The sequence below is a fragment of the Hirsutella rhossiliensis genome (assembly GCF_020360975.1).
Source record: "Hirsutella rhossiliensis strain HR02 chromosome Unknown scaffold00007, whole genome shotgun sequence".
Lineage (NCBI taxonomy): Eukaryota > Fungi > Ascomycota > Sordariomycetes > Hypocreales > Ophiocordycipitaceae > Hirsutella > Hirsutella rhossiliensis.
Window position 1 is genome coordinate 1,152,238 of NW_025408673.1, and position 142,622 is coordinate 1,294,859.

The window sequence follows — 142,622 nt, forward strand, 5'->3', positions numbered from 1 at the left end:
AAAAGCTAGCTGTTTTTTTATAGTAAATTAGGCTAGAAAACGTTCGAGAGAAGCTATCCTTAGAAGCCCGCCTTAAGAGTCTATAAGAAGAGCTAATAGCACGTAAAAGGAAGGAGATATCTATAGCTAAAGAAAGGAATTAGGACTTATCTTAAAGGAGAGCCCCTAGCTTAATTAGGACTTATTTTTCTTAAAAGGCCCTTTTTTAAGGACTTATCCTTAGAGAAGCCCCCCTTTCTTATAGGACTTAATTTCCTCCTTAGGCCCCTTTTTCCTAAAAGTAGGTCTAAAAGAGCTTAGGGCTAAAACCCGGATTTCTTAAGTAAGGGATAAGTATAAACTAAGACCTCCTTTATACGCTTACCGGCCTAGGTATTTAGCTTTACCCTTTCTATAAAGGCAAGCTATAGCTAAGGGGGTATATTATAAAGTATAGCTTAATTTTATAGTTCTTAGAGATATGCCTTAGTATAAGGGACCTAGGAAGCTAAAAAACAGGTTTTAAAGAAAGAGCTAAAAGGAGGTATAGAGAAGAGGGTAGGGGTAAGAGGGGAAGTAAAAGTAGCGATAGCTTCTTATAAAGGTAGCGAGAGATAAGATAGATATACTAGTAACGGCTAGAAAGGAGGGGAAAAACTAGTAAAAAGCTTAGTAGTTAAAAGGATATTAATAGCTTCTTTAAGTAGGATCTTCTTTATTAATTAAGATACTAGATAGGTATAAAAAGGGGTATAAGATAAAGGAAAGAAGGATAATTAAGGTAATATAATAATTACTCCTTTACCTTAATTACTACCTTTATAAGAATTAAATATTTCTACCTTACCTATCTAACCCCTTACTTTTACTTTTACCTTTATATATTTTATATATACTTTTTATATTTCTTTTTATAAGAACTTTACTAACTAAGAGTATTAGCTTAACTATTTACTATTTCTTTTTTATAGATTATTTTATAGTTAAACCTTAATAGATATTTAGCTTATTAAATCTATTATCTATTTAACTATTATATTATTATAAAATATAAGATATTCTTATAATCTATATAGACCTTAACTTTATATTTACTTTTAAGAAGGTAGTATTAAAATTCCTTATAAGCTTAAAAAATTATAAGAAATTCTTTATTATAAATAAAGTAATTAAGTTCTATATTATATAGCTTTTTTAAGTAAAATATAATTAGTTATAGTCTCCCTTTATTATCTTTCTATTTAATATATACTCTTAAAGTAAAGTCTAATATATTAGTTTTAAGTTTAATTTATTATTTTAGATTAAAAGTAGTTAAAACTAGTTTTTATATATTTAAAAGCTTTATTAGCTTTATCGTCCTATATAAATTCTTCTTTCTTTTTTATTAAGTTATATAATAGTATTATAATCTTTTTAAAATCTTTAATAAATTATTAATAGTAATTTATAAATCTAAGGAAACTTTATATATCCTTAATATTTCTTAGTATTAGCTATTCTTTAACTAAGTTAATCTTATCTTATTATATTTATATTTCTCTTAATAAGATTATATATTTAAGGAAGTTTACTTTTTATATATAAAACTTACTTTTCTTTAGTTTAACTAATAACTTTATATTTTTAAGTATATAAAGTACCTTATAAACGTATTCCTTATATTCTTTTAAAGTATCTAAGAAGATTAAGATATTATTTAAGTATACTATTATAAAGATATCTAAGTATTTATATAGGATATTATTAATTATCTATTAAAAGGTAGCTAGTATATTTATAAGTTTAAATAGTATTACTAAATATTTAAATAGTTTAAATTTTATTTTAAAGGTTATTATCTATTATTATTATTAAGATTTTACTAAGGACTTAGCTAAAGGTATTTAAAACTTTAATATTAAATAGGAAGGAAAAACTAAAGTACTTAAGGGAAAACCCTTACCTCTTTTAATATAGGTCTACCTTAAACGAGGTTATAGTAGTAGTATATAAGAAATTTATACTAGCTACTATAGGCTTCTCTTATATATTTATATTTTAGCGTATACTTTCTTAGGCTATAGCCGCTATTATCCTAAGCGGCTAAGGCTTAGGCTCGCTAGCCTAAGCCTAGGGTTATAGGTAGTAGTCTCTCTTTAATAGCCTAACTTATAAGCGTATTTATTTTCTATAGCTCCTACGTTACTACTATATAGCCGCGGCCGCGTCGGCCTATTAGTTTATTAGTTAGTATAGTAGTTTATATCCGGTTACTAGGCCGGGCACTAGTATAGGTCGCTCCTAGGTAAGGCTAGCTAATTAAAATTTAGTTAGCCGGCTCCGCTAATCGAAAATCGGTTCCTATCTAGCTACGCGACTTCCTAATTAAGGGCGTAGCGGCTTATATTTACCGTCTATTACGTAGTTACTAATTATACGCGCCTAGCTTATATATATATATATACTTACCCTCCCTCTTTAGTTTTATTCCTACCTCCTCTTACCTCTCTATTTACTATCTTATTTATAGGTCTTAATTCCTTACCTATATTATTTCTATATCCCTAGGTCTCTCTAGTACTATATTTAGTTCGTTTATTATTATATTATAATATTTAACTAAGAAGCTAACTTAGGTAGTAGCGGCTCGCTTCTTTTAAAACCCCCTCCTTATAAGAAAGTTATTACTATAGTAAGATTAAAGCGCTCTCTCCTATATTTTATATATATTAAGCGCCTTATTAATAAGCTTACTTATAAGGCCTTTACTAGCTATTAAAACTAGTCTTATAAGTATTAGTCCTAGTCCTATCTTAGGTCGGTCTTACCTTTAATACTTTTTTACTAACTTTACTAGCTATAAAAGCTAAAGTATATATTACTTACGCTAACTTTAACTAGTCTTATTACTAAGTAAGTAACCTTATCTTACTATAGTATAGTTTAAGTTTAGTATTAATCTATATTTTAAATTACCTTTAAGGGTAAGGAGGCTGCTTATACTTTCTACTAAGCTTAGTCTAAGGTTAATAGCCCCTCCCTTATTAAGGGCTTAGTATAAAAGCACTTTTACCGCGCTACTTTAGAAACTTATATTCGCGCTAGTTAAAAGGCCCTTACCGTTAAAAGTAAGAGCGCGTTAAGTAAGTTTACCCTTAGTTTAGCTATAGTCGCTAAGAATATTAAAACGCTTACCTTAGCTTTTACTTATTTTATAGATAATACCTACTATATATATAAGTCCTTAGAAAAGTACCTTAGTAAGTTTAGTAATACTATTAAGACCTTAGCTTAAGCTAAGCTTAAGTTACTCTTAGTTACTTAAAAGACTCTTATAATAGTTAATAATCTTACTAACTATTTCTATTTTATTATAAGCAATAACTATAATAATAAGGATAATAGTCTTAATCTTACTAGGTTTAGTCTAGCCCTAGCCCTTTTTAATAAAGGGAAGGGTAAGGATAAAGGTAAGGGTAAGGCGGCTATTACGTTTAAGGCTTTATTTAAAGCTAAGGCTAAGGAGTCCGCCGTTATCTTTATACCTATGGTTGCCTTAAAGCTAGTATAAGATCCTACCTTATCGCCCTTTATTAGCTCTAACGCCGAGCTATAGCTTAGTAGTTCTCTTATCGCTAAGCCCGCCTTAAAGCGTCCCTATCTTATATCGCTTAGCGACTTTACTAACGCTCTTAACTTCGTTTAATAGTATCTTTATAGCTATCGCGGTTCGGTTTTAGCTAAGATTATTATTAGTCTTAACCTTAATTAGATCTATAGTTATAGTATAAGCTATAGCGAACGCCTTCGCGCCGCTACTAGTATAGGTTTAGCCTTAGTATAGACCTTAGTCGTTACTTTATCTTATAAGCTAGCTATCTAAGCTAGCTTTAGTTTAAGTTTAAGGTTAGGCCTAGCTAGCTATTATTAGTCTTCTTATAATAGTAGTAGTCCTTATATTCCTTATAAGTCTTAGGTTACTCCCTCTTATACTATATATACTACCTTAAGAGGGTCTTATTATTCTTACTATAATAGTAAAGTAAACGTTACTATTAATAAGTTAAGCTAAGGTTATAGTTTAAGGGCTAGTTATTAGCTTTATTTTAGTTTAATTTTAAGTTAAGTTTTATTTAGTTATAGTTTTTTAATAATAAGTCTTATTCTATAGCTATTAAGGCTAGCTTAGTTAGGTCTTATTAGTTTTATTTAGTCTATAGTTTAAGTAGCGAGGTTTACGCTTAGTTTAGGTTTAGTTTAATCGATACTATAGTCTTATTATTATAAGTCCTCTCCCTTTCTTAGGTCGCTTTAATAAGGGAAGTAGTTAGCTAAGGTAGTCTTAGTTAAGGCCGCTTTATCTTTAGTATAACCTTAGTCTTATTATCTAGTATATTTATATATAGCCTTTAAGCTAGGTTAAACTAATAAAGCTTACTTAAGTAAATAAACTATTATACTAGTAGCGCCGCTATCTTTTTCTTTTAAAGGCCTGCTCTTATATTACTTATATCTTAGGCCTATATTAAGAAGGACTCTTTTACTTTTATTATTAATAGATAGTCGATTACTATATAATAGATAGTATCTTATTTTTATCTATAGGTATATATTAGCGAGACTATACTAAGGACCTATTAATAAAATAAGAAGTCGTTAAGCTTAATCTTTCTTATATATATCTAAGTAATTACTATATTAATATACTTAAGGAGGCCGTTATAATAGTCTAGTATTTTTACTTTATTAAACTATAATAAGAAGTTAGTAGGGTAGAGGGTAGTTTAGTATTATTAGATTATATCTTCCTTAATATTTTATTAAGCGTCCTATTCCTTATTTAGCCTTTTAAGTAACTTAGCTTTATTTAAGAGGTCGTCCGATCCTATCTAGCTCTAGACCCCCCTTATCTCCTCCGCGAGAGGGGGCCTACTAGGTAGTAGCGCTATTAAGGACCTACTCTCTCTTTAGCGTTACCTCCTTTTAAGTATATCTATAACTATATTAAACGCGCGTTAAATTTAGCCTAAGAGCCTTAAGTCCTTTAACCTTTAAAAAGTATTTATTATTCTTTAGTTTAAGTAAAGGTTAATTAAAAGCACCTATACCTTTACTTTTACTTAATAGACTAAGGTTACGTAGTAAGCGCTTATTACTACTTAAAGGTAAGCTAACTAGTCTTATACTAGGTCCTACGCGATCCTATATAGTTTCCCCTTTATAGGCGTTATCTTATAAAATATAACTATAGTATAAGAGATTAAGGACTAGATTACCTTATTATAAACTTCCTTAGCGTATAGTAAGGTATAGCCTTATATAAACGCTATAAGCTTAGTTAGGGCTATAGTTTAGCGCTTTATCTTTACTTAGAGCTATTTTAAGTATACCTTTTAATATAATTTCTAGTATACCTAAACCCTTAGTAGGCGGGCCTCTTAGACCGGTATTACTATATTAGCCTTAAAGCGAACTAGCGTTATTATCGCTTATCTCCTTTATATAAAGTATATTAACTTACTCTTTAATAATTTAAAAGTAACCGCTAACTTAGTCGCTTACTCTATATATACCTTCTAGGCCTCCTTTAAGTATACTACTATAGTAGCCCTATTAAGTCTAATACTAACTATATTTATATTATTAGTAAAGCTAATAGTATAAATACTATATATTATACTAAGCCTTTTATATAAAGGGGTTATATAGTATAAAAATAAGATTAAGGATAAGAGGGAGCTTTAAAGGACTCTTATTAGTACTTAAGTTAAGTTTAAAGTCCTTTTATTAAAGTAAAGGGTTAATCTTTTATTACTTATAAAGGTTTATATTAAGCTTATAAGCTATCTAAGGTATCCCTTAAGCCTTAGGTCCCTTATAAGCTTATTATAGTTAACTATACTAAATACGCCTTTAATATCTAGCTATAAGAATAATATAATACCTTTATAGGCCTAGGTCGCGTATACTAGTTTTATTACTAGTAAGATCGCCGCTTTTATAAAGCATTCCTTCTTATTCCTTATTTATCCGTTTAATAGGATACCGTTTACCTTTACTACTCCCGCGATCCTCTAAGCTAGTATCTACTTAAGTACTTTCCCTACTATAAGTAAGAGGGAAATTAGTCTCTATCCCCTTATTATATAGTAAGCTTCCGGCCTCTTACCTAGCTTTTAGATTACTATTATATTTACGCTATAAAACCGACCTAGGAAATATAAGAGTTAGGTATTATAAAAGTCTTTAACTATTATAGGTTATAAGCTTAGGCTATAGCCTAAGCTATATAGTTACGTATAAAAGGCCGGATCCTATATATATATATATAGGCTAGCCGCGTATAAGAGAGCTCTATATAGCTTATTAATATTATCTTATAGACGGCACCTACGCCTACGCCTCTACTTACTCTATAATAGTATAAGCTATTAACTAATAGATCTAATAGATATCTCTTTAAAGAGGGCGCCTCCCCCTCGAGGAAAGCTAACGGCCGCTGCCTACGTTATAGAGCATCTACGCACTTTATATTAAAATGCCCCTTCCTTTTAGCTAAGTAGCCTATAGCGGTTTAAGTAGCGAAGATAAAACCGCTCCTTGCCTTAAATAATAAGGAGGACTCTACCCCCCTAGGCTTAGAGGAAAAAGAGTAGCTTTAGAGTAAAGATAGGCTCCGGAGCCCTAATTACTAGTACTAGTAAGGGAGAAGGAGGAATTATCCGCCTATATAGAAAAGGAGCTTACTTTAATATAGGTTATAATTAATAACTCCTTACCCGTTACTGCCCTTATAGACGAGGGCTGCTAGTGCTACGCCGTAGTTAACGAGGCGCTTACGTAAGAGATATAAGTACTAGTAAAAAAGATCGCCCTAAGGCGAGTAAAGGGCGCCTTAGGCGTAATAGAGGGTATAGTAATTAAGGGTATTACGTAGCTAGCTATAGAGGTCGATAGTTACTATAAGCTTATTATAGCTTATATAATCCCTTAACTAGAATTTCCCTTAATCCTTAGGAAACCCTAGTTATTATATATAGAGTTATACTTAGTTCCGTACTAAAAGAAGCTATAGTTTAGGCCTATATAACGGTAGGTCCGCTATAACGATAGTTCTATAAGCATAGGACTAGGTATATAAGCTTTATACTTAGTATAAGAAGTCCTTACCTCTATCTTTATAGGAACTATACGATAGGTAGAGCGGGGGTAAGGCTAGGCAGCGGCTAACGTAGCGGTCTACGTAGTTAGCTTAGTAGATATCGATAAGGCCCTCTAGATAAAGAAGCTAAAGTCGCCCTCTAAGCTATAGTAATAGATACTAGAGCGCTTTTATAACCTCCTACCGCTATTTAAGTCCTAGGAAGTAGATAAGCTTAACCTATATAAGCTAGGGGTAGACTATAAGATCGTACTCTATACTAATAAGAAGGGGTAGGAACTACCTATACTATTTAGACCGCTATATAGTATATTATACGCGGAGCTACTAGTGCTAAAGAAGACGCTAAGGGACCTCTTAGATAAGGGTTTTATTTAAGTAAGTAGCTTTAAAGTAAGAGCGCTAGTCTTATTTATACGTAAACTAAGGGGTAGGATATAGTTTTATTACGACTATAGGGCTCTAAACGTAATTATAAGGCCGGACCGCTACCCCTTACCCTTAATCTTAGATACGCTCTATAACCTTTTAAAGGCAAAGTAGTTTATAAAGCTAGATATAAAATAGGCGTTCTATAAAGTATAGATCTTAGAGGGTAACGAGTAGAAGATAGCGTTTTATATACGCTATAGCTTATTTAAGTAGCTTATAACGCCCTTTAGCCTCTTAGGAGCGCCCGCTACCTTTTAGCGTTATATTAATAACGTACTTTTGGACTTCCTCGACGAGTTCGCCTTTATATATATAGATAATATCCTTATTTATATAAGCGGCTCCTATAAGGACTATATATCGAAAGTATAGAGGGTCCTAAAGCGCCTCTAACTTTATAGGCTCTACCTCGACCTAAATAAGTACGAATTTAGAGTTAAGAGGGTTAAGTACCTAAGCTTTATTATCTATATAGGCGTAGGTATATAGGCAGATCCCGTAAAGATCTAAGCGATCTAAGACTAAGCGGCCCTAACTATATAGATAGGTATATAGAGCTTCCTTAGGTTCGCGAACTATTATAGGATATTTATTAAAGGCTTCTCTTATATTATAAGTCCCTTAAACGAGATTACTAGAAAATAGACCGCTTTTTATTAAGGGCCTATATAGGAAGGAGCATTCTATACGCTTAAGGACCTATTCTCGTAGGCCCTAGTACTACTCTAATAGGACTTTAACTAGTCTACGTTAGTTAAAGCGGGCTATAGCGGCTAGGCACTTAAAGGAACGCTCTCTTAGGAGGTAAACGGGTAAAAGTAACTAATAGCGTTCTACTCTTATAAGCTAACCCTAGTAGAGCGGAATTATACTATTTACGATAAAGAGATACTAGCGATTATTAGCTACCTTAAGTAATAGTAAGCGGAGCTCTAGAGCTATAAGAGCTTTAAGGTTCTTATAGACTATAGGAATCTTAAGTACTTTATAACCCGCTAGTACCTCTTAGAACGGTAAGCCCGCTAAGTAAAGTATCTCTTATACTTTAACTTCTTAATTAAGTACTAGCTAGGGTAAGACTCTATAGTCCTAGATATACTTTCTTAGAGGGATTAAGACTAGCTAACGGGAGTAGATATCGAGGCCTAGGATCTATAGCTTATCCCGTAAGAAGTACTATAGATTTATATAAGAGCTTCCTTAGTAAAGGAAAGCGCGGCGCTAATAGATAAGCCTTCCCTTATACCTTCGCCTTAGCCCGGCGGAGAGGGATAGACCGGCCTAAGGGCGCGTACGGCGCGGGTATTTTAAGATAAGGTCCTCTAGCGCTTATAGGATAGGATATCGTCTCTAGACCGTACCTATAAGAGCGTGCGCCGCGCCGTTAAGTCTAGCGCTCGATGCCTCGATCTAAAGCTAAAGCTAAAGGTATAAGTAGCCGACTATTATATCGACCTATAAGGGCATCTACGTTAGCGGGGGAGACTATAGGTACTAGGCGCGCTATATACTATAGAAGCTAGGGAGAAGGATAGACCGCTAGAGCTAAATAAATAAAATAAGCTCCGAAGGAAGCTAGTCTAGCTTATCTATAACTCTAGTATCGTAGGCTACCTAGGTAGGCAGGGTATAGTAGTAGGCCTCGCGAGGGATTTCTACTAGCCCCTCCTATAGTACTATGTTCGCCGCTTCCTCTATAACTACGATATCTATAGCTATACTAAGATTTAAAGGGCGTAGCTTAAGGGGCTACTTAAGTAGCTTCTAATACTTAACCGGTTCTATACGTATATATAGATAGACTTTATAATAAACCTCTTACTTATAAAGGGCGGCAACCGCTATATATAAGTAATTAAGGACCGACTTAGTAAGTCTATTATATTAAAGCCGATACTATCTATAAATATAGAGTCCTATATAAAGCGCTTCCTATAGTACTAGGCCCGCTTATATAGCTAGCTAGCCTTTATTATAAGCGATAAGGGATCGAATTAAACTAGCCGCTTTTAGTAGTACTTATACTAGCTACTTTAGATTATATAGCTACTTAGTATAGTATATTACTTATAGACCGATAGAGGGCCTAAGAGGGTTAACTAGGAGGCGTAGGCTTACCTATAGGCTATTATAGCCTATAACTAAGTAGACTAAGACCGTTAGCTCCCCGCGGCCTAACTTATATTAAATAATAGACTATATACCTCTATTAAGATAGCCCCTTTCTTTATAACGTATAGCTTCGAACTACCCTTACTAGTTCCCTTTACTATAGATATAGTAGCGGAGTAGTATAGTAATTCGTTACTAAAGGGCCGCGCCTCTATATTTATACGAAAGCTATAAGAGACTATAGATTATTACTAATCTATAATAGCCGCCGCGGCGTAAGATTAAGAGCGGCACGCTAATAAGACTAAGGCCCTAGTAGATAGGTTTATAGTAAGAGATAAGGTATAGCTAGACCTCTATAACTATAGGTTAGCATAGCTAAAGAAAAAGCTTAACTAACTATATACGAAGTTTATAGTATAAAGGGTTATTAGCTTATAAGTTATAGAGCTTAATAGTCTCTTAATAAGGGTTTATAATAAGATTAATATAGACCTCCTTTATAAAGCCTCCTTTAACCCGCTACCTAGATAAGAAGTAGCGGATACTTAACTGCCTATAATTAAAGTAAAGGGAGAGGACGAGTTTAAAGTTAAAGAAATATAGGCCGCGCGCTAAAAAAAGGTTAGTAAAGGGAAACGCTAGGAGGTCCTCGTTAAATAGCATAGGTATCTCGACCCTATATAGGAACCTATATATAAGTTTATAGGAATTATAGCCCTTAAAAAGTTTAAAGCCTTATTTAGAATAGTAAACGAGAATAATAGACTAGCGGACTACTAATAATAGCCTAGGCTAAGACTATAAAGTAAGTAAAGCGGAGTAAGTAGTTATAATAATATAAGTATAATAATATAAGCGGAGATAAAAATAGCGTTTATTTTAGGGCGAAGCCCTTAGACTACCTAGACCTACTCCTTATCCTTATTATTATCCTTATCCTTATCCTTATTATCCTCCTCTACCTTATTAGCGGCGGCGGCGCTCTCTAGGGCGCTTAGGCGGCCTTCTAGGCCTATAAGCTAGTCGGCGGTAGTAGCGGCTCCGGGGGCTCTAGGAGTAAGGGGGACCCGGCTAGTAGTAGCGGCGGGGGGGCACGGCTAAGGGGACCGCCGATAGGGCGACGGAGGCAGTATTCCTAGTACTAAGAGAGTTAGTAGTAAAAGAAAAAGAGCTAGAGGAGAGGAACTTACTTAGGGACGAGGCCCTAGCGCTCGAGGGCGCGGAGATTATAGTAGGCGGCTACGGCGGCGGTAAGGCGCTTCTTAGTAGCCCCCTATACTTACCTATACGCGCTAGCTTTCTAAGCTAACGCCGTAGCGAGTAGGACGGGAGGCGCCGCTTTATAGGCGCGGCCGGCACGCGCGTACTAGTAATAACTACCGCTATAGCGGCGCTTAACTTAGTCGGCGTAAAGGAGCTCCTATAATACGTACTATATAGGGGGCGCGTGGCGCTCCTATATTAGCGTTTATACTTTAAGAAGTTAGCGGAAAATAGCTACTACGCTTACTAGGTAGCGGACTTATAGGGGTAGTAGAGGCAGAGGTAGGGGTAGAGGGGCCGGGCGTTATAGCCGGCGGCGGGGATAGCGTCGTTATATAGAAGGGCGACGAAAGGGCGGCTAGCGTAGTAAAGGTAAAGGCGGCGGCGGTAAGCGCGGTCGCGGGGGCGCGGGTAGGAGCAGCGGTAGCGGCGGAACTATCGTTAGCCGTACTTAGTATAGCGTCGATAAATATCTCTATACGCTTCGAGGAGGAGAAAGTAAGGGAGGGAGAGGTAGATATATCTATCGCGGAAGTTAGTATTATAGATTACGGCCTCCCGCTCTATAAGGTAAAGAACTTACTAGTTAAAGTTATTATTTTTAGGGCTATTATTACTACTATAGCTACTACTATAAGTATATATTAATAAAGCGGCCTATATAGCTAAGAACGAACTAATGCCTTAGGTAGAGCGGAACTTACTTATTACTACTACTACTATAGTTAAAGAAGGAGGAGAAGGAAAAGAAGGAGGAAGGGGGGGATGCTACCTTATATACCCCTAGGTAAAGGAGGCTGCCTAAGGCCGAGGGGACGGGCAACCTAAGGCTTACGTAGGTCTAGGCTAGCCGCCGGCTACCTAGGGGCGTATATAATAGGTCGCGCCCTTATTTAAACGGCTAGCTAGCTAATAAGTATAGAGCTTAGTTCTAGCTGCCTAGGCTAACGGGCGCGGGGATAATAGGGCTAGTAGGGCTAGCACGATTAATAGGAAAGGGTAAGGTAGAGCTAGCGGTATAGGCTTAATAGTATAGAAGCTATTAATTAAGTAACGCCGCGCCGCGCTTAAGGGAGGGCATTATATAAGAGTCTTTAACTATTATAGGTTATAAGCTTAGGCTATAGCCTAAGCTATATAGTTACGTATAAAGGGCCGGATCCTATATATATATATATAGGCTAGCCGCGTATAAGAGAGCTCTATATAGCTTATTAATATTATCCTATAAATAGCACCTATGCCTATACCTCTGCCTACTCTATAATAAGTATAAGCGTTAAAGATTATAGCTAGTTACTAAACTAAGGCTAGTTTATACTTTTTAATAAATATTAAAAGGACGCCGTTTAAACTTATTACTTTCTAGCTTACTATCTTACTTAGCGCCGCTACGATATTAGCTAGCTAGATTTATTAGTTAACTATAAAGGTCGCTTTAGCTATAGGCTAAGGTAGCTCTTATATTATACTAGCCTTTAGTAAGAAGAACTTAATAGCTAATATTTAGGCTTTCCCTTTAAAGGTTTCTATTAGTTAGTCCTTGCCTTCCTTAACTAGCGGCGGGATATAGGTTAGCTTTAATAGTAGCTTACTATAAAGTCTAGCTTACTTCTTTACGTTTTAAAGCTTAGTATTATTAGCGCTAAATTCTTTTAGGAACTTACGCTAGTAAGCCCTCCTTACCTTATAAATAGTCCGCTTTTAAGCTATAGACGCTTTATATAAGTCTTCTTAGTTCGCCTTACTTCTTTCCTACCTATACTTCCTCCTTACCCTCTTAGCCTCCCTTATTACCTTTTATAAGGAACAGTGTTCCTACTATAAATAAAGCAGCTATAATATACTCTCCCGATTATATAAGCTAATAAGTAGTATATTAATTATAGACAAAATCTCATCCTATAGAGTAAGAATCGCTCGTTATTTTGCATGTTTTTATGCATTAAACGGGTTGCCGGTTATCGTATAATCGGGAATCGAAGGAATAGAGCTAGCTTAGAATACTAGCTAAGACCTCTTAAGAACACCGGCACGACTAACCTCCTTTAAGCACGAATATTAGTAGAACCAAGACACTTCTAGACTTACTCGAGGTATCACGGAATTCCCTAGTCTTAGGGCTATACGGCAGCCTAAATCTAGTCCCGAAAGGTTCTTCCGTTCAGCTACAATTGTCTATATAAGACAGCATGTCCGCTAGTAGATAGATTAAGAATTATTAACTTTAACACCTCTTCTATATACTAATACACTACTAATAAATTCCATTAAAAATCCTACCTTATACTCCTTCTTCCCCTCTATTACGTAGTCTTATATAATTCCTTAATTTCCTAAAATTTCGCTTTTGCTTATATACCTTAAGACCTTTCTTACCTTTAAAGTAAACTATATATTACCCTTAGGTAATACTCGCCCTTAGCGCGGAACAATAGCTATCGCGATCTATACTAAAGTAATAAAGATATAGTCTAGGTCCTAGTTAATATCCTTAGGTATCTAAAGTATTAGCTAGTATAGTCCTAGCTAGGATATAATCCTAGCTTTAACTAGCTTTACTTTTACTTCTTTTTACTTTAAGGCTAGTTTAAGCGCCTAAGCTTAAGTATTAACCTATAGTATAATAGTTTAAGGGATATAGTTTAACTTAGTTAGGTCTAGGTTAGGTCTAATATACTATATCTTAGTCTTTAAGGTTACTTAAGCTAGGTTAATAGTACTATCTATTTAGCTATAGAAAAATCTTATATATTTCCCTCTTAAAGTAGTAAGTTTAAGTTATAGTCTTATTACTTTTTATATAAGTTATATTATATTATCTAAGGTTTTATTATTACTATTTTAAAGTAGGTAATAGATATTAAAGTCCCTTATTATTACTATAAGGTACTTTAGTTTAATTACGCTTAGGTCTTATAATACTCTAGCCCTTACGGTCCTTAGTAATAAGTAAACTATTTATAGTTTAATACTATCCCTAAAAACTACCTCGCTTTAGTTTAGTCTAAACTAAGGCGACTAAGTCCCTAGCCTAAGCTTTTTATATATATATAGCGTATACCTCCCCTCTTTATAAACTAAGATATAGGGCGCTGCTTTAAGGAGTAGGGACCCGCCTCTTAGTATAGCTTTTACTTTCTATAATACTATTAAGTTAAAGCTAGCTTAGTAGTAAAGCGCTAACTAAGCTAGCTTATATCTCTTTTATATATTCTAAAATAGTGCTTTTAGTTATATATAAGTAAGGTTAAGGTAAAAGGAGTCGTTAATATAAGGAGGGAGGCGCTTTATCTCTTAGCGCTTCTTTATTTACTATACTTATAAATATTATTTATACTTAGTTTAGCCTCCCTAGCTTTACTAGCTAGCGGGTGTTTTAAGCTCGACCTCTTATCTTAGCGCGGTCTACTTAGTCCTTACTTATAAACCGCGGTCGATTTAAGAACGCCCTAGGTTTTAATAGTAGGTAATACCTATTACTTAGTATAAGTCTAAGTATTTATAAACCGTTAAGGTTATTATAAGTAGTTTTCCCTTACTTTTTCCTAGGCTTTATTTACTATAAGGTAAGTTTAGGTCTATAATAAGTAGTCTCCTTAATATAAAATATAGTTATAAGGGATTTCGCCCTTCTTAGCCCTATATTTATCCTTACCTTTATTATATACTATACTTTTATATTAGCTTTAAAGTTATATTAATATATACCGCTTAGTAATATAGCTATACTTATAGTAGTTATAGTACCTTTATAATTAGACCGACTTATTATAAGGTTTATATTAAAAGATTTATACTTTAAGGACTAGGCCTAGGTTATAAAGCTTATTAGCTTTTTTTAAGCTACCGACCTTAATAAGTATAGTTATTACTATTAATATCTTAAATTAAGGGTATAGTACCTAGGCTTAGAAGACCTCGACTTTATTTACCTTTATAATCTTATAAAGTAATTACTTCCTATTTACTATCGCTACCTTTAAAGTATAAAAATATACCTTTATATTCCTATTTTACTATTATAAAGAAATAATAAGTATAGGGAGGCTCTATAAAATAAGCTAGTAAAAAGAGGCTTTATAATATAGTCTAAGGGAATAACCCTTAAAGATAAAAGACTTCTACTAGATATCTATACCTTCCTTTAGGAAAGGCAGGTTAAGATAAGCCTATCCTAATAAAATAAAATATATATAAAATATATAAGTTAATTACGAGTAGAATAAATACCCTATTACCTATTTTTGCTTAGCGGTTTTAAAGATATCCGCGATACGAGAATAGGTAAAGCATAGAACATTCTAGTTAAATCTACTACTTATACTAGAACCTATTATCTTACGTTAACTATTACGTTATAATTAGACTACTAACTAAGTTAGGAAGATATACTATAGATAGAGCTTTTTAAGTACTATAGAATATACTAGAAAGCTAACTAATTAGTCTACTAGTAAGCGAGTAATAGTCTATAAAAGACAAAGGATTTCCCTAGGAGTAGTAGATAAAATAAGTAAGTTAATAAGTATCTTTTATAACGCTATTCTTTTAATATATTATTTAGCCCCTTATATACTCGTTATAAATTCCGGACGAAATCCTACCCTATACTCCTTCGACCGATCTTTTCGCTTATATTATCGGTTACTTAATCCTATACTTATTACTTATACCTTTTTTTATAAAGGTATATTCTTAGTAACTACTATATATATATAGTAGGTAATCGTAGCCTTTAGTCTAAATATAGCCTTAACCTAGCCTTAGTCCTTTTAGTAGGCTCTCGCCGATATATTAAATATAACCGCGATATCTTTACTTTAAAAGCGCCTCGCTACTATAGCGCTCGTAGCTTTTAAGGCTATATTTACCGCCTTTACTATATTCTTTAGTTTACGGCTTAGGATTCTAGGTAGTGCCTTAGTAAGGACTATAATAATCTCGCGTTTATAGTATAGTAGGGGTTATTATCTATTTATATCCCTTTTTTATATATATTAAGTTATAAGCGCTTTTATAATTAAGGGCTATAAACTATTTTTTACTATATAATCGATCTTATAGTTTTAATATAAGTAGTAATAGTATTTAGTTTTTTATTATAATATCGTTTAAGCGTTTATAGTTAATAATTAGTTATAGCTTACTATTTTCTTTAAAATAAATATAACTAAGTAGCTTACTTTAAATATTAATATTTATATATATCCCTTTTATAGATTCTTATTAAAGTAGTTATATAGCGTTTATAGTTTACTTTTTATTTAAGTTATAAATCTTATAAAACGTTAGCGTTATTTTATCCTTAAGATAAATTTTATAGTCTTATTAGTAATATTTAAGTAACCTTATCTTAAGTTCTTCCTTAAAGAGTTTATTATATTTTTAGTATTCCTAAGGGATATTCTTTATTTTATTTTATAGGCTTTATTTTTTCTCTAAAGAGCTAGTTTCTATTAACTTAAGCTCTTTATTAATTTATTTAAGGTCTTTCCTTAATATAGTAATAACGTTTTAGATCTTTATATTATATCCTTTATTTTATTTATATTAAATACTAAGTTATATAGCTATATTAATTAATATATAAGTCTTATTAGTCGATTTTATTATATTTACTAGTTCGGTTATTATTTTCGCTTATATTACTAAAGCTTATAATATTTTACTTAAATAGATATCCTTTTTATCTTATTTAATAGCTAAATTATTATAAAAGGTTTAATATAAGGTTATATTCTTTAATATTTATAATATTAAAGTTAACTTATTTATTATAGCCCTAGATATTAATATTAAGGTAATTAATCTCTATATTAATAATTCTATTATTATAGTTAAAGGCCTTTACCTTAATATTTATAAGTTTATATAGATCTTTCTTATATCTCTATATATTTAATAACGATTAATAACTTTAAGTAAAATATAATTACTTATTATACTATAGTCTAAAAGTATATATATATAATATCCCGCGATTTAAATATCTAGTACTATTTAGTTACTATAGCTTACTATTACTATATATAAGGTCCTTATATCTTATTATATTATACTAGTCTATAGCCCTTTTATAGATAGTATACCTTATTTTTTACTTAGTCCTTATTTATTTTATTTAGGTATTTTTCTTTAACTTATTATTAATATTATTTCTTTATATTTTTATTATAAATTATTATATTAAGGCTTAGGAGACTAATTTCTTATAGCTAATTAAAGATTTCTTATTTCTTAACGCTATATTGTTTATATTATACTACTTTATAGTTAATTATATATTATACTTTATAATTATATTTATTTTTATACTAAAGGTTAAGGTTCTATTTAGTATCTTTTTATTTTTTATATAGTATTTCTATATTAATTTCTCCTTAGTTAAATATAGCTTATAGCCTTTATATATATTACTAATAATATTTTAGTATACTATTATACTATTTATACTATACTTATACTTTCTTATATTTATAAACTCTATAGTTTAAGTATATATATTTATTATAATCTTCTTTATTATATTTAATTTATTATATAAGTCTTTAAAAGATTAATAGTTTAAATACTTTAAAGTAAGTAGCGCTATACTATTCCTTTATTTTAGCGTATTTATAGATTTTATATATCTTTAAAAGATATCTTATTAATAAACTATAATTATTATAGTATTTAATTAATATACTATAACTAGGTTCTAATAATATAACTTAGTTATTTAAGTAGTATTAATCGATTTTCTAGTAGTTTAGTTTTATACTTAGGTAGGGTTTTAAAAGTACTTATCCTTTAAACTTAATTAATAAAGTATTATATTATACCTTTATCTAAAAGTATATAATATAATCTAGGTAGATATATAATATCTATAAAATATACTTATAGTACTTATAAGTAAGTAGTATTTATAAATTATCTTTAAATTCTCCTTATAGTTACTATTTTTATTATAGACCTATAAAAGTATTAACTATAGTAATAGCTATAGTATAGTTTCCTTTATATAGTACCGGTTAATATTAAATTTATATAGCTTATTAGTTTTCTATAAGAACTTAAGGTATTTATTAGGTTTTAGTTCTAAGTATTTCTTTTAATTCTTTAAAGTATAAAGTTTATTCTTTAATTATAGTATTTTCCTATAATAGTAAGGGTAGTAGTATAAGTTCGTTCTTATTTTTTATTTCTCCAAGTATTTCTTATTTTTTAAAGCTTATATTATTAATACTTTATTATTCCTCTTTAAGTTATTATTTAAGTTTTATAAGTATAAGGGCTATATCTATATCTTCTTTATTATAATATTTAAAGACTACTTATTATTATTATCGAATTTTACTTTATATATCTTCTTAAAATTATTTACTATTCTTTTTAATTTAATCTTAAGAGACTTCTTTAAAATAAAGGTATTTTAGTTTTATAAATTTAACTTATTTTTAGATCTTAAGATCCCTTTATTATATTATTATAAGGGTTTTCCTTAATAGCTTTAAGAACTATTTAGTATTATTCTTATTACTTATATATACTATATATTTATTATTATAATATATAGTTTAATTAAGGAACTTATACTTTAGTTCTTATTTATTAATAGCGTTTAAGTATTTCTTACTTTTTAAGGCTAGGGCCTAATAGGTTTTCTTTTCCTTATAAGGTTATTTATATTCCTTAAAGTAGTATTTAAGTTTCTTATAGTTAAAATACTTTCCTTTACTTTTCTATATTATATCTAGGTTTATCTTACTTAAGTTAGTTATATAAGTATAAGTAATAAGAGTTTTATATCTTTTCTTATAGTTAGCGCGTTAGTTAAAGTTATTCTTATAAGAAGGGTTTTAGTTTCCTCTTTCTTATTTCTTTTCTTAGTATTATATATACTATCTATTATCGATTTATACTACTATAGTAATATAGTTTAAGAGGTTATTAAGTCGATTTTCCTTATAAAGCTTATTCTTAACTTCTTTTCTAAGCTTATTATAAAATTATAATATAAAGGGTTTATTATCCTAATTAAGCTTTAAGGTAACTTAATAGAACTTTATAGTATAATCTAATACTAAGATCCTTTATTAAAGTTCTTAAAGTTTTTATTTAGCTTTTTATTCCTTATTAGTTATTCTAAATACCTTTATAATAGCTTCTTTAAATCTATAAAAACTAGTAAAGACTTTATCTATCTTATTATCTTATTACGCTAGTTAGTTATTAAGAAAGTCCCTTATAATAAGTCTAAACTAAGCGAGTACTATTTTAAATAAATAATTTCTTATATAAAGTACCTTTTCGACTAGGTCTAAGAGTTTAGTAGGGTAAAACTAGTAGTAAGCCTTAAGTTAAGTAAGAAAGCCTTAAAGCGTACTATAAGTACCGCTAAATAGTCCTAGCTATTTTAGTTTAACTACTTCTCTAAGGTCCTTAACTTATCTATTACCTCCTTTATTTTTAAGTAACTATACTTTATATTAAAGGGTAATAATCTTATATATTCTATCCTAAGGTACTATAATAGCTATAAAGTTAGTTAATCTAGCTTATTATATAGGTATATTAATAGTTACGATATTACTTAAAGTAATATAGTATTATACTAAATAAGAGCTTTTAATGTATAACGACTAGTATTATTTTTAAGGGATAAACCTATTAAGGGGTTTATATTAATATATATAATAGGGCGTAGTCTAAGTAATAATAAGTATATTATATTAGTAATAAGTTAAAGGTTATAGACTATAGACTATAACTAAGTAATTAAGTAATTAAAATTAAAGATAAAATCGGAATAAAGATTATAATAATTATATTAAAAGCTAGAGAGCTATTTATCTAAAGTAGTAAAAGTAGGTAGCTATATATACCTATAGTTTTCTTTCTATAATAATATTACTTATTATATTTTACCTATTTAGTCCGCTTAGTATTAATCTAGCTAATCTAACTAATTAAACTAATTAATACTTAGTTTACTTAGTATTAATCGTTTAATCTAACTAATCCTATTAATCCGTTAAGTTAGTATACCTAGCTTTTAGTACCCCCTACTTTCGGCACCCTTTATAGTACTAAGGTAAGTATATTCTAAATATAATTAAAGCCGTATTTTAATATTACGATAATTAAATTTAGTGTTTCTAGCTACTCTAGCTACTAGCTATTATAAAGAGCTTTAAATCCTACGTTCTAATTAGCTATAGTAGCGGCAGCCGGCTTAGGCGTGCGCTCGGGCTATTTCTTTATCTTTATAACTTATTTAATCTATATAAACCGCTTATTAAGGTCCTAAGGGACCTTTTTCTATTTTTAAGGCTATAGACGATATAATTAATACTCTAGCTACTATATTTAAAGCTAGGAGGCTATAAGCTGCTAATTTTACTTATTAAGGCTATAGCTAACCTTACTAAAAAGTAGTCGGATCGTACGGTTAACTTAACCGCGGTTTTCTAGCCCTATAATAAGGCGACGGACTTCTTATAATCGTTTAGGCGTTTTAAGGGCATTGTAAATAGCTAGGGTACTAGAATTCTTTCTTTTTAACGGCGTTAATAGCGTTAACGGCTACGGTAAGATAAACCGGCTTAGTAAGGGCTTTGCTATATTAACTAGCTATAGTCCTAACCTATGCTACCCGCCCTTAATATTCTTTTCGGTTAGACCGGCTTACCGGGCCTAATAATATACTTAGAGGAAGGTAGCCTTACTAATTAGTATTATATTATCGAAAGATACGAATTTTTCGAGTTAACGTAGGTAGGCAGCCTTAATCGGCGAGAAAACCGAGATATTAAGAGGTTAGAGGACGTAGGAGGAGTATACTAATAGAAAAAGAAGATAAATACGATTCTTAAAGTATTTATATATAAAATCGTCGGTCTAATAGCTCCCGTAGCTATTAACGATAAGGAGAACGTTCCCTTATAAGTAGCGCCTTATTTAAGGGATAAATATATACTTAAGCTATTAAATAGTAATAGAATTATATATCTAGCCCTTTAAGGAAGTAACGAAGTCCTAATCCTTTAGAAAATCGAGTTCGTTAAGGAACTATTACTATTAAAGGTCCTAGCCCTTAAAGATTATAAGGGGGGTTAAGGCCTAGCCTATTATAAAGACGTATTCGACGATTATAGTCTAATAACGCAATCTAAGCCGCTTCTTAATAGCCTCCTTCTTCTCTAAGCTCCCTAGTACTAGCCTATTATAGCTAAGGCCCTCGAGGATGCCTATTTTATCTATATTAAAGCGTGATTCCGGTAGGATTGCCTATATAGCTAGTAGCTTAAGTAATTAGAACTATTCCTTAATCCCGCTAATAGAGGCGCCGTTAATATAGGCAGAATTAAGAGATTTACCTTTAATCGTGCTAATCTCTAGGTTTTAGGCTAAAAAGCTCGAAACCTAGTGTTTTCTAAGCGGGCGGGGGTCTTTACTAGCTACGATAATATAGCTAGCAATTTCCCTAAGTTATTAATGCGTTAGAGGCAGCCTAAGGGCCGCTTAGGTAAGAACCTATTTATAAAGGTGTTTTTCCTACTCTCGACTAAGCCTTTAAGATGCCTCTTTTACCTCCTTTATAGGTAGGGCTCCTTTAATATATGTCTAAAGGGTTATTCTTAGAATACCCTACTTACGACTAGCTTAGAGCTAAGGTATACTATTATTAATAGCTTCGAGCGCTTCTTAGAGCTAGTTTCCGGTATATTTAGAAAGACGAGGTATCGCTAATTCGAATAATATTTATTTTATAATTATTAAATAAGAGATATATAAGAAAACGCGGTCACGATATAGTAGGTAGTTAACGCGATAGTAATATAAGGAGGTGCTAGAAGTAAGGGGTGCCGGAAGCTAGGTATACTAACTTATATAACCTTTATATTAATAGTTCTTTTATAGTATATAGCGCCTAGTATCCTATACTTTAGGTATACGGCCTATATTTTAACTATCTTCCCTTTATAGTTAGCTAGTTTATAATATATAGCCCCCTTAGCTTAAGGCCTTACCTTTACTACTTAGCGCTCTTAGAACCTCTTAAGCCTTATTAAATAAGCGTCCTAAGTACTATCCTATGCTTTTTATAGTTTTAAATAAGTATAGCTCTATATTAACTATATACCTTAATAAAGTATATATTAAATAAAGATGTCTTTAATCTTTATTTAGTATATATCCTTACTACTTTTATATATAGATACTTTATATTAGCTATATATTACCCTTATACTATAGTACTTAGTAATATATTTTAATTTATAGTACTTAAAGTATTAGTAAGGCTATATTATATCTTTATATAGTTTTATATTAAAGATCTTTAATTAAATTACTATACCTTTATTATAGAATTAACTTACCTTTTTTATACCTTCTAAAGTTAAGATAAGGGCTGTCTTAGGTATATATTTAATATAGGGTTTCTTTATATATAGCTAGATAATAAAGATACTATTAGCTCTTATAATATCTTTCTTTAATACCTTTCCCCCCCCCTTTTTAGCGCTTTTACTAAGACCCCTTTAATAATAACTATAAGGCTCTTATTAATAAGGGTAGCTTTTACTTTAAACGCCGATTAAAGCTAAGCTTAGTTACCTTCTTAAAGCATAGCGTTTTCTTAAAAGATAATAGTTATATCCTTACTTAAGAGTCTTTACGCCGCTAGTACTCTTCTTTTACTTTAAAGGTATTAGTTAACTACTTATATTATTTCCTTTAGTCTATACTACTTAAGGAGGGCGTTAATTAAGTCTTACTAGACTATAAGCTAATACTTATATTAGTTTAAAACCTACTTTTTTATAACTATATACCCCTTAGCTAAGGTTACTACTATAGCGGCTTAGGTTTAAGGCTAAGGTATTAGTTAATAAGGAAGGCCTTACTTAAGGGCCTTTAAAACTATATCTATAACTATAGACTTAATACTACTTAAGGTTAAGCTTAGTAGTACTACTACTCTTACCTTAGTAGCTAAGAGCCTTTATATAATCTTTTAAGTAGAGTTATAAGCGACTCCTTATATATATTTAGTTATAATAATAGCTACCTAGCTTATAATATACCCCTCTTTTAGTACCTTTTCTTACTAAAATATAAGCTTTAAAATACTAAATAGTAAATATAAATAAATTAGTTATACTTAGTAGCTCTTAAAATACTATTATTATAATTTTACTATATTAAGTGCCGCTTACTAATCCCCTTAAATTGCCCTCTATTCTTAGTATAGAAAGTAAAGGTATATTTAATTAACTAAGCTTTATTATTCCTCGAAAGCTATTAATTACTCGATAGCCTTTAACGCTTATACTACTATAATTAGTATAAGCTTAGGTCGGTCGTTATTATCGCTATAATCCTTATTAAGAGAGATACTAAGCTCTATAAAGGTTTTCGCGATAAATTTAAGAAGCTTATCTTTTATTTCCTTAAGGCATTTAAATTCTAAGTTTATAAAATCATTAAATTTAGCTAAATTAATACTAATAAGATTATCGATGCCTATTACTTATTATATACGCACGCGCTATATAGCTTCGAGGAGAGCTTAATAGGACTTATCTTAATCCTTTAAGCGCTAGTATAGCTTAAACTATATACTAAAAAGCTATAATATTATCTAGTAGTTAGCGATAGTATTATTTTTTATTAAGGCCTATACCTTAATAGCCTATAAGACTGCCCTAAATAGCGTTATATTTTATAGTAGATCGCGTTACTAAATTATAAGATAACTAAAGAACTTAAGCTATAGCTTTTTATAGTAGACTTTAAGGTTATTAATAATCCCTTAATCTATTAGCTAAAATAGCGCGGTCGAATTTAGTAGTACGAAGTATATTTATATATATTTTAAGGTCGGATTTAGTATTATAAGCGGTATACTTATAAATACTAAAGTTATTAAGTAATAATAATATCTTATAACTAGCTATTTAAGTATTAAGCTACTTTAGCTACTTAAAGATAGTTAGGGTTACTTAGGTAGTCTTATTAGAGCAATAATAAAGTAGTATTACTACGATCTTATAGTTAAGGCGGCTAAAGGTATAAGGGTTAGCTACTATACTAATAACCTAAAGTTATAGACGATATATACTTATAGCGTTAGAGTAAGGGGGAAGCGTAATACGGTCTTTCTTAATCTTTATACCTTTCTACGCACGTAAGGCTATCGTATAGGTAGGCGTTACCTTTTAAATAAGCCTAGTCTTATCGGCGTTATAGATATCGTTTAAGTTATACGTAGTAAAGAGCTTTTAGGTCTCGGTAAGAGCATTATTAAGGTTATATTACTCTATAGTCTTTGCCTTACCGTGCTATTAGTAGCGCTTAAGATTATGCCTTTTCTTAAAGCTATTTAGCTAGCCCTTTAAGAAGCTTAGAGTAGGCTATTTACGGAAGTCAGGCATTATATTCTATAGCTTCTAGGCTAGCGAGACGATAACGTTATTATTAATAGGGTACCTAGCGTTATTAAATTGCTAGAGGAGCTAGTAAAGGGAGGCTTTAAGTAGTAGCTAGTTTATAGCCTATCTTTTAAGTATATAGGGTATATTTAAGTCGTTAACGTAGGTAAATTTAGCGCTAAGGGTCCTAGAGATCGTAGATTAATTAATTTTCGTCCTTATTATTAGTTTACTTACGTAATAATATCTAAGTACCTCTATATCGCGTTTTCTTATATCTTTTAATAAATTCCTTTTCTTTAAGCTTAGAAAATACCTTATTAATATATAAATATTACCCTTCTTATTTTTCTAATATATATAATATATATAGAATTAATTATAAAATAAAATATTAAGGTACCGAATTTCGATTAGCCGGCCCCACCTAGGAGCGACCTACACCAGCGCCCGGCCCGGCAACAGGACATTACCTGCCCTACTAACCAACGGACCGACAAGCCGACGCAACCGCGGCCACGCGGCTGCGACGCGGGAGCCAGGGTGAATAGAGGCGCCCGCGAGTCGGGCCCCCGGAGAGAGACTACTGCCCACAACCCTAGGCCCGGGCTAGCGAGCCCGGGCCGCGGCCGCTCGGGATAGTAGCGGCCACGGCCCGAGAGGGCCCGCGCCGAGACGCGATTTCGCGGGAGGAGCCCGCGGCAGCCGGCGCAAATTTCCTACGTACTGCTACCACGACCTCGTTCGAGGCGGACCCGCACTAAAAGAGGGGAGGGTTTTCCCCTAGGCACTCTGGTTTTTCCCTCCTATTTAACATTGAAGTTCTAGATACCTCTAGCTAGGTCCCTAGCGTAATCTTAATAATAATAATAAAATATTAAGGTAAGGATTTAGAAATTATTATTATAAGGTACCTAGCTAGAATATAGTAGGTATATACCTATAATAATACCTATATAAGATAAATAGATTTATTAGTAAATATAGGGCGATATCGCTAGTATCGGGAGATAAGGAATTTATAGCTAATTATTACTCGTATATATATATCTTATCGCTAAAGCCAGACTATCGCTACTACACGTGATCGTTGTAGCCCAGGTTAACTGTAATACTTCCTAAACTTTTATGTATGGCAAAGTCACTGTTAGCCATTTTTATGGCTAGGCTAGCCAATTTGCTAATCTAGGCCTTATTATCCGTAGTCTTCATTGTGCCTTTTAGGGTGGCTCGCCCCAGGTACAAGGCTCCCTCGGCACGGACCATCTGGCCGGAGCAAAGCGCTGAGTCAGGAGAGACCCGCTTGAGCCCTCGTCAAATAAGGATCCCGTGTTTGGAAAAAAAAAACTTTCATTATCGTCAACATTTTCCGGACCTCGTTTCCTTTCCTCTACTCCTCCTCCCTCCTCTCCAACGCCGACTTTGGACATTTTTCTGCGACACGTCAAGCATGGCCCGCCGTGCCTGCTTTGCTTCCTCGTGAGGCCAACAAAGCCAAGAGGTAAGCAAAGAGAGCTCAAGTCCCCGTTCCGAATGAAGAAATACGTTGTCGCCCCAGGCTGAGGAGGTTCGACAAGCCTCCCGTGTTGACAGACACAGTCTCAAGCCAAATAGACACATCTGACCCTTCCCTCATTGTCCTCTCTATGCGCCGCATGCTTAAAAGGCCCGCAAGCTGACAAGACCAGGTTTTCTCCAGCACATCCGTTTTGACTGTAAGCACCGACCCGCCGCCCGCGTCGCCCAAGCCCAGTCGTCCTGCCGTGATGTCTTTTGCTATCCGGTACTATCAAATACCGATCCTTGATGACGGAAAAACATGATAGCCTGAGCACAGACTCTGTGCCACTGCGAGCGGAACTCGGCGGCAGGACCTTGGACTAATGGCCTCAAGGAGAAAAGGCACCATGATGTTTGACCCACGCCGAGCTCACGGCCTACTAGTCTGTGATGCTCAAAGGCGGCATGGTAAGGCTGACATATTTTTCTTTAAAAACTGCCTGGCTTGCGTGATGATAAAACTTATTCCATGCTAATACTGAATCCCGCATGTGGAGGAAACTAAGAGCTTTTCATCTTTCGACTGATTTTGCAACCTCTTGTCTATTTCCAAACTGTTGATGCTTGTTCCATTGGCTGGACCTGTGCTAACTTGAACTCGAGTCGCAGGAACATTACTCTTGGTACGCGGCCAGCTCCGGCGAGTTCCAGCTGTGCGTTGGTCAGCGGCCCATCCCACATCGTGTGACATGGTGATACGTACTTGAGGAAATTGCCACTCAAGTCTTTACGTGGCCGAGCCACAAACTTGGCAACGACATGGCCTGGCTGCTCAGGCTTCAGCAGCTTGCCCTGCTGGTAAGCATCGACAAAATTGTCGTACTGCGCCTTGTCCATAACTTCCTTGCCGGCGGCCCGTATGACGGACTGCATGTCTGTGTCGACGCGGCCCGGGGCAATGGCGACGCTGGTGATGTCGGGCTCCTCGACGGCAAGATGGGTCGATATGGAGTTGACGGCCGCCTTGGAGGAGCCGTAGGCGGCCCATGCCGTGTACGGCTTGGTGGCCGCACCTGATGACACCCATACGATGCAGCCCCTGGACTTGCGCAGCTCCGCAATGCCGGCCTTGGCCTGTACCGCCCGTCAATGTTTGCGGCTGGGACAAGAGGGAGGCGTTGCAGTGACCGTACCATGGCCAGGCAGCTAAAGACATTGACGTCGTAGAGGTGCTTCCACCCGTCGAGCATAGAGGAGTCGATTTTGTGCGGATCCAGTAGGCCGTGGTTGAGGACGATGCCGTCGAGTTTGCCAAAAGACTTGAGGGCGAGACTGGTCAAGGCACCGGGCATCTGAGCGGTAGATGCAAGCACTGGGCATTAGCTGAATGAATTGAGAGTAATGGCATGACTGAAACTGCGTCGTCGGGAATGAACACTGCATACGTGAGAGCTCCTCATGTCACCGGCGACATATTCGACCTGCCCGGGATGCGACTGTTTGATGGCCTCGAGGGGCTCTTGGGACCGGGCGGCTAGTACGACCTTGTGGGATTGCTGCAGCAGATGGCGGGTGACGGCGACGCCAATTCCCTTGCTTGCGCCGGTGACGATGAAGACTTTGGCCATGGTTGTGGTTGTGCTGCGGGGGGAAGTTGAAAGGATGGAGTCGCTTTGCGCTGATGTCGTCGGTGGCAAGTTTTCTCTTTTTTTTTATGTCCAAGGGGCATAGGCCAGCCAGCAGCAAAGAAATAGCGCCCTGGCTATAGGTGGGGATTATTAAGACGGGGCAGCTCAAAGCTGCTAGGAAGCCGCGGCCATCGTCAACTTCTTGACTGTGCATACGCCAAAGCATCTACGTTATCCAACATAGCCAGCGGGAAAACAAAATTATGGCCACGACCGTCATCCTGGGCAGCGGCGTCATTGGCCTCTCGACAGCCTACTACCTGGCTCGGCAGCAGCCGGGCTCGTCGATTCACCTGGTTGATTCCTCGCCCGAGCTCTTCGCCTCGGCCTCGGGCTACGCCGGCGGCTTCCTCGCCCGCGATTGGTTCCACGGCTCCGTCTCGGAGCTCGGCGCCCTGAGCTTCGACGCCCACCGCGCGCTGGCCGACGCCGAGGGCGGCCGCGACAGATGGGGCTACAGCCGGAGCGTCACCCTCAGCTACGAGCCCAGCGGCCGCCGCGACGACGCCAGGCGTGGCGAGGATTGGCTGCTCGAGGGGACCAGCAGGGTCGGCGTCGTCGGGGACAGGGCGGAGAGGAGGGAGGGCGAGGCGCCGGCGTGGCTGAGGAGGGCTGATGGGGATGTCGTGAACGTCGTCGATGACGGCGAGGGGACGGCCATTGTGTGAGAACCCGCCGCTGCACGTGTTGGACAATGCGCATACTGAGGCCGAGAGACTGCCAGCGACCCGCTCAAGTTCTGCCACTTCTTGCTGGGCGAGTGCAAGGCCGCCGGAGTCCACGTCCACCACCCAGCCACGGCCCTCTCCGTCCAGACAGACGTCAGAGGCGAGCTGGCCTGCGTCTGCATCGGCTACACAGACTCGTCCACCGAGACCGAGATCCCCGCCACCCGCCTCCTGCTATGTGCCGGCGCCTGGACACCCCAGGTCCTGACATCGCTCTTCTCCAGCGCGGCCGCCAGCGACATCCCCGTCGCCAGCCTCGGCGGACACTCGCTCGTCGTCAAGACACCCGGCGGCAGCCGTGCGGGCGACGTGTGCCACTCAGTCTACTGCAGCCTCGACTCGCTGTCCCCCGAGATGTACTCGAGGGCAGAGGGCGTCATTTACCTCGCCGGCGTCAACTCGGCCGCCATTCCCCTGCCTCCGCTAGCCACCGGCGCGGCGCCCGTCCACGAGTCTGTCGAGGAGCTCAAGAGCATTGCCCGCCGGCTCATCAAGTTGGATGGCGAGCTCGAGGTCGTCCGCACGGGGCTGTGCTTCCGGCCCATCACCGACAGGGGCACGCCGTTCCTCACGAGGCTGACGGACGAGCAGCTCGGAGGGGGAACGCGGACTAGGCCTGGCGCGGACGGCGGCGTCTTTGTGGCGGCGGGACATGGGCCGTGGGGCATTGCGCTGAGCTTGGGGACGGGCATGGTTATGGCGGAGCTGATGGGCGGCAAGAAGACGAGCGCAGACATCAGCGGGCTCGGGCTGTGATGGGGAGTACAAGTGTATGCACGAAAGAGGGGCATGGCTGGCATCGATGATGACCTGACGAGTTACGACATGACTGAGCCAAATGTCAGCCAGTATGAACACAATCTGGCTTGGACAGAATTGACACTGCGGGCGGATGCTGGCGAGCCCCTTAGACTTTTCCTCGTTGCACTAACAAGCCACGAAGACGCGCAATATCGTCGCAGGTGGCCATGCAGCAGCCCCCTACCACAATCTGCCGCCACCGGCCCCTTGCCTCGGCGCCCTCGACGACGTCGGCCAGTTGCTGCTCCCAGGGGATCCGCTCCGCGCCCCCCCCGCCGTCTGGCGACCCGCCGCCCTCCTCCCACGTCTGCGTGGCCGTGTTGTAGACCTGGCCGTTGGTGCCGTCCGGGTAGAGCACCAGGGCGGGCCACTCACGAACGAGACTCTGCCGCTGCAAGACGGCCACGGCGGCTTCGTAGCGGCGCACGACCGCGTCGAGCTTGTCGACCTTTGTGCAGTTGATGCCGATGCCCCACGGCACGGCGCTCGGGGCGACGGCCGGGTCGAGCATGGCGCGGACGGCGTCCTCGGGCGTGGTGCCGTCAGGTAGCGTTTCGCCCGAAGGGTACAAACACGAGATCCAGAAGGGCAAGACGGCGGCAAAGGCAGGCGAGGAGGAGGGGGCGGTGGCAATGGCCTGGCGCGCGGCCTCGATCTCGTCGACGCGCGGTAGCGTCTCGAGGGCGACATAGGCGACGCGCTGCGCCAGGTGCTCGACGGGGGCAAAGAGGCGCAGGCGGTCGAGATGCCAGGCGCGCAGGGCGGCGCGCGAGCCGTGGGCGGCGTCGTAGCGGCCACTGTACTCTTGGCTGGGCACCATGCAGGCGCCGTAGGGACCAAGGCTCAAGGCGAGGACAGGGGCCGAGGATCGGGCATCGTCGGCGGTCGCGGCGACGGCGCGCTCGGCGGTGCGCACGGCGGCCTCGAGGTGGTGCGGGATGCGGGCCGGGTCGACGACGCCGGAGCGGGCGAAGCCGTCGGCCGAGACTTGGTACGTGGCGGTGAGCAGGACGTCGACGGGGACACGGGCGAAGTCTGCGTGGCAGCGGAGGAGCAGCGACTGGTCGTCGTGGGCGAGGAGCAGATGCGACGACCACAGCGGAGTGGCGTCGTGCGAGAAGCAGACGCTGTATTTTTGCTCGAGCGACGTGCCGAGCCCGCCGTCGAGGATGAGGATGCGGCGCGCCATCATGGTTTGTGGTGGCGACGACGTGTGTGCGACGAGGTTTTGTCTCGTCTGTTGGGGAAGGGTGGTTTGTACTTTGTGGTCGCTTCGGAGGCCGGAGGTGCCGATCCCGGAAGGCCGAGGCCGGGGCCGGCCGGCTCCGGCGTTTCGTGCTCACAGCATAACTTGCATGCTACACGTACTAAGCGGAGATGGATGGCCAGCAATTACCGAGTTTGACTTGCGCTCGCCTTGCTTGTGTCAAGGTCGAGCAAACAAACCATAGACTAGTTTCGGTGAGACCATCTGTCGTGTCATTGACTCGGGTGTCGACGAGAGGCCCATTGGCCTTCGGAAGCAGAGCGATATTCGACGCGCGGCCGCACTATGCAACGGTGGCACAGCAAACAGCCTGGACGTGATTTTCGTGACATGGCACAAAGACCAGCGCGTGGCATACACACTGCGATGAATACGTGAAAATCATTGGGCCATGAAGCGTCGTCCATGTGAGCTGCCGAGGGTGGCGTTCCAAGGCAAACTCGGTGCCGCCTTGCCTCTGCGTAACCCGCAGCATGCCAAGTGACACTGACACTGGCACTGACACCGTACCATGTCCGTCCTCCCGCACGCGAAACCATGGGGGTCTTGTGCTTCAGACGGGGCCGCGTATGGCCTTACTCTGTACAACGTCTCGAAGCAAGCTTGCACTCACGTTAGGCGAGAGAGCCCAAGTAAACTCGCAACCAACAGCCACGCCTCATGCAGCACAGACCACGTCATATGATGGCACTAACGCACCAGACAAGCTGTCAGATAGTCGGACTGTCTCATGGCAGCCGAAGAATGAGGTCACTTGGGCGGCGTCCGTAGAACGCGAGCGGGCAGCATACGTGTTCGTACGGGGCGTGGGAGCAATCAGGTCCAAAGCGCAAGTCCAGAGCACGAGAGCACGGACGAGAGCAAGCAAGACATCCGTCCAAGGGCCGAGTTGGCAAACTGACCAGGATCCTTTGGTATGCCGGCACCTCTGGGCAGGAAATACCGTGGCTGAAAAACTATATAAGGTCCTCGCTCCCCTCCTCTCTCCCCTCTACCTCGTCAGCCACGACACTGGCAGCAATACCTGTTACATTATATATTACAGACCACCGAGCCCGGCACCTGAAACCCCTGGGATTTGGTGCCTCTACTTCCCTGCAATGCAAAACCGCACGCGCCGGAACCAGATGCAGCGCGTCGAGCGGATACCGGCTGTGAGCACACATACCCTCGGACCCTACCCAGGCCACGGCATATGAAGTCTCCAGCAGGCCCTCCGCCTCAAATGCCCCCCTGCCCGACTATTCAGGCTGCCAAGGTGACCAACACAATTGGTCCGGGGCGCGGCTTCGACATGGGATCGGATCGGAAGCGTTCCCCTTCTGCTACACCGGGAGGGAAGATGGCCGCCTGCATCTAACGACTTTCAAAGGAGAGGGATGGGCGATCGAGGTCTCGCGATACTGCAGGTGCCGCCACTCGCACTCTGAAGGGTCGGCGATCCATACTGCTGCTGGCTCCCAGATAGGGGTCAGCCTCGATCGCCGCCCCCTGAGCCTCGCGCTTCGCAGACAGTGCGCGCGAGACTCGGAAAGTATTGTCCTGGGCCAGCTTCGAGACACACCGGGGCCCAAGGCTACAACGGGCAACCCAGCTCCTCTACGGGCTCCCGTCCCGCGAGGAACAAGGCACTGCGAAGCTCACAAGGGTGCTCTGGACCCGTAGCGGGATCCAAGATCCGCCCGCGTGAAGCTCGCGCTGCCACGGCTGGCCGACGGCGCTCTCCGACCCCTCGAGGTGCGGCGGAGCTCGAGCTTAACAAGACTCCTCGATCTCATCTACCGAGCGGCAGAGCTCGAGTTCAAGACTCCTCGATCTCATCTATCGAGCGTGTCAACAACTCCGCTTCCTCCGTCGAGCGCGTCAACAAAAGGTGTCGCCGACCATTGTCGCCTCCGACTCCCAAAGTGCCCGCTCGTCCCTTCGGGTTGGAGGCAAGGGAGTATTTGACTTCCAAGAAACCCGGAACAGCGATGGCAGGCGTCGGCTTCAAGGCGGCTGCGTGGCGCGATCATGCTCACATCCTTGAGCGATGGGTGCGCCTGAGCTCGGGAGGTTGCGTGTCACAACGACGTAACACTGGCGACACATGGTCTTGGGCGTCTGAGGAATACAAAAGCCGCTCTCAAACCGAAGTGCGGGTTCGGTTCCCAACAGCGGCGGCAACGCTTCCCACAAACCTGCCGATGCGGTCCAGAAAGCCCTCCCTCCGACCTTCGTCAGAGCTCGGACGATATAGACCGAGAGCGAACAATGTTTTGTCTTGTGGAGCTGCTCGAGGGCAACTGAACGAGTACATGTACCGTTGGAAACGTGCAACGGCACTGCAGAAAGGCCATTGAACACGGCCCTCTCAACGAGAAGATGAGGCGGATAACGAAGGCGGCAACGTGGTCCCAGTACATATGGCCAACCCAACCGCCTGCCTCTTAAAAACGTGCTGCCCCGGCGGGTGCAACGATGAGCACATGCAGGGCGAAGCAGGACGAGGAGATGAACATGTAGGGTTGGGGCTCTGGACCGGAATTAAAATGGTCCATGACTTTCGGGGACAAGAGGAGAACGAAGCGCGACGAGGAAAGACCCAACTTGTTGCGCTTTCTAATCGCCTGTCCGCACGACACCTGGCCTGAGGTGGGAGGGTGTCCTTTACATTGATGAGGGGCAGAGCCGGATGAGAATATGTAGCGCTGGGATCTCAACGAGATTCGACAGTTCCGTATGTTTGACTGGAGAGGATATGGAGACGTTGATGGAAACGAAGACTACGTTTTAAGCAGTTGCAAACAAGTAGCCTCCAAATCTGGCTGTTGTTGCGTTCCACATAACCATCACTGAGGGGAGGATGCGGACGGCGGTTGGTGAGATCAAGCAAGCATCGTGACGCCTGATATCTGAAGCTCGGGATTATCATGTGTATATCACGCCGTGTTCGACTCGCTATGAGGCATAGTTTCACGCTCTCAAATCTTGCCCATGCAATCAATTGTTGCGTTTCTAAGCCCTTCTATTCTATCTTTCAGCCATCTCAAGGCTACAGAGCCATGGCGCCGCCCACGATCGCGGCGACACCTGCCAGGACCGCCTTCTGCGTCGCCGCCGGAGCCCTAGCAGCGCTGTCGGTCCTGCTGGAGGAGGCCGAGGAGGAAGCAGAAGCGCTGGACTGCCCGGACCTTCCGCTGGCAGAGGCAGAAATGGTCGAGCTCGGGCCGCTCGCGGCACTGGCAGGTGTGGCGGCGGACGCAGACGAGAACTTTTCAAGGCCGGCGGTCAGGGTCACGGGGAACATGACTTGCTGGTAGTTGGAGAGGACCGTTTGGGCTTTTGAGTGGGCGTGATGGCCATCCTTGTCCTCGGCCGACAAGGTCACGGTGCAGCTGGCGAGGTTGACCTTGGGATCAAGTGCACAGTCCAATCCCCCGGTGCTATATTTTGAAAGACCAATGTTAGTTATTTCGAGACCAGAGGGGTTCAACGTTTGCACACTCGTGTCATGCAGCAGCCCGGGGGAAACGCATGTGGGCTGAGCATGTTGGGAGGAACGCACGCTGTGCCGACTTTGGTGGCGCCCCCGGCAATGGAGAAGGTCGAAGGGCCCTGCTTGACGGTTTTGCCCTCCCATATGTCATCGCAAGCCTCGTCGGTACCGCAGCCGGCCTTGAAAGTGACGGCCGTCGAGTCGGCCCCGAGAACGGAGCCATACACGGGCCCGTTCTCTCCGACGAGCATGACGCTCATCGTGCTGCTCGAGTCAGCGGCCACGGCGGCGCCGGCGAGGACGGCGAGGAGGGCAATCGATCGGGCCATTATGGGGGTTGGAAAGATGGATTACAAGGTATTATTACTGAGGGCGTTGGTGATGCGGGAGGTTTTTAAAGCGAGCGTGCGGTAGGGCTGAGTAAACGGAAGAAAAGAATTAAAAGGGTGAAATGAAGCATTAAGGAGACGACGCAGGAGAGCGCTATGATATAACGAACCAAGGCATGTTTAAACGAGCCATTACCTCGACGGTGGAGCAAGATACATGGCTCATGAACTGCGCATACGAGAATACAGTATAGGCTGAATCCCTGGCGCTCGCTTGTGGCACTGGAGCTTTGTTGGTGTTAAGTTAAGGCCGGGTCTAAAGACCCCAGAGCCAGCTCAACAGGGGCCGAGAGAATAGTATAATCACCCTCTGGTGTGCTAGCACAACGGGTCAAAGGCCGAAGTCGAGTGGATTTACAGGTGTTGAGTTAGAGAGTGAGCCGAAGACGGTGTGAAGGGAGCGAATCCATCGTAGTCTATCAGCATGCATCGGGCGTGTGTGGGTGGGTCTGAAGCTTGTTTTGACGGCGTGAGGCTCCGCGTGGAAGCCATCATGGCCCTCGGAGATATGCCGGGCTTGACCGGAAACGCGACAAACATGGCTTGGAGTCGCCGCTGAGAGAGTATGTGGGACCAGCCGACCTTCCACCCCCCATGTAAGCCGACAACAATGTGGGAACTGTGTCGACCAATGCTTTGGTCGGCGCGACATTCTTGTAGCTTTTTGTATCGGAAGCTGCGTACACTAAATAACGTTAAACTCAATAAATTGGCAGGTTAAGTATAGGGCTGATCATTGCAGTCCCCGCCGCCCCAGACCGCCAAGACCTGGGCCGATTTGTTGAGCTTGTCCGGTGTCAAGCCGACCAAAAAAAAGACATCATTAACTCTTAAAAGCTCGGCTTAGGGTTGGCTGGTTTGTATACGTGTAGGTTGAGATAAAGGCTAGTTTAGTGCTCAGAGTTAGCTACTATGATATTTTATTGGAATAATACGAGAGCAACATGATCAACGGTCAGGTTAACTTTTCAGCATGATTGGCTTAAATATAGAATCACAAGCAAGCGCCAAGGCGGCTGAGCTACTGCACGTCCCACTTCAGGGTCGGCTGACAGGGGAGGGGGATTGTCGGCCGAACTATATGCTCCCGGTGAGAATCCGGCCTGAGTCGGGAAGCACGATTTCCGCCGTAGTTGAAAGAGATGGCGTGACGACACGTTGGCTCGGCCCCATGACTCTCGACGAGTGCCATCAAAACGCTTCTAGGTAGATTGCTGACAGCTGCTGCGGAAGTGACACGAGCTCAACCACTCACAGGCTCCCCGAGAGCAGTATATTGATCAAGTAAGAAAGAAAGCTGGGTTATTCCCTTCTAGATAACTTCGCAACGATGGAAAAGCACAAAAGAGGGGCCCAGACAGGGCGTGTCATGACTCGAGTTAAAGGGACTAGAGGAAATTAAAGGCTTGGCAGGGAGGGACCATCGTCGATGAGGCATAACCTAAACAAGAAACGAAAGCCGCCAGTTATTTATAAGATAGGGGCGGGGAGTCGAATAGCATCGGCTGCCTCAGCAGGGGGAAGATGGAATTGATGAAGGTTGACGGAAAATATTAGAACTCGCTTTGACGGTCACTTGGAGAGTTATCGAGCCAGCTTTCAAAATTATCATAGACGTAAAGGTGATCCCGGGGCTACTTGCAGAGTCTTATTACTGGGCATTATCAATGCTTGAAAAATTCCTTCAAGATCTAATACCTCGAGCCCGGATCCTCGCATTGCAGCATGCGCTGCCGGCGTGCTCTCGTTCCCGTATTAGACGTTGCTTGTTCCGGTTAAAGAAAACCGATACCCGATCAAGAACACTTTTTAGTTCAACCACAAGGATCGACACTCCCTTCTTCAACTTAAGAGCGACCCGCTCGCTTCTTTTAGATAATAAATCCATCGTCAGTCGTCTAACTACCACCGTAGTGGGTCTACTCGCGCTAACCCTCCTGACTCCCATAAGTCCAAATCCTCTGCACGTCATAAGAGAATAATTAAAGCGTAAGGCCCTAAATGCATACCAAGACTATATGAACTTATTAATTTAACCGGCAGCATGAGCTTTGGAGGCTATGTAACTTGATCCTCTTCTTTAGCCTTTCGCTGAAAGACGCAGAATCGCCACATCATGTTTGGCCGACTACGTTTAAGCATTGACAATATACTCAAGCGTATTAGAAGTTGCTATATTTCCAGCTCGCTCGAGACCGAGCAGCGCCTCTCTACTGAGGCTCTTTAGACAGCTCTTAAAGACACAACTATGGCGCTTGTGTGGGGATGGACTGTATTGCTCCGCGTAGCCAAACCTGTCTTTACAGCTGAGCATGCGTGTGAATTCATATTACTTCATGACGTGTATATAACGCTGTAGACCGAAGGAACATAGGTCTAGCAGTCATTGGGACTCCTCATTTTCAAATCCGCCCCCTTTTACTCTAGATAATGGCACGCAATCGAACTAGTTCCTTCCATATTTCCTTTATATATTTAGGTGCTTATGATTAAAGCCATTATTTAGTACTATCGCTCGGTATTAAGAGAAACCCCTTTTCTTAATAGATATCGCTCTGTTGCCAATATGATGCAGAAATAATATCTTTCCTCATGTGAAGCAGAATCATATCAGTCAAGCTCTAGTATTTCCTCTTTTCCTAGGATGGGAATACCGGTCTGTAGTTTATTATAGACACATCTCCCTTCGGCTGTCTCGTGCTTGTCACTCAAGGTAACTATAAGCTCAGCCGTCCTAGTACGCAACCAAGAGAAGTTGTCGAAGCTTAGATCGTCCGCTTGTTGGCAGAGTATTTCCGTGGCCGAGTCCGTTACATTCACAATAGATTTCCGGAGACACAGGCTGTGACACGCTCCAGTCTACGTGTCAAGATTCGAACAGTCACTCAGGCTTGCATACTGCCATGTGCCAGGTGAAGGCATACTCATCTATCTCTGAGGCAAGGTGACAGAAAACGAGGGAAGTTATTATGTCGAAAAATGCATTTGCCTGATTTTATGTTGCCGGCTTGTCTAAACCTCCTGGCCTTCCTCCCGATGTCACCTTGTTGGAAAGAGCAAACAATATCCGCCTGATTTGCCAATGATGGTTTTCAAATGCGTCGCCTGCGCTTGTTGTGCGTTGCACCAGTACAGGCGTGATAGTCGGTATAGGTGGGACATATTGACGAATCGAAGAAACCCGGATGCGAGCACATTCTCTTTTCAAGCGACCTGCTATTCGGTTGAGGTGTCCTCTCCCCCAATACTTCCTCGTCGTCGCTCAATGGTGGAAGGGGTTCGAAATTTTGAGCCACCTCACGAGTCATATTGTCATCCGTGGCCAGCTTGATGTCGCCGCCAATCTCAATGACGAAGCCACCGTATTTAGCGAGGACCATCTCGCCGGAGAACTTGGCTGCCTCGACGTGGAACTCGTCCCAGATGGAAACAATTATGGCCGTTTCTGAGATTTCAATCACGTAGTTTGACGTGACCATTGTAACGGCGACGAGCTGGAACAGAGAAGTCTAGCCTAGCCTTTGTATGACCAAAATATCATCAATTTAGTGAGAGCACAAATAGAGACACGTGCTGAAGTTTTGTGAACCTACCTTTTATCTTTGAGCAAGGACTGTGAGTGTCCCGTTATCTTATGAAGCCTAGCGTCTCAGAGATATATTGACAAAGTTCAAGCTCAAGAACAAAATAGGTTGAAAAACATGAGTGACTGACGTAGTGAAGTGCTCAAAAAAAAAAAACCGTCGTATTTATATACGTCGACACATACACTGGGCTGACAATCACCAAGATCCGTGAAAGAGGTGGCGGCTAATCTGTGACGTGCATCACACAGGCTGTGGCTGGGCTGTGTCTTCGACAACTCTCAAAGCAATTGGACATGATGACTCTGGCGGTGGCTGTGAGAGTTGTCAGGGATCGAACAGCGATTACCAACGGCACGGCCTACCATTCGCAAGCTGATGGGGCGATAGAAATGGCGCCCCAGGCGTAGCGGCCACCTCGAGAAATGTGGTGTGAAGCGAGAGTCAAGAGCCCGTCAGTCCAGCCTCGCTCGATGGGCCTGTCTGGACCATCCACGACCTGCAGCATTCACCGCGACGACACAGCCTACGAAGAAGTGGCCTGATCAAGAAGGTGTATGTGCAGAGGACAGGACGTGTTGCATATGTCGCGTAATTCACCAGGCGTTGCTGATGGATTGACTGACGAGGACCCTTTGCAGCATTTGTTGGTTCTGGGATTGTGCGTGTAGGCTCATTAAATATCGACGGCCAAACCAACGGAATAGTTACAAATCATTTCTGGTTGATTCTCTGACCAATGTGAAGCCAATTGTCTCGCAGTCGACTTTGCATGGTCAGCCTTGATGGGCGTTTCTCTTCTGTCGAAGCACCGTGGACAGAAGAAACGAAGAAATATTTAAGCTTATTTCTGAGAGCCGTATGATCAATTTCCCTCATGATAATGACACTATCAATAGAGGGAGGGCAGACCGAAAGGTTTCTCCACTCTCCCCTCCGAACCTGCCACGCCGTCTGGCACCTCGAGCACTTATTTGAGATAGCCGTTCCGCACGTCTATAAATAGGCAAGCCGACTGATAATAGCATAAAGGCGTAAGTCTATAACCCTTTTATATTTATGTTACAAACTACATGATAAATGCAGACGACTCGGTGTGGAAAGCATGTGGCCGCTGCGGCCGAACTCCTAACCGCCTTGATGGATAGCAGCGCGGCTAAGGGTTGGCGGGAAGACAGTGGAGACAATACTATCCATGACGCCGTTAAGGGGAAGAAGGCGCAACAGTTCTTCCAAACGTATGCTTATAGAGGTCATCACTTATGTTCTAGAATACTCGGCTAAGCTCACATATATTAGTATCGAAGCATACCTTAACATATCTCCGTTTTACTGGTATGCCTTTCGACAACGGCGGTTTTCCGACAAGTAAGTAGCGCAGCAGCTATAGATAGTGCCCTGGATGAGTTGGTCGCTGTCGAAGAAGTAGGCCTAGGAATCTCTCACGTCGAGGATACCAGCCCCGAGGAGAGCTCTGTGAGGGCCATTCTTATATGACTATATGTCGCTCGTTAACTGAAACGCATAATTTAACAATGAGAGCTGTGCGGCTTGGGTGGTGCGTTTCGAGGATGGATGGGTGCCAGGAAGACGCTGGGTTCAGGTGTTCCGAACGGGAAGAGCATTGGAAACCTTTCATGAAGAAGTAGTTTCAAAACATCCATAGACACGTTGCGCTAAGCCTTCTTCGGGATCAACTGCATCGGTTGTTGCGGAGGTCGATAGATATAGATACAGTTCTTCCACAACCTAGAGCTCAACCTTCTGCTAGTTAAGATCGATCATGTAACCCCTCTAACGACCCCTAGTTTGCGTTTCGCTGAAGCTTGTGGCCGGCTGTAGGTGTGTTCTTAGGGCTTGTCTTGGTGGTCGCGGTCGGCTAGGAGGTCTCCGACGGCTTAGGCTCGTGGGCGGCGAAGCATGCTTTGGCGTTCTTGTAACCGCGGGGTTTATATTTCGCAAGGTCGAAAGCATCGCAATAAGCCTGAGTGCCACACAAGCCATCGTTGTACATGCCCTGCAGGCCGCATTCAAATGGACACTCTTCGCTGTAGACACCCTTCTCGCACCATTTGGGTCGGACTTGGGTAGGAGCTGCAATCCAAGGAAGCGTTGGCGCTGCCTCATGAGCGTTAAAGCATTCCTGTGCGTTCTTGAACTCTGTCGGCTTGTTGAATGTGGCAGAGTCGAAAGCATCACAATAAATCTGAGTGCCACACATTTCGTCACTGTAACCCCAAAAGCCACACTCGTGAGCCATCTCGCGGTGGGCATCATCGATCCAAGGAAGCTTCTGGCTGGCAGTAGGCACAGCACGGGCCAGAGCTGCGGCGCCGAGGATTGCGATGACGTACTTCATGATGGTGTTAGGGTTGAAGAGATGGTTCTGTGGAACGATAATCTTGTAGTGGGAGCTGGTAGAGAAGGCGCTTGAGAAAGTGATTGGAAAGGCTGAAAGAACGGAGTTGAAGCCTGAGTGATATAGGGATACAGCATTGATAGCTTCAAAGATACGACAGCTTGCGGAGGCTTCGGTGTTGTATTTTATTCATCATTACATCATGATGCAGGAAAGTAATAGACAATATATTGCCAATATGGATGGTCTTATGTCTGCATAATCTCGCGGCCTGCATGCTATACGGGTATAGAATCATTACTTATGTATTATATATTACGTATTGCAGTAATTAGCCACTTCGATTCATCATCGTAACATGAAAGTCAGGGAACCTAGGTGTGTTATAGTAGGAGTCGCGGTTAAAGATGACGTATTTTGTCTGTCGTCGCTGGGTCCTTCGGGGCAAGTTGACTAAAATAAAGATGTGTCTCCATTGATCGGCACTGTGCTTATTTGCGATGACATCTAGCTTTATAGAGGCTCTTAATAGCAAGCGATAAAAGGTCAAACAGAAGTGCATCTGCTACATACCGCAAAGCGGGATCCCCGGTAAAGGAGGAATCACCAGGACCCAACAGGTTTCCACTTCTTACGAGAAAAATAGAGTGTCCGAACTATATTGGCGATAAAGCTATATGTCTCGATGAAAAGACTTTTGCTCGTTGCCGCCCGATCATAATATGATTACTTTAGTCGCGAGCATTGGATATAATAGAAGGGACAAAGCAAGATGGCTTTTTCATCTGCAATCACCTAAAATGCAAGGAGGTAGATCTAGATATAAAAAGCCTGGATTATTTTTGGCATTATGTTACGCGGGTTTATAGCGTCACACTTAGGCATGGCGACGCCAGGCAGCAGTTTTGGGGGTAATCTAGGGCTTAGCTATCGATCGGATTTATGACACTACTGCTACTCTTTATTCTATTGATTTAGAATACTTGAGGTGGCAATGGCGAAAGCACATGCAACGACACCCGTTGGCCATGCTTGCTTGCCCTATCGAAGCCGCTGGAGTATCTGGGCTTCCATGAACACACCACCGTCCCCGTCCTAAGCCAACACCCTCGGGCCCGTTCCATTTTTCCTCTTTCTCTCGCGCTCCATAATCAAGGCGTGCGGACTGTCCACCTGTGAATCGAAGCTGTCGAGGCGATCTCGTCATGTTTGAGCGCGACGATGATCTGCGTACCTCCCCCACCGAACAGCTGTTTTAATAGAGATGAGTTAAGCTGATCGGAAGAGGAAATTGAGGTTTTCAATGCTTCAGTAATTACGTCAGCCGCAAAAAGAGAAAGATGCTCATCCGATCTGATCTTGGACCTCGCTACATCCTCTTTTCGGGTGGTAACAGCAAGGTCGTGATTGGCATTGACACCACTCCGCTTAGAAGGGATCCGACAGTGTCGCTGTGACGCCCTAAATGTACTCAATCCAACGACGAAGAGATTGATTGCCTAGAGGCACAAGAGGAAATCTCACACTTGGTGCAATGACCCTTCCCTCCCCTTACAAGAGTAAAAGCCAACCTGCGGCAGCCATTTCGACGAGCCGACGGTCGTCTGCAGCCAGGATTGATGCCTAACACTCCAACTTGGCGATTTTTGCCTTCGATAAAATGGCCAAGAGTCATGAGACTATTTCATTATCCATTAAGCTCGACCGTTGCGTAGTTTCCTCACAGATGCCGAGAAGCTACAGCGAAAACGAGAGTCCGCAAACGGTGCGATATCGAGACGGCCATTGAAGAGGATACGGCTTCCATCCAGCCCTCCCAAAGAGCTTCAATCTGACACGTGCTCGACTTGAGGACATCATATGTTGGTGTCCATGGATTTGTGAAGCCACCCAAGATGCCCCCGGGAAATTCAGGGCGGCTGAGCAGCGGCCAGCAGGAGTGTGGCATTAGTGCTCGAATTTCTTTCCAGTATGATTGGATGCCTGGCTACTAGGAGCCGTTTAAATGAACCACGGGGAGGGGAACCCCTCTTCGTGAGTTCTTCCTCTACATCACACGGAACGTACCAGAAGAGGGGAATGGATGACAGGCTACAAGACGAACTACGGGACGAGTTGCTCGACTCGCTTCGAGGGTGAGTACATGTGGCTAAGCGAATCTCAGACCAACCAATACTCATGTCGTTTCGGCTCCAGACTTTATGCCACCAGCGAGTATTTAGATTGTACCATCACTTGTGGTGACTATGAGCTTCGTGTCCACAAAGCCGTCACCTCGCCCCGGTCATCATTCTTCAGGGCTGCTTTTGCGCACGATATGCAGGTTAGACTACCGTTCCGTATGTTGGCGTTGGTTCATTGACTAATCGCAGGAAAGGGCAACCGGGATTGTGAATCTGGAAGACGACGACCCCGAAGCTGTGAAATCAATGGTTTATTACCTCTACCACCTCGACTATCCCTCGGTGCCCACACTCGACCGTTCCGAGGAGAGCGACTCCTTAGACAGAACCGTTCAAGATAGTTCAAGCAGAGATACCGTGTTTCCTTCATGGGAAGACCCTGGGGCTGTAAGAAAACCGCAAAGCAGCTTGACTTAACGGGAAACTAACCGAGTCATTCCAGCGGCCGGCTGTTGGCCAGCCACGCCAAAAAAAAAACCGTAAGCACGGGAAAAAGCGAGGGTACGCATTTGGCTGTCAGTCCTCACGTGCAGAGGAACAGCCGAAACTATTCCATCACTGCCGGGTTTACGCTCTGGCCGAGAAATACGACATTCCGTCTCTCAAGAAATTAGCGTATCAGAAGTTCAAGACCGAGTCTGAGAAATGGTGGGACCACAGCGACTTTGTTAAGGCTGCACGCAAGGTGTACGCGACGACACTACCCCACGATCGAGGACTGAGAGATATTGTTGTGGCTACGATTCGGCATAATCCTCGATTGCTAGATCGAGAGGAAGTTCAGAGCGTATTAAAGGAGTCGGAACTCGCCTTTGACGTGGTTATGGATTCGCATAAGCGGAGTGTAGAGAATGATTACTGGGAACCACAAACCCTGGTTGAATAAGTTCTACTACACCAGCTGGATTCTATCCTCATATCAGTCTCATTCATATCATGCCCTTGTTTCTTATATAGCGATCTCTACACCATAGTTACTGCCGCAAAGCTTAATCATCAGTCAGTCGCAACGAATAGGTGCCAGTGCTTGGGCAACTTTTGGGAGACACGACGGTAAGCGAGACTACAGTTGCGGCTGCATTAGATGTAACAATGACGGCAGGCAATTTCCACGTGCGTCGTTAGCCCGGCTGCAGCACTATATGTACGTCAAGTAAGTAAGAAATTGCAAAGCAGTTGAACTTCCTTGGTGATGGTAATAGATACGATCCCAACACGAGATGGTAAATTGGCTGATTTGGGGGTCTCTGCATGCGCTCATTATCCTCGGGATCATCGAGCTTCATGACGACGGGCGGTGCAGGTCGGGGACCCTCAAAGCCGCATCGGAGCAAGTCGAGGTGCAGCTTTGTCCACAGCAGAGGCTCGGAGATGATTCGTGCTCGGGGGTACCGGCGGGCTCTCTGGTGGATGGAGAGGGCGCCGATGCCGTCGTTGAGGCGTGACAGCTTCGGCGGATCCGGCTGCTGAGACGGCGGTGTCTTCATGGCGAAAGGCAGCGGCTCTCGCGGCCGCTGAGGACGGTGGAAGGTTGACGAGAGAAAGGAAACAATGGCAGAGGGGAGAGGTTGCGCGATGCTTGGCTTCTCGCTCTCGAGCACTCCGCAGCATGTCAACGTCCGATGACACGGTACAGCGGCATCAGCGGGTGTAGCCCACCCAGCTTACAGCATACCCCCCTTCCAGCAGCCTTTCTCACCAAAACACTACAGCACTAAGTTAACATCCGACAAAACCCCCGGCCGCTAACAAGGGCGCCTAGTACCACGCTCAGCGCGAGCTGAGGGAGGCGATGGCACCCAACCCCGTGGACAAGGCGCGAATAGCGTCCTAGGAACAGGGGCCGATGACTCCTACGAACCCTCCTAAAGCCAGAGAAGCGCTCCTTCGGCAGGCCGCCCGCGACCGTCTTCCGCGCATTTTGCACCGCCTTCGATAGGAGGGCCGCCTAGTTTACCTCGGGCTACGCGCTTAACTTCGCCAAGGACTTCTCGCGTGGCTTCCTTAGCTACTAGGACGACGCGCTTAACAGCGCTCCTTTACGCGCCGGTAGGACCGCTGATAACCGCCACGGAAGAGACAGGACGGCTGCCGCACCGACCTATGCCGCTATGGCCTAGAAGGGGATAGGGCAGCTAGGGGGCGGTCCTGCGTAATCACGCCGAATGAGCAGGCGCCCGAGCGACCTAACTATCTCGGTTGTCGGACTGGGGATAAGTCGTTCGCTCCTAGTTGATAACTCGGCGCCTTGGTGTCCCATCTTCGGCTTTTTGTCCGGTCCAAGATGTTCAGGTCCTTTGGAGGCTAGAAACACGGGCCGTAGAATAATTGGGCTGGCCAAGCAATACTTATTCCTAGCCTCTCCCTAGAAAGCCTCGTCAAAATCTCGTTATTATAAGTAGCCCCCGTTATGTGCGTTTCTTAAATAAGGCAGCTAAATATATTGCCTCTTTCCCCTTGAGCGATATGTGGACTGGCTTCGCTGCGCCAAGAAGCATATTGACGCTCGTTGGCGTTGGCGTTTCGTCAATTGTCGCACCATCGCCTCTAGTCAAAAGGACAATGATGGCTATAAATGCATTACCTCGGCTTAGCCTAAGCGTAGTTTCGCAAGGGCCTACAATTCTCATGATACAGGCTACTCTCTCATGCAGCTATCGGTCTTGTCAGTCGGGGAACGCGGGGATAGGCAGGAGGCGTCCAAGTCTCCTCTACAGTGGCCATATCCTGTTGTATCATTCGGCGTGTCTGCACTGCTATTTGTGCCAGTTTTAGACATTGTCGTCGTCGGCATACACGGCCTAGTTATCGTCGCTCTTGACGCTAAGCACCCAGCTTGCAAACTCGAGGGCATCGGCCTCCCTACGTTCATCAATTACCACCTCTATCGTGTCCATGGACAAGGATGCCTAGCCCATCCTGTAGATGGCGAGGGTCTGGACGGTATCCTCAACTATACGGCGTCAGACGCAGCATATATGGCAAAGGTGCCTTGCGCGAGCAGGCAGTAACGAGCCCAAGTCCAGAAGGGTTTTTTTGGGATGTTCCAGAAGAGGTCAAGGGGGCTACGTCGATAGCCTCGAGTACGACAATAGAGCCAGGTCCAATGACGAAACATCCTCTAGGCGAAGAGATACTTCATCTCTCGGTCCAAGGGCTCCAGAACCTTGTCTTCGACGGCTTTTGAGAAATCAGGGTTGCCAAAGGTCGCGGATGGGTCGATGTAGCATTTGAGACAGTATGTAATGGCCTGGAGGAAGGCCGTGGACAGGCTCCCTTTATCGGCCTCACGTCTCAGCCATCGACCGGCCGTCGTGAGGTCCGTTGCTTCGTTCGCTTCGCCGTCAGGCCCCAAGTCCTCGGGCTGCTGCCGTCTCTCAATAGGAATGCCGAACCGGATCTCGAGCAGCAATATGGCAAGGCTAAGGAGGTTGCGGCGGCTGATTGGCTGGTTGTTGACGGCTCGAGCACCTGTAGCTGTGCTCTCGTAGCCTTGGGTCAGGTATGGGTGCTCGATGTCCGGAGAGTCGTGGCTGTCCTCCTTGATTCGGAGAAACAAGATATCGCGCTTGCTCCATGGATGCTCGAGCCAGGGTGTCTCGCTGAGCTGGAGGAGTGACGAGGCCAGGGTGATGGCCAGTGTGTAGCGGTCTCGGTCAGGGAAGTCGGCACGCTTCATGTCGGTTAGCAAGTCGGAAAGGGTTGTCGTATTGGAGATGAAGGTGCACGGAGTATCGATCAGATACGGTCCTCGCAGCACCTCTGTCGAGTCGAGCCGGAATCCCACTAGCGGATGTGTCGCCCACTCAACAGTGGAGCAGATGTCAGTTACCTCTTGTAGCTGAAGCTGGGGCGTCGCATCCTGAAAAGAGAAGGCAACTCTGTGCTTGCATCCTGAACTGCTTGCGCGTGTCGGTCAGTCCGAGTCTGCTGGGTCGAGCAGTGAGTGTTGTAACACACCTGGCCGAGTGCTCCAAGTTTTCATCGACACGGAATTCGGCATTCACCCAGACAGAGACGGGGATTCTCAGCAGAGATATGCCAAAACAGTCACCTTGGTCGGCTTCCTGTGACACGCCTCTTCGTTTTGTCTGCCGTCGCGGGACCAGCCGCTGTTCCAACAAAATCCCCGCGTAATGTACGGGGTGTGCGGCACACCAGCAGCGTAGCAGTGCCTTGTGAAGCCTCGAGGCGTTCCCCTGAATGCGCAAGAGGGGAGCCACGAACCGTATCTTGACGCGAGAGTCAAACACGTCATCGTGAATCCTGTCTGCCTTCTCCAGGAACTCATAGAGCCTTGTATTGCACCTTTTGAGCCTTTTCAGCAAGCCGGATATCGTTCGTCGGTCCATTACAAGGTTGATTCGCCTCCTAAAGTGGTACCTCTTTTTCAATACTGTTTCGGTCGGGTCAGGCGGGTTGGCAAAGACGATGGCTTGGAGGCCCAGGACGGTAACCTCGAGCCAAGCGTCAGCAAGTGTCTGCGTTCCACTGTTGCAAAGCAAGAGGTTTGACCGACCTTGTCTGCCCCCTCAATGTCCAAGCTTCCAGCTATGGCCATCAATATTTCGGCAATCTCCTGTATGGTGCTCATGCAAGGCTTGTAGGCAATGCCCAGCCGCTGCTCGAGGTCCTCGACCAGATTGGTGCGCCTCCACAGGTCACAACCCGGTTTGTCAATCATCTCGTTGAGTTCGGAGCTTTCCACGCTCTGCTTCAGCAACAGAGAGATGCTCTGCGCAAAGGACGTGTGGCCCATGTAAAGCTCGCGAACAAAAGTGCCCAGCTGCTGCCGCCATTTGAAGAAGACCTTCATTGGCTCGGCGACGTCTTGGTAGTGCTCCAAGGCCGATATCAGGAGCGGCAACACGCCCAGTACTAGGCCCGCTATCTCGGCCATTGGCAGCTTGAGTTACGCTCTAGTCGTGGGGCTTGAACGCTTAGAGGGACCGTGTTTGAGCTTTGATTGTGCCCGAGGAGAGGCAGATGGTCACCCCGCACGGCCCAGTCCGTCAGCATCACCAACTTGCTGCATCGATGGTATATCACGTGCCTTGTTGAGGTCTGAGGCTGACATTATGTTCCAAGAGCAGCGGACGCAGTCCCTCAATACGGAGCACGGCCGTTTTGTCCATCTGAAGGCCCTCTAGGGAAAACCTTGCAAGTTAGATGCCACCAGTGGACCACTACCGCTCTGCGCACGCAGCACCAATGTCACTGACTCGGAAGGGGGAGCTGAGTTGATGAGAATCGATGAGAATCGATGAACGATACACAAGTTTATTCACGATACAATCTATACACGATTACATACCGTGTAGGACAGAGGAGACCGACTATTCTTGTGGTTGTAGAAGCTTTATCACGGCCTCGTGCCCAAACTCAACGGCCCACGATAGCGGCGTCCGGCCGCCCGTATCGCTTATCTTAGGATCGGCGCCCTTGGCTAGCAACAGATGGACGATGGCATCTTGCCCGAGCCGAGCAGCCCACAACAGCGGCGTCCGGCCAGACGTATCTCTTGTCTCAATATTGGCGCCGCTGGCGATCAGCAGACTAACGACGGTCTCGTCCTCGGACTCAACGGCCCACGATAGCGGCGTCCGGCCACTCACATCGCATGTCTCAGTTTTGGTGCCGTTGGCTAGCAGTAGATGGACGACGGCCTTTTGCCCGATGTAAGCAGCCCATGACAGCGGCGTCCGGCCACCGGCATCGCCTGTGTCAATGCTGGCACCGCTGGCGAGAAGCATATCAACGACGGCCTCTTTCCCAGACTCGGCAGCCCATGACAGTGGCGTCCGGCCATTGCTGCCTTTGAAATTCGCATCGTTCTTAAACAGGGCTTCAAACAAGTCCCAAAGGTCAAAGTACGCCGTCAAGTGAAGCCCTCCCATTTGCTCCCTGTCTCTGGTAAAGTCTGATCGACAGAATCTCAAAAGTGCCTGGCTTGAAGCTTCCACTTTCGGCGTATCCTTCAGGAACTCCATGACGACAGGATGGAGCGTGAGCGTCGAAGTCCGGCCAACATGGTGTCCCCATTGGCACGAGGCGTATCCATAAAGCGGGTACAATTGCAGCCGCTCCTTTAGCTCGCTCTCGGTTTCACAGATGCCACTGTGAAAGACATCGAATGAGAGGTATGTAACACAGATCATCGCGATATCGACGTCCGCATCTGGAAACCATAGCTCTCGTGTCTGGTTGAAATACTCTTGCATTGAGGAGTGTCTGAGCCGGACGGTCCCGCGCTCCTTGTCATCTAGTACGAATTCAGTGCAAACAGAGACAATGTCTTCGATTTGTGGAAGGTTATCCTCGTCAAGACCGACATCGCCAGGTTTCACCGCAAGGGCATGTTGTAATTCTGCTGTCTTGAGGCGTCTCTTTGCGCAGGTGATCCATAAAAGCACCTTCATAGCAAGCTGTCTCTGGTCATAGGACTGTCTCGCGATTCGCCCCATTGCGTCCTCGTAAAAATGCCCAACCGTTGCGTAGCCCACCCGCAGAGTCGCCAGATCAGCTTGAAGAGTCTCAATTGTTGCATTTTTCATAAGGGTATCAACAAGAAGCTCTGCACGCAAAAATCTAGTGGAGTCAGCTGGTTTCTCATCAATAAGTAAAGAGGCCCACATACAAGCCGTCCGCAAATCCGACAATTGCGTTCTTGACCTGCTCCTGTAGATCTGGATCACGACGAACACACGGAGGTACGCGGCAATTGATATATGCCTGCAAGTCGTGGCTATCGGCTTTGATCTCTAAACGAATTGCGTTTCTGAATGTATCTGTGATATCCACGATGAAATTTGACGTTGCGAAAAGGTTTGCCCCGGTCTTGTCTTGAAGGTGAAAGATTGCCGAAAGAAGCGTCAAGCTGTCACCATTAAGATATGAGAATTGATCAAGGGCGTCTACCACGATGAAGACTCTCGAATACATGGCAGCCATTGTATGTAGTGATGCCGAGATTTCCCCAATTGTTGGTCGAGTCCTTGTATCTTGACAGTGGTCATACAGTGTTCTTACACTCTGAGACAAAGAAGCTTGACCCTGAATTAGTTGCTTCAGAAGACTTAAGAGTAGGCTGAGAGCACTCTGCTCGCTGATCCGGCAGAAGTTGCAATAAACGTAGGCGATCCCAACAGTGGCGTCTTTTCGCGCCATTGCTGCGAGGTGATCCACAACAATAGACGTCATTATTGTCTTGCCCGCCCCAGGATGGCCGGGACAAAACAGGGTACCTTTTGGTTGGTGAACCCAGGCCTGGAACTCTTTCGACTCGAGTAGCCACTGCCCCGTTCCTTCCTGTCGTCTGTGAATGAGATCCTTCTGTTCACCTGAATAGTCGATGGGTGTTAACCAGTTGGCCACGCGCATCAGCTCTTCTGGGCCTCGACGCGAGTGCTCTTCGGCGTTGTTCGTGGATCCAATTCCAGCAGATACGGGCCCTTTATATGTACCTGCAGAGAAGTCTAGACTGACAGACCCGAGGAAATCGACAGATCGAGCTCTCTGAACACTATTCGAATGGGTCCCTTGGCGCGACTCATCGGCGTTGGTTTCCGTACTCCTTGGTGCGGCGAAGCACGCGAGCTTCTCCATGTGATGGGCCATGTGGTTTGCGAGATCTTTCTGGAATGGTCCTTTGGATAGGCAAAAGGGGCATGTGGTCCTTTCATCCTTGACCGTCGCCTGACCAAGGTCCACGATGCCCTGGATCTGAGCTTTGCCAAGGGTTCGGTGCTCCATCTCGAGGTGGTGCTTTAATGCGCCTTTGGACTTGAAGGGGTAGATATGCTCAAAGCAGCGCCATACTTTGCGGTGCGCTTGTGCTTCGTGGTCCAGCCAAGTCTTGCGACTGGCATACATGGTAAGAGGCTCTTGACAATCGGCATATGTGCACAGGTATGGCTGGAGATCCTGAAGGATGTGCTCTCTGCAGTCAATGCTAGTTAACCAAGTTGCTTTCGATACAAGGCCATACATGTCTCACCTCCAACATTTGCCTTTTGCGTCCCGCACGGGGCACACGACCCAGCAGTACTGGCAAGTGAATTCCGATTGCTTGGGTTGCGTCGAGGGGGGCTGCGGTAGCTCCGCAACGGTGCCGTCGATGCCGTAAGCCGTAGTTGCGTACGATTTTGCAGACTGGTTGTCGAGATTGTCGTCTAGTTTTAGGTCATACGCTGTGCCCTCTGTTCCTGACAGGATTGTGAGACTTGACGCCGCTATTCGTTGACGAAGCAAGTTGCCTTTTTCTGTCTTCCCGAAGATGCTGGCATCCACTGGCAAGGTTTCGGTTTGCTTTGAGCGGGACTGTCCGTCGACCGTCTCTTGTCTGTCTTGCTGGGCCAATTTTCGTGCGTGTTTCCGCCAGTATGCAAAATACCGACGACGGTTGGTGATGGATTCGCTCCAACGTTGGAGGAGATGACAGCCAGGGGCCCCATGTTCTGCTTCAGCACCAGAATGGAGATGCACCGGGTCGACACTAATTAGGTTGGCTTGGTGGACAGCACCATCTTCCTTCGAGATAGAGCGCCGCCATTCTTGCAATGACTCTTGGACATGACAATGATCGAAACTGGAGTAAGAGTTCAGCAAATCAACGCTCGTCGCATCATCAATCTGGACCATCTCCTTGTGGAGCATGGCTTTGATAATTGATTGTGTGCTTGATCTGGCTGTGGGATTTCGGATGTTGAAAGACAGCCTGAACAGATCCGACAGAATTTGAGTCATCTCGGACATGTTCTGGCCCAGTTCTGTCTTTGTATTGAACTGGTCACTGTCGTCTGAGCTGCTGTTGTCGCTGGAGTCTTCCCAGGGGTCGGCGTCTTGGCTGAACGCTTCTTCCAGTGGCGGCCTCAAGCCCCGCGCAACTTCAATGCCTGGACTTATGTGTGAGCAAAGGTCTTGGACCGTCTGTGCCAGGACTTACTTTTGTTGGCTGTGTCCTTTAATTGTTCCAGAAGCTTTAGGACAGTCGTCTGCATGAGCGAAGACTCGCGTAGTCGAAAATCGAGAGATGCTCGACCTTGCTGGAGGGCACCAAGGTTCCCCGCCCAAATCTTGAACCGATCTCGTTGATTTTGGACTGCAATCGGAGGCATGAGTTTCCTGTACTCATCCACCGAAACGTCCAAGGCGGACACGAGGAGATTGAGTGCTGTCATGCAGGCTCTGCTCGCGGCTGCGAGTGGGAAATGCGTGCCATTCTCCATGCTGTCGAGCTGCAGTTGAGCAAAAGACAGTGGCGAGGTTGTATCTTGGGGAAGTGCTAACTGCCAAATAGTAGTACTCTGTACTCTGTATAGGCGTACGCAATCACGGCATGTTTCCTCAAGAGGGGTTGCGAGGGGGCGTTTTTGATTCCGCTGAGGCATTTTCTACCCCGCAGACATTAAAGGAGCAAGTCATTGGACTGCCATGTATTATGAGATGCTAGCCGCATCTTGTGTAACCGTTATCCTGACAGGACGTGACAAGTCCAGAGCCAGTTCGTCTGCCAGGCGTCAGACTGGCAAGGAGGTGGCGCGATGGCGCCGTGGTCCAGGATCGTTTCTTGGCTGGTTGCCATGGCTTGGCCCGCATGCCTGTCGAGATGCAACTGACAGAGACCCGTTAGGGCACTTGACGGGGCAGGAAGAAGTTTGGTGCAAGCGGGAGGCTGTCCTCAGCCGAAAGCATAATGCGCCCGCCGAGTTCGTCGCAAATGTGTGGTCGAAGCTGTTTGGGACGTGCGCCATAGTAGACGTCTGGGTTGCCCGGCGAGGGAACTTTTGGGCAAGGCACTAAGATTCCTCAAGGGTGTCTGACGTCTGTCTTGCCCTGCATTTGAGATGGTCTACTTTCCCTTCAATGATGGGAACTGTTCTTGCCATGACGTATGCTTCCTTTGCAGCGTGCGACTCTGCATCTAGGAACGACTCATACGCACTATCTGAAAGTGAGGGACTATACTGTCTAAGAACTCGCTTGATTTCGTCGAGGTTGCCGGGCGCGGCAGAGCCACGCCACTGGAGTATTGTAAGCTGCCACCAGCACCTCCATGGCATGTTGGGTCCACTGCCAGGTCATCCGCTGGAGTGTTACGTGTCACTTTTGCCTGCACAACCCAGTGGTTTCCTCACAGGTATGTATATCACCATATCTACAGCAGCCGTACAGGAAATCGCTGTCAGCCTTAGCCGCCCATGTTTTAATATAGCAATAGCATGGGGATGCTTGCTTTAGTATAGAAACCTGGTGCGTGTCAAGCCCATATATATCCCTATGCGGTACATTGTGAGATAGATTTCGTGATTGATCAAATGCTCTTCAAAATCACCGTCATACGGTCCCGTGCTCCTTGCTGTTGTCGTTGGTGTCGCCGGCGCCGTCGTCATCCATTTCCTTTCGGCAGGAGATTGGGAGGGAGCCTCGTTTCCGAAGGCCGGGACTAGATTGTCGCGAGCTTATCTGATGCTTTTCATACACGGCCGCCTCTGTCTTGGGCAGCGAGGAGTGCGACATGTGACTTTCGAGATGCAACACCATTGTTGCCCCGCCAACGACCGTCCCCACAGCTGTGGTCAATATTACCTAAGCCAGCTTAACAAGGCATCGACAACGCTTCAACGTTGGTCAAGGCCAACAACGTAACGACTTGCTCGCATTAACGCTTGTGCGGTCTCAGCATGCCATGACATGCGACGAATTTGCCTCTGTCGTGGCATGGCTCGACAAGCTGCCAACCTCATCCCGGGAGACGCCCACCCCTCAGCCCGTTGAGCCCGCCGCCGAGCTGCAGCCAGGCCGCCTCAAGCGACGGGCTGCGCGACTCCTCTCACCACCATTTGAGGCTGGACGCCATCCTCTCGCAGCCATCATTGATGAACCCTCCCGCCGAAGCGCCGTAGGTTGACAGAACATGTCGCCGACGATGAACGCCTCCAGCTACGCCCGCATGCCGCCGCCGTCGCCGCCGCCGCCGACGACGACGACGACGACGACAGCGGCGATGCCAACTCCCGTGATGGCCCGCATCCCGTCGATGACGTCACGCCCCGGCCTGTCCATCATGGCCGACGGCCCATGTCGTTCTCCTCATCCGCTTCTCCGACACGTCGCAACATGGAAGCTTCGAGGGGCACCGGCACCCAGTCCAGTGCATCCTCCCTGAACCGCGGCTCCAAGTCATCGTCGTCCCCAACCAGGAAGCTGGCCGAAATGTCCATCGAAGCTGACGGCTTCACCACCAGGCATCTCGCGCCAGGCGACCCACGCCATCCCCACGCCCTCACTCAGATGGTGGCCAATATCTATCGTTGGTTTAAACACAAGGGCGTCATTGACGCCTCGTTGTTAGGCGACTTCCCGCCAGACCTTCGCTCACGAGTGCTCCTCGACGACGACGCCTTCAGTCCACCGGTCGGCGACTCGGGGAACCTGGGGAGCACTTTGTAGCGCAGCCAAGCAGACGAGGTGCTTGAATACGCGACCGACTGTTTCAACCGCAGTCACAGCGAGATGGGCTGGAGCTTTGACGTCCACCATCGTCTCCTGCAGATGGTTTTCCGGCCCCAAGGCAGAAAACAACGCAGCCTTGTCGACTTTTCGCCCTGGTGCATTGCATGCCACTCTCATGAATCGGCTCGTCTCTAACATGCTCTTTACCAATACTAGTCAGTCAGCCCTTCTGATCAAGGAGTAAGTCAGCACCCCTAGCTTCCGGCACCCCCTACTTCCGGCACCTCCCCACATCACCATCGCGTTGACTACCCACTACATCGTGACCGCGTTTTCTCGTGCATCTCTTATTTAATAATTATAAAATAAATATTATTCGAATTAGCGATGCCTCGTCTTTCTAAATATACCGAAAACCAGCTCTAAGAAGCGCTCGAAGCTATAAATAATAGCATACCTCAGCTCTAAGCTAGTCGTAAGTGGGGTATTCTAAGAATAACCCTTTAGACGCGTCTTAAAGGAGCCCTACCTATAAGGGAGGCAAAAGAGGCATCTTAAAGGCTTAGTCGAGAGCAGGAAAAACACCTCTATAAATAGGTTCTTGCCTAAGCGGCCCTTAGGCTGCCTCTAACGCATTATTAACTTAGGGAATTCGCCGGCCGTATTATCGTGGCTAGTAGAGACCCCCGCCCGCTTAGAAAACACTAGGTTTCGAGCTTTTTAGCCCGAAACCTAGAGATTAGCACGATTAAAGGTAAATCTCTTAATTCTACCCGTATTAACGGCGCCTCTATTAGCGGGATCAAGGAATAGTTCTAATTACTTAAGCTGCCGGCTATATAGGCAATCCTACCGGAATCACGCTTTAATATAGACGAAATAGGCATCCTCGAGGGCCTTAGCTGCAACGGGCTAGTGCTAGGGAGCTTAGAGAAGAAGGAGGCTATTAAGAAGCGGCTTAGATCGCGTTATTAGACTATAATCGTCGAATGCGTCTCTATAACGGGCTAGGCCTTAACCCCCCTTATAATCTTTAAGGGCTAGGACCTCTAATAGTAATAGTTCCCTAACGAACTCGATTTTCTAAAGGATTAGGACTTCGTTACTTCCTTAAAGGGCTAGATAAGCGATTCTATCGCTATTTAATAGCTTAAGTAGGTGTTTATCCCCTAAATAAGGCGCTACCTATAGGGGAACGTTCTCCTTATCGTTAATAGCTACGGGAGCTATTAGACCGACGATTTTATATATAAATGCTTTAAGAATCGTATTTATCTTCTTTTTCTACTAGCATACTCCTCCTACGTCCTCTAACCTCTTAATATCTCGGTTTTCTCGCTAATTAAGGCTGCCTACTAACGTTAACTCGAAAAAATCGTATCTTTCGACGATATAGCGCTAATTAGCAAGGCTACCTTCCTCTAAGCATATTATTAGGCCCGGTAGGCCGGTCTAACCGAAAAGAATATTAAGGGCGGGTAGCGTAGGTTAGGACTATAGCTAGTTAATATAGTAAAGCCCTTACTAAGCCGGTTCGTCTTACTATAGCCGTTAACGCCGTTAACGCCGTTAAAAAGAAAGAATTCTAGTACCCTAGCTATTTACAATGCCCTTAAAACGCCTAAACGATTATAAGAAGTCTATCGCCTTATTATAGGGCTAGAAAACCGCGGTTAAGTTAACCGTACGATCCGACTACTCTTTAGCAAGGTTAGCCGCAGCCTTAATAAGCAAAATTGGCAGCTTATAGCCTCCTAACTTCGAATATAGCAGCTAGAGTATTAATTACATCGTCTACGGCCTTAAAAATAGAAAAAGGTCCCTTAGGACCCTAATAGGCGGTTCGTATAGATTGAATAAGTTATAAAGACGAAGAAATAGCTCGAGCGCACGCTTGAGCCGGCTGCCGCCGCTATAGCCAATCAGAACGCAGGATTTGAAGCTCTTTGCAATAGCTGGCAGCTAGAGTAGCTAGAAACACTAAATTTAATTATCGTGATATTAAAATGCGGCTTCAATTGCGTTTGGAATGTGCCTGCCTTGGTGCTGCGAAGGGTGCCGGAAGTGGGGGGTGCCGGAAGCTAGGGGTTATCTCCCTGCTACAGCCACCGGCCAACTCGTCGATTTCTGCGTCCATCTGAACCCCGAGGCCGAATCTGATGCCACCGAAGCCGACGACCACGTCGAAGCGATCCGACAGCTGCAGCTGAATCTCCCTATGCGGTCCGTTAACCACACGTCGTACCTCCCCGTCGCCAGCCGCCCCATCTCGCTGTCTATCGAGACCAAGCGTACCGGGAAGGACTCGGATGAGGCTACGCTGCAGATCGGGACCTGGCATCTTACTCAATGGCGCATGCTGAGAAGCTTGCTGACCAGGGCTGGCGGCGCAGACCACGCCCAGGCGGCGTTGGGTGAGCTCGGCGTGCTTCCGGCCATGATCGTGCAGGGGCACAAATGGAGCTTTGCAGCGACGACCCTAGAGGGCTCAAAGACGGTTTGTCTCCACAGCCATATTTCCGTTTAATTGCGTGCTGCGCCTGCATTCAGACCGCAGCTGACACTTGCATCGTTCGTCGACAGATTTTCTGGTCCATGATGTACGTTGGGCCTACAGACTCTCTCGCCGGCATCTATGCCATTGCCACGACGCTCGGGTACCTGAAGCGATGGTCTGCTGATACCTTCTGGACATGGTATTAAAGAAACGTTTTTTTAATTGTCTAAGCCCAAGGTGGTTAAAGCTGGTTATGGCCAACGGCACGGCGTATCTACAAGGAATGCAGCCAAACGGCCAGCAGTGGTGAATTGTCAGGAGTACGAGATGCTCCCATGTTTCCGGGCGGTATTGGTATTTGGAACAGTTAGCCCCCTTGTATAGTCTCTGTCTCCTCGCGTCTCTTGCTCCTTACATGTGGAGCGATTTCAAGAAGGCTTACTCCCATGCCCGCCGGCGCGCCTCAGGCTCTTTGTCAAGAGTTCTCATCTGTTACGGCGGAAAAGACTGCTATCGGTATCTTTGGGAGTCCAAGTCTCCTATAGGGTTTGGATACGACCGAGCAGAAACTCGAGTTGCCGATACGCCGCGGCCGGCACATATTGTGACATTGCTGATGAGCTGTTAGCCGTTATCGCAACACAGTCTGCGCAGAAAGGCAACGATACGACCCCCAGACTTACCGTGGCCACCGAAAGAGACTGATGTAAAGGTGAGTCCCCGTTCTGTGTGAGCGGTTCCTTGAAGGCCAGCCCCACTGCCGACGGCCGGCAGAGTCGGATCCTCTTGGTTTAACAACTCCGATAATCGATACTCGTCCGGGACAATAAACGGCTCAGTTGGTCGTCTCTGAAACCCCCGTGCTCCGTTCCACGTCATGTTCTGTATGGTAGTCAGAGTGCCGTTGACGAGCAGTAGATAGTCCAGCAAGCCGTGGGTTATCATGGTGTTGTTGGTCCTCTCGATAACGCTCCTAAGCGGACCCCACGAACTTGGCATGGGACCCAAAGCATCTTTGCCAGGATTGCCTTGCCAAGTGAAACCCCCGTGAGGTTTGTATTCCGTCGTTGGCACGTTGAGTATTTTCTGCACGTCGGGACGATTGAAGTAATTGTCCGAGCCGTCCTGCATGACATCCCAAAGCTTGGGGCAAGAATCCGTCAAGTGGTAGACGTTAAAGCAGGGATTGACCTGGAACGCGGCTGTCAATATATTGCTCCAGATGTTACAGCCCGGCCGCCCATGGTCTGGCACTGCCGGGAAGCTATCCTGCGGTGGATATGTCAGAGCCTCGAATAAAAACTTGCTGTAGCCGCATTCATCGGCTCTCGCATTGAAGCTGGAGACGAGTGTTTCGTCGAGTCCAAACACGCTGCGATAATGGTTCAAGGCGGCCACTGCTGGAGCTGTGAGACTACGTTAGCTTCGGGGCATCAGTCTGCAGGGAGGCGGCCCAGAGTACACCGGGCGACGGCTTACCCTGTTGCAACACATCGTACCCGTTGATGAGTGAGTTGATAATCTGAATCCCTTTGACTTGCAAGTAAGCGATGTCATTGCGGTCAAGCATTCGCGAGGCGATGTACGGAATCATATGACCGGCGTAGCTCTCGCCCGTGATGAACACTTTGCGTCTTAGATCAAATGTTTGCACAAAGTTCTCGAACCAGGTAACAAACTGCTCCGCGATATCATCAACGTCCTTGACGGCTCCCGGGCCCGGGGAGAAGCCGGTCCCCACGGGCTGATCCATATAGACAACGTTGGTCAAGTTGGTCCACGAATAGGGGTTTCGCACGGGCCTGCGAGTCCCTGGCTGCCAGAGAAAGGGCCCATTCCCTTGAAGCATGCCGAGCATGCCGCTGTCTCCTGGCCCTCCATTCAGCCAAATTGTAATCTATTGAGCCAGTTAGCGACCACGAGCCCAGCTCAGCGCGGGACGAGTATGTCTGCCAGAACGACATCGACGTCAGCATTGGGGTTGCTCATACCTCTTCCGAGGCCTCGGGGTTTTCGCTCGGGAAGAACCAAAAGAACAGACTGGAAGTGGTTGAGTTTGAGATTGGCAAAAGACCGGCGAAAGATTCGCCAATGTCGAAGTCGACTTCGGGAATAGCGCTACCGTTGACGAGAAACTCTGCATCGGAGACTATGTCAGTGCGCTCCCGGCAAGACATGTGGCTTGCACCTCTCTCACGCTGTGTCTTGGCGCTCAAATACCGACGGGCCACATTGGTGCGACCCGGCGACAATGGGCCTTCTGGAACATCCACGGAAACAGCCGCCCCGTAGCCAACAAGGACAACCAGTGTGAGGAACACGGTGCGTAACATTGTGTCGGCGCAAAAGGAAAGCCTGCAAAGAAATCGTTCGAATCGTCTTTAGTGCGACGTTCAACTTGAACAACAATACAGCGAGGTGCATCGTTTATGTATACTCTGGTGACCCAGTATAAGCGGTAGTTCCCAACGTGCGACCTATATTTGATGCGTTTTAACCTCAACAGATTGGAGAATACGAGTTTTTGTTATTATTTAATGCCAAGTATAAGCCCTGCAGCATGGAGTGTTCGGTAACAGCTATATCTCATTCACAATTACCCTATAGGCCAAATTAGTTCGCAATGCCTTTTTAGACACCACTTGTTACATAAGTAACGCACAGAGTGGCAGTGTCGAGAGCGAGGGCTACCGTAAGGGAATGCAAATATTTTGGCCGGAGAGATCACCCAGACCCAACACTAGAGCCTACAGATATGCCAGTCTAATGAGTAGGAATTCCTCGTGGGCTTAACACCGTAGGGTGCGCCTACTAGTGACGGGAGCAGACGAGTGCATTAGGCTCACCTGTGAGCCATCAATCTATTTGATGATCCACCCGTGTCAGGCTTACTTTGCTCACTGGCGCTCTAAGCTAGCCAATCCTGATTGCCCTCGTTTCGACCATTGTCCCGAGCCGCCCGCACCATGTGCAGGATGTCGCCAGCTCCCTGCGGCCCGTTGGCCATGGTCGTGATATTGAGAGGTAGCCTAGAGCCTGCCTCATGGTATGCTCTTCTCAAGGGTCCAGAGCCACTGTCAGGCCGCGAATTCAGCCCTCTTTATAGTCAGATGCGGGCCGTTACTAGTCCCCCCGTTGGTGGGTATAGCCTGCCGTACGCCGCCCAGGACTGTCTAGGGCTGATTGGATAATAGGCCCAGCTGAAGTCTTGCATACTGCCTGGCACCAACACGCATATGCATAGAACTTGGTGCTTCAGAGCACATCACATATGCCGGGTGGCGGACTGCCCGCGGTGAGGCTCCTGAAGATTTCTCGGCCGTTCTTGGGAGAACCTGGCTGGGCGTTGCCCCCCGGGACATGTCCGCACGCTTCGCAGCCGCGTCTGTCACCATCTTCTGGGACGTTGAATTCTCGTGTAACGCTCAGATCTAGTTCAACCGCACTCATTGGGCATGGCATCAGGATTTGTTCATTGCGAGGGGGGGGGGGGGGGAGGGTTAGGCTTCGACATGCGGATCGAGCCGTCCCGAATCGGGCCTCTTGGGCTCATATTTGTTCCCAACAGTCCTTATCAATACCATGAAGTAAAGCTGTAAGCTTTGCGCTACCCATGACTTGGTAAAGTGTGCAGTAAGCAGCTTCCTGCTTTGCTTCTTTGATGAGCTCCTTTAGCGCGTCTGGTAGTGTGTGATTGGCAAGACGGCCCGAGCTCGGAAGGCAATTGGCTGGGATTACCCCCAGCGCCCCGCTTGGACGATGAATGAAGCTATCGTGATGATGCTGTTCTTTTCGTAATGACTTTGTGCTGTGGTCCCGCAACAGACGATAAAAGAGATGTAACAAAAAAAAAGACATATAAGCCGCGGCAGCACACACATCGCGCACACAGTCAAGCGGCCGGCAGCCCGCACGTAAGGCAGCCCGCACCGCACGCAAGGCAGCCCGCAGTCGGCACGCAAGGCAGCCGGCACGCAAGGCAGCCGGCACGCAAGGCAGCCGGCACGCAAGGCAGCCCAGCATCGCATGAGGAGGCAAGAGGCACATAGCTAGGCGCCGAGGAGCAAGTGAGGTGTAGTCGGCATTAGCGTTTATCCGCTCCGTTGCATCGGCTACAGCAGCTTTGCTTACTCCCTTTGCCCACGAAACCAAGATGACTGTGAGGAAACCACTAGGCTGTGCAGGCAAAAGTGAAGTGACACTCCAACAGATGACCTGGTAGTGGACCCTATATGCCATGGAGGTGTTGGTGGCAGTTGACAATGACATTTACATGTTGTCCCCTCTGGATCTAATAGGCAGAGAACTCTTTCTCCCACGCCCCTCGGCCACGTCTTGGCATGTCCGGGATGGGTTGTTTTGAACCCCTTGCTGCATAGTGCATAGTAATTACGTATATTGCCTCTGCTCTGCATGCTCCGGATCGATCCAGTAATCCAGGGTTTGGTGCCACGCCTCATCCCAAGTCAGCAAACCTCCCCAAACACCCATTACACTTAGCTTACACTGTTACAGCACCCTCGACAGCACCGCCGCGGCAACTGACGCGTCATATTACATATGTGATTTCTCGCGTATTTCTCATCTATGAATTGTAAAGCGTGGGTTTACCCTCGCGAACGTCGTCTTTTCAACTAGAAGCACTCCCTACCTAGCTAGCGAACACTTTTGGTTGCGCCCGTTAGACAGCCGTGCGCTCGACAGTCGAGGGTTTCGATCCCACGTCCGCGCTAAAAGGGCCGTCTAAAACCACACAGCTCCCCTGACACTCTCGCAAACCCCAGACCGGCCATACTTTTCCCATGCTGCTTACGAGAGCCTGCATGTACTTGTAGGCGGTGGCACAGTAGGCGCAAACACATGCACCGCAGCAAGGAGACGCCACTTAGGCTATATCTGCTGGTATAGGGGTCATGAATAGTAATGCAGAATACCCCTATTTGAAAGAGCTGCAATCAAAAGCGCGCAGAGAGAGAGAGACGCCCAGAAAGTGTGGCTTCTGACTTGTACTGAAATAAACCGAAGAAGAGGCCACAGCATCAGCTAGGTCCATAATATCCAAAGGGGTATAAGGGTACATCCTTGGGCTCGTATTTCTTCTCCCCTCGACAGAGAACAAACGTCATCTTGGCCGAGGACAAGGTCACGTGGACATCGAAGTCGACCTTGTATCTGCGGATCCCGTCAACGTCTATGTCATTGTCAGGCATGCCGGCCAGCTCGTTTCTATCGAGCTTGATTTTAAGTGTTGCCAGAGGGATAATGTCTTAGGAACCGTTAGCATAAAATTTCTATTTTCCGGGCTTGTTAAAGGATGATGTACGTGGGTTGGGGTACCGGGGTGTGTGTGGATAAAACGGCGGAGGATCGCCATTAAAGCCGCAGACCTTGCACTGAATGACCGCCGACCGCCGAACCTTGGAATCGTCCGTCTCGAAGGTGAGTGCCAACTTCTCGGGCACTCCGTATTCTATAGGCTTGTTCTAGTAATGCGCATCAGCACGCTGTTCTGCGACTTGCCAGAGTACATGGCCCTGGGAGGAAGAACGAGGGGAGGCTCGAGTCACTTTGTCGATGACCCAATGCATAAGTTGGATTTTCTTTTCGTTATGCCCCAAGTATTCCCTGCCATAAGCTTGTGAATATACCCTATCGTGACGGGTGGGGTGGGAGTTGGGTGCCACGTACGCGCGGTGCTCTCCCTGTTTATGGACAGTGTTGCGAGGATCATAACTCTCGAAGGCAGGAACCCCAACGTGCATCGGGGGGCGTCTTGGAGAAGCCCGGACACTGATCCAGCCTTGGACTTGTTCCTCTTCGCTGTCTGACCCGGGATATTTGTCGTGTTTGCTGCCTTTTCGCGCTTGCCGCTCCACTTGGGGAAGCCCAGCTATGAGTGCGCCTCTCACGATGGCAGTTTGGCTAGATGGGTTTGTTGATGCTCAATGAGATGGACCACATACGTCTGCTGACGCCAAGGGGCATTACCTCTTTTCAATCTCGTAAACTTTGACCCTGTAGGAGAGAGCCAACTGTAGGCTTTTTTTCAGATATCGATTCTGCCCAAATCCGCCGGCCAGCAGCACCACCTTTACACCTCCGGTAACAGCGTCGAGGTAGTTGTGGACTAGGTATGTGACTTCCCGGATAACAGGGTCAAAGACATGCTCTCGGATAGCCGTGGCTGAGATCTCGAGGATATTGTCCTTGATGCCATGCTTGGAACTGTCACGGCGCTCGAATGCGTCCATCTGGTACACTTGGTCGTCGGGGCCCTCGCCTGTGAAGTCCTTCTTGATCCGGGTCTCAAATTGCTCCCGCATGGAGTTGAGCCATTTTTGATTCTTCTTGTCCTCCCAGTTGGGGACATAGCCGTCCAGCTCCTTTTGGATATAGTGGACGAAGGTCATGTCGAGAAAGACGCTCCCACAGAGCCCGCCCCACGGGTCCGAGGACTTGTCTAGCTGGATGTGTGGGCTCAGGGCCTTGATCGTGTAGGACGCCAGATCGACGGTACTGCACGAGGATCGAGAAGTTAGCCGCACACATGGTTTTTCTGACCAGATACGTTCTACCCAGTATACATCACTATCATCACTCACATTCCGCCCGCATCGCAGATGACGAAGGTGTCTCCTTCCTCGAGTCCGACCTGGGGCATGTTGGCCAAGGCGCATAAACCAGCCGCCTTGGAGTCCACAACGATCTGAATCTTGTTGGGGTCCGTCTGCAGAGCCTTTGCTGCGCAGTCACTGGTGGCCTGCCTGGCTCTCTCGCTCCACATGGCGGGCACAGTGACGATGTACTCGCGGGGGAGCCCGCAGATGTTGCTGTCGTACGTCTTTCCGAGATAATTTTCCGTCGCTCCGTGAAGATGTTTCAAGTACTCGGTGACCAGCTTTTTGCACTCTCTGCCCTTGACCGGATTCAAGGCGGCTGGGAGGACGTCTTGGTGCAGCGGGGGGCCTTTGACGGCCCGCTCCCCCTCGACCTCGGGGCAGAGGCCGAGCTTGAACCATTCGCAAATGGGCTCTCCTTGTCTCCCATTGTTGTGGGCTTGGAAGCCATAGTTGAAGGAATCACCGTAGCTGCGCTTGAGAACACTGCCTCGACAGTTAGCCAGCCCAGGAATGGACATGCGAGATGAAGCACCTTGGCACGTGTTCTTCGCTACGTCCGCTGCCCCAGTCGGTGACGATCTTGGGCCCAAGCAGCTTCCGACTGTCAATTCTGGCCCAATTATGCCGTCGCCGGACTCACCTCTACCACGTTTGCGTTTGCGAAGGCGAAGGCGACGGTGGAAAACGTCGCGCCTGCAACGCATGTCAGCAACAACATGAAGCCAGAGGTACAGCGCCTACACGCGGGCATGGGCATGGGCATACCGAAGTCCACCGCAACCAAGATCGTCATGGGAGACGAGCTGGAATCCAACCTCTCCTCCGCCCTGCTGCCATATCGACTCCGATGCATGTCCGACGACGTTGTGTATGCTGCTGCTGCGGGACTCTTTCAGAGGCTTCAATTATCCAAAGATGGCGCCCATCAGTGAGTGTCGGCTGGCCTGTTTAAGCTATATCTACTGTACTTGGTCTCATGCGGCTGAAGCATCTTACACGAGGCCATTCGCCAGATGCTGCCATGGCGCAAGTCAGTAATTGAGGCAGCAAGTTGCCACCTCAGCTGCGGTCGCCTTGCATATGCATGTTTCATGTGCCTAAGCGCGTGCCAGCCCAAGGTCTCGGCAGAAGGTTCTCGGGACTTCTCCGCCTAGGCTTCCATTTGCCTTTGCCTTGCATCGCACAGCCGCCATGCATTTGCCGCAAGGCGCAAGTTATAGCGCCTCACACACACGTCACTGCGGGCAGTTGCCAAGCAGAGGGGCAAGACCTTCATGGCCCTACCTAGCCAGCTAGCTTAGCATCTCCATCTTCAATCACAATCACAATGCCCCCATCTGGTGCCACAGCCTTGCGGCCTTGGCCGTCTCGTGCACGACACAGTTGGCCTCCAGAGGCGGTTCGGGAGTTCGAGGAGCTCGAACAGAAGTACTGCCAACTGTTGGTCAAAGTGAATACGCTACAGGGAGAGAAGGATCAGGTCACCGACGTGGACATCTCAGAGCGGCTCAGCAAGCTTCAGATTGCCATCCACACCTGGATCCAAACAACCCTGCCCCATCTCAGACAAGATGGATGCAGCGTCAGCGAGGCTTGTCAAAGGGCAGGCCGGGGGAGGAAGGCTCAGTCTCGAGTTGAGCATCTCTTGTTTCCCAAGAGTCAATCGAAACAGTCCGGGACGACTAGAGAAGTGGGCGGGTGGGCAAAATGGCTTAATAACCATGGAACCTGCGCCCACGTCATCCTGTCGCTTGCAATATGGAAGACTCTGGAAAGGGAAATCTTCGGCCTGTTCCCCCGCTCTATCGGGTCCCCTATTGAGTTGACCTCAGATGCCGAAGCCGCCGTCGACTTGCCCATACACGCCTCCAAAGTGGACGGCGACGACGGGTGTGCGTGAACCCCTTCCAAGCGTTTGACGACGCCAGACCGAGATAGGGGCGGTGTTGCTAACCACAAGAACAAAATAGCAGTTTCGGCCAACAAGCGGAGAGCCGAGAGGGGCGCCATCTCTTGGAGAGTGCCAGAGATTAAGCACCGTAAAGAAAAGGACCTAAGGACGATAATCAGCGACCTGACTAGCTCTCTGGAGAAGTGGTTTCACCTATGGCTGGGCTCCTCGGCGTCCTTCAGCCGGTCGGCGGATCATCTCGCGGGACTCGGCGGTCTGGTTCTCTTTGCGGCCGAGCTGCAGCAGGACATGGCCAGCTCCCGGTTCCGCTACGAGATAAACAGACCGAAATTCGATCCCGGCGACCTACCTAAAATTGCTGATAACTTGTTGCATTGGGACTTGATGGATGTCACACAATGGTGCCTTCTCAGCCCCCACGATGGCATCAAAGGCCTATTTCACTGCCTTTACCCCGGCTTCATCCGGTTCTCGGCCGAAAAAAAAAAGCCCGTGTCGGTGGTGAGGCCCGTGGTGCTCGTCTACGACGACTTAAATCCCCATAAGTCTCCCACAAGCCGTTCCCCGAGCCGTCGTTCAAGCTCCACGAGAGTCCAGAGAGTCGACAGCTCATCTCCTAAACGAGAGTGGAGCCACTGCGACAAATCTAGGCCATCACGGTCACACCGTAAACACGTGGACATTGAATCGACAGACAGCGGGAAAAGCAGCTCGTTCCATCACAGTTCTTCGAAGGTCTTGAAGTTTTTAACTGGACAGAAAGGAAACCGGAAGAGCATGCATCAAAGAGTCAGAAATCACGCTTGAGGCGCGGATCTAATATGACGTCCCCAAACATACCCGTTTGACAAGGCCTACGGCACAGGGGGACTTAGGGAGCCGGAAAGGCGTGGACGCCCGTTTGGTGGGCGTTTGCGGGTAAATGTGCTTTACAGCATTCTGAGTGTCGCAGCGTATTTTAAGACATGCAAATGTAGATCTATGTGACCTCTATAGTTCAGGCTATTACCTGCAATGCCTCAGGGAGCGAAGTAACAAAATGTCCTATTATTCTGCAAGGGACGGACCAAAACCGCCAGCATGCAAAATCCTGCCCTCTAATTGGCCATCTTAAAGACCTCTCATCTTTAGCGCCTGTCACGTGTAAAACCAGTCAACTATAACAGTTACTTGCAGCACCATCTGCTGGAGGAGTGTGCATTCTGTAGAGCCCAGGGGGCATGACGAAAAGGCAGGTGGCGGGGGAATTGCATGTTGGAGTCTTGAATGGCCACTTGGGACTGACGAGTGAGTGTGTCAACCTTCGAGACGAGACAGCGTGCACCGTCAGACACTATGAAGGTGGTAGGTTCGCCAGGGAGGGCCTCTACTCCTAGAAGATACCCGCTTTCGGAAATGTGTATGATCTGTTGAACCAAAGTTCTGCGCGGTCGAAGGTCGAGCTCCCATATATCAAAGGTACCGTTTACTCCTACACGTACGCTGGTTTGGTTGCCTCTCACGAACACAAAGACGCCTGGTGCAGTCTCAACGATGCCAGTCACAAAGTTATGCTTTCAAACGTGTGCACGAGGGAGACGACAGGCGCATGCGTCGCCGACCATGAGACAGAGTAGATGGAGGCTTGCGGAACCACATACGTGAGAAGGATATCGCCATTAGATACCACGTAGAGATCGTGAATATATGTCGGTTTCTGGAATTGATGGATCTGTCGCCCGAGAAGCGGAAGAGACCGCTGGCTCGCCTGTGCTTGGTGAGAAGGACAGCCAAGCAGGGCAACCACGCTCAGAATGTCATTCAACTCGCCGAGTCTCATCATGGGGAGCAGCAAAGGCTCAAACGCTTGAGCAAATTTGGGCAATATACTTGTAGTGCTGAATGATGGGATGCTAGCAACGGGAAACCAATATGGCGTTTGAAAGCCAGAGCTCTGGAGCTCTGCATGGGCTTTTATCGGTGAGAGGAAGTGTCGCGGCGTCTATCTGATCCATACACTGCTGCCCTGGTTCCTCCAGCCCTTAGCTCTGATGGCCCCGGTTACGGAGTCGGAGTCGGCCTCTTTGGTAACCTGATTCCGAACAGTTAACGCCTACCATGCGACCGGCGAGCGTGATCAAGTCGACATCCATGGACTTCGAAAAATCCGTCACGCCATGCACATTGTTATGGAATAGGCAAGACTGAAATGAACTCGGCGTCTCCCACGTCTTACGGCAGTAGATGTATTAGTACTGCTAGGACGCGGCTCCGCTCTTCACGCGGCTCCGAACTGAGATCATCAGAAATAAGTACGGTGCCGCCGTCTGCAAAAACTCCAACTTTGTGTGATCTCCCCTCGCCAGACTTTGTTCATCTCCAAGCAATGCCGCGCCGCCTGCTCCGATGCCATGCCCATATGTGACTGGAAGGTCGTAAAGGCGTCTCCTACAAGCACGACGCGGCCGTCGTAAAAGCCGGCTTCGCCCACGCACTGTGCCTCGCGTACCTTTGTGACGACTGACGAACGGCTTGCGCGTCTTGGTTACAGCTTTGGCGAGAGGAGGAATCAGCTGCGAGACGTAACGGGCTATCTGACAATCCCACACATCTGGCCTGACTAGACCCTGTGAGACGTTGCATGGGTGAGTCTGGCCGTGTATGTAGGCGAAGGCGGCAGCCATTTCTGGCCAGCCCTCGGGTACAATGTAGTACCAAACCCAGTTGGTAAGACGTTGTCCTGGCTTGACGCGACCACTCTCGGTTGGGATAATTTTGCTGCTCATGGATGTTGACGCGAAACAAATATGAAGGGCCTCTTCTCACCTCATGCAATACAGCCCCTTCATAAGATTCAAGTTTAGTCGGTTGGAGAAGTACACAACCGTCTCTTTCGACAACAGACTCTCCGGCACAGTGACTCTCCAAGCAATGTAACAAGCATATTCGTTGCACGTAGGGGCCTGTAACAGCGTCCTCACGGTCGAGTCCACTCCGTCCGCCCCAATGACCATTTTTGGTGTTCAGGTATTCCTCTTTGCCGGTCGATACATCCATAGTCCGGATGTGTACCACGCCTTTGTCCTTTTCATAGCTCAATCCCGTCACGCGCTTTCCGGACCGATACTCAACCTTGCCGTCGCCTTCCCTGGGCGCAGCTAGTCTCGGCGCCACCTCTGTCTTCAAGCCGCCGAAGTTGGCGCGCAGGATGAGGTATAGACATCCCCAGTTGCTCATATGGCGCGGCAGGCCAGCGTTTAAGACGCGGAGCCCACTTACGCTATACAACGCTCATGAAGCGCGCCGGGATCCCGGCCGGTCCGTAGCGTCGTATTTATTGAGGAGGGCGATGACGCCGGAGCCGATCTGGATACCAGACTCGTGACTGTGTCGATCCTTTAGGGGTCCTGCTCTAGGATGATAACTTGGCTGCCCTTGCGCTTGAGCTGCAGCGACTGCAGCAAGCCTGCAATGGAGCCGCCAACCTAGCGAGGCTGTAAGTCGACCCGGTGGCCATAGGACGCGACACATTGGCAGGAGAAACCATAGAATGATAACAGACCGAGGAATAATGTCTCCGAAACTCGTTCCCGTGAGCAATTCTGTAACGTCATGCGCAGGGGAAAATGGGCCATTGCATATTTATGGACAGTGTCTCTAGGGGGGGGGGGGAGACAGTGCTTCGACACATATGCCCATCGGCTGGCCAGGTCGTCAACACTGAAATCGAGCGCCTTGTTCGTCGCTATCGGACATCCAAATCCCCGATATGTTGGCTTCCCCCCTCTAAGCTCTTTCTGTGCCGAGCATTCAAAGTGCTGACTGGATCCCCGAGCCGTCAGGCTGTGACTAGAAGGTGATTTTAGGAACATGGGGCAAATGTCGGCCAGCTGGAGTAAGACTTCCCGCTGTGAGTTGTATTCCGATGGGTATGCCGTAATGAAGCTCGTCAGATGAGCCACGCAAGAAAGCGTTGGCCGTTGACTACCCCAGGTGGTCTTGAGCGGTTAAGCCTCAATGGGTGGCGGAGAGCATGAAAGTTGGTATGCCTTCTCCCCAGTGTATGAATACTGTTTACTTGACGCCTCGAATATTCACCAGCTGAAGCCAAATCCGATCTACTAAAGACAGAACTTGGCCTAACTGACCGGCTGGACGCCAGTGGCATCTTTCTTGGAGGTAGAAGCACATCAAAACTTCTGTGGCCTGCACCAGTCGCAGGACGAACTTAATGGAGCCGGGTTGGCGTTGTTAATAGTGAGATTGGCTTGCAGTCAATTCAAAACTTTGCAGTGACAGAATCATGGCTCGGTTCTTGGTCACGTCGCACAACATCGATTTCCGAAATGTGCCGGGGTGGATCGCCCATGTCGATATATGTGAATGGCCTCGGTCGATGTGTGAGCGTGGAGATGCCTTTCTTTGCATGGCCCTTTGCAGGCATATTGGTCAGTTTCGAAGGGCAGGTAATTGAGTGTGCATGTGTCTTGGACATTGTTCGGCTGGAGGGAGACGCGGCGTCGGTGGATCCGAAGAGTGGACAGACGGGCGATTGAAGGCTCGAGGAAGCGGGAGGGCCTCGGGATGCGTGGAGCAGTTGGCGTTTAAGAGAGCAATCATAATGCCTTGAGTGTTGCCCGGGCGAATACGAGCTGTGAACAGCTCTAGGCCATTCGGAGATGTCTACTTCGTAGATGGGCGGGCCTGGCCTGGCAGAACGACGAATCGGTCGGGGGCGGGCGGAGGGGGGCGGGTCAACCGTAGTGGGGCCACGGAGCATCGGGGCATCGGACCCACGAGGGAGCAGAAGCGGGGGTGGAGAATTGTAATAGTGGGGCCGCGGAGGGTCGGAGGGTCGGAAAGGCTGCCGCTGGTCCCGGCACCGAATTGCAACGGCAGGCGCACCGGCGGTCCCCGGAGATTTGCCGGGCTCCTGCCCCACGTCACCACCACTGCAACAGCATCAAAGCTCACATGTACTGTATCCAGACGACTTCAACAATTGAGCCCTCACTCCTCAGCGTGGCTCACGCCTGGTCGTCGGCTAACGAGGCCAGCAGATCCCCCCTCACGACAACGTCTTTGACGGGCCCGCACGAGGCCGACGCTGCTTCGTCGCGGTCCAGACGCCGAGACAAGCCCCAGCTATCCTGCAATATGTGTCGCCGCCGCAAGTGAGCATCGACAGCTGCCCCGATTCCGCCAGTTCCGCTGACGAGCTCTGTCCAGACTTCGGTGCGATCGCCACCATCCATGCTCGACTTGCTCGTCCCGCGGTCTGACGTGCGCCTATGTGGAAACGCACCCGCCGTCGTCCTGGAGGCGGCCGACTGACGCGGCGCCCAGCGTGCATGATCGCCTGGTCCTGCTCGAGAGCCTCGTCGTCTCCCTCGTGGGCTCCGACAGCAAGCCCGGCGCCAGCCCCATCGGTGACTCGGCTGCCGCAGACCGGGGCAGTCTGGCGGGCGACCACGTACAGGTGCCCTCGGAATGCGGGAGCATTCGTGTCAGCGACTCGGAGCTTCGTTACGTCGGCGGCGAGCACTGGGCGGCCATTCTCGATAGCATCACCGATCTCAAGCATCACCTCGACCGGGAGGAGCAGCTCCAGCTCGCAGGCAACTGGGACCACGTTATGAGCGACAACGAAAGCGGCCTTGGCGGTGCCGACTGCCCATCGCCCCATGCGCTGCTTCTGTACGGATGTCGTCGCCGGGCTTCGCGCTACTTTAACAACCTGGAGATGGCCTCTCTAGGCACGCCACCTCCCTCCCGGCACGCAAGCCCAAAGCTGACCCCGGAGTCCACCAGGCATCGTCCACGGGCCTAGCTTTCTCAGGGAAGCAAGTGCTGTCGTCTGTCCACTAGTGGTCATAGTCTTGGCGCTGACGGATAACAGTACGAGACTTTGTTGGCCAACCCGTCCGGCGTCCCAATCGCGTGGATCGGCCTCCTTTTTAGCGTCATATGTCTTGCGGTAGTGACCTCCGGCACGAACGACCCTTCGCAGAGTTACGAACTGGAGCAGCAGTCGTTGCAAATCAACTTGTATCGTGAAAAGATTGTGCAGTGCCTCATCGCCAGCGTGTACACCAAGTCGGGGCCGCATGTTATGGAGACGATGCTTCACCATCTCCACATCGAATTCGTGATCCGCGCCGACGCCGACAAGGACACTTGGTTTCTGCTCGCCCTCGTCGTCAACCTGGCCATGCGCATGGGCTATCACCGTGATCCCAGCCTCTTCAAGTCGCCAGCAGCTAGCGTCACCGACTCTCCGCAAGTCATCATGGCCCGACTTTTCATCAGTCACTTGCTCTACAAGGGGCAAATCCTGCTCCACAGACGGTTTCTCTATATGAAGTCGCACTCCCCGAGCCAAGCTGATTTTGCATACTCACGTGTGGCCTGCTTCAATGCTTCACTCGACACGCTAATTACAGATCCAACAGGTCCTAGATTGGGAGACCTGCCCCGCGGGCCAACTGCATATGATACGCTGGCGCCTGAGCTCCATCATGAATCATCAGTTCCTTACCGCCACCATTTACTAAAGAAGGAAGTGGTTTCCTCCGAGTGGCTGCAAAGATCGTATCGAATGATACTTTACGAGTATTCCCCTTCTTTTGCCGATTCGATATGCTTCATAGAATCTGAGCATTGATCCTGGCTTCCCCTAGCTCTCCCTGTGCCATTGTTGCGTGTCCGAAGGAGAATTTCACTCCAACGCTGCCTTGAGAAGAGCTGCGAGAGAGCCGCGTACCATCGTCATTCGACGAATCTGCTCTTACAAACCAGTTTATCCGACGACCCTGCATTCACCGCAGCTCGTAAAGAACCATGGCAGAATCGATTGCGGTCATCGGCACAGAATGCCGTTTCCCCAGCGATGCCGACACGCCTTCTAAGCTCTGGTATCTGATCCATCACCCTCGAGACCTGAGTCACGAGCCGTCGGCCTCGCGCTTCAACGCCGATGTCTTCTATCACCCGGTCGGCACACATCATGGCACCACCAATGTCAACAGGTCGTACTGGCTGAGGACTCAGACACGACCAATGTGGCGCAGTTCGACACCGTGTTATTCAATGTCCAGGCCAGCGAGGCCGAGGCCATAGACCCGCAGCATCGGTTGCTGCTCGAGGTTGTCTACGACGGGCTTTCCGCCGCGGGCCAACCGATGGAGAAGCTACGCGGCTTCGAAACGGCCGTCTACGTGGGCGTCATGCGCGACGACTACAACACCATGGTGGAACGAGACTGGGAGACGATGCCGAGGTACACGGCGACGGACCTGGCCAGGTCTCTCGCGGCCAACCGCGTCTCGTACTTTTTCGATTAGCACGGCCTAAGCATGACGGTAACACGGCGTGCTCAAGCAGTCTGGTCGCGTTGGACCAGGCTGTGCGGGTGCTCCGAAGCGGATAGTCGACGATGGCCGTGGCGGCGGGCACCAATCTGATTCTAAGTCCCGGTGCGTGCCCTCGTCTCTTTATTGTGTTTCACAACATGGCAGATGAGAAAGCGCAGGCCGCCCTGGTCCGCGATTGCTACGCTCGTACCGGGCTAGATCCCATCAGCAACCTGTGCGACAGGCCGCAGTTCTTCTAAGCCCATGGCACGGGGACCCAGGCGGGCGATCCGCAAGAAGCCGAGGCAATTTCGACGGCCCTGTTCCCCGCGGGGTCTCGCGCAGCCTGCGAGGCGGACAAGCTGCTTGTGGGATTCATCAAGACGGTGATTGGGCATACCGAGGGCGCAGCCGGCGTGGCGAGCCTCATCGCCGTGTCGTTGGCGCCCAGGCATGGCGTCGTCCCGCCCAACCTGCATTTCCACAATCTGAACCCAAATGCCGCCCCCTTCTTCAAACATCTGAGCATAGCGGCTGCTCTGACGGCTTGGCTGGTCAAGGAGGGCCAAGTGAAAAGGGCGAGTGTGAATAGGTACGGATCAGCACTCTCTCCGTTTGGCCCAAGTAAAGGAGTGAAGGCATGCTAAACATCGCGAAATGGACTCGGTGACGGCGCAGTTTCGGCTTTGGCGGCACCAATGCGCACTGCATTGTGGAAGAATATATTCCGGCCATCAGCGAGCCACTGGAGTTGCCGCCACGGCCGCTCTTCACGTCCCTCTTGTTCTCGGCTACGTTTCCTACGGCACTCCGGACGATGTTGTCTCAGCATCTCGAATACCTCAAGTCCAGCTCTACCGATCATCTGTCAAACGTCGCGTACACGCTATAGCATAGGCGCTCCACGTTTGCCTTCCGAGCCGCCATTGCTGCGCCGACGGCCGAACACGCCGTACAGTCCCTCGAGGGCCTCGTCAACCCCTACCAGGCAGCCGCGACGTCAATGCTTTGGACACGCGCTTGGGCCAGCCGTCTCGGCCTGTAAAGATCCTCGGCGTCTTCACCGTGAAGGGGGCGCAGTGGCCGCGCATGGGCGCTCGGCTCATCGAGACCTCTCCATTCGCCGCATCCCGCATCGCCGAGCTCGACGCTGCTTTGCGCGGTCTCCCCGTGGCCTCGAGCCAACCGACATGGCGCCTCAAGGACCAGCTCCTGGCGGACAGCGAGATGTCGCGCTTCTCCGAGGCCGCGCTTTCTCAGCCCCTCTGCACAGCGGTGCAAATCGTCTTGGTCGATATCCTGCGCGCGGCCGGCATCAGCTTGACAGCCGTCGTGGGCCACTCGCCAGGTGGAATCCGGGCGGCCTACGCGGCTGGTCTCGTCTCGGCACGCGATGCCGTCAGGATTGCCTACTTGCGCGGTCTCCATGCTCGACTTGCATCCAGCCCCAGGCCGCACGCTCCTCGTGGCGCTATGCTGGCCGTCGGCGCCTCGGCAGATGCTGCACGAACCTTTTGTTGCGAGGACAGGTTTGCAGGCCGGCTCCAGGTCGCAGCCGTTAACTCCGGCTCAAGCATTACCCTGAGCGGCGACGAGGATGCCGTGTGTGAAGCCGAGGGGGTGTTCAAAAGCCGAGGCATGTTTGCCCGAAGGTAAAGGTCGACACGGCGATACCGAAAAAGAGGCCTTATAAGGGATCTAAGCCCTGGTAGACCGACGAGCTAACCTGCCTTCGGAAAGCCCTAAGCCTAGCCCAACGGGCTTATAGGCTAGCCTAGGACGAGGAGAGCTAAAAGAGCTTTATAGAAGCCCGAAATAGCTTTAAGTATGCTATTAGGGCTATAAAAATGTAAGGGAACACGTATCACGGTACGATCAGTCAGGTAGTAGAGATAGCTAGAGGTACTGCGCTATATATATTGTGTTCTCCTCGTCGCAAGACTAAAGCTTGCGAGAAGAGGGATTTTTCCTCTTCGGTCGGAGTAGCGAGTAGTCTATAATATGCGAGCGGGGTAGGCACGATTCCCTGCCGATACCCTACCGATATATTAGTACTACGTACCCGAGTACTTTATTAGCCCGTACCTCCTAGTAGCGCTCTTATAATTATCTCCCCTCCTATATAGACGTCTCGGCTATATCTTTAATATATATTACTTTCGCTACGCTGCGTATATTCGGTTAGGAAGAGAGGTAGTTTCGGTTATATATCGCGCGTATACGCCTATATATCGGCCGCGTAACTATAATATAAAGAGCGTGCGTATATATCTCCTACTTCTTCTATTTTCTTTTCTTCTTTAACTCTTCCGCTTACGATTACCGTAGAGTTTTACGCCTTTTTTTATTAATCCCTTATACCTTTTTATATTACTTTTTATCGACGATTTATTAACGATAATACCTTCTACGCTAAAGAAGACGAAGAACCGCAACGCCGATTTCCTACGCTATATACGGGAGTAGGTAGCGGCGGGTTCGCCCTTAAAGCGTAAGCGATCGGCCTAGAAGTCTCGTAGCGACGCTAGTTCCCCCTTAGCGAAGAGAGCTAAGAAAGGCATAGGGGAATCCTAGTCCTAGGAGACTTCTAGTCTAGGACCTAACGTTAGCGAGGGTCGTGCCCCCGTTACCCCGCTAAGTGCCCCGACTCTAACCACCGATAAGCCTGCCTCTACGGGCCCGGGAACTCGTAAGTCTATCACCCCCGTTAGCGATGCTAATGCTAGCGAGGAGATCGTGCCTAGGCGCTCCTAGGTAAGTGCCGATAACCCGGCTACTCTATCTTAATAGGGCGGCTCTAGCTAATAGGAGATCGTCGCCTAGGCCGCTCCTTAGAATAAGTAGGCCGATATTAACGACGAGGCCTAGCCGAACGAGGGCTAAGACTATCCCGATGCCTAGCTAAACGAGGGCTAAGATAACGATAACGGTAATAATAGAGATAGCCGCGATCCGACTCCTCCTACCGACGAACCTAAGAACGGCGGCGCCGGAGACGAGGGCACCTAGGCGGCGGCACGAGGCGGTCGCGCTCCTACGAAGAAGCGCACCCGATCTAAGGCTAAAGCCCGCCCGATTAGGGCCTATAGGGTTATCCCTCGTAAGCTCTAGTATATATATTATTTTAGGACGGTCGTTAAGGAGTATAGTACGACCGAGCCTAAGCCTATCGAGGTGCTCTCGATTAGCTATATTTTCTCGGGGGTTTCCTCGACGCGCTATAAGTAGTGCTATAGACGTACCGCGACCTATAACTAGGTAAGTTTCCCCTTAACTTTAAATATTATAATTAATAAGCTAATCCTTCTCGAGGCCGCTACTCTTATATCTAGTAACTAGGCCGATATAGTCGCTATCGTTAAGTACCTATGCGAGCTTAATAAGCTAAAGACCGGTAACGAGGATACCGAGGACGATAGCTCGGACGCGGGCGTGCTCGTTTTCGAGGAGGCTAATCGGCGCCGTCTCGCTATTACGGTATAGTATTTAGCCGAGGCTTTCGACGCCGCCGAGATAGCCTATCGTAAGTCTTTTAGGACTACGGGTATATAGAAGTCTACTATCGTAAGTTTTATCCGACCCTTTTATTAGCGACCGCCTAACGATATACTAGGTCGAGCGTGCCGACTACCGTACGCTAATTAATAAGCGCCGCGAGCTTATTATTCGCCTTAACCCCGCGCCCTTATTCGATATCGCCTATATAAGCCCGGAGTACCGGGCCTAAGAATCCCGGTTAAAACTCCGCCTTATCGACGGCGATATAGGCTATACTTCGTAGCAATATACCTTACTATTTACTAAGGCCGAGGTAAGTACCGTACTAATAGAGATAGGTCTCGACGCGGAGGATAAGGAAGGAGCGGAGGATAGGGTAGTTCCGGTATTTCCGGAGGTATTCGGCATAGCGGAGGGGGCGCCTTAGTTAGTTCCCGCTACGCCGGCGAAGAAGAGGGGTGGTCGGAAGTAATAGATAGGTCTTATCTTTCTTTTATTTAGCTATAACTATCCTTCTCTCCTTTATCGTTAGGGCCTTAGTAGAGTTATAGTTTAGTTTTATTTTCCTTAATAATATTTAATAGGTAGTATAGATAGTTTTCCCTATTTTCCTATTTTACTATTTTATATATAGTTATAGGACGTTTAAGCGTGCCGATATATTAACGAGTCGGTAGCGATTTAGTAGGGATTCGTTACCGATTTAGTAGCGTCTCCCTACGCTAATAGGTTTCCTTACCTTACTTAGTCTTATGCCTCTTTTTCCCGGTTAAGCGAGCAGTATATTCTTTAATAAGGTCTTAGCTATTCGCTATATCTTTAGCCTCGACCTATTAGTTATACTTAGCTAGCTATCCTTTCTATTTAATAAGGAAAAAGGTATCGCCCTTAGATCTCTTTCGGTCTTTAATCTCTTAGACTTCCTATTCGCCTTTATCGTCCTCTAAGTCTAGTATCGGTAGGGTTTCGCTATCTTTACGGGTGCCTTTACGCTCCTTCTATAGCTCTAAGAGACTAATATAGAAAACGTTATAAAGGCATACTTAAGTACTTCTTAGGGAGTATAAGACGATATACTTACTTTCTAATAGCTTATAGGACCCGAAACGGTTTAATATACTTAGGTAAGAGTTTTCTTTTTTCGTCCTTAAGGCGTAAGTTCTTTATCGATAATACTATAAGGTCTCCTACTTTTAGTATAAGCGGTTAGTGCCTTAAATCGTAGTATTTCGCTTACGATTCGATAGCCTTTCCTTAGTATTCCTTAAGCCTCTTTCGTAGCTCTTATAGCCTAGTAACTCTTACTCTTACTTCGGGTACCCCCCTTTAAATAATATCGTCCTCGGTATTAATATAAAAGTTTAGTTAGTAACCTATTAACGCTTTATTAAGTAATAGCCCGGTTATCGCGTTCTTTATATTATTATATATAAATTAAGCAATACGTAGGAGTAACGCTTAGTTAGTTTATTCTAAGTTAGTAAAGTATCTTAAGTAGTGCTATACGGCTTAGTTTATTTATTCCGTTTACCCGTCGGTTTATAGGTAAAATGCTATCGATAGCCTACGTTTTACTTATAAGATAAAATAAAGATCTAACTAGAACTTACTTATAAATAGGGACCCTTTATCTAAGATAATGCCTTTTAAAGGTCTATATACTAATTTAACTTAATAATAGAATAATTCTACTAGCTCTAGGGCTATTATTATCTTAGAGATAGGAAAGAAGAGGCAATACTTAGTATATCGGTCTACGATTACTAAGATCGTATTAACGTCTCGTCTATTATACTATACTTTAGGCAGACCTATAGTAAAGTCTATTAATAATTCTTCTTATAGTTATATAGGATATAGTAACGATTACATAGTACTATAGGGGCGATGCCTCCTAGACACTATACCTTAATATACTAAGCATAACTAGACGTATTTATTTACGTCTTTCGTTATTCTATCTTAGTAGAAGTTCCTCGCTAGTAGTTCGCTAGTACGTTAGGAGCTAAAGTATCCTACTAACGGATCGTTATAGAAGAGCTATATTAGCTCTTACCGTAAGGCTGCCTCTAGAGGCACTACGATACGACCCTTCTATAGTAGTAGTCTATCTAGGCGCACTAACTAGAAACCCTTCCCTTTCGAGAAGTCTTCGGTCTCCTTTAGCTTATTAATCGCTACGTTAACCGACTAAGTACGTTTTAGCAACTCTAGTAACGGTTCTAGAACTTCTACTATATAAACCTTTATATAGTAGGCCGCTTCTTTAGCGGTCTTCCTTAAGAGTAACTGTTTATAACTAGCTCTCTCTTTAGCCTAATCGGCTAATCGTTTAGGTCTCGCGCCTAAATTATTATAGTTTCGCTATAGATAAGCTTATATATTTTCCTTATATAAAGGCACTTTACTACGCTTATATTAACTTAAGGTTAAATATCTCTTTGCCTATAAAAACGCCTCGTTATTTCTCCGTACGGATACGGTATTAATAGTAGCTAGCTTCGCTTATAGCTCTAGTAATAGTTCCGTAGATAGGGGCTTCTCGCCCTCGTATCTAGGCATTCTCGATAGCGCGTCCGCTAGGTTAGATTTACTTATACGATGCTTAATCGTAAAGTTAAATAGTACTAAATATATATACTATCTTACTTACCTCCTATTTAGGGAGGTCTAGTATATAAACGTCTAGAGGTTATAGTAGTCCGATAATACCTCTACTTTATACGCTGCCCCTTCGACGTAATATCGCTAGTATTTAAATAACTTAACGATAGTAAAGAGTTCTTAGTCTAGAATACTATAATTAAGTTCGGCTCTAGTAAACTTCCTTAACTAGAATGCGATCGGATAGTAACGCCCTTTATTATCGGGTTAAGAGATAATCCCTACTATCGCGAATTACGATATATCTATTTCGATGCGAATGCGTCTTTCTAGATCGTAATATTAGAGGAGTAGGGCTCCTTAAAAAGTATCCTTAAGAGCCTAAAACGCTGCCCTTTCGGTAAGGTTTAGCTCTATACTCCCTAGCTTCTTCCTATTCTTACTCCCCTTTAGCAATATAGTTAGGGGCGCTATAACTCCTAAGTACCTATATATAAATCGTCGGTAAAAATTATAGAACCTAAGGAAAACCTAAATATTATAGTAGGTTATAGGTTTAGGCTATTAAGCTATTGCCTCTACCCGTCGAGGGTCTATCGATACCCTATCGATAGATAATATAAACCTAAGGAACTCGACTAACTATTAATAGAAGATATACTTCGATGGTTTTATATAGAGCTCTATAGCCCTTAGCCTTTCTATTACTTATCTTAAGTATTTAGTATATTCTTCTCTCGTTTTAGAGTATATAAGGATATCGTCGAGGTAGACTACGTAGATTATATCTACGAGCCCCTTAAGCGCCTAATAGATATAGCTCTAAAACGTAGCTAGTGCGTTAGTAAGTCTAAAGGGCATTACTAGGTATTCGAAATATCCGTAACGCGTTTAGAAAGCGGTTTTCTATTTATCTCCTTCCTAAATTCGAATACGTTAATACGTATTCTATATATTAATCTTAGAAAAATACTTAGCTCCTTAATAGCGGTTAATAATCTCTAAAATAAGGGGTAAAGGGTACCGATTCTTTTACGTAACCCGGTTAAGTCCTCGGTAGTCTATATATAGCTATAAGGTGCTATCCTTTTTTAGAACGAAAAGGATAGGCGCCCCGGCTAGGCTCTTTAACTCCTAGATTATTTTCCTTTTTATCGCGTCTTAGATCTAGTCGCGTAATACTTAGAGTTCCCTTTACGATAGAGGGTAAATCGGTCTATAAGGAGGTTCCGTATTAGGGATTAAATTAATTAAGTAATCTATTCCCTTTCTAGCTAGTAATAAATCGGATTTATTAGCCGAGAAGGTATCTTTAAACCGGTAGAGAGTCGGTAGGATTTCGGCCTATTCTTCCTATAGAATCCCTTTATCTTCGTCTTTATTTAATAGCGGGATTAGCTTAGGATTAAGCGCTATTATATATACCCTTACTTCGTTCCTATATTCCTAAAGGAATCTACGGGGATTCTATAGGGTTTCGCTGCCTAGTTAATGCTTAAACTACTACTATCGTTTCTATAGGATAATATAGATACGTTTATCCTTTAAGGTAGTAACCGATAAAAGGATTAGTACCCGATCGTTTAGCGTTAACTTATTAATACCGATATAGAAACGAGTAATTATCTTTTTAGTGCCCCTTATATCTATTATTCGGAGCGGCACTAACTATACTCTATACTCCCTTGCCCTACTATTATTAAGCCCTAATAACTTAGGGTATAATAGCGCTACTTATAGCAATCCCTACTATCGGGCAAAGTATACGTCTACGAGGTTAACGGCACCGTAAGTATCTAAGTACACAGGGACTTTAGTAGGGTTTCGCCCTAATATTATTATAGGAGTTTTAAGTAACTATCTTATAGGTATTAAGTTTACTAAGGGAGAGGCGTTTACCCCGATATCTTACCTTTTCCCTATTTTACGGTATTAAGTCTAAGAGTCTTCGCTAGGGTTTCTACCTTTAGAGAATTAGTATATTCTATAGATAGGTGTCCCGGCTTATTATATTAGAAATATATAATTCCCGATCGAGTAGAAGATCCTCTTCCTCGGTAACGTCCCTTAGTTCGGCCCTTAGTAGGTATATCGCTAGCTTACTAGTTATCGGTCGAATCGGTAGTATTTCCTTAACGATTCGGCCTAGCTTATCGGCCTCTCTAATTCCTTCCCCTATATATACCGCCTCGGGGTATAGTACTACTTTTATTCCCGGTTCCTCTAGGGGTAGAAGTAGTATTAGTACGTCGCCTCTTATTAGTAGTAGTATCCTAATATCGTTAGGCGACTTATATAAGCTCTTCCCGTTAGTAGGTATAGATAGGTAACGAATAAAGGTTAATTTAGTCCCGAAGTTATAGCTCTAGCTTAGCGAAAAACGTAAGAGCACGCGCCTTTTCCGATAGGCGTTCGAAATGCTTCTCTAAGGAGTTAAGGTATAAGCTAAACTCTAGGGGGGACTAGCCTTCTCGTTAGCGAGCCTCCTCTAATTATATCGCTAATAGTATCTCCCTATTCGCAGTATCCTTAATTAAGACGAGTGTCTATTCCTTAAAGTATACCTAATCCGTGCTATATTTAGTTCGGTTAATCGGCGTCTATTCTTTAAGGTATCGGCGCTATCTCGCTTTATAGTCGCTATATATATAATCTACCGCGTAGAGGATCTTTATTTCGTCGCGACGAAAGCGTCTAGGCGCTGCCCTAAAGGCGTCCTCTAGATCGTAAGTCTAGTCTAGACGTTTCCGTATATTAGTAGGTTAGGATAATTAAGCGATATTTTTAATCTTAACCTCGCTACCGCGACTGCCGTCCGATTCGGGGGAGTAGGACCGTCGACGCTTCCCCGAACGGATAGCGATAGCACCGGCGCGTTTAGCAATTTCCTCCTCTAATTATATAACGCGATCTTATAGGCGTTTCGTCTCCTCTAGCTCCTTAACGCGCGCTTATAGGGCCATAAGCTTTTCCTTACGAGACAGTTATCTTACGCCTATAGGTAGCGATATCTTCGATATAGTTATAACGCCGTCCGTAGTAGGGGTCTATTCCGAGGATACGTCTTCCTATTCTTCGTCTCCTAAGTAGATACTTAATATGCGTAACGAAGAGGCCTCGACTAGTTAACTACTACGTCGCGCTATAGGAGCGTTACGTAGTCTTCTCTAAGTAGCTATCTCTACTAGGTAACTAAAAAGGGAAGCTTTAGAAATTATAAGGGAATATATATCACGGTACGATTAGTTAGGTAGTAGAGATAGCTAGAGGTACTGCGCTATATATATTATATTCTCCTCGTCGTAAGACTAAAGCTTACGAGAAGAGGGATTTTTCCTTTTTAGTCGGAGTAGCGAGTAGTCTATAATATACGAGCGGGGTAGGCACGATTCCCTGCCGATACCCTACCGATATATTAGTACTACGTACCCGAGTGCTTTGTTAGCCTATACCTCCTAGTAGCGCTCTTATAAAAAAAGTAATACTAAGAGAGTTTCTTAATAGAAGTAGTAGGAAAGGACGTCTTTACGGCCTTTTCCTATATTAAAGCTAGAGCTAACCTTACCCTTCCTAGTATCTCGTATACGAAAGAAGGGATAGAGGTGAAAGCTAATACCTTTACGGAAAAATGCGAGGCCTTCCTAACGACCCTTTTCCCGACCCCGGACCCTAGCCCTAGCCCCCCCCTTAGCCTCCCCTAGAGCCTAGAAAAAGAAGAGCCTCCGGGCTATATAGGTAGTAAGGGCATAGATAAGTAGGACTAGCTAGAGCTAAAAGACCCTAAGATTAGGAGGGCTATTTTTAGCTCTTTTAATAAGAAAGCCCCTAGCCCGGACTCCCTTAGCTTCCTCCTTATTTAATACGCGTATAAGGCTATCCCTATAGTTTTTAATAGGGCCTATAAAGCTCTATTTAACTAAGGATACTACCTTAAGGTATAAAAGAAGCTATAAGAATTATACTTCCTAAGTAAAATAAGCTAGACTATACTATCCCTAAGGCCTATAAGGTTATAAGTCTACTTAACTACTTAGGAAAGGTCCTTAAAAAGCTATACGCTACCTAGCTAAGCTATTTAGCTAATACGGCCGGGCTTCTAAACCCTACGTAGCTAGGGGGATAAAAATAGCGGTTAGCTATAGACACGGCCTTCCTCCTTCTATACTATATCTAAAAGAAGCGGGAGTTTAATAAAAAGGCTATTACTAGTACCCTCTTATTAGATATAAGGGGCGCCTTCGATTTCGTATTAAAGGAATAGCTTATAAGGGTCCTAAGGGACTTAAACCTCCTTAAGGCCCTTATAAGCTAGGTAGACTACTTCCTTACTAAAAGAAAGATCTAGCTAGCCTTTAAGGGGCAAGTCTAGCCCCTTATAGACCTAGTAATAGGGGTGCCCTAAGGGTCCCCTATTAGCCCTATTTTATTCCTCTTATATATAAGGGGGATACTAGTAGCTAAGGGGTACTAACTATCTTATATAGATAACTTTAGTATCTCTATAACGTTAACCTTAGCTAAGAAGAACGTTCGGTAGCTAGAAGTAATAGCTACTAACTTATTTAAATAAGCTAAAGACTAAGGGGTCTACTTTAACCCTTTAAAGATAGAACTTATTTACTTTAGTAGGTAACGGTAGCCTATTTTAGAGGGTATAATAGTAGGAGGCTTATTTTTTAAGGTAAAGCCCTTAGTACGGTAGCTAAGGGTCTTCTTTAATTCTAGGCTCCTATTTAAATAATATATTAAGAAGAAGGTAGCCTCTATATAAGCTGCCTTTAAAGGACTATCCTACCTAACCTCTATATAAAAAGGCCTATTATTTAAAGCCTTTAGATAGCTCTACTAGGCCTATATAACCTTTATAATAAACTATAGGGCTATAAGGGTATTTACCCTTAGTATAGGTCTAGGTATTAGCCTAGACCTTAGCTAATAGCGTTATAGGGTAAGGTAGGCTATATATATAAACGTATATTTAGTAGCGGTAGGCGTAGCGTATAGTTAGATCCTATATAGCTTATTATTATAATATAATAAAAGGCACTTATAGTATAACCCTCTACCTACCTTATAATAGTATAAGCTATCCTTATATTAGACCTAATATTAAAACCTTAGTAGTACTAGCTAAGGTAGTAGTAGTAGTAGTAGCTACTATAAGAAGAAGCTTAGTATTAATAGCTATAGTAATAAGCGGAAGAGCTATACTAGTAATACTTATAGGAAGAGGCCTAGTAGTAACTAAATAAATAAGCCCGATTTATAAAGCTATTTTACTAGATATTATAAGACCTAGACTAACGAGTAACCTTACGCTAGATCCTTAATACCCTCTTAACGCTAGCTCTAGTAGATACGCCCCCTGCTATTAAGTAGTTAGAGCGTAAGGCGGCCCTTAGTAAACGGAAGCTACTACCTTAGCTTACTTAAGATAGTAAGCTAGAGACCTTTTACTTCTTCCTTAACCGCCTAATAGCGAAATAATATATTAATAAGAAATAAGGCCTTAACGGCTATAAGGAGATAGCTTAGTTCTTACTCTTTTATAAACTACTAAAGCTTTAAATATAGCGAGTAGTAGGCTTTTAAGAGCAGGGCGGTTCTAGGGGGATAAAAGACCCCTAAGTATTCTTTAACTACCTAGTCTATGCTTCTAGTAATATATAAGAATAGGAGAAGGCATAGGATAAGCTATAGACCCTTACTTAATAAAAGGGGTAGTCTTTTAAAGAGTTCTTACTAGAATTTAAAGAGACCCTAACCTAGGCAGCGGGTAATACTACCTAGGATAATAGCGCTAAGCTTACCTAGCTATAGAACTTAATCTCCTTAGCGCTCTAAGAGCTACTTATCCTTATTATAATACCCTCTACTTATAAGGGCTATATATCCCGCCTTATAAAGGTAGCCTAAGGATATAAGTAAACGCCGCGCTTTTAAAAGCTATATAAGCGCTTAGCCTTAAGTAGGACTAACGGGCTAGATAGTTCCTCTTAACTTAACCCGTCTATACCTAGGCCCGCTCTTAAGTCGGCGGTCGATATAGATAGCGACGTTTAGATAGCGGCTATACGCCTTAAGGGGCGCGGTAATAGTAAGACCCCGGCCGCTCTACTAGCGGCGTAGTTTAGTAAAACGGCTAAGTAAGTGCCTTATAAGGAAATTATTAAACGACGTAAAGAGGGCCGCTATATATATTATAGCGTAAGTATATATATAGTTAAGTCTTACCCTTACCTCTTAGTAAGGAAGCTAGTAGAGATATAGGTTACCCGCGCTTTATTAAAATCTAATAATAAAGGAGATAAAGGAACCTCCGCTATATATAAAGTAGAGGGAAAAGCTTAGCTTTAGTATAAAGGCGGGCCCTAGCGCTTAGTAAGCTAATACTAGCTAAGGAGGACCTAGTAAGGTATATTAAAGAAGAACCTACTTTAATATTAATTATTATTAACTAGACTTACCTCTTTTTTACCCTTATAGATAAGGGTTATTAGTATTACGCTATAATTAATAAAGCGAAAGCCCTTAAGCTATACTTACTAGTAAAGAAGATTCGCCTTAAGTATATAAAGGGCGCCTTAGCCGCGATAAAGGGCGCGGTTATTAAAGGTATTACCTAGGTAGCTATAGAGGTTAATAGCCTCCTATAGCTACTAGTAATATATATAGTCCCCTAGCTAAAGTTTCCCTTAATTCTTAGGAAGCTATAATTAACGTATATAAAGTTATATTTAGTACTATATAAGGGGAGGCTATAGTTTAGCCTTATATAGTCCTAGGTCTAATATAGCGGTAAGGAGGAAGCGCTAAACGCCCTACCTAACTTATAAGACGCCTAAGAAGTCTTAGCCTCGGTATTTATAGGTATAATATAGTAAATCTATAAGTAGAAAGGGCCGGCTATAGCTATAGCGTTAATCTACGTAGTTAGCTTAGCGGATATTAAGAAAACGCTACGACTAAAGCGCCTTATATCGGAAGAGGAGCTATAGTAAGCTATCCTACCGCGGTTTTATAACCTACTACCGCTCTTTTAAAAAAGTAAGGCTAATAAGTTAAACCCCTATAAGCTAAGTATAAACTACTTAATACCGCTCTATATAAGGGATAATAATAAGGAGCTTCCTTTACTATTTAAGCCGCTATATAGTATATTATAAGAGGAACTACTAGTATTAAAGAAGACCTATTATAAGATACCTTATAGTCGATAATCTAGGTACCTATAATAATATCTACTTTCTTTAAGGAAGTTACCCCTAACTCTTTAAGGCTCCTTATAAAAGAAGGAACTTAGAAGCTATTAAGTAAACTCTAGGAAATTACCCGGAAATCCTAGAAATAATAACTAAGCGGATTATATAGATATTTTATAAAGATTTCCCTTAAGGATATATTATATAGGGAATATACTATAATTTCCTAAGTAATAATAGCTCCTTAAGGATTATATTAATATTTCCCTAAGAAGTTACTATAAGAATATAGTAGGGAAATTATAGAGAAATACCTATACTTACCTAGGGAAAATACTAGGAAATACCGCTAATACGCTATACTACTATTATATAATTATAAGGTTAAAATATTACTTAATTAAAGCCTTAAGTAAGGTCTTATACACGCTATAGTATATATAAAAGATAGAGAACCCGCTAGATCTTAAGCGGGTAAAGAAGAATATAGATAGTTATTACTACTCTTACTTTAACTTATAAAACTAATAGCTAGTTTATATTTAACGCGCGTAATAATATATAGTAGCTAGTCTATATAATACGTTTAACTATATATAGTAGCTAGTTTATTTAGTTACCTATTAGACCTATACTAGATCTAAGTAGATAGCTAAGTTAAAGTACTAGGTTTATACTAAGGGACTAGTATATAATAAATAGTAGTAATTTTAATTCCCTTAACTATCTATTCTCCTAAGGTCTATATTTAATAGAATAAAAGATAAAGAATAAGGAAAGAGATAAGTTAACCTTAACTTATAAACCTTAATATCTTTTTAAGAAGAAAGCTCTTACTCGCGTACTAATAAATACTAGCTTCCTAATCTCTTTTTATAGAAGAAATACTTATAGAACTCTAGATAAAAGTAAAACTTCTAGGTATTAAAGCTTAAGTAATATAAAGCTTTTATTAGTAGTTAGAAAGATACTTATTTCTAGGATATTTCCTATTAAGTTCCTATAGAAATAAAAGATAGCTAGATCGCTTACCTTAGCGGTAAGAACGATACTTAGGGGAATTAAAAGTAGAACTTCTATAGTATAACTTACTAGCTTACTTAGCCGATCGTTAAGGCTTATAAAAACGAATTAATAACCTAGAATACGTTTTAGTAATAAGGTAATATTAGCTATAAGTAATAGAGCTATATAGAAATCGGTATAATATAGCTTCCCTTACCTTACCTTAACTACCTCTATTAAAAGGATAAAGCCTTAGAAGTTTACTAAACTATAATAAATAAAATAAGGAAGAACCTTTAAATAATACTACTCTTAGTAATATATTTACGATAATAACCTTAGTAAACTAGCTAGTAAGCTTAATTATAAAGAGGCTCTTATAAGACTACTAGTAAAAGCTATAGTAAGAGAAACTAGCGATAATACTACTATAAACCCTCCTTAAGCACCCTTAGTATATATTAAACTAGAAAATATAGGGAAGTTTAACCCCGCTAGCCCCTTTAATATAACGTTTAACGTCTTTAAAGAAACTAAGAAAATAATTATATATAAAAGCGTCGATTAATTTATCGATTCCTTAAAGTAGGTAGCTATTCGCGGGCTAGAATATACTAATAAACTAGCGATACTAATCCTTAGCTTACTCCGCGGAACCGCTATTAAATAGTATTCTAATAATCTTAGCGAATCTAACTAAGCTATAGTTTATACCCTAGACTAAGGATATACCGCTTAGTATACTAAACTATAAAAACGCTTCGCTATCTAGCTAAAAGTAGCTTTAAGATCTTTATAAATAGAACGATTTACTACCTTAGATATTATAAATAAAGCTAACTTTTATAAATAAATATTAAAGCTTTATTAAAAAGTAAAAGCAGCGCTATACTTAAAAGAGTACCTTACTATACTAGTCTATTAACGACTAGATATATTACTATAAGAATTATTCTGCCGACCTATTAGTTTAGAATTATTTAATACTTAGATTAATAACTATAAGTAACTTATTTTATAGTTAGAAACTAAGCTAACGGTTAGGTTATAAGGGAAGATAAGTAATATAGTAAAAAGATATATATAAAGTAAGTTATATAAAACTAAAAATAAGACTATAGTAAACTTTACCTTATTTATAGCTAAACTAACTAATTAGAAACCTTAGAAATAAGGATAATCTTAATAGAAAGGAAATATAATAACTATATTAAGATAGAATAATCTATACTAAGTAGATATAGGCTTAGTACTAAACTAGTTAGCTAGTCCTTAAACCGGACTATAGCCTTAGGATTTAAAACTAAAAGAGGGCTCTTAGGAAAACCTAATCGTTATTAACCTTACTTATTAGCTTTAAGTAGTACTAACTAATAACTAGGGCGGGATATATCTTTCCTAGGAAATATAAAACTAAATCCTATTTACCTAGGATAAAAGGCTAGAAGATAAAGATACTACCGCCGATATAAGAGAAGAAACTAAAGAAATAAAAGATAAGATCTTATTTATTCTTAATATAATAAAAGTAGAACCTATAGGACTAAGTAGTTCGCTTAGAATACTAAGGAACTAGCTAATTATAAAAGCGGCGCTATAAACTAAAATATTAAATCTAATAAAGCCGTCTTAGTTTATATATACTTAGATATCTATCTTTAAAACTAAAGGCTTAAACTAGCTATTAAATATATATATAGACTTTAGTATAGCCTACTTTATAATTAAGGAAGACTAGCTTAACTACTTTAACGATATAACCCTTAATATAACCTAGTAGGTCCTATTATTTAGTATAAGGAAAAGCTAAACTAAGGGTTAGGCGACCTTAATAATTAATATCTTAGGGAAATAAAGAATAGGATTTAAGGTTAGGTAATTTACTATTAGCGCCTAAGTAGTCTAGACCCTATCTATAGGATTATTATTTAAATAAGATTTCTTAGTACTAAATAAAGTTAATATCTTAAACTTTAAGAGAATAATATCTATTAGCTTATATAGTAACCTAATAGTTATAGCTCGCTTAACTTAATAGGGCTATATAATCTATTATTAAGTTATATACTAAGCTAACGTCGACGTCCTTATATATAGGATAAAACGCTTACTAATATAGATTAAGGATATACTAAGGGATCGTAACTTAGTATTTTTTCTAAGAGACCTATTATTAGCTTATAACTTAATCTAAGGTATAACTTTAGTTATAGCGGTTAATACTACCGCTCGCTATATTAGATTTAAGAAAGGATAGTATTTAAGAATATTAATAGACCTTAGCGACGAAATATAGTTTTTATAGATCGACCTACCTAAGGAAACCCTAGCTAAGCTAACTCTAACTAAAGAGCTAGCTATATAAATGTCTATAAAATATAGCGAACTATATTAAGATACTAACCTATTAGTAGAAACCTTAGAGGAAGGGAGCCCTAAGTCCGCTAAAAGGGAACTCCTTTTATAAACGTATAAATAAACTCCGAACTATAAGATTAGGATTTTATAAGACTATAGCCTCTTAGAAATAACTACTTTAAAGGACGTTAAAATCTATAATTAAGACCCTATATTTATAGAAAAGATCTAATATATAGTTACTTCCTTCCTAACCTTATAAAAGGACTAAGGTACTATTAAGGTCTACTTAAACTACTATATATATATTCCGCTAGTAGAAAATTAATACTTATAAAAACTAGCTTTTAAGGCTTACCCGCTTAGCTAGAAGGATAAGGCGCTAATCGACTAGACCTATAAGGACCTATACGAAAAGGGGTATAAAGGTAACCCCGTTCGCTTACTCTATATTTATAGTCTAAAGAACTATATATAGTAATAAAAAGGGCTAAATAGTAATAAACTTATACGCTCTTAATAGTATAGCTATCCTAGACGCTTACTTAATAACGCTCTAGGAAGATATAATCTAAAAGCTATAAGGGAAATACTTTATTTTTACTATAAACGCTCGGTCTTTCTTTTATTAGTTCTTTATTTATAAGGAGTATTAAGAAAGGTTTATAGTAATTAGCTATAAAAGTATAAAATAACTAATAGTAGCCTTAATAGGATATAAGAACTTACTTATATATATCTAATAATTTATAAACTAAATCCTTTAGGAATATATAGAATATTCCTCTAAGTATATTAATAATATTATAATATACTTAGATATAGAAAATAACTATATTTATTACTTTTAAGCTATCTTTTAACTCTTTATAGACTATAACCTAGCCCTAGCTAGATCGAAATTACTCTTAAGCTACTTATCTATAAAACTATTAGGATTTTAAGTTAATAGTATTAGCTTAATAAATACTAAAGAACTAGTATAGGTATTATAGGATATAAAGTTTCTAAATACCCTATAGGTACTAGAAAAGTAGCTCGGCTTAGTTAACTAGCTATAGTACTTAGTAGCTTACTTCTCTTAAAAGGTAGAGGCGCTCTAGGTTTAGAAAATAGCGATACTTAAGAAAGTATAAGATAGTTAAGCGCTACTTAAAGGATCGGTAAGGAATAGATATACCTTTAAAGTAATATACTAACTGTCCTTAGTAGAAGAATAGGCCTTTTAAGATATTATAAATACTTTTATAGAACTAATAGGGCTATATTATTTCGACCTATAATAGCTATTATTCCTATAAATTAATACTAGCCGCGAGCTAGGCTTTATAGTAGTCGCTTTCTACTTAGTACTAAGGGTAAACTATAACCTAGGAAGGACCTTACCTTAAACGAGTATTTAGCTAATCCTTTACCTTAGTAAACGCCTAACTAATAAAGAGCTTAGATACTAGCTTACTAAACTTAAAGTCGCTTATTTTTCCTAGGTATATTAAAAGCTCCGGTTATATATTATCTCTACCTTACTACTAAAGGTCGTTATACTAACTAACTATACCGCTATAAGCGTAATCCTAAAGTAAATATTACTATTTACTACTAGTATAAAGATAAGTAATTTACTTATACTCGCTTTATAGTACCTTAACTAGTTTCCCTTAGAGGTTTATTATATTCCTAGAACTATAAATATTCTTATTAATATACTATCTTAACTACTATCTATAATATATAGGAAATATAAACCTAGGGAATTAAACTATATTTAGGAAGATAAAGCGCTAGTCGAATATATATATATAGTTATAAAATCCTTTATTTAACCTAACTTATACTACAAGATCTAGGAAGTATATATAGAAGAACCTAGGTAGGCCGGTATATTAAAGTAGCTTAAAAGTAATAAGTCTTAGATTAGTCTCTTATTCGTTTAATAGAATAAGTTACTTTACCTAGTTAAGTCTAAAGGTCGTTATTAGCTCTATATCCCTACTACCTATACTAAGGAAATTATTACTAATAACTATACGCGTAAATTTTACCTTAGACGGTAAAGGATATAAGAGGAGTTATCCTTTACGTTTACTATTACTAGTTTAATAGTAGCTATAGTATATACCTAAAGATATACCTACGCTAATAGTAATAGTAGTAGCTAGATACTAAGGGATAAGAGGGTCTAAGGGGAATAAAGGAAAAGAGAAAGCACTAAGTAAGGTAAGGTAAAGGTAAAGAAGGCTAAAAAAAAGTATATTAGTAAAAGAAGATATAAAAGAAGATAATAATATAAGATAATAATAAAAGAAGATACTAATACTAATACTATCTACTAGCTAAGGAGGAAAAGATACCTCTTTTATAGACTAAATTTTCCTTCCTTCTTCCTTAGATAAATAAAGGCTAAGGGATTATTTAATTAAGAAAAGGGCTAGCTAGAGACTCTACTAAGGATCCTACTAAGGACCCTACTAAAGACTCTACTATATAGGCTATATATTCCTTAGGGTAAAGATGCCCTTATTAAACTAGCTTTAAGAGACTTATCGATAGCTTTATCGATAAGTATAACGCTTATTATAAGAACTAAACCGACTAATTAAAGGCCCTTAGCGAGTTAGTTTTAATTACTTTCTTAGCCTTACCTTTCTATATAATTACTATAGATTTTATTATAGGGCTCTTAGACGTTTTTATAAACCGAACTCTATAAATACTACCTATTAAGGTCTACTATAATATACTACTAATAGTAACTAATAAGTTCTTAAAAATAAAGCTCCTTATCCTAAGCTATAGCTAGTTTACTATAGAGGACTAAGCTAAGGTACTATTTACTAAGTTAATATACTATAACTAAGGGATTCCTACTTAGATTATTTTTAACTAAGACCCTTAGTTCCTTTTAGCGTTTTAAAAAGGACTATAAATAACGTATAAGTCTAAGTTACTAGTATCTATAGCTTAGTATCCTTAGACTAATAGCTTATTAAAATAATATAACTAAGTAGTTAAAACTATACTTTAGTTTTTTATAACCGACTTCCTATCCTATTAATAAGTTAATACGTTACTATTACTTTAATTTACCTTTAATAACTCTTACTCCTTAGTAATAGGTACCTCTTTAAGCAAGCTATTAACTAAGATATAGATAAACGATAGTAAGCGATACCTTAAAAAAGGCCCCTTATAGATAGATAGGGAGATACTTAAAAACTAAGCTAGGATCTCGATCGCTTTAGCTTAAGCGGAAATAAAAAAGTAGTATAATATAAAGTACTAAGAGCTAGAGTTTAAGCCTAGAGACTAGGTATAGCTCTAGCTAGGGAAAGGATATAGTATAGCTAATAGGTAGGTAGCTCTTAAGGTATATAAGTAAAAGCGGAATTTTAGGAAATTAAGGAATTATATAAGACTACGTAATAGAGGGGAAGAAGGAGTATAAGGTAGGATTTTCAACGGAATTTATTAGTAGTATATTAGTATATAGAAGAGGTGTTAAAGTTAATAATTCTATCTCTATCTACTAGCGGACATACTATCTTATATAGATAATTATAGCTAAACGGAAGAACCTTTCGGGACTAGATTTAAGCTGCCGTATAGCCCTAAGACTAAGAAATTCCGTGATACCTCGAGTAAATCTAGAAGTGTCTTAGTTCTACTAATATTTATGTTTAAAGGAGGTTAGTCGTGCTAGTGTTCTTAAGAGGTCTTAGCTAGTATTCTAAGCTAGCTCTATTCCTTTAATTCCCAATTATACGATAACCAGTAACCCGCTTAATGTATAATAACATGTAAAATAACGAGCGATTCTTGCTCTATAGGATAGGATTTTAACTATAATTAATATACTACTTATTAGCTTATATAATTAGGAGAGTATATTATAGCTACTTTATTTATAGTAGGAACACCGTTCCTTATAGTAGCAAAGTTAAAGGAACGCTATATAAGACCGTTCGAAGTCCTTAAACTGATCGGCTATTTAGCTTACTACCTCGACCTAGCTAAATCCCTAAATATCTATAACGTTATTTCTATTATATAGCTATAGCTAGCTAAATAACTAAACGCTTAACCTAGCCTAAAACCTAATACTAACTACTAGGAAGTTAAAAGAATCCTTAACTTTAAAACTTATAAATATAGCTTAGGGACCGCTTATATAAAATACCTTATTAGCTAGAAAGGCTAGCTAAGTAGCTATAATTCTAAGGTAGCCGCTAAGGATATTATCGCTAAAGACCTTATTAAAGAGTTTAATATATAGTAAGGAGCGTTATAAGGTTATATTACTTATACTTAGAAGCTCCGCGCGCGCGCTATATAATAGTATAAGCCGCTATAGCTAAGGGAGAAATAATAGTATATAGTACGCGCTATTACTATTTATTCTCTTAAAAGTCTAAGGATAGGTTAACTAGCTAATAAGTATTAATAGGCCGCTTATAGTAAACGGTAATTTAATTTTATATTTTAGTACCTATATTTATTTTTATTTTAGGAACCTAATTTCCTTATCCTTTTATACTCCCTTTTTTATACTAAACCGCGCCCCTCTTATACTTATATTTAAGGTTCCCGCTATCTAAAGCTATAAGTATTATAGTAAGGACTTAGTATTTCGCTAGTATTTCTCTAACTAAATCTACCGCGGACTACTACGCTTAAGCCTTAAGGGATTCCGCTATATAGTCTAATTATATAAGAATAAAGTAGAGCTCCTTTATAACCTTAAGTCTAATACGGCTATATCTACTAAGTAAAAATAACTATTACTAAGTCTTTATTAAAGAGTTCTTATAGATTATACTACTACTTAATAAGCTAATAGCGGATAAGGCCGTTTTCTCCTAAGAGCCTATATAGGTAGAGGCGTTCTAAGCCCTTAAGGACTTATTTTTATAGGCCTTAATACTACTATAATAAGACTTTAATAATTCCTTAACTATAAAAGTAAACTATAGTAGCTATATACTTAAGGGAACCTTATCCTAAGAAGTAAAATAGTAAAGGAGGCTAGTAGCGTTCTACTTATATAAGCTTACTACGGTAAAGAAGAACTACTTAATCTATAATAAGAAGATATTAGCGATTATTAGCTACCTTAAGTAATAGTAAGTAGAGCTCTATAGCTACGAGAGCTTTAAGATCCTTATAAACTATTAAAACCTTAAATACTTTATAACTTAATAGTATCTTTTAAAGCGGTAGGCGCGCTAAGTAAAGTATCTCTTACGCTTTTAGTTCTATATTAAGTATAGACTAAGTAAGGAGGCTATAGTTTTAGACGCCCTCTTATAGAGAGAGTAAGACTAGCTTACCTTTATAGACCTTAATACGCGAGATATATAGATAATCCTAGATAAAGCGCTCTAGATTTACCTTACTATTACTTTATTAAAGGTAAAGGGTAACCCCGTAAGAGTAGCTAGGGTCCTAGCCCTTATTAAGGGTACGCCTAATATCCCTTAATATATCTTTTAAGATAAAGAGATCTAATACTTATAAGACTAGCTAGCGGTATAGAATAGTATATATATAAGTATATACTATACTATAAAGGTAGGGGCGCGCTTACTTAACCGCGGCCTTAAGTTAAAAGTCTAAGTAAACGACTACTATATTAACCCCTATAGCTACCTCCGCTATAAGGGTAGGCTATAGGTCTTAGGCGTGCTAGTAATAATAAAGGCTATAGCTAGGGCGGCCCCCTTAAAAGTTAAGGAGTAAGATAAGTTAAGAAGGCGGATTATATAGATAATCTATAACTTAAGTATAATCGGCTATCTTAGCTATAAGGGCACGCTAGTAGTAATTAGCTAGGACTTTTACTAGCTACTTATAATACTATATATCTATTATTTCCTTTATAACTATAATATTTATAGCCGCTTAAAGATTTAGTAAGCGCTTAAGAAAGGGCTATTAAAGTTACTATTAGTCCTAAGCTAGTTCTATATATATATATATATAGAGTTTATTATAGACCTCCCCCTTATAATAAGCGGTAACTATAATCTTTAAGTAATTAAAGACCGTTTAAGTAAGGAGGTAGTACTAAAGCTAATACTATTTATAAAAGTAAAGGCTTATACTAAGCGCTTCTTTTAGTACTACGCTTACTTTTATTAATAGCTAGCCTCGATTACTAGTAATAAAAGCATTAATTAAACTAGCCGCTTTTAATAGTACTTTTATAAGCTACTTTAAGTTACTTAGTATTAAGAGGTATAAGTAATAAGTATAGGATTAAGTAATTAATAACGTAAGTAAAAGGATCGGTTAAAGGAGTATAAGGTAGGATTATATCTAGAGTTTATAGCGAGTATATAAGGGGCTAAATAATATATTAAAAGAATAGCGTTATAAAAGATACTTATAAACTTACTTATTTTATCTACTACTCCTAAGGAAATCCTTTGTTTTTTATAAACTATTACTCGCCTACTAGTAGACTAATTAGTTAGCTTTCTAGTATATTCTATAATACTTAAAAAGCTCTATCTATAGTATATCCTCCTAACTTAGTAGGTAGTTTAAATATAACGTAATAGTTAACGTAAGACTATAGGTTCTAGTATAAGTAGTAGATTTAACTAGAATATTCTATGCTCTACCTATTCTTATATCGCGGATATCTTTAAAACCGCTAAGCTAAAATAAGTAATAAGGTATCTATTCTACTCCTAATTAACTTATATAATTTATATATATTTTTATTTATTAAGATAAGCTTATCTTAACTTACTTTTCTTAAAGGAAGGTATAGATATTTAGTAAAGGTCTTTTATCTTTAAGGGTTATTCCCTTAAACTATATTATAAAGCCTCTTTTTACTAGCTTATTTTATAGAGCCTCCCTATACTTATTATTTCTTTATAATAGTAAAATAAGAATATAAAGGTTTATTTTATACTTAGTTACTAAGTATAGCCTACTACTTATAAATTAATAAAGGGCTTAAACGCCTTAACTAAGAAGTATAAGCTTACTTTTAAAGGGTAATAGCCTATAACTAAGTAAACTAAGATTAGTAGCTTCTTATAGCCTAGATAGCGCTTAATAGTAGGTCGAACTTATCTATTAGTATATTTTCCTTTCTTACGCTATATAGGTTTAAACCGCTATTAGTATAGCTTATTATTATAGATATAGGCATAGAGCGCTACCTAGCTAGCTTCTTAAAAGTTAGGGCGTCTACTTTTATATAGAAGCTATAATAAGTTATAGAGTTCTACTAATCTTCGATAGCGTCTACCGCCTAAGACTAAGAGCGGTAAGCTAATAAGTTATAGGATCCTATAAATAGGTTCGCGGTAAGGGATAAGGTTTAGCTAAACCTTTATAGCTATAGGTTAATAAGGCTAAAAAAGAAGCTTAACTAGCTATACGCTAAGTATATAGTAAAAAGGGTACTAAGTCTATAAACTATAAAGCTAAAAGGGCTACCCTTTAATATTTATACTATAATTAACGTCGACCTCTTTTATCGCGCTATTATAGACCCTTTACTAAGCTAAGAGATAGCGGATCCTTAACTAGCTATAATCCTTATTAAGGGGAAAAAGGAGTTCTTAGTAAATAAGTTATAAATAGCCCGTTAAAAAAATATAGGCTATAGTAAGAGGCGTAAAGTCCTCGTTAAGTAGCGCGGCTACTAAGACTTAATATAAGAGCCGGCTTCTAAGTTTAAAAGCGCGGTAGCTCTAAATAAGTTTAAGGCCCTTTATAGGCTAGTAAAGGAAAATAACGGCCTAGTAAGAGAAGCTACCCCCTTAGTAGTAAAGTAGCTAGTACCTTAAGACATAAGGGAGACTATACCCCGCCCTTAAGAAAGCGGCGGGGTACTAAGCTTATAGCGGTCGCTTCGCTAATATAAGGTATAAGTATATATTATAGATACCGTAACTATAGATAATAAGTAAGGCGTACTTAGGTTAGCGGTAGTATAAATAAATTATATTAGCTTTTATAGGCGCGCTTAAGGGCATATAAACTAGGCCTAGTAGGCCTTCTTTTTTAATAGGGTCTTAACTACTAAGCGGTCTTCCTTATCTACCTCCTTATCCTCCTCTTTAGTATAAGGCGCGGCCCTAGCCTTAAGGGCGCGGATCCGGCCCTCTAAGCTACCTAGCTAAGCGGCGACGGCGGCGGTGCTAGTAGTAGTAGAGGCGGCGGCGGTAGAGGTAGCGGGGGCGGCTAAGGCGGCGGCGACGGTGCCCCTAAGAGAGAGAGAGTTAGCGCTATAGAGAGTATAAGAAAAGGAGCTTATATACTTAGGTATAAGGGCGGCGCGCTCGAGGAACTATAAGTTATAGTAGGCGGCGGCGGTAGCGGTTAAGGCGCGCTTAGCCTTATTTTAGTCCTTACCTAGCTCCGCGGCGCTCTAAGCTATAGTAGTATAAGTAAGGACGGGCGGCGTAACCTTATAGGCGCGGCTAGCCTAGGTATATAAGAAGTAGCTACCCTAAGAGCGGCCGGCCTAGTTAGTATAAGGGAGGGACTATAAGGTATACTATATATAAAGGGAATCGCGGGTAGCGCTTTAGGCTATAGCGCGCTTATATTAATATAAGGAGTTAGTAATACTCGCGAGAATAAAGGTAGAGGGGCTTATAAAGGAAGGCGGCGAGGACCTATGCTTATTATTATTATCGTTATTATCGTTATTTTCGCGGCGGCTAGTAGTAGAAAGCGTAGTAGGGGCGGCGGCAGCGTAGGTAGTAAAGTTAATAGCTAAGAAGCTAGGTAGCGGGTAGCGCGGAGTAGCGGTAAGCGCGACTAGGGCGGTAGGGGTAGTAAGTAAGGTAGCGGGCGAGGTAAGGGCGCGATTAATAAAGTTATCGATCTTAATAAAGAAGTAAGATAAGGTAAGAGAGGATAAATTAAATTATTTAAATAACTAGTAAGGGTATAGGTTAGCTTATATATAGGCGGTAGCGTATAGCTAAACGCTAAGAGACTTATAGTTATAGTTATAGCTATTGCTATTAATATTAATAATAATAATATAGTTAAAAAGAAAGAGTAATAACAGCGCGCTAGTAAGTTATTTACCTTTTAACCGCGCGCTAAGATATAAGATTAACGTTATAAGGGACCGCTTATTAAGAGAGGGGCAAGGACCTTATATAAAGGTATTTACCCTTAGTATAGGTCTAAGTATTAGCCTAGACCTTAGCTAATAGCGTTATAGGGTAAGGTAGGCTATATATATAAATACGTATTTAATAGTAGTAAGCGTAGTATATAGTTAGATTTTATATAGCTTATTATTATAATATAATAAAAGGCACCTATAGTATAACCTTCTACCTACCCTATAATAAGGGCCTAGCTTTAGTATAAGGGGCCTAAGACCCTTAAGAGCTTAATAAAGCTTTTTTAAAGGCTTTAAAACTAAGCTTTTTTAAAGGTCTTAGGGGCCTTTAAAGGATCCCTTATTAAGGCTTTAAAAGCTAAAGTAGCTTTACTACTACTAAAGATATAATTTAAAAGGGTATACCTCTCTTATACCCTTTAGACCTTATACTTCTTACTTAGTTACCTTATAAAGTAAGCTTATAACTTAGCTATATAGAGCGACCTCGCCGACTTAGGCTTTAACTTATAAGCCTTAAGCTATATTAAGCTATATATATAGCTCTTCCGCCTCCTTAAAGGCCTAGTAGCTCTTATTAGACCTAACTATAACTTAAAAAGAAGAAAAGCTAGCTAAGAGCCCTTATAGGCCTTAAAGCCTAAGGCCTCTATTATAATAATAAAGGCCCTTAAGCCCTTAGCTAAGAAGTAGTATTAATACCTCTTAGCTAGCTTAGCTAGCTTAGAAGACTTTAGGTTACGGCCCCTAGCCTTTTATATTAATAGCTTTAAGGGGTGCTCTAAGGGATCCCTTATAAAGACTAATACTTACTCCTTTTATAAAATAAGCTTAGAAAATAGGCCTATTAAAGTATACTATAAGAACCTAGGGCCCTTAATTAAAGTAACTAATATAAAGCAATTCGCGATACTAAGGGTCTTAGAAGACCTAACTAAGAGGCCTTAACCCTTAAGGCTTAGCCCCCTTAACCCCCTTATAAATACCTATATCTTTATAAATAGCTAAGCTACTATAAGGAAGGTTATAGGTTTCTTAGACCTAGCTATCTATATTAAAGGGCTCCTATCTAGCTTAGAAGCTTTTTATAATATATAGCTATATTAATGCCCTAGCTACCTAGGGATCTTTAGTAATAAGCTTACTAACTAGCTAGCTAAAAGAGGCTTAGGGGCCCTTACCTAAGGGACCCCCTTAGTCTTTATTAGCTACTTATAAAGAAAGGTCTCGTAAGCTACTAAGGACTATTAAAAGGGACTCTAAGCTACTAAGGCGGCTAAAGGCCCTAGGGCTAAGGGCCTAGGTAAGCACTATATATCTATTTAAAAGACCCCTCGCCTAGCCCTTAGCCTAGAAAAGGACCTTATAGGGAGGCCTAAGCCGACCCTCTTAGCCTTTTACTAGCTCCTCTTTAAGGCCGGCTTCTTATTTTCCTTCTTAAAAAGGACTAATAAGGTAGACCGAGACGACTACTACTACGGCTAAGGAAGGCATACGGCTAAGCACCTTATCTTAAGGTGCCCGAACTATAGGAGGGAAAGAGAGGTCCTTTACCGGACCTCTAAGAGACGGGAGGGGGCTATTAGCCTACCTATTCTCTATAGCTCTAAGGAAGAAAGGGAAGCCCTTTTAACCTTCTTAGCTAAAATAGAGATAGGGACAGCTAAGTAGCTTAAAAAGGAGTAACCTAGGGGCCCTAGGGCCCTTAGGGGGGAAAATCACCGCGCGGGAGGAACCAGACTAACCTTTCCTTTATCTTTGCCTTTATAGCTACCCTTTCCTTAATTAGTTATAAGCCCCCGGGCTCTATAGCTAGCTAGGACTGCTAATAGGGGCCTACGCCCCTATTAGCCTCGCCATGGCCCTAGAGGCTGCATGCGAGTAATGATAAAAAAAAAGGTCGACACGGCCTACCATAGCACCCACATGACCCCGTGCGCGGGACCTTATCATGCGTCCCTCGACGGCTGCGGAATCCAGCCGACGGACCCGGGCGAACACGAGGTAACTACCTGGTACTCGAGCGTCGTGTAAGGCGAGCTGATGAGCGCGGCAAAGGTCACGAGCCGGTACTGGGTCGACAACATGTGCAACTCGGTTATGTTCGCCGGGGCACTGGCCCGTGTGGCGCAAGAAGCTGGTGATGTTAACCTCGTGGTTAAGATCGGCCCTCATCCCGCTCTTAAGGGTCCTACAACAGCCGTCATCGCGAGTGTTCCATACACGGGACTGCTCGCTCGCGGCGAGAATAATGTTCTTCAGCTCAGTGCTGCGTTAGGATTTGTCTGGACGAGACTTGGGACCGACAGCGTGCGATTCCGCGACGTCGAATCGCTGCTGTCCGGCACGGAAAGCAGAGCCAAGGTCCTTGACGATCTTCCTCCATATTCCTTTGAGCACCAGCGCACCTACTGGACGGGCAGCCGGATGGCCAATCACTTCAAGCACCGACGGGCCATCCACGCCCCGAACCCCATTCTGGGCTCGCCGTGCTCCGAGGCGACGACGCCCGGCGAGGTTCAGTGGCGCAACATCTTGCGGCTCGACGAGATGAGCTGGCTAAAGGGCCACATGCTTCCCCTCGTTGAAACGAAGCCATACAGCATGGTCAGCGTCGACAACGAGGCTTTCTATGCCAATCTCTCCGATGTTGGGTATAATTACTCGCCGCCGTTCTGCGGCGTCTCCAACATCCGCCGCAAGCCCGGCTATAGCGTAGGCACGCTGCTCAACCAATCCGGCTCTGCGTGGGAGGACAAGCTCGCTCTGCACCCTGGCATGCTTGGTTCTGCTCTGCAGGCTACCTTTGCCGCTTGGTCGTTCCCCGGCGAGACTCAAATCTGGGCACTGCATGTCCCCGTTTCCATATCTACCATCATCGCCAACCCGTATTTTACCACGCTTGGCCAAGGCGACAAGCAGATAATGATGCGGTACGAGGCCTTCATTCGGAGCATGGAGTCGTCTAGTGTCGTGGCAGACATCTACCTACATAATGAGAATGCCTCTCACGCAGATCGAGGGCTGTGAATCCAGTACCCTTTACCCGGGCAGCCTCCAAGAACGATGTTGCCATGTTTTCGCGGTTTAAAAACGGCGTCGCGTCTCCAGATGCGCAGCTTGCCGTGGGCGAGGTGAAGCTGCCCGACCCGGTGACCCAGCTATATCAAGACGTCGAGCGCGTTGCATACTGGTTCCTGCGCAACTTCTCGGTGGCTATCCCGGCCGACCAGCGGCATGACCTGCTTCCACACTTCAGGCACTACCTGGGGTGGTGTTACCGAATGGTGGACATGGTGAGCCGAAGTGAGCAACCCAAGGTGCCGGCCGTGAGCAACTACGACACCCGCCAGTGCGTCGACGCCATATTGACCCGGTATGAGAGCCGCAAGGACGTTCGCTTCGTTCAAGTTGTTGGCGAGAATCTGGAGCCCGTCATTAGAGCACATGAACCAGGACGGCCTCCTTCTCGCCTTCTACCAAGAGCAGTCTCTCTGTTCTGGTCCAACCCGAAGCTGGTTGGCCCGCATCGTCTCGTAGATTGCCTACCGCTACCCTGGCCTCAACGTCCTCGAGGTCGGAGCGGGCACGAGAGCCACGACGATCCCCGCGTTGCGTGAACTTGGCGATGCATGCGCCTCGTACACGTTCACCGAAATCTCCAGCGGATTCTTCATAGCAGCAGAGGAACTGTTCGAGAAGGAGGCTGGCAGCATGGTCTTCAAGACTTTTGACATGGAGAAGGAACCGATGAAACAGGGCTTCGTCGAGGGCTCATACGAGGTGGTCATTGCTGTCAACGTGCTGCATGTCGCGGGAGACCTGGAGACTTCCCTGTCTAACGTGCGTCGACTCTTGAAGCCTGGCGGATTTCTTGTCGTGGGCGAGTTTACATACACGAACCGGCTCTTTAGCGGCATGACGGTTGGGACACTACCTGGCTGGTGGATTGGCGCCGAGAATGGCCGCCCATGGGTTCCGCTGCTCACGCTGGGCTGATGGGATGCCGCTTTGAAGAAGGTGGCTTTCCGAGCATTGATACCATGACTCCGGACTTGAACTCGACGCTTCCTAAGAGCGTCTTCGTCGCTCAGGCTTCCAACGACCAGGCCATGCTGCTACGTGACCCCCTCGCAAGCAACATGAAGGACCAGCACGCCAGCTTGCGAGCCAATGCCCTCGCCATCATCGGGGGCACCACCAGGCCCGTGTATAAACTCGGGCAAGAGGCGTTCTCTATCCTCTCCAACCGCGTCCACGACACGCGGCTCTTCGACAGGGTCGAGGATTTTGCCTCGTCCAACATGACTCGGGCGACATCCGACTTGGGAGTAATTACCGTCCTCTGCCTCACGGATTTGGACAAGCCCTATCTGGGAGACACTACCGCGGACAAGTTCGACGCGCTCAAGATGATGTGGGCCACGGCAGGCACCCTTGTCTGGGTAACGCGCGGGTCGAGGGACGCGGCGCCGTACAGCCACATGATGGGGGGCATCGTTCGCACCGTCAAGACAGAGTACCCGAACTTGAACTTGCAGATGTTTGATCACGTCTTGTCAAAGTCCAGGAAAGACTGCTTTGAGCCAACCCAGGCTGACACCATCGGGTCGGGCGGCGACAAGGACCCGTAGCCGTATTGTTCTGCTTGAGTCTGCGCATATCGTCGAATCCAGTCCAAAACAGAGACGTCGCCGAGCAGGAAAAGAGCCAGCCACCAGAATGCAACCTTGGATCGGCACGAGGCGAAAGTTTTCACCAGAATTTCCAACCGCTTGGCATTGATGGTTGGGTCCAAAGTATCCAGAATGGCAGGCAGCAAGCCATGGACTCACGAGGTTGCATTCGACGTCCGGCTGCCAAAAAATGCTCCACAAGATCGACCCTAGTGATGGTGGATGCAGACTGAGGGTCATGAAGTAACGCAAGTCCTGCATCAACCGGCGAATATGAGCCTGGTCGGTGTCGTCGAGCCCATTGGCACCTTTCGTGCTAAGGTGAGGAGGCGGAAATTGTGGGCGAAGGCCCATGAACCTATAGAATGGGAGAATAAGTGCTGCGAAGAATCCCGCCTTGGAGGGTGGCAATGATGTCCATTCCTGATCAGTTCGATCTGCCTCCGTTCCAAGACCGCATAGTCGGCAAAGCTCAAGCAAAAGCTCAATCGCCTCCGTGGAGTTTGGTGTGGCCAAGACCCCTTTAATTGATGCTGGCGCCGAGACAGCAATTCCCACATTCGCATCAATGGAAACAGTCCATAGCGGCACTAAAAGCGCGTATACGAAAGAATTATAGAATTACTTAATACATATTTATAGCTAATTATATACTAATTAATATAAAAAAGAAAAATATAATTACCTTATATATATTCCTTATTACTCTTTATAAGAGCGCTACTAGGAGGTATAAGCTAATAAAGCACTTAGGTATATAGGACTAATATATTAATAGGGTATTAGTAGGGAATTATATATACCCCGCTCGTAAGTAATAAGTAACTCGCTACGCCTATAGAAGAAAGAAAAATCCCTCTTCTTATAAGCTTTAGTCTTATAACGAGAGTACCTTTAGCTATCTCTACTACTTAACTAATCGTAGTATAATATATATTCCTTTATAATTTCTAAAGCTTTCCTTTTTAGTTACTTAATAGAGATAGCTCCTTAAAGAAGACTATATAATACTCTTATAGTAGGATATAGTAATTAACTAGTTAAGGCCTCTTTATTACGTATATTAAGTATTTACTTAAGAGATAAAGAATAAGAAGATATATCCTTAGAATAGACCCTTATTATAAATAGCGTTATAACTATATTAAAGATATCGCTACTTATAAGTATAAGATAACTATTTTATAAGGAAAAGCTTATAGCTTTATAAGCGTATATTAAGGAGCTAGAGGAGATAAAATACTTATAAGATTACGTTATATTATTAAAGGAGGAAATTACTAAACGCGCTAGTACTATCGCTATCTATTTAGGAAAGTATCGATAGTCCTACTCCCTTAAATCGGACGGTAGTCGCGGTAGTAAGGTTAAGATTAAAAATATCGCTTAATTATCTTAACCTACTAATATATAGAAACTTTTAGACTAAACTTATAATCTAAAGGATGCTTTTAAGGCAGCGCCTAGATATTCTTATTATAATAAAATAAAGATCCTTAATATAGTAGATTATATATATAGCGACTATAAAGCGAGATAGCGCTAATACTTTAAAAAATAAACGCTAATTAACTAGATTAAATATAGTATAGATTAAGTATACTTTAAAGAATAAATACTTATTTTAATTAAGGATACTATAAATAAGGAGATACTATTAGTAATATAATTAAAGGAGGCTTACTAATAAGAAAGCTAGTCCCCCTTAAAGTTTAGCTTATACTTTAACTCTTTAAAGAAGTATTTTAAACGCTTATTAAAAAAGGTATATACTCTTATATTTTTTACTAAGCTAGAGCTATAACTTTAAGATTAAATTAACCTTTATTTAATACCTATTTATACCTATTAATAGGAAGAGCTTATATAAGTCGCTTAATAATATTAGGATACTACTATTAATAAGAAGTAATATATTAATACTACTTCTACCCTTAGAGGAACTAGGAATAGAAATAGTACTATACCTTAAGGTAGTATATATAAAGGGAGAAATTAAAGAGGCTAATAAGCTAAGCTAAATTATTAAGAAAATACTATTAATTTAACCGATAACTAGTAAGCTAGTAATATACTTATTAAGGGCTAAACTAAGGGATATTATTAAGAAAGAAGATCTTTTACTTAATTAGGAATTATATATTTTTAATATAATAAGCTAGGATACTTATCTATAGAATATATTAATATTCTAAAGGTAAAAACCTTAGTAAAGACTCTTAGATTTAATACTATAAACTAAGGAAAAAGTAAGATATTAAGGTAAACGCTTCTCCCTTAGTAAACTTAATACTTATAAGATAGTTATTTAAAACTCTTATAATAATATTAAGGTAAAACCCTACTAAAGTCCTTATATACTTAAATACTTATAATACTATTAACCTTATAAATATATACTTTACTTAATAATAGGGATTACTATAAGTAGCGCTATTATACCTTAAGTTATTAGGGGTTAGTAATAGTAAGGTAAGGGAGTATAGAGTATAATTAATACCGCTTTAAATAATAAATATAAGAAGTACTAAAAAGATAATTACTTATTTTTATATTAGAATTAAAAAGTTAACGCTAAATAATTAAGTATTAAGCTTTTTATTAGTTACTACCTTAAAAGATAAATATATTTATATTATCTTATAGAAATAATAGTAGTAGTTTAAGTATTAACTAAGTAGCGAAACCTTATAAAACCCTTATAGATTCCTTTAAGAATGTAAGAACGAGGTAAGAGTATATATAATAGCGCTTAATCTTAAGCTAATCCTACTACTAAACAAAGATAAAGATAAAGGGATTTTATAGGAAGAATAAGCTAAAAATCCTATTAACTCTTTATTAGTTTAAAGATACTTTCTTAGCTAATAAATCTAACTTATTACTAACTAAAAAAGGAATAGATTACTTAATTAATTTAATCCTTAATATAAAACCCCCTTATAGACTAATTTACCCTTTATTATAAAGGGAAATCTAAGTATTATATAACTAGATCTAAGATATAATAAAAGGAAAAATAATCTAAGAGTTAAAGAGCTTAGCTAAGGCACTTATCCTTTTTATTTTAAAGAAGGATAGTACCTTTATCGCGAAGCGTAGCCTAATTTCGTAGTTCTTAGAGATATCCCTTAGCACGAGGGACCTAGGAAGCTAAAAAGAGGTATAGAAAGGAGCGTAGGGGTAAGAGGGGAAGTAGAAGTAGCGATAGCTTCCTATAGAGGTAGCGAGAGATAAGACGGATATACCGGCAACGGCTAGAAAGGAGGGGAAAAACCGGTAAAAAGCTTAGTAGTTAAAAGGATATTAATAGCTTCTTTAAGTAGGATCTTCTTTATTAATTAAGATACTAGACGGGTATAAAGAGGGGCGTTAGATAGAGGAAAGAATGATAATTAAGGTAATATAATAATTACTCCCCTACCTTTATTGCTACCCCTATAAGAATTAAATCTCTCTGCCCTGCCTATCCGACCCCTTACTTTTAATTTTACCTTTATATATTTATATATACTTCTTATATCTCTCTTCGCGAGAGTTATAAGCCTAGGAAGAATAGAATTCCTATACCTTCTAGCTACTATAAAAGGTACCTTTCTTATATCCCTTATAGCTTCCTTTTACCCCTCTTACTAAAAAAGCCGATTTTTACCTAACTTTTCTACCCTTCCCTATAATAATATCGAAAAACGACTCCTCTACCGCCCCTATAGTCTATAGGACGATTCTTATAAAGCCCTAAGATTAGGATAAGTAGGTAAAGGAGCTACGGGCTTATATAGATAGGACTATCTATAATTTAGTCTTCTTTAATAAGTAGGACCCTCTCGAGCCCCCTCTTTATCTTAGAGCAACGGAATTTATAGAGGGAGCTTCCCTCTTCTCTAAGCTAACCTCTATATAATAAAGAGCTTTTTCTACTACCTTAGGCGACTATAAGAGTTACCGAAAGGAATACCTTTACGAGATAAAGCTACTAACTACTATACGTATAGCGATAACGGAATCTATTAGTACTATAAAGCTAATCTCTCTATAAGAGGAAGAGACTCCTAGGTAGTAGCTTTTAAAGCTCGAGACCTTAATAGCTCCCTCGAGGGGCTATATAACTAACCGTATTAAGAAGACCTATATAGTATACCTAAGAGCCTTTTCTATTAGGAACCTACTAGCTTCTTTATAGCTAGCTAAGTAGGAAGAAATCCTTAAGGAAGCTAACTAATACTTCCTTATAGAAGCTCTTTCTAGCTAGTAGCTATAGGATATATCTCTATTAATAACGCCTATTAATAACGGTTACTCGACTATCTTTTAAGAAGCTAGCTAGGAACTAAATAAAGAAGCTACTTAAGTATAATAATAAGTAGTCTTATTTCTTTATAGCTAGTACTCGACCTAGACGGTTCGACCTATAGCCCCTATTACTATAGCCCCTACTACTACTACTATAGCTATTGCTCCTTTAGCTCCTCCTCCCTTAAGAGTATTAATACCGTCTTTAACGGCTGCCCTAGGCCCGGCCCCGGCTCCGCCTCTTACTCCGGGCCCGGCCCCGGTCCCGTTAGTTAGACCGGCCCGACTAGTCCCCTAATAGACCTTTTAGTCCGTTAGTCGAAAAATTAGGGAACTAGTCGAAATCAAACCTCTTCGTTAAAATTAGCAATAAAGGGTAAAAAGGGGGGGTTTTTAAGTAGACCTTCCGGACTAAGATAAGGATTCCTTAAAGAAACGTATAAGGAGGAATCGACCTACTTACTAAGTATATAAAAAGCCCTATCGGCTAAAAGACTACTAGTAGGTCTTTAAGGAAAACCGACCTAAAGGAATTAACCCTTTAAAGAGGCTATAAGAAATAGTATAATAGTCTCTTAAGGAGGACCCCTTATTATAGAAGAAGATAAACGAGATTTAGGTTACTAAGAAATAGTAACTAACGCCGCTACTATTATTTAAGCTATAAATTTAAGGAAAAATTATTAGTATAGTAAATCTAGTATTCGTCTTCCCTATAGATTAGTAAGACTAACCGTTAGGACCCTTTAACTATCCCCTACGAAAATTAGCTATCTTTAACTCTAGTACTTCCCTCGATATCTATAATATACTCTTACGATTCCGGTCCTTTAAGAAGGTAGGAAGGGAATATCTTATTACTAGGGAATTAACCGTATAGATAGAGGGATATAGAAGGGTAAATTTTACGATAAAATTACCTAATAGATCTATATAAATTCTTCGACGAAAAAGGGTAGCTTTTTACCCTTAATTTTTAATAGGCTTAATTTCCTTCCGCCTTTATTAAGAGGAAGGAATCTTCTAGGATATAACGTCTAAGCCTATAAGGCTAGTTTAAAAGAATTAGATTATCGGGCTTATTAAGGAGAAATTCGGTTAATTTATTCTCGAATTCCGACCTATCCTTAAGAAGGAATCTTTCGAGAAGTTAGCTTTCCCTACTAAGAGGGTAGGATCTAAGGACCCTTTTTTAGTAGCCTAAGAAGATAGTATTCTTTAGTACGCACGACTTAGTTACCTAGGCCCCCTAGCTTTATATAAGCTAGGTTAATAATAAGGCGTATAAATAAAGGGCCTAAAGACTATCGAATACGAATACTACGGCTAAGGAAAGACTAAGAGACGAATTTCTAGACGGACCTTAATATAGCCGGACTAGCTATATAATAAAATTTAGGTCGATTAAACCGACGTTTCTAGGGATTAAGAAAGCTTTATTAGGGTAATGTTTTTTATAGACGCCTTTTTAAGGATAGTTTTCCCTTATTTCTTATAGACCTACCTAAGTAAGTATAACTAGTTTACCTTCTAGGACTTCGTTAACTAAATAAAATCCTACTTTAGCTACGAGGTAAAGAAGATATAGTTTAATAGAGAGCTATTTATAAAGGATATCTTAAATTAGCTTTAAAAAAAGAGTATTTTACCCCTTCTATTAGTACTAAATACCTAGGCTTAGAATAGAGGGGTAGAAAGATTAAGGGGTGCTATAATAAAAAGGGCCCGTATAATAAGACTTACTATAAAGCTTCCCTATAACCTTTAAAGGGAAGTCGTTAAGACCGCCTATTAGCTTTAGAACCGGACCCTAAGGGACCTAGAGACCTTTTTTAAGACCTAAGGAATAGACTAGAAATCCCCCCTTAAGCTCTTTACGAAGAAGAGGGCCTCGCTAGCCTACCCTTATGCCTATAGCTATAAGGTATACGCTATAACTACTAATATATAGCTAAAAAGGAAGAAGAAAAGAAAGCTTAATCCTAGAGCCTTTATTAGTTACCTCGTCGGCTATAATTCTACGAATATCTTCTATATTTAGATTCCTCTTCTATAAAAGGTTATTTCGACTAGGGATATAATTTTCGATGAATTTAGCTTCTTCGATAGAAAGAGGGATTAATAGCCCCTCTTACTCTTATAACGTTAGCTAATTTAAAAGATTTAAATCCCCCCTTCCTAATAGTCTTAAGAAGAGGTCCTAGTTAAGGAAATAGAAGAAGAAACTAACGTCGAAATAGTTAAGGATAACGCTAACCTTAAAGAAGAAGAGGAAGCTACTAGATTAGATAATCTAAATAAAGAAGAAGACTATAGGAAAGCGGTAGAGCTAGAATACGCCTACCTACCTACGCTTCCTCCTATATAAAAAGAAGATCTAAAAGCAGCTTTTTTAGTTAGTCTTCCCGTCTTAACCCTTAAGGGGGTAGGAAAGGCACCTCTCTTAAAAGATTACCTAGCTGCCTTTTTATCCCTGCTTTAAGAAGCAAAGGAAGGTATAGGGCCTAATATAGATACTAAAGAAGACTAACCTCTCCTTTATTTCGATCGTTTTTCTAACTTCTACCTAACGCTAATAAAAGACAGTTCCTATAGAGCGTTTATAGTAGGCCGGCTCTTTAAGCTGTAGCTATTTATAAGAATATACCCTTATATTCCTATTTTACTATTATAAAGAAATAATAGGCATAGGGAGGCTTTATAGAATAAGCTAGTAAAAAGAGGCTCTATAATATAGTCTAAGGGAATAACCCTTAAAAGACAAAGACCTCTACTAGACATCTATACCTTTCTCTAGGAAAGGCGGGTTAGGATAAGCCTATCCTTACAAACAAAAATATACATAAAATGCATAAGTCAATCATAAGCAGAACGGATACCCTATTGCCTATTTTGGCCTAGCGGTTCTAAAGATATCCGCGATACGAGAATAGGTAGGGCATAGAACATTCTAGTTAAATCCACTACTTATGCTAGAACCCATAGTCTTACGTTAACCATCACGCCACAATCAGACCACCTACTAAGTTAGGAAGATATACTATAGATAGAGCTTTTTAAGCACTATAGAATGTGCTAAAAAGCTAACTAATCGTTCTACTAGTAGGCGAGCAATGGTCTATAAAAGACGAAGGATCTCCCTAGGAGTAGTAGATAGAACAAGCAAGTTCGTATATATCTTTTACAACGCTATTCTTTTAATATATTATTCAGCCCCTTATATCCTCGTTATAAATTCCGGATAAAATCCTACCCTATACTCCTTTAACCTATCCTTCCGCTTAAGTTATCGATTACCCGATTCTACGCTTATTACTTATACCTTTCTATACTATTAGCAAGGAAGGTATATAAAAGAGACCTCCTAGACCTACTAGTAAACTAAAAGTAGCTAGAAAAACACCCTTTTAAAGACTAGTTTTTCTAGGCCTAGAAAGACTACCTAGCCTTATATAAAGAGATAGGGTCTTTTAAAGAGGTCCCTAAGGAAATAGTAAGAGGAAAATAGGTCCTTAGCTATAAGTAAGTCTTTATCTATAAGACTAATAAATATAGCTTCCTTTAAAAGTATAAAGCCTAGCTAGTTATTTATAGGAATTAATAGGAAAAAGGGGATCTACCTACTAAGGTAACTACCTTAATAGGGATATCTTTTCGGACCCTTATAGCTATAGTAGTAGAATTCGACCTTAAGCTTAATTAAATAGATATAGTTAACGCCTTTATTAACTGCCTACTTAAGGAAGAAGAAGTTATTTATATACGACTTCTTCTTAGTTTTTAATAACTAAGAAAGGGGTTTTTATTTTATATATTATTACTCGTATATAGCCTCTAGGGCTATAGTAAGGCTAGTAAGGGCCTAGGCCCTTATTAGTAGTCTTAGCTAGCTATAGAGCCTAGGGGCTTATAACTAATTAAGGAAAGGGTAGCTATAAAGGTAATAATAAAGGAAAGGTTAGTTTAGTTCCTCCCGCGCGGTAATTTTCCCCCTTAAGGGCCCTAGGGCACCTAGGTTACTCCTTTTTAAGCTACTTAGCTATCCCTATCTCTATTTTAGCTAAGAAGGTTAAAAGAGCTTCCCTTCCTTCCTTAGAGCTATAGAGAATAGGTAGGCTAAGGGCCCCCTTCCGTCTCTTAAAGGTTTAGTAAAGGACCTTTCTTTCCCTCCTATAGTTTAGGTACCTTAGGAGAAGGTGCCTAGCTATATACCTTCTTTAGCTATAGCGGTAGTCGTCTTAGTCTACCTTATTAGTCCTTTTTAAGAAGGAAAATAAGAAGCCGGCCTTAAAAAGGAGCTAGTAAAAGGCCGAGAGGGTCGGCCTAGGCCTCCCTATAAGGTCCTTTTCTAGGCTAAGGGCTAAGCGGGGGGTCCTTTAAATAGATATATAGTGCTTGCCTAGGCCCTTAGCCCTAGGGCCTTTAGCCGCCTTAGTAGCCTAGAGTCCCTTTTAATAGTCCTTAGTAGCTTACTAGACCTTTCTTTATAAGTAGCTAATAGAGACTAAGGGTATCCCTTAGGTAGGGGCCCTTAAGACTCTTTTAGCTAGCTAGTTAGCTAGCTCGTTACTAAAGATCCCTAGGTAGCTAGGGTACTAGTATAGCTATATATTATAAAAGGCTTCTAAGCTAGATAAGAGCCTTTTAATATATATAGCTAGGTCTAAGAAACCTATAACCTTTTATATAGCGGCTTAGCTATCTATAAAGATATAGGTATCTATAAGGGGGCTAGGAGGGCTAAGCTTTAAGGGCCGAGGCCTCTTAGCTAGGTCCTCTAAGACCCTTAGTATCGCGAATAGCTCTATATTAGCTACTTTAATCGAGGGCCCTAGGTTCTTATAGTACGCCTTAATAGGCCTATTTTCTAAGCTTATTTTATAGAAGAAGTAAGCGTTAGTCTCTATAAGGGACCCCTTAAGGCACCCCTTAAAGCCGTTAGTATAAAAGGTTAGGGGCTATAACATAAAGTCTTCTAGGCTAGCTAGGCTAGCTAAGAGGCATTAATATTACTTCTTAGCTAAGGGCTTAGGGGCCTTTATTATTATAATAAAGGCCTTAGGCTCTAGGGCCTATAAGGGCTCCTAGCTAGCTTTCCTTCTTTCTAAGTTATAATTAGGTCCTATAAAGGCTACTAGGCCTTTAAGGAGGCGGAAGAGCTATATATATAGCTTAATATAGCTTAAGGCCCTTAGGTTAAAGCTTAAGTTAGCGAGGTTATCCTATATAGCTAGGTTATAAGCCTACCTTATAAGGTAACTAAGTAAGAAGTATAGGGTCTAGAGGGCGTAAGAGAGGTATACCCTTTTAAATTATACCTTTAGTAATAGTAGGGCCGCTTTAGCTTCTAAGGCCCTAATAAGGGATCCTTTAAAGGCCCCTAAGACCTTTAAAAGAGCTTAGTTTTATAGCTTTTAAAAAGACTTTATAAGGTTCTTAGGGGTCTTAGGCCCCTTATACTAAAGTTAGGCCCTATAGTTTACTATAGAGGTTATATAGGCCTAGTAAAGCTATTTAGAGGCTTTAAGTAATAGGCCTTTTTATATAGAGGTTAAGCGGGATAGTCCTTTAAAGGTAGCTTATATAAATACTACCTTCTTCTTAATATATTATTTAAATAAGAGCTTAGAATTAAAAAAGACCCCTAGCTACTATATTAAGGGCTTTACCTCGAAAAATAAGCCTCCTACTATTATACCCTTTAAAATAAGCTATCGTTACTTACTAAAGTAAATAAGTTCTATCTTTAAAGGGTTAAAGTAGACCCCTTAGTCTTTAGCTTATTCGAATAGGTTAGTAGCTATTACTTCTAGCTACCGAACGTTCTTTTTAGCCGAGGTCGATATTATAGAGATACTAAAGTTATCTATATAAGATAGCTAGTATCTCTTAGCCGCTAATATCCCCCTTATATATAAAAGGAATAAAATAAGGATAATAAGGGACCCTTAAAGCACCCCTATTACTAAGTCTATAAGGGGCTAGACTTACCCCTTAAAGGCTAGCTAGATCTTTCTTTTAGTAAGGAAGTAGTCTACCTAGCTTATAAGGGCCTTAAGGGGGTTTAATTCCTTTAGGACCCTTATAAGCTATTCCTTTAATACGAAATTAAAGGCGCCCTTTATATCTAATAAGAGGGTACTAGTAATAGCCTTCTTATTAGACTCCCGCTTCTTTTAGATATAGTATAGAAGGAGGAGGGCCGTATCTATAGCTAACCACTGCTTTCGTCCCCTTAGCTATATAGGGTTTAAAAGCCTAGCTATATTAGCTAAATAGCTTAGCTAGGTAGCGTATAGCTTTTTAAGGACTTTTCCTAAGTAGTTAAGTAGACTTATAACTATATAGGCCTTAAGGATAATATAGTCTTACTTATTTTACTTAGGAAGTATAATTCCTATAGCTTCCTTCTATACCTTAAGGTAGTATCCTTAGTTAAATAAAGCTTTATAGGCCCTATTAAAGACCGTAGGGATAGCCTTATATACGTATTAAATAGGGAGGAAGCTAAGGGAGTCTAGGCTAAGGGCTTTTTTATTAAAAGAGCTAAAAATAGCCCTCTTAATCTTAGGGTCCTTTAGCTTTAGCTAGTCCTACTTAACCGTGCCCTTACTACTTATATAGCCTAGGGGCTCTTCTTTTTCTAGGCTCTAAGGGGGGCTAAAGGGAGGGCTAGGGCTAGGGTCTAGGGTTAGGAAAAAGGTTATTAGGAAGGCCTTATATTTTTCTATAAAGGTATTAGCTTTTACCTCTATCCCTTTTTTTATATATAAGATACTAGGAAGGGTAGGGTTAGCTTTAGCCTTAGTAAAGGAAAAGGCTATAAAGATATCTTTTCCTATTACCTTTATTAAAAAGCTCTCTTAGTATTACTTTTTAGTAGCTTTAATAGTATACTTAAAGCTATTTCGGGCCTTTATAAAGCTCTTCTAGCTCTTTTTATCCTAGGCTAGCCTATTAGCCTATTAGGCTAAGCTTAGGGCTTTTTAAAGGTATATTAGCTCGTTAGTCTACTAAGGCTTAGATCCCTTATAAGGCCTCTTTTTCGGTATCGCTATATTTAAGGCCTTTATAAAGGTTCTTATTAAAAGGAAAGCTATCCCTTCTAAGTTATCTCTTTTTATAGCCCTCTTTATAGCTATAAAGAAGTCTTATTCCTTCTTAGCTAAGTATTTTAAGAATACCTTTTAGTCTACTTTCTTATAGTTATAGGTAGTAGGCCTAGCTAGTAGTAGCCTATTAAGGCCCCTTAAGCTAGCTTTAAAGGCTATAGGCTTATAATCTAAGCTTATAGCCTCTAGGAAGCGGAAGTTAGCCTAGGTTAGCTATTTAAAGGGGCTATAAAAAGTAAGGTCTATAACTAAGGCCCTTTTTAAGCCTTTCCTTTAATAAGTGCCTTTTATAGCTACCTTAAGATCCGTTAGTAAGGAAGCCTTATAGCGGTCGAGCTAGCTAATAAGGGCTTCTACCTTATAGGCCTTAAAGGGTTCTATAAAAGGGTTCTAATAAGAGTAGTATAAGTTAAAGTCCCTTACTAGTAAGAAAGGCTACTATAGGAGCTAGGCTATTAGTAGTAGCCTTTTTATTATAAGGGGCCCTTACTAGCCTTAGCTAGCTAGGGCCCCTTTAACTTCTTTTTTATTATATAGGTTAATAAGGGTAAACGGCTTAGCGCTTTTTACCTTTATAGCCTATATATTAGGATCGTAAAAGAGGTTAAAGCTAGGGCTAGCTTCTATCTAAGCTTGCTTCCTCTTATAAGCTATAACCCTAGGCCTCTTAATAAGCTTAGGAAAGTTAGTAGAGGGGATAGGGGTTATAACGTTATAGGCCGGATACTATATAGGGATATAGCTATTATTAATCTTATAAAGGTAAGGCTCTTATAATAAGATAAGGTCCGCTCTTATTTTTAGGGCTTACTTTAAGATCGATAAGTTAGCTATTTCCTACCTATTAGTATTATACTATATAATACTAATAGGGTCGTAGTTAAGCCTAGGGGGCCTAAGGGGCTTTAAGGGCCCTATAAGCGTAAAGGTGTTACGACCACGGTCTAGCGAACCGCGGGACCAGCACATATCACGAGGACACGTAACGTAGGGAGCAAGGAACATTAGACGGACCGACGGGCCAATTAAGTTTAGAGCGACGGGTTACTCTAGCGCTCTAACGCTCTACGGCTAGGATCGTAGGATCGCCCTAGCGCCCCAGCGCTCCTAGACGACGGGATCACCTAGTGCTCTCGGCGATCTAGGGAAGCTCTCGAGATATATAAGGAAGGAACGGAACACTCCTTTAGACAGATAGCTCGATAGCTTTCAATATAATTATTACGATCTCTATTACGATCTTATCTCTAATTCCGATTACTTAATTACCTAGTTATAGTCTACGGTCTACGACCTCCGACTTATTACTAACGTAATATATATATTATTGCTTAGACCTCGCCCTATTATATCTACTAACATAAACCCCACGATAGGTTTATCCCTTAGGAATAATACCGGTCGTTATACGTTAAAAGCTCTTATTTAGTGCAATACCGCGTTACTCTAAGCAATATCGCAACTATTAATATACCTATATAGTAAACTAGATTAACTAACTCTAGAGCTACTATATCGCCTTAGGATATAATGCGCGAGATTATCACCCTTCGATATAAGGTATAGTTACTTAGGAACGGAGGAGGCAACGGATAAGTTAGGGACCTTAGAGAAGCAGTTAAACTAAAGCAGCTAGGACCATTCGACGGTACTTATAGCACTCTTTAAGACTTTATTACCTAACTTAAGGCCTACTATTAGTTTTACCCGACGAAACTTTCGAACCTAGTCGAAAATGTACTCTACGTAGGAAATTATTTATCTAGAACGGCACTCGCCTAGTTTAGACCTATTATAAGGGACTATCTCGACAACTAACGAGCATAACGAAATAGCGAAACGGACGAAGTCTTTGCTAGTTTCTAAGGATTTAAAGAAGCTATTACTAAGGTATTTAGAACAACCGACGAAGAACGAGAAGCCGAATAGAAACTTTAAGAACTCCGATAAAGGACCTTAGTATCGGACTATGCTGCTAAATTCCGTTAAGTTACCTTAAAACTTAAATAGGACAACGAACCCCTTATATCGCGATTCTACGACGGACTTAGGGAAGAAGTTAAGGACGAACTCTATAAGGAAGATCGACCCGACGGCCTCTTAAACTATATCGCTATAGTAGTACGAATCGACGATAGATAGTATACGCGACGCTAAGAAAAGAAATAAGGAAGAGGAAACTAGAACCCTTCCTATAGGAATAACTTTAACCGACGCGCTAACTATAAAAAGAAGCGCGAAACTCCTATTGCCTACGCCTATATAACTAACCTAGGCAGGATAGATCTAAATATAATATAGAAAAGCAAAGGAAAGTGTTTTAACTACGGGAAACCTAGACATTACTCTAAAGAATATAGACAACCTCGCAAGGAGAAGAAAACCTACTAGGCACCAGCCCTAGAAGGTAAGAAACACCTAAACGCTACTAATAAATAGGAACTAAAGTATAAACTCCTTAGTTAGACTATATACTACGACGACGAATATATAGTATACTGAAGCGATAAGAACGGTACTAGATAGTTCCTAAAGCTACTAAAGAAAACCCTTATAATAATATAACGAAGGGATCCTAAAATATAGAAATAAGTTAAATTCGCAGAGCTAGAACACCCCTATCCTAAAGGAGTCTCCTAAGACTAGATTAGGAAGAACGGCAAACGATTCTAAGAAGATATACGAAATAAAAATCGATAATAACGACGGGCAGTCTATAAGCAATATAATAAAGAAGACACGGACGTAGCCCTTATACTTACGAAACTTAGATAATAACCTAAAGAGGAACAACGAAGTATCGACGATATAAGCTCTAAAGAATAAGAAATACCTAGAGAAACGGAAGACGAGAACGAACTCGTACTACCACCCTCGTTACTAAGGGAAAATACTACGATTAGAGAACACGCTCTATACTTCGAAGAATTCGAAGAAATACTTAAAATTACAACCTAATAAACACCTTAAATTCTCACGGAAAACTAATAAGCTATATTAATTTAATATTAACCGGCACTATATAGAGGAGACTACGCTATAGCTATCGCCGTAGTCGATACCTTTATAGCTCTATAACGAGAATAGCAACCACGAGGAGAATTTAAAGACGATCTATAAACACTACTTACTTATAAGCACTATAAGCATATTTTATAGATATTATACGTCTACCTAGATTATATAATATACTTCTAGATAAAGGCACGATACAACGCCTTCCCGGTTAGGTTTAAAGGATAAGTACTTTCGAAACCCTACCTAAGCATAGAACTAGACTACTAGAAAATCGATTAACGCTACCTAAACGACTAAGTTATATTATTAAAACCCGATTACGGTATATTACTTAAATGCCGCGATAATTACGGTTTATTAACGAGATATCTTTTAGAGATATATAAAATCTATAGACACGCTAAAATAGAAGAATAGTATAACGCTACTCGCTTTAAGGCATCCGAACTATTAATCTTCTAAAGACTTACGTAACGAGTTAAATGCGACGAAGAAGATTATAACGAATATATATACCCGAACTATAGAGTTTATAAATACGAAAAAGCACGAGCATAGTATAAACGATATAACGGTGCACTAAAAGATTATTAGTAATACGTATAAAGGCTATAAGCCGTATTCGACTAAGGAAAAATCGACACGGAAATACTACGCGAAAAACAGAAAGACGCTAAACGAAAACTCGACCTTTAGTACGAAAACGAATAGAATTATAAAGCATAGTACGCAATTAACTACGAAGTAGTATAATATAAACGATATAGCGTCGAGAAATAAGAAATCTTCGATTAGCTATAAGAAATCAGTCTCTTAAGCCCCGATACGATACTACGCGACGAAAATATAAAGAAACGATATTAATAATAAATCGAAGAAGAATACCTAAATAAAACGAATAAGGACTAGGCAAAAAACGAGGTACGCTATCTATAAAAGGGATATAGACTAGCACGACACGATAAGATCTAAGGACCCTATGTATAGCAACGGCAAGCTATAGCGACTAAATAGTATTAGATATCTAAATCGCGGGATATTATATACGTATACTTTTAGACTACGGCGCGATAGGCAATTACGTTTTACCTAAAGTCGTTAATCGTTACCGACTTATATAGAGATATAAGATAGATCTATATAAACTCACGAATATCGAAGCAGAGGCCTTTAACTATAACAACGGAATTATTAATATAGAGATTAATTACCTCGATATTAATATCTAGGGCCACGACGAATAAGTTAACTTCGATATTATAGATATTAGAGAACACGACCTTATATTAGGACTTCTATAGCTATAGGAGAGCAACCTATTAATTAACTAGAAAACTAGCTAGCTACGTTAGAACAAAGACGTAAGTTTCTAGGACTAGTAGATTTAAGAGAAAGCAAAATTTTGCGATAATTTAGCTACTAAATAGGATAAAAGGGATAACCGTTTAAGTAAATTATTACGGGCTTTAGCGATACAAACGAAAATAGTAACCGAACTAGCGGATATAATAAAATCGACTAATAAGACCTACGTACTAACTAACACGGCTATATAACCTAGCATCCGATATAAATAGAATAAAGGATATAATACAAAGATCTAAAGAGTTATTACTACTCTAAGGAAAGACCTTAAATAAATTAATAAGAGCTTAAGTTAAGAGAAACTAGCTCTTAAAGGAAAGAATAAAGCCTATAAGATAGAATAAAGAACATCCCCTAGGAATACCGGAAATACGATAAACTCTTTAAGGAAGAACTTAAGATAGGGTTACCCGAATATAGCTAATAGGACCACGAAATTTATCTTAAGGATAGAATAACGCCGACGTTCTATAAAATCTATAACCTAAACGAAAAGCAACTATAAACGCTACGCGACTACCTTAACGAGAATCTACGAAAAGGATATATACGAATATTAATATCTAAAGCAGGCTATCTAGTTATATTTATTCTAAAGAAAAACGGTAAGCTACGACTAGTTATCGACTATAGACGCTTAAACGATATTATAATAAAGGACCGAATACTATTACCGCTTATATCGGAACTACGAGATCGACTATACGGCAAAAAATAGTTTATAGCCCTCGACCTTAAAGGCGCCTATAACTTAATACGTATAAAAAAGGGACGCGAATAGATAATAGCCTTTAGAACGAAATTCAGACTATTCGAATATCTAGTAATGATATTTAGACTTATAAATGCACTAGCTACCTTCTAACGGATAATTAATAATATCCTACGCAAACACTTAGATATCTTTATAGTAGTATACCTAGATAATATCCTAATCTTCTCGGACACCCTAGAAGAATATAAGGAATACGTCTATAAGGTACTCCGCGTACTTTAGAATGCGAAGTTACTAGTTAAACTAGAGAAAAGTAAGTTCTATATATAGGAAGTAGACTTCCTCGGATATACGATCTTACTAAGAGAGATATAGATATAATAAGATAAGATTAACTTAGTTAAAGAATAGCTAACGCTAAAGAATATTAAGGACGTATAAAGTTTCCTAGGATTTATAAATTACTACCGACGATTTATTAAAGATTTCGGAAAGATTATAGCACTACTATACGACTTAATAAAGAAGGAAAAAGGATTTATATAGGACGATAAAGCCAACGAAGCTTTCGAATATATTAAGACTACGATTACGTAAGAACTAGTCTTAACTACCTTCGATCTAGAATAATAAATCGAACTCGAAACCGATATATTAGACTTTGCTCTAGGAGTATAAATCGGATAAAAAGACGATAAAGGAAGACTACGACTAATTGCATTTTACTCGAAAAAGCTATATAGCGTAGAACTTAATTACCCTATCTACGATAAAGAATTCCTCGCAATTATTTAAGCTTTTAAGGAATTTCGACACTACCTTCTTAGAAGTAAGTATAAAGTTAAGGTCTATATAGATTATAAGAATATCTTATACTTTGCAATAATATAATAGTTAAACGGACGATAGATCTAATAGGCCGAATACTTATTAGAATTCGACTACGAAATAATCTATAGGAAAGGAATAGAAAACGGTCGAGCTAATGCCCTTAGTCGACGAAGTAACCACGATATAAGAGCACCTATAGCGAAAGAATAGCTCCTAGAAATCAACGAAAACGGAAACTACTAGCAACGATAGCTAAACATAATATTTAAAGTATAACCCGACGACTCGATATACTAGAAGATCCTAAAATAGATAAAAGAATATAAAGCACTAAAGGGATACGATATAGAATATTCGGAAGTTCTAATATATAAGAATAAAATCTAGATACTACTAGCGTTATAAGATAAAGTTATATAAGATATATACGAATATCTAACATATAGATACTAAGGAATCCGAAGAATAATAGAACGGATTAAACGATAATATAACTTCCTATAGCTTAAGGAAGCAATACGATAAGTTACTAAAAAATATAAACTTTGCGCACGAAGTAAAGCTAAACGATATAAGCTATACGGAGAATTATAACCGCTACTAGTACTAGAGAAACCATAGGATTTAATAGCTTTTAATTACATTATAAAGCTACCACCGTTAAAAGAACCTATAACTAACGTTAAGTATAATAGTATATTCGTTATTACCGATAGACTAATAAAGTACGGGTACTTTTTACCGTATAAAGAAGCAAGTAATATGGAAGAGCTAGCATATATATTCCTACGAATAATTATTAGCAATTACGGACTACCGAACGAGATTGTCTCTAATAGAGGAAGCACGTTTATAGCTAAATTTTAGCAAGCTCTTATAGCATAATTAGGGACGAAATATAAGCTTAGCATAGCTTATTACCTATAAATAGATAGATAAATAGAACGACTTAACTAAACGCTTAAATAATATTTACGATGCTATATTAGTTACGAATAAAACGATTAGGTTAAATAGCTACTAATAGCGTAACTAGCTTATAATAGCTTAGTTACGGAAACAACTAAGCTCTTACTAGCATACGCTAATTACGGATATAACCTAGAAGTATTTAAGGTTACTCGATAAGGACTATAAGCGGAACGAGCGATACTATAAGCAGATTAGCTACGAAAATTGCATAAAGAAATGCAATAAGAACTTTAATTCGTTAGAGAACGAATGTCTACTTATTATAATCGGAAAAGATTGTAAGGACTAATCTTTTAAGAGGGAGATATAGTCTACCTCGTACGACAAAACATTAAAATAAAACGACTAAGCAATAAATTAGATTTTAAGAAACTTAGACTATTTAAGGTTAAGAAAACCATTTTAAAAGTTAACTACGAACTTTCGCTACTAATAATAATACGGATATACCTAATATTTTATATCTTATTATTAGAACTAGCGCTACGAAACGCTAAACTATAGGAAAAAATCGAAGTTAACGACGATTAAGAATATAAAGTAGAATAAATACTAGATATAAGAAAATAAGGTTAGTAATAAGAATACCTTATTAAGTAGAAGGGATACGGACTAGAGGAAAATACCTAGGAACTACTTAAGCACTTAACCTACTACGGTTCTCTACTCCGATAGTTCTACTAGGCGAACCCTTACTCGGAAATATAGGGTTACTAAGAATAGTATCCTAGTCTAATACGTCTAAGGCACTAAACGATTAAACCTCGCTAATAGCAATAGTTTCCTTATTTAATAAACAAACCGATTCGTCTCGAGAAGAACGCGTTATACTATCTTCTTTATTAATAGCTTATATACCCCGCTAAAATAACTTACTACCTCGGTCCTTTAGGAAACGCTTCTATTTCCTAATCCGAGCTAGGCGAGCTATCGCTTCCTCTAACGCTTCTTCTACTTTCCGTTCGTCTAAATTAATCTTTTACTATTAATTTATAATGCGACGAACTAGAAAAAGAAGGAATATTAGCGAAAAGGAATAATAGGGAAGGAAAGGGACAAAACAAATAGGCGGACGCTATATTGCACCTATTATAAGAACGGCCTGTAGAGGCATATTCGGAACACCGATTAGAACGCTCGCCGACCTTATAAGTCAGGCCTAACCGAAAACAACGGGAGTAAGGCATAATTTCAATACCGTAGATCTCGGTCTAGGATGCTAGCTCCGATCGTTAACGCGATTTATCGGAATTGCGAGAACGGGATTTTTAAACACGACTAGACATACTATTAGCAGCATATCCCGAAAGGATAAAGGAACAAGGAACGGCACACTTACGCACGACGCGACAAGGGTATATTTATATACAACGGCTAAGGCAGTAGGTCTTAAGGGCAAGACTAAAAGGAGGGGAGGCATCCTATTACGACTACGGTCTAGCGAACCGCGGGACTAGCATATATCACGAGGACACGTAACGTAGGGAGCAAGGAATATTAGATAGACCGACGGGCCAATTAAGTTTAGAGCGACGGGTCACTTTAGCGCTCTAACGCTCTACGGCTAGGATCGTAGGATCGCCCTAGCGCCCTAGCGCTCCTAGACGACGGGATCACCTAGTGCTCTCGGCGATCTAGGGAAGCTCTCGAGATATATAAGGAAGGAACGGAATACTCCTTTAGATAGATAGCTCGATAGCTTTTAATACAATTATTACGATCTCTATCACGATCTTATCTTTAATTCCGATTACTTAATTACCTGGTTATAGTCTACGGTCTACGACCTCCGACTTATTACTAACGTGATATATATATTATTGCTTAGACCACGCCCTATTATATCTACTAATATAAACCCCTCGATAGGTTTATCCCTTAGGAATAACACCGGTCGTTATAAAAGGGGCTTAGGCTATTAAGTATTAGTTATTCCCTTATAGACTCTATATTATACTTTATTAGTTATAAGGTGCTCTCCTTTATAGTTATAGTATTAGACCTTAAATTAAGAGTAGCCTTAGCTAGCTTTATAGCTAAGGTAGTTATAGTCCTTAGTTAAGTGCTTTTCTAGGTAGAAAGTATACTTAATAGGCTATTAATAGGTCTAAGGGTTATAGCTAAAGGAAAGGCACTTATAGTACTATATATATATAGTATATTCCTTATATACCTTAACTTAAATCTATAGCCCTACTATATAAAGGCCTTTTTTTTAGTATTTAGCCCTTATAGCCTTTAAAGGGACTATAAAGATAACCGATCCTACCTTCTACGTTAAGCTTAAGGTGCCTAGCTACCTAGGCTGCCCTAGGATATCGATCCCGCTAAAGGTTTTAGCTTCTATAGCGAAGATATTAAGGATAAGGGTTTCTAAGAGGTTAGGGACGCTCTAGGCTACTAGCTTAGTTTAGCTAGTAAGAAGGTCGGCCGATTTAATAGGTAGCTCCTTAAGGTATAGGGACTACTTCTCCTATTACTTTAGTAGCTTCTTTACTATATATAAGGCCTTTATCGTTATAACTATATTACCTTTATTTAAGGTTAATAGAGCTAATATAGCTAGTTCCCCTATAGCCTTATTAAGCTCGTTATAAAGTATAATAAGGTTAATAGTTAGCGTTAGCGATTCCTTCTTTAGCTTTAGGATAAGTTAAAAGTCCTCTTTTACGTTCTTCTTAGCTAAGGCCTTAGCTAAGGTTTTAGCTAGGGTTTTTGCCGGAGCCTTAGTTAGGGCCTTAGCTAGGGCCTTAGGCGCTTTCTTTATAGTAACCTTAGCTTATAAGCTTACTTCGAGGTTTCCTTAAGTAGCCCTAGGCTACTAGGCGGCCTTAGGCTAGTATAGGGACTATTATAGGGGCTATTAGCGGTCTAGGGTCCTTATAGCTGCCTTCTTAAGCCCCTTTATAAGGGTCTTATAAAAGGGTTCGATTTTTTAGGCTTCTTTTAAGGCCTAAAGGGCCTATTAAAGGAAGCCCTAGGCTTGGTCCCTAAGGAAAGGGTGCTAGGGCTAGGGCTAGGTCTACTATAAGTATTAGAACGTAGGTCGGATAGGTATAGGGCTAATAGGGCTACTAAGTATAGCTCTCTTTTACCCCTTTACTTACTTTAAGGGCTAGTTAGGCTAGAAGTAGCTAGCCTAAGGTAGGGCTAGGCTAGGCTTAAAGAGGCTAGTCTTTAGTAAAGGCTAAGTATTATCTTCTATCTTAATATCCTCTAAGTCCTAGTCTTAGGTCCTAGGCCTTTCTTCTAGGGTCCTTAGAAGGCGTTAGTCTTTTAAAGCTTCTTTTAAGCGGGCCCTAGCCTCTAAGGTACTTATTTCGACCCTTAAGTTAAGGGGGGGGGGGGTTAAGGTTAAAAGGGCCCTCCTTATATCTAGGCCAGGGTCCTAAGTTAGGTCCGGGCTTAGTTTTATTAGCGTAGGGGGGTATATACCCTTAGTTAGTAAGGGTAGGGAAGAGTTTTCTACTTATATAAGGGAGAACCTCGCTTAATTTATAATCTTTAGTAGTATATTATATACCTACTAGTAGCTATACGAGGCTATACTTAAGGGGGCATAATACGCTATTCGCGATAGTTTTAAGCGTATACCTTTTCTATATTTTAGGCTTAGTTTCGAAAAGTTAGCTAAGAAAACGTAATATTATAAGCTTACGTTTAACTAAGAAAGGTTCTATAGCTTAGGAAAGCTCTATATAGACTATAAAGATTACCCCTTCTTTAGTAATAGTATTTAATAGGTTCCTTTAAAGCCCTAGGCTTTATGAAAGTCCCTTAGGAACCGTATATAATATAAAAGGGTAAAATTACGGTCTTTTTTTACGTTAATAATATTATCTAAGCTTACTTAAAAGAGGAAGAAGCTACTACTAAGGAGGCTATATAAGGCCTATAATAAAAGTATAAGATAACTAAGCTAAGGGAGCTAAAGTAGTTCCTAAGGATATAAATCCTTTAGAATAGGTCTTAATAGACTATCTAGCTTACCTAGGACGCTTATATCGATAAGGTCGCTTATAAATTCCTCCTTAAATCCCTTAATAAGAAGCTTCCCTTTATACCTATATTAAATAAAGTGCTTTTACTTAATCCGTCCTTTTAAGCTAGGGAGTAAGAGAAACACTAATATTAATAAAAGGTAGGCTCCTTACTTTTTCTAGCTATTTCTACTAAACCGGATATCTCTTTTATAGTCTCCTAGCTAGCTAGGTATAACTAGAATCCTAGCCCTAGGCACTAAGATATAGTAGACTAAGCTATCCTTTATCTTTATTTAACGAGATTATATAGTCTATGCCTAGGAGGGTAGGAAAGGAAGAAATTAGCTATTAAAATCTTCCTTTATTTAAGCGATTCGTCCTTTATAGATAATTCCTTAGATAGAAAGAGCTTATAAGGGTATATTATATCCCTTTTTAAAGGAACTATTACTTAGAAAGCTTCGAAGTAAGCTACCGTTACTAAATTAAGTATAGAGGTAGAGCTACTAGCTCTTTTAAAAGCGTTAAAGGAAGCGATTTTCCTTAGCCGGCTACTTATTTCTTTATAACTATAAATTCTATACCTATTAGCTATAGAATATAATAATATATAGACTATATAGATTCTTATAAAGGAAAATAGTAAGCTATCGACCTAGCTATAGTATATCGATATCTATTAGTATTAGTTACGCTAAGAGGTCTAAAGGGGACTTATTTCTATTTATTAGGTTTTAATAGTATTAATAAAAGCTAACGGTCTTACGAAGCCCTTACTAAAGTAAAAGCTAGCTATCTTTTTATAGTAAATTAAGCTAATAGATATTTAAGAGAAGCTATCCTTAGAAGCCCGCTTTAAGAGTCTATAAGAAGAGCTAATAGTATATAGGAGGAAGGAAACGTCTATAGCTAAAGAGAGGAATTAGGACTTATCTTAAAGGAGGGCCCCTAGCTTAATTAGGACTTATTCTTCTTAAAGGCCCCCTTTTTAAGGACTTATCCTTAGAGAAGCCCCCCTTTCTTATAGGATATAATTTCCTCCTTAAGGCCACTTTTCCTAAAGTAGGTCTAAAAGAGCCTAAGGCTAAAACCCGGATTTCTTAAGTAAGGGATAAGTATAGACTAAGACCTCCTCTATACGCTTACCGGCCTAGGTATTTAGCTTTACCCTTTCTATAAGGGCAGGCTATAGCTAAGGGGGTATATCGCGAAGCGTAGCTTAATTTCATAGTTCTTAGAGATATCCCTTAGTATAAGGGACCTAGGAAGCTAAAAAAACAGGTTTTAAGGAAGGAGCTAAAAAGAGGTATAAAGAGGAGGGTAGGGGTAAGAGGGGAAGTAAAAGTAGCGATAGCTTCCTATAAAGGTAGCGAGAGATAAGATAGATATACTAGCAATAGCTAGAAAGGAAGGGAAAAGACCGGTAAAAAGCTCGGTAGCTAAAGGGATATTAATAGCTTCTTTAAGTAGGATCTTCTTTATTAATTAAGATATTAAATAGGTATAAAGAAGGGCGTTAAATAAAGGAAAGAAGGATAATTAAGGAAATATAATAATTACTCCCTTACCTTTATTACTACTCTTATAAGAATTAAATCCCTTTACCCTACCTATCTAACCCCTTACTTTTAATTTTACCTTTATATATTTTATATATACTTTTTATATCTCTCTTTACGAAAGTATTATCTATATATATAAAGGTAAACGTATTAAGAAAGTCCTAAAGTATATTATTAATATAATACTAAAAGGTAGTAAGCGCTTTTAAGAGGCTAAAAAGCGTTATAAGCTATATAAATAAGCTATAGTAAGTATAGAACGCTATCTTTTACTTATTACGCTTTAAGATCTATATATTATAAAATACTTATTTTATATTTAGCTTTATAAACTACTTTACCTTTAAGAGGTTATAAAGTATAGTTAAGATTAAAGGTAGAGGGTAGCGGTCTAGCCTTATAATTATATTTAAAGCCTTATAGTTATAATATAACTATATCTTACCCCTTAGCTTATATATAAATAAAACTAGCGCTCTTACTTTAAAGCTACTTACTTAAATAAAGCTATTATTTAAGAGGTCCCTTAGTATCTTTTTTAATACTAGTAGCTAAATATATATAATATATTATATAGCGGCCTAAATAGTATAGGTAGTTCTTACCCCTTCTTATTAATATATAGTATAACCTTATAGTTTACCCTTAGCTTATATAAGTTAAGTTTATCTACTTCTTAAGGCTTAAATAGTAAATAAAGATTATAAAAGCGCTTTAGTATTTACTTTTATAGCTTAGTAAGCGACTTTAGCTTCTTTATCTAAACGGCCTTAATAATATCTACTAAGTTAATAATATAAACCGCTATATTAGCCGCTATATAACCTTCCTCTTACTTTAATTATTATATAGTTCTTATAAAGATAAAGGTAAGGACCTCTTATACTAAGAGTAAAGCTTATATACTTAGTCTTATACTTATAAAACTATTATTATAATAGACCTATTATTATATACGCTTAAACTATAGCTTCTTTTAGTATAAAATTAAGTATAACTTTATATATAATAACTAAGGTTTCCTAAGAATTAAGGGAAACTTTAGTTAAAGGATTATATAGGCTATAATAAGCTTATAATAGCCGTTAACCTTTATAGCTAGCTATATAATACCCTTAATCTTTATACCTTTTATTGCGCTTAAAGCGCCTTTTACTTATCTTAAGGCAATCCTTTTTACTAGTACTTATATCTCTTATATAAGCGCCTTATTAACTATAGTATAGTATTAATAGCCTTTATTTATAAGGGCGGCGACTAGTAAGGAGTTATTAATTATAACCTATATTAAAGTAGGCTCCTCTTTTATATAGGCGGATAACTCTTCTTTCCCTTTTACTAGTACTAGTAATTAAAGCTCTAGAGCTTATCTTTACTTTAGAGCTACTCTTTTTCTTTTAAGCCTAGAGGGGCGGAGTCCTCCTTATTATTTAAGGTAAAGAGTAGTTCTATCTTTACTACTTAAACTAATATAGGCCGCTTAGCTAAAAGGAAGGAGTATTTTAATATAAAGTATATAAACGCGCTATAATATAGGTAGTAGCTATTAGTTTTCCTTTTCCCGATTTCCTTACTTATTACTTACTTTGCCTACTACCTAGAGTATAGGGCGGTATAAGGGGTAGTTAACGGCGTCTTATTACCGCGTTTAGCCTAGTCTATATTAAGTTAGCTTACCTACTTAAGGGCATACTTACTTAAGGGCACGTCTCTATAATACTAACGCGCCGACTAACTTATATATTATAACCGCGAATTCTCGTATATCTTATACTTAATTATTATTAAAAAAACTTTATTCGAATTAGCAATATCTTAGCTTTCTAAATATACCGAAGATTAGCTTTAGAACGCTCTAGCTAATATTAAATTCGGTATAGGTTAGGTATAAGCTAGTCGGAAGTAGGGTATTCTAAGGACGATACTTTAGAAACGCTTTAAAGGTGCCTAACTAAAGAGAGAGGCATATAAATGCTATTAGAGGCTTAGCCGAGAGTAAGAGAAATACCTCTAGGATTAGGTTCTTACCTAAGCCGCCCTTAGGCTCCCCTTAATATATCTCTAGCTAAGGGAATTCGCCGGCCGTATTATTACGGCTATAGGCGATACCCGCCTACTTAGAAAATACTAGGTAGTAGGCTTTTTAGCCCGAAATCTAAAGGTTAGCACGATTAAAGGTAAAGCTCTCGATTCTACTTATATTAACGGCGCTTCTATAGCCCGGATTAAGGAGTGGTTCTAGTTACTTAAGCTCCCGGCTTTATAGGCTATTCCCCTAGAATCACGCTTTAATATAGACGAAATAGGTATCCTCGAAGGTCTCGGCTATAACGGCCTTATACTAAGGAGCTTAAAGAAGAAGGAGACACTTAAAAAGCGGCTTAGGTCGCGTTATTAGACTATAATAGTAGAATGCGTCTCTACTACTAGCCGGGCCTTAACTCCTCTTATAATCTTTAAAGGTTAGGACCTTTAATACTAATAGTTCCTTAAAGAACTCGACTTTCTAAAGGATTAGGACTTTATAGCCTCTCTAAAGGGCTAGATAAGCGACTCTATCGCGATTTAATAGCTTAAGTAGGCCTTTATCCTATAAATAAGAAGCTAGCTATAAGGCAACGTCCTCTTAATTATAGATAGCTACGGAAGCTATTAGACTAACGATTTTATATACGAATGCTTCCTATACGGTATATATCTCCTTTTCCTACCTTTATACGCCTCGCACGTCCTTTAACCTCTTAATATCTCGATTTTTTCGCCGATTAAAGCTGCCTACCGACGTTAACTTTAAAAAATCGCTTCTCTCGACGATATAGCACTAATTAGCAAGGCACTTTTCCTTCGCTACTATTATTAGGCCCGGCAGGCCGGCCTAACCGAGAAAAATATTAAATAGGGGTAGCGAGGGATAGGACTTTAGCTAGTTAATATAGCAAAGCTATTAATAAGCTGCTTTATCTTGCCCGCGCCGTTAACGCTGTTACTACTAAAGAGGAAGAAGAATTTAAGCTTAATAGATAATAGCGATGCCTTTAAAACACCGAGACGATCGTAGGAAGTCTATAGGCTTATTAGGGGGCTCGAAAATCGCGGTTAAGTTAACTATACGATCCGTATGCTTTTTAGTAAAGTTAGCCGTAGCCTTAATCGTTAGAATACGTAGCTTATAACGGCATAGCTACGTATATAATAGCTTAAGTATTAATTATATCGTCTACGGCCTTAAAAGCAACGAAAAATCGCCTAAGATCTAAATAGCCGGTTTATACGGATTAAATAAGTTATTAAGACGAGGAAACAGCTTTAACGCGCCCTTAAGCCGTCTACTATCGCAATAGCTAATTAGAAGGCGGATTTTAAAGCTTTATATAAAAGCTAGCAGCTAGAATAGTAGGAAAACACTATAATTAAGTATCGCGATATAAAAACGTAGCTTTAATTGCTATTAAAATATACTGTCTTAGTTATATAAGACGTGCCCTTAAGTAGGTATGCCCCTAAGTAGGTAAGCTAACTTATAAGTAGCCGATATTAAGGTATCCCTATTTATATTAATAGCCGACTATTTATCTTATAAAAGGGCGGTAATCCTATTACTACTATATAGCGTGCGCTTATATAGCTTTTAAAAACGCAGCGTTTACTTATAGCCTTATACTACCTTTATTAACCGGCTTATATACTCGCTATAGTTAGTAGTTTAATAGTAGCTACGGTATATACCTAAAGATATACCTACGCTAACGGTAATAGTAGTAGCTAGATATTAAAGGACGAGGGGGTCTAAGGGGAACGAAGGAAAAGAGAAAGTACTAGGTAAGGTAAGGTAAAGGTAAAGAGGGCTAAAAAGGTATATTAGTAAAAGAGGATATAGAAGAATATAAAAGAGATAATAATAAAAGATAATACTAAAATGCTATCTACTAGCTAAGGAGGAAAAGAGACCTCTTTTATAGACCGAATTTTCCTTCCTTCTTTCTTAAATAAATAAGGGCTAAGGGACTATCTAATTAAGAAGAGGGCTAGCTAGAGACTCTACTAAGGATCCTACTAAGGACCCTACTAAGGACCCTACTAAAGACTCTAATACGCGGGCTATATATTCCTTAGGGTATAGATGCCCCCGTTAAACTCCTCTATAATAAAGAATAGACGCCCTCGTCTACTAGGTAAGTAAGTAGGTAATAGCTAAGGAATAAAGAAATAGATAAGCAGCTAAGCAGCTAAGTAGGCAAGTAGGCAAGAAACAGCCTAACGGGAGACTAAGGAATAGACTAAGTAACGGGCTAAGGAATAAGCTAATAAGAGAGTAAAGGATAAACTAAAAGTAAGAAATAGTAATAGAGGAAGAAAAGAGATCCTTATAGGTAAAGGAAAGAAGAAGCTAACGAGGAAGGTAGAGGAAAGAAATCTTAAAGGAAAAGGGGGAAAAAGTCCTTAAAGAAATACCCTAAAAATTATTTAAAATTTAAATATTATACCCTCTTTTCCCCTAGCGACTTTTACGTCTAGCTAGCTTTACCTAGGCAAATACCTATACCTAGGAGGAGAATACTAGGGATTGCTACTCTTATCTTATTTATTTTAGGTATTTTAAAAAGGGGGAATTTTTTATACTTTCTTTAAGACTACTTAAAGGTACCTACCGCGTCGGCTACTATAGACCGTGCTAGGAAGGTATAACGACCGGTATTATTCCTAAGGGATAAACCTATCGAGGGGTTTATATTAGTAGATATAATAGGGCGTGGTCTAAGCAATAATATATATATTACGTTAGTAATAAGTCGGAGGTTATAGACTATAGACTATAACTAAGTAATTAAAATTAAAGATAGAATCGTAATAAAGATCTATATTATATTAAAAGCTAGAGAGCTATCTATTTAAAGAGTAAAAGTAGGTAGCTATATATACCTATAAAGACTGTCCTTAGATTATAGGCCTAGCTATAATCCCTAACGTTAGATTATATAGAGCGTAGTAATCCTATTAATCCTAGGTTACTTAGATCTTTACGATCCCCTCGATCCTATATCTATTAAATAGTTATACTAACTATTTATCTATTAGACTATATTACGTGCTTAACGCGGTCGACTATTAGCGGCCTAGTAGCTATAGTCGTAATACGATGTCTCCCTTCCTTTTAGTCTTATCTATAAGACCTACTATAGCTGCCTTAGCCGCTATATATAAATATACCCTTATCGTATTATACGTAAGTATATCGTTCCTTATTTCTTTATCTTTTTAGGATATACTACTAATAGTATATCTAGTCGTATACTAAAAAATCGTTCCCGAAAAGCCTCTAAGCGCGCTACTCTTACTAAATATATCGGCTTAAGTAGAGATCCTACTAATATACCGTGCACTCGATACTTTAAGGCAAAAAAGACGAATTATTAGATAGCCGAAAATTCTTCGCGCTATAATAATTATATTACTAGTAGTCGTCCCTATTATAATAGTGTTTTAGTAGCCTCTTTTTATAGGTGTCTTTTAATTCTTTCTATATATAGTAGCTAACGTATTTCTTTTAGTAACTAAATTATTAGCGGAGTAGCGTAAGCTATATTCTAAAAAGGAGGAAGCTAGGAAAGCCTTATTAGAGCTTTAGGTATAGCTTGCGAACCTTTAGTCGTAAATATCTATCGCCGTTAATCGTTTAGCTTATATCTAGAAGATTTAGAATCGTATAAAAGAAAAGAGTTCTAAGTTATTTTATTATAGTATCTAAGAAGTAAATACTAAGGATAGCGTTTTACCTATGCTTAATACGTATAAGCATTAGGTAGTAAATAATTTATAATCGTTAAGCGTTCTTAACGAGGCGAATTAGTCCTTATTTAGTATTAGCGAGGGGTTTATAGATCTTAGTCCTTTAATCCCTCCTAAACCTTCTAGTAAAATTATCGAAGTAGAGAGCCGTAGTAGGTTAAGTACTTAAGTAGTTCCTAGGTATTTTCTTTTAGTCTATATCCCTTTTACTTAATAAGGTATTCTTATTACTAACCTTATTTTCTTATATTTAGTATTTATTCTACTTTATATTTTTAATTATTATTAACTTTAATTTTTTCCTATAGTTTAGCGTTTTATAGCGCTAGTTCTAATAATAAGATATAAAATATTAGGTATATCTATATTATTATTAGTAGCGAAAGTTTATAGTTAACTTTTAAAATAGTTTTCTTAACCTTAAACGGTCTAAGTTTCTTAAAATCTAATTTATTACTTAGTCGTTTTATTTTAATATTTCGTTATATAAGGTAGACTATATCTCCCTCTCGAAAGATTAGTCCCTATAATCTTTTCCGATTATAGTAAGTAGATATTCGTTCTCTAATAAATTAAAGTTCTTATTATATTTCTTTATATACTTTTTATAGCTAATCTACTTATAGTATCGCTCGTTTTACTTATAGTCCTTATCGAGTAACCTTAAATACTTCTAGGTTATATCTATAATTAGTATATACTAGTAAGAGCTTAGTTATTTCCGTAACTAAGCTATTATAAGCTAGTTACGCTATTAATAGCTATTTAACTTAATCGTTTTATTCGTAGCTAATATAATATTATAAATATTATTTAAGCGTTTAGTTAAGTCGTTCTATTTATCTATTTATTTATAGGTAATAAGCTATACTAAGCTTATATTTCGTCCCTAATTATACTATAAGAGCTTATTAAAATTTAGCTATAAACGTACTTCCTTTATTAAAGATAATCTTATTTAGTAGTCCGTAATTACTAATAATTACTTATAGGAATATATATACTAGCTCTTTTATATTACTTACTTCTTTATATAGTAAAAAGTATCTATACTTTATTAATCTATCGGTAATAATAAATATACTATTATACTTAACGTTAGTTATAGGTTCTTTTAATAGTAGTAGCTTTATAATATAGTCGAAAGCTATTAAATCCTATGGTTTCTCTAGTACTAATAGCGGTTATAATTCTCTATATAGCTTATATCGTTTAGCTTTACTTTATACGTTAAGTTCGTATTCTTTAATAACTTATTATATTACTTCCTTAAGCTATAAGAAGTTATATTATCGTTTAATCCGTTTTATTATTCTTTAGATTCCTTAATATTTATATATTAGATATTTATATATATCTTATATAACTTTATCTTATAATTCTAGTAGTATCTAGATTTTATTCTTATATATTAAAACTTCCGAATATTCTATATCGTATCCCTTTAGTACTTTATATTCTTTTATCTATTTTAGGATCTTTTAGTATATCGAGTCGTTAGGTTATACTTTAAATATTATATTTAGCTATTATTACTAGTAGTTCCTGTTTTTATTAATTTCTAAGAGCTATCCTTTCGCTATAGGTGCCCTTATATCGTAGTTACTTCGTTAACTAAGGGTATTAGCTCGACCGTTTTCTATTCCTTTTCTATAGATTATTTTATAGTTAAGTTTTAATAAGTATTCTACCTATCGGATCTATCGTCCGTTTAACTATTATATTATTATAAAGTATAAGATGTTTTTATAATCTATATAAACCTTAACTTTATACTTACTTCCGAGAAGGTAGTATTAAAATTCCTTAAAAGCTTAAATAATTATAAGGAACTCTTTATTATAGATAAGGTAATTAAGTTCTACGCTATATAGCTTCTTCGAATAAAATATAATCGGTCGTAGTCTTCCTTTATTATCTTCTTATCCGATTTATACTCTTAGAGTAAAGTCTAATATATCGGTTTTAAGTTTAATTTATCGTTTTAGATTAAAGGTAGTTAAGACTAGTTCTTATATAATTATAGTTTTAATATATTCGAAAGCTTTATTAGCTTTATCGTCCTATATAAATTCTTTTTCCTTCTTTATTAAGTCGTATAGTAGTATTATAATCTTTCTAAAATCTCTAATAAATCGTTAGTAGTAATTTATAAATCCTAGGAAACTTTATACGTCCTTAACATTCTTTAGCGTTAGCTATTCTTTAACTAAGTTAATCTTATCTTATTATATTTATATTTCTCTTAGTAAGATCGTATATCTAAGGAAGTCTACTTCCTATATATAGAACTTACTTTTTTCTAGCTTAACTAGTAACTTTATATTCTAAAGTACGCGGAGTACCTTATAGATATATTCTTTATATTCTTCTAAGGTATCTAAGAAGATTAAGATATTATCTAGGTATACTACTATAAAGATATTTAAGTATTTACGTAGGATATTATTAATTATCCGTTAAAAGGTAGCTAGTATATTTATAAGTCTAAATAGTATTACTAGATATTCGAATAGTCCGAATTTCGTTTTAAAGGCTATTATCTATTTATATCCCTTTTTTATACGTATTAAGTTATAATCGCCTTTAAGGTTAAGGGCTATAAACTATTTTTTACTATATAATCGATCTTATAGTTCCGATATAAGCGGTAATAGTATTCGGTCTTTTATTATAATATTATTTAAGCGTCTATAGTTAATAACTAGTCGTAGCTTACCGTTTTTCTTTAAAATAAATATAACTAGGTAGCCTACTTTAGATATTAATGTTTATATATATCCTTTTTATAGATTCTCGTTAAGGTAGTTATATAGCGTTTATAGTTACTTTTCGTTTAGGTTATAGATCTTATAAAACGTTAGCGTTATTCTATCCTTAAGATAAATTTCGTGGTCTTATTAGCTATATTTAAGTAACCCTATCTTAAGTTCTTCCTTAAAGAGTTTATTATATTTTAGGTATTCTTAAGGGATATTCTTTATTCTATCTTATAGGCTTTATTCTTTCCTTTAAGAGCTAGTTTCTCTTAACTTAAGCTCTTATTAATTTATTTAAGGTCTTTCCTTAAAGTAGTAATAACTCTTTAGATCTTTATCTTATATCCTTTATTCTATTTATATCGGATGCTAGGTTATATAGCCGTATTAGTTAGTACGTAGGTCTTATTAGTCGATTTTATTATATCTACTAGTTTAGTTACTATTTTCGTTTATATCGCTAAAGCCTATAATAATTTACTTAAACGGTTATCCCTTTTATCCTATTTAGTAGCTAAATCATCGTAAAATTTTACTTTCTTTTAAGTTTACTAGTCCTAGGAACTTATATCTTCGTTCTAATATAGCTAGCTAGTTTTCTAGTTAGTTAGTAGGTTGCTCTCCTATAGCTATAAAAGTCCTAATATAAGGTTATATTCTTTAATATCTATAATATTAAAGTTAACTTATTTATCGTAGCCTTAGATATTAATATTAAGGTAATTAATCTCTATATTAATAATTCCGTTATTATAGTTAAAGGCCTCTCCTTCGATATTTATAAGTTTATATAGATCTTTCTTATATCTCTATATAAGTCGGTAATAATTAACGACTCTAAGTAAAACGTAATTACCTATTACGCTATAGTTTAAAAGTATACGTATATAATATCCCGCGATTTAGATATCTAATACTATTTAGTCGCTATAGCTTATCGTTACTATATATAAGGTCCTTAGATCTTATTATATCGTGCTAGTCTATAGCCCTTTTATAAATAGTATACCTTGTTTTTTACCTAGTCTTTATTTATTTTATTTAGGTATTCTTCTTCGATTTATTATTAATATTATTTCTTTATATTTTCGTCGTATAGTATTATATCGGGGCTTAAGAGACTAATTTCTTATAGCTAATCGAAGATTTCTTATTTCTCGATACTATATCGTTTATATTATACTACTTTATAGTTTATTACGTACTATACTTTATAATTCTATTCGTTTTTATATTAAAGGTTAAGTTTTTATTTAGTATCTTTTTATTTTTTATATAGTATTTCCTTATTAATTCTTCCTTAGTTAAATATAGCTTATAGCCTTTATATATATTACTAATAATCTTTTAGTATACTATTATATCGTTTATACTATACTCGTGCCTTTTTATATTTATAAATTCTATAGTTTAGGTATATATATTTATTATAATCTTCTTCGTTATATTTAATTTATTACGTAAGTCTTTAAACGATTAATAGTTTAGATACCTTAGAGCGAGTAGCGTTATACTATTCCTCTATTTTAGCGTATTTATAGATTTTATATATCTCTAAAAGATATCTCGTTAATAAACTATAATTATCGCGGTATTTAAGTAGCGTATCGTAATTAGGTTCTAATAATATAACTTAGTTATTTAGGTAGCGTTAATCGATTTTCTAGTAGTTTAGTTTTATACTTAGGTAGGGTTTCGAAAGTACTTATCCCTTAAACCTAACTAAGAAGGCGTCGTATCGTGCCTTTATCTAAAAGTATATTATATAATCTAGGTAGATATATAATATCTATAAAATATACTTATAGTGCTTATAAGTAAGTAGTATTTATAGATTATCTTTAAATTCTCCTTATAGTTACTATTCTTATTATAGAGCTATAAAGGTATTAACTATAGCGATAGCTATAGTATAGTCTCCTTTATATAGTGCCGGTTAATACCGAATTAATATAGCTTATTAGTTTTCTATAAGAATTTAAGGTGTTTATTAGGTTTTAATTTTAAGTATTTCTTTAAATTCTTTAAAGTATAAAGCGTATTCTCTAATTATAGTATTTTCCCTTAATAGCGAGGGTAGTAGTATAAGTTCGTTCTTATCTTCCGTTTCTCTAGGTATTTCTTATTCTTTAGAGCTTATATCGTTAATACTTCGTTATTCTTCCTTAGGTTATTATCCGAGTTTCGTAAGTATAAGGGCTATATCTATATCTTCTTTATTATATTATTTATAGAATACCTATTATTATTATCGATTTTTATTTTATATATCTTCTTAGAATTATTTACCGTTCCTCTTAATCTAGTCTTAAGAGACTCCTTTAAAATAAGGGTATTCCGGTTCTATAAATTTAACTTATTTCTATATTTTAGGATCCCTTCGTTATATTATTATAAGGGTTTTCTTTAGTAGCTTTAAGAACTATCTAGTACTATTCTTATCGCTTAGGTATACTATATATTTATCGTTATAGTATATAGTTTAACTAAGGAGTTTATACTTTAGTTCTTATCTATTAGTAGCGTTTAGGTATTTCTTACCTTCTAGGGCTAGTGCCTAATAGGATTTCTTCTCCTTATAAGGTTATTTATATTCCTTAGAGTAATATCTAAGTTTCCTATAGTTAAAATACTTTCTTTTACTTTTCTATATTATATTTAGATCTATCTTACCTAGGTTAGTTATATAGGCATAGGTAATAGGAGTTTCTCGCTTTTTTTTATAGTTAGCGCGTTAGTTAAAGTTATTCTTATAAAAAGGGTTTTAGTTTCCTCTTCCTTATTTCTTTTCTTAGCATCGTATATACTATCTATCGTTAATTCGTACTACTATAATAATATAGTCCGAGAGATTATTAAGTCGATTTTCCTTATAGAGCTCGTCCTTAACTTCTTCTTTAAGCCTATTATAGAATTATAATATAAGAGGTTCGTTGTCTTAATTAAGCTTTAAGGTAACTTAACGGAACTTTATAGTATAATCCGATACTAAGATCCTTTATCGGAGTTCTTAAAGTTTTTATTTAGCTTCTCGTTCTTTATTAGTTATTCCGAATACCTTTATAATAGCTTCTTTAAATCCTTAGAAACTAGTAAAGACTTTATCTATCTTATTATCTTATCGCGCTAGTTAGTTATCGAGAAAATCCCTTATAATAGGTCTAAACTAAGCGAGTGCCGTTCTAGATAAATAATTTCCTATATAGAGTACCTTTTCGACTAGGTCTAAGAGTTTCGTAGGGTAAAACCGGTAGTAGGTCTTAAGTTAGGTAAGAAAGTCTTAAAGCATGCTATAAGTACCGTCGAATAGTCCTAGCTATTTTAGTTTAACTACTTCTTTAAGGTCTCTAACTTATTTATTGCCTCCTTTATTCCTAAGTAACTATACCTTATATCGAAGGGCGATAATCTCGCGTATTATATCCTAAGGCGATATAGTAGCTCTAGAGTTAGTTAATCTAGCTTACTATATAGGTATATTAATAGTTACGATATTACTTAAAGTAACGCGGTATTATACTAAATAAGAGCTTTTAATATATAACGACCGGTATTATTCTTGAGGGATAAACCTATCAAGGGGTTTATATTAGTAGATATAATAGGGCGTGGTCTAAGCAATAATATATATATTACGTTAGTAATAAGTTAGAGGTCGTAGACTATAGACTATAACTAGGTAATTAGAATTAGAGATAGAATCGTAATAAAGATCTATATTATATTAAAAGCTAGAGAGCTATTTATCTAAAGGAGTAAAAGTAGGTAGCTATATATACCCATAGAGACTGTCCTTAGAATATAGGCCTAGCTATGATCCCTAATATTGGATTATAGAGAGCGCAGTGATCCTATTAATCCTAGATTACTTAGATCTCTGCGATCCCCTCGATCCTATATCTATTAGATAGTCGTGCCGACCATTTATCCGTTAGACCGTGTTACGTGCTTAACGCGGTCGACCGTTAGCGGCCTAGTAGCCGTGGTCGTAATAGAAGGGCGGAAGGAAGGATCTCTTACGTATACTATTATTGCTGTTAGAAAGGTCGTCTATCGCGAAAGTCGTCTGCCAAGGAATAAATCGTCTGCCGCGACGGAAAAGGTTATCTGCCGGAACATCTGCTAGAGAGGAAATCGCCTGCCGGGACGGAAAAGGTTATCTGTCGGCACGTCTGCCGGGAAATCTGCTAAAAGGGGGGGAATAAGGCAAAAGAGAGGTGCCTATAGTCTCTAGGTGCGTAATCGGATAGTCAGAATAGGTACCAAGCTCGTAGGTACTAAAGGGAGCCGTTAGGACTATCTAATCGTATAGGAAGGAATAAAATTAAAGGAAGCTGCTGTGCTAGACGAAGAAGTCTGCCGTGCTAGAGGCGCTGCCGAGGAAATTATCGAAGATTACCGAAGAAAGAGACTACCGAAGAAGAAGACTGCTAAAGAAGACTGCTATAGAAAGACCTTATAAAAGACCGTAGCCGAGGGGGCTATTAAGACCGTAGCTAGGGAAGCTATCGGGACTGTGGCCGAAGGAGCTGTCGAGACTGTAGCTAAGGAAGCTATCGGGCTATGGCCGAAGGAAGCCGTCGAGACTATAGCTAAGGAAGCTGTCGGACTATAGAGACTGCCAGTCCCGTAGAGCTATTGGTCCCGTAGAGCTATTGGTCCCGTGGAAGCTGCTAGTCGTATAGGCTATAGAAGAAGTTATCGTATTAGCAGAGAAAGAAAACCTAGAAAATGTCCGCTGCTGCTGCTAGCGTAGGTGTCTTCCCTCTACAATAAAGACTAGACGTCCCCGTCCATAACTAAAGTAGCTGCCGTAGATAGAGCCTACTAGGGAGGAAAGTTCGGTTCGTTAAAAAAAGAAAGCTCCGTCTAGTATAAGGGACTCCGGCTAGGGCAGGGGACTTCGGCCGGGACAGGGGACAGGGGATAGGGGCAGGGGCCATAGTCTAGGCCAACGGCTAGGGAAAAAGAAAAAAGTCGGTGAAATCTTTCCCTACCTAGCGCTTATCTCGACGGGAAAGGTGCGGCAGCACCGGCGTAGTTCGTTTAGCTCTGCCCTTCTCGTATCTTCTTCCTCTTCTAGAGAGAGAGAGAGAGAGAGATAGAGGGAAAGGGAAATAGAAGCTTTACGCCCTAGAGACCAGTTTTAACGGTAGCTACGGCATACACCTAAAGACACACCCACGCTAACGGTAATAGTAGTAGCTAGATACTAAAGGACGAGGGGGTTAAAGGGGGACGAAGGAAAAGAGAAAGCACTAGGCAAGGTAAGGCAAAGGCAAAGAGGGCTAAAAAGGTATATTAGTAGAAGAGGATATAGAAGAAGATAAAAGAGATAATAATTAAAGAAGATAATACTAAAATGCTATCTACTAGCTAGGGAGGAAAAGAGATATCTTTTATAGACCGAATATTCCCTCCTTCTTCTTTAGATAAATAAGGGCTAAGGGATTATCTAATTAAGAAGAGGGCTAGCTAGAGACTCTACTAAGGATCCTACTAAGGACCTTACTAAGGACCCTACTAAAGACTTTACTACGCGGGCTATATATTCCTTAGGGTATAGATGCCCCTATTAAAGTAGGTATAATTCTAAGAATAAGTAGCTCTTATAAGGCTAGCGTAATTAAATTTTATAGCTATATAAGCTTTATACTATCTTTTTATACTATAGTCCCTACTACTTATAAGAGCGTCTCTTTAAAATTAAGAAGGAATTCGCTAAAGGTTTATTTATCTCTTTACTTAAGGGTCTATAGCCTATCTTACGCTTTCTCCTACTCCTATATATTACCTAACGTATATATAAGGTATTAAAAGAAGTCTTATAGGTCGCGTCTTCCCTTAGGGCCGCCCTTATCTTAGAATCTAGAGATCTACTATATCTAAGGATCTAGTAGTATATAGAGGAGTAAATACTATGCTATATTATAATAGCTATTTAGGCCCTATTTCTCGTTAGTTATAAACTTCGTTTATAGCCGGCTAAGGAAGAAGTAAAAGGACTTTAGTATATTATCTTAAGTTAGCTAAGGGAGCGGCTTCCGCGTTAATAGTATCGCTACTATAACCGGCGTTATAAAGGTTATAGGGGTTAAAGCTAGTTTTATAGATAGCTCCCTTAATATAGCGAGAACCTTATCCTTCTTACTAGCTATTACGCTTTTAATTACTTTTAAGATAGCTATAATACTTCCTATTTATTTAAGAAGGGGCGGAGTACTCCCTTAAAAAAGTAGTACCCTCTTTAAAGAGATATCTATTAAATCTATTAGTTAATAGCTTATACTATTATAAAGTAAGTAGAGGCGTATATATAGGTACTATTTATAGGATAATATTAATAAGTTATATAAAGCTCTTTTATACCTAGCTAGCTAAGAATATACCCTTAATAATATTATATCTTTTTAGCTAACTTTTCGAAACTAAGCCTAAAACATAGAAAAAGTATACGCCTAGAACTATCGCGAATAGCGTATTACGCCCCCCTAAGTATAGCCTCGTGCAGCTACTAGCGGGTGCGCAATATACTACTAAAGATTACGAATTAAGTAAGGTTCTCCCCTATATAGGTAGAAAACTCTTCCCCGCCCTCGCTAACTAAGGGTATATGCCCCCCCCCGCTAATAGGACTAAGCCCGGACCCGACTTAGGACCCCGGCCTAGATATAAGGAGGGCCCTTTAACCTTAACCCCCCCCCCCCCCTTAACTTAAGGGTCGAAATAAGTACCTTAGAAGCTAGGGCCCGCTTAAAAGAAGCTCTAAAAGGCTAACGCCTTCTAAGGACCTTAGAAGAAAGGCCTAGGAACCGAGACTAGGACCTAGAGGATATTAAGATAGAAGATAATACTTAGCCTATACTAAAGACTAGCCTCTTTAGGCCTAGCCTAGCCCTACCTTAAGCTAGCTACTTCTAGCCTAAATAGCCCTTAAACTAGGTAAAGGGGTAAAAGAGAGCTATACTTAGTAGCCTTATTAGCCTTATGCCTATCCGACCTATGCTCTAACGCTTATAGTAGACCTAGCCCTAGCCCTAGTACCCCTTCCCTAGGGACTAGGCCTAGGGCTTCCTTTAGCAGGCCCTCTAGGCCCTTAAGGAAGCCTAAAAAATCGAACCCTTCTATAAGACCCTTATAAAAGGACTTAAGAAGGCAGCTATAAGGACCCCGGACCGCTAATAGCCCCCGTAATAGCCCCTATACTAGCCTAAGGCCGCTTAGTAGCCTAGGGCCACCTAAGGAAACCTCGAAGTAAGCTCGTAGGCTAAGGTTGCCGTAAAGAAGGCGCCTAAGGCCCTAGCTAAGGCCACGGCTAAGGCTCCGGCGAAAGCCCTAGCTAAAACCCTAGCTAAGGCCTTAGCTAAAAAGAACGTAAAAGAGGACTTTTAACTTATCCTAAAGCTAAAGAAGGAATCGCTAACGCCGACTATTAACCCTATTATACTTTATAATAAGCTTAATAAGGCTATAGGGGAACTAGCTATATTAGCTCTATTAACCTTAAATAGAGGTAATATAGTTATAACGATAAAGGCCTTATATATAGTAAAAAAGCTTTTAAAGTAGCGGGAGAAGTAGTCCCTATACCTTAAGGAGCTACCTATTAAATCGGCCGACCTTCC

At 41.3% G+C, this 142,622-nt stretch overlaps 20 protein-coding genes across 20 annotated transcripts; 11 read left to right on the forward strand and 9 right to left on the reverse strand.

Annotated features, from left to right (window-relative positions):
- Window positions 1-26,534: 26,534 nt before the first annotated feature.
- On the reverse strand, window positions 26,535-27,488 carry HRG_06848 (short chain dehydrogenase domain-containing protein; the record flags this gene model as incomplete). The annotated part of the gene is made up of 4 exons (XM_044865319.1): window positions 26,535-26,571; window positions 26,624-26,994; window positions 27,054-27,212; window positions 27,306-27,488. 4 exons carry the CDS (start codon window positions 27,486-27,488, stop codon window positions 26,535-26,537), a joined length of 750 nt encoding a protein of 249 aa, XP_044719281.1.
- Window positions 27,489-27,751: 263 nt separating this feature from the next.
- Window positions 27,752-29,032, forward strand: HRG_06849 (FAD dependent oxidoreductase domain-containing protein; the record flags this gene model as incomplete). Its single annotated transcript, XM_044865320.1, has 2 exons — window positions 27,752-28,212; window positions 28,273-29,032. The coding sequence occupies 2 exons, from the start codon at window positions 27,752-27,754 to the stop codon at window positions 29,030-29,032; spliced, it is 1,221 nt and encodes a 406-aa protein (XP_044719282.1).
- Window positions 29,033-29,183: 151 nt separating this feature from the next.
- Window positions 29,184-30,266, reverse strand: HRG_06850 (homocysteine s-methyltransferase domain-containing protein; the record flags this gene model as incomplete). Its single annotated transcript, XM_044865321.1, has 1 exon — window positions 29,184-30,266. One exon carries the CDS (start codon window positions 30,264-30,266, stop codon window positions 29,184-29,186), a length of 1,083 nt encoding a protein of 360 aa, XP_044719283.1.
- A 3,112-nt stretch (window positions 30,267-33,378) lies between these two features.
- Window positions 33,379-34,151, reverse strand: HRG_06851 (uncharacterized protein; the record flags this gene model as incomplete). Its single annotated transcript, XM_044865322.1, has 2 exons — window positions 33,379-33,769; window positions 33,892-34,151. 2 exons carry the CDS (start codon window positions 34,149-34,151, stop codon window positions 33,379-33,381), a joined length of 651 nt encoding a protein of 216 aa, XP_044719284.1.
- Window positions 34,152-37,303: 3,152 nt separating this feature from the next.
- HRG_06852 (uncharacterized protein) lies at window positions 37,304-37,690 on the reverse strand (the record flags this gene model as incomplete). The annotated part of the gene is made up of 1 exon (XM_044865323.1): window positions 37,304-37,690. The coding sequence occupies one exon, from the start codon at window positions 37,688-37,690 to the stop codon at window positions 37,304-37,306; it is 387 nt and encodes a 128-aa protein (XP_044719285.1).
- Window positions 37,691-39,674: 1,984 nt separating this feature from the next.
- On the reverse strand, window positions 39,675-40,154 carry HRG_06853 (uncharacterized protein; the record flags this gene model as incomplete). The annotated part of the gene is made up of 1 exon (XM_044865324.1): window positions 39,675-40,154. One exon carries the CDS (start codon window positions 40,152-40,154, stop codon window positions 39,675-39,677), a length of 480 nt encoding a protein of 159 aa, XP_044719286.1.
- Window positions 40,155-42,233: 2,079 nt separating this feature from the next.
- Window positions 42,234-43,223, forward strand: HRG_06854 (BTB/POZ domain-containing protein; the record flags this gene model as incomplete). The annotated part of the gene is made up of 5 exons (XM_044865325.1): window positions 42,234-42,289; window positions 42,351-42,477; window positions 42,527-42,724; window positions 42,780-42,816; window positions 42,871-43,223. The coding sequence occupies 5 exons, from the start codon at window positions 42,234-42,236 to the stop codon at window positions 43,221-43,223; spliced, it is 771 nt and encodes a 256-aa protein (XP_044719287.1).
- Window positions 43,224-45,458: 2,235 nt separating this feature from the next.
- Window positions 45,459-47,153, reverse strand: HRG_06855 (uncharacterized protein; the record flags this gene model as incomplete). The annotated part of the gene is made up of 4 exons (XM_044865326.1): window positions 45,459-46,123; window positions 46,170-46,267; window positions 46,565-46,794; window positions 46,857-47,153. The coding sequence occupies 4 exons, from the start codon at window positions 47,151-47,153 to the stop codon at window positions 45,459-45,461; spliced, it is 1,290 nt and encodes a 429-aa protein (XP_044719288.1).
- A 520-nt stretch (window positions 47,154-47,673) lies between these two features.
- HRG_06856 (ankyrin repeats (3 copies) domain-containing protein) lies at window positions 47,674-51,336 on the reverse strand (the record flags this gene model as incomplete). Its single annotated transcript, XM_044865327.1, has 8 exons — window positions 47,674-48,537; window positions 48,607-48,925; window positions 48,975-49,023; window positions 49,582-49,812; window positions 49,909-50,276; window positions 50,334-50,541; window positions 50,926-51,231; window positions 51,282-51,336. The coding sequence occupies 8 exons, from the start codon at window positions 51,334-51,336 to the stop codon at window positions 47,674-47,676; spliced, it is 2,400 nt and encodes a 799-aa protein (XP_044719289.1).
- A 2,119-nt stretch (window positions 51,337-53,455) lies between these two features.
- Window positions 53,456-53,788, forward strand: HRG_06857 (uncharacterized protein; the record flags this gene model as incomplete). The annotated part of the gene is made up of 1 exon (XM_044865328.1): window positions 53,456-53,788. One exon carries the CDS (start codon window positions 53,456-53,458, stop codon window positions 53,786-53,788), a length of 333 nt encoding a protein of 110 aa, XP_044719290.1.
- A 2,221-nt stretch (window positions 53,789-56,009) lies between these two features.
- Window positions 56,010-56,494, forward strand: HRG_06858 (uncharacterized protein; the record flags this gene model as incomplete). Its single annotated transcript, XM_044865329.1, has 2 exons — window positions 56,010-56,288; window positions 56,375-56,494. 2 exons carry the CDS (start codon window positions 56,010-56,012, stop codon window positions 56,492-56,494), a joined length of 399 nt encoding a protein of 132 aa, XP_044719291.1.
- Window positions 56,495-56,827: 333 nt separating this feature from the next.
- HRG_06859 (serine carboxypeptidase domain-containing protein) lies at window positions 56,828-58,621 on the reverse strand (the record flags this gene model as incomplete). The annotated part of the gene is made up of 6 exons (XM_044865330.1): window positions 56,828-56,901; window positions 56,972-57,045; window positions 57,103-57,694; window positions 57,768-58,185; window positions 58,280-58,425; window positions 58,486-58,621. The coding sequence occupies 6 exons, from the start codon at window positions 58,619-58,621 to the stop codon at window positions 56,828-56,830; spliced, it is 1,440 nt and encodes a 479-aa protein (XP_044719292.1).
- A 2,706-nt stretch (window positions 58,622-61,327) lies between these two features.
- On the reverse strand, window positions 61,328-63,701 carry HRG_06860 (Hsp70 family chaperone; the record flags this gene model as incomplete). Its single annotated transcript, XM_044865331.1, has 8 exons — window positions 61,328-61,554; window positions 61,612-61,771; window positions 62,198-62,210; window positions 62,277-62,804; window positions 62,891-63,391; window positions 63,441-63,487; window positions 63,549-63,601; window positions 63,674-63,701. The coding sequence occupies 8 exons, from the start codon at window positions 63,699-63,701 to the stop codon at window positions 61,328-61,330; spliced, it is 1,557 nt and encodes a 518-aa protein (XP_044719293.1).
- A 534-nt stretch (window positions 63,702-64,235) lies between these two features.
- HRG_06861 (uncharacterized protein) lies at window positions 64,236-65,491 on the forward strand (the record flags this gene model as incomplete). Its single annotated transcript, XM_044865332.1, has 3 exons — window positions 64,236-64,798; window positions 64,847-65,411; window positions 65,471-65,491. 3 exons carry the CDS (start codon window positions 64,236-64,238, stop codon window positions 65,489-65,491), a joined length of 1,149 nt encoding a protein of 382 aa, XP_044719294.1.
- A 4,465-nt stretch (window positions 65,492-69,956) lies between these two features.
- HRG_06862 (fungal specific transcription factor domain-containing protein) lies at window positions 69,957-71,258 on the forward strand (the record flags this gene model as incomplete). Its single annotated transcript, XM_044865333.1, has 5 exons — window positions 69,957-69,973; window positions 70,029-70,555; window positions 70,611-70,642; window positions 70,699-71,147; window positions 71,252-71,258. 5 exons carry the CDS (start codon window positions 69,957-69,959, stop codon window positions 71,256-71,258), a joined length of 1,032 nt encoding a protein of 343 aa, XP_044719295.1.
- Window positions 71,259-71,639: 381 nt separating this feature from the next.
- HRG_06863 (hybrid PKS-NRPS synthetase fsa1) lies at window positions 71,640-72,142 on the forward strand (the record flags this gene model as incomplete). Its single annotated transcript, XM_044865334.1, has 2 exons — window positions 71,640-71,792; window positions 71,843-72,142. The coding sequence occupies 2 exons, from the start codon at window positions 71,640-71,642 to the stop codon at window positions 72,140-72,142; spliced, it is 453 nt and encodes a 150-aa protein (XP_044719296.1).
- A 167-nt stretch (window positions 72,143-72,309) lies between these two features.
- Window positions 72,310-73,807, forward strand: HRG_06864 (acyl transferase domain-containing protein; the record flags this gene model as incomplete). The annotated part of the gene is made up of 5 exons (XM_044865335.1): window positions 72,310-72,339; window positions 72,433-72,743; window positions 72,830-72,925; window positions 73,049-73,103; window positions 73,181-73,807. The coding sequence occupies 5 exons, from the start codon at window positions 72,310-72,312 to the stop codon at window positions 73,805-73,807; spliced, it is 1,119 nt and encodes a 372-aa protein (XP_044719297.1).
- Window positions 73,808-99,967: 26,160 nt separating this feature from the next.
- HRG_06865 (polyketide synthase dehydratase domain-containing protein) lies at window positions 99,968-100,954 on the forward strand (the record flags this gene model as incomplete). Its single annotated transcript, XM_044865336.1, has 1 exon — window positions 99,968-100,954. One exon carries the CDS (start codon window positions 99,968-99,970, stop codon window positions 100,952-100,954), a length of 987 nt encoding a protein of 328 aa, XP_044719298.1.
- A 44-nt stretch (window positions 100,955-100,998) lies between these two features.
- Window positions 100,999-101,923, forward strand: HRG_06866 (methyltransferase domain-containing protein; the record flags this gene model as incomplete). Its single annotated transcript, XM_044865337.1, has 2 exons — window positions 100,999-101,337; window positions 101,465-101,923. 2 exons carry the CDS (start codon window positions 100,999-101,001, stop codon window positions 101,921-101,923), a joined length of 798 nt encoding a protein of 265 aa, XP_044719299.1.
- A 44-nt stretch (window positions 101,924-101,967) lies between these two features.
- HRG_06867 (polyketide synthase) lies at window positions 101,968-102,558 on the forward strand (the record flags this gene model as incomplete). Its single annotated transcript, XM_044865338.1, has 1 exon — window positions 101,968-102,558. One exon carries the CDS (start codon window positions 101,968-101,970, stop codon window positions 102,556-102,558), a length of 591 nt encoding a protein of 196 aa, XP_044719300.1.
- Between the last annotated feature and the right edge of the window lie 40,064 nt (window positions 102,559-142,622).